This window comes from Oryzias latipes, chromosome 22, assembly GCF_053564925.1.
Source record: "Oryzias latipes strain Hd-rR chromosome 22, Olatipes_Hd-rR_3.1".
In the NCBI taxonomy this organism is placed as follows: domain Eukaryota; kingdom Metazoa; phylum Chordata; class Actinopteri; order Beloniformes; family Adrianichthyidae; genus Oryzias; species Oryzias latipes.
In genome coordinates this window covers 6,249,750-6,393,928 of record NC_136258.1, presented here as the reverse complement: position 1 = coordinate 6,393,928, position 144,179 = coordinate 6,249,750, and the positions used below count along the sequence as shown (strand labels likewise).

At 42.7% G+C, this 144,179-nt stretch overlaps 3 protein-coding genes across 3 annotated transcripts in view; 1 reads left to right on the top strand and 2 right to left on the bottom strand.

Annotated features, from left to right (window-relative positions):
* LOC144989179 (nesprin-2-like) overlaps positions 1–1,769 on the bottom strand; it is a 32,654-nt gene extending 30,885 nt beyond the window's left edge. Inside the window, exon 1 of the mRNA XM_078941355.1 lies at positions 1,570–1,769. The gene's annotated coding sequence lies outside the window, so the exon portion shown is untranslated. The remainder of the gene's footprint in view (positions 1–1,569) is intronic.
* Positions 1,770–12,319: 10,550 nt separating this feature from the next.
* gphb5 (glycoprotein hormone subunit beta 5) lies at positions 12,320–16,595 on the top strand. The gene is made up of 4 exons (XM_078941354.1): positions 12,320–12,324; positions 12,457–12,633; positions 13,539–13,737; positions 16,140–16,595. The coding sequence occupies exons 1-4, from the start codon at positions 12,320–12,322 to the stop codon at positions 16,329–16,331; spliced, it is 573 nt and encodes a 190-aa protein (XP_078797480.1). The 3' UTR covers positions 16,332–16,595.
* Positions 16,596–32,301: 15,706 nt separating this feature from the next.
* Positions 32,302–135,362, bottom strand: kcnh5b (potassium voltage-gated channel, subfamily H (eag-related), member 5b). The gene is made up of 13 exons (XM_023951926.2): positions 135,055–135,362; positions 121,312–121,435; positions 118,662–118,768; positions 114,790–114,918; positions 109,348–109,463; positions 105,796–106,188; positions 93,227–93,384; positions 92,809–93,080; positions 71,503–71,702; positions 69,516–69,575; positions 68,707–68,899; positions 57,548–57,744; positions 32,302–34,182 (listed from the first exon to the last, which is right to left on the bottom strand). Exons 1-13 carry the CDS (start codon positions 135,125–135,127, stop codon positions 33,109–33,111), a joined length of 3,096 nt encoding a protein of 1,031 aa, XP_023807694.1. The 5' UTR covers positions 135,128–135,362; the 3' UTR covers positions 32,302–33,108.
* Positions 135,363–144,179: the final 8,817 nt, after the last annotated feature.

Genomic DNA, 144,179 nt, shown 5'->3' with positions numbered 1-144,179 from the left:
CTACTCCTTAATGTTAAATAGCTCATTATTTATTTACTATAACTTTTTAAATTGACTATTATGGTTGCATAGAAAACATATGTTTGCTTGTTACTTTAGCATAAATCCTTTTAAATTTAATTCTGTCAGGTTTGGTTATATGGACAGTGTTTAAGTCCTAATGTATAGTTGCCTAATCCGATATTTCAAGTCCATTTCCCCCTAGATATGAATAAATACACAACAATTTTTCTTTTTTATTCTAAGAAATTCAAAACTTTTATGCTCTTGCGGGCCACATAAAATGACATGGAGGGCCACATTTGGCCCCTGGGCCTTGAGTTTGACACAAGTGGTCTAAAGTGAAGCAAGCTAAAATCCAACCAGACCTCAATGCTAATTGTGATCGATTTTAAACCACTGTGTTGTGTTGATTTTTTATTTGTGTTTGAAATAAGCTAAACTGAAACTGATGTGAAATTGAATAGGTACACTTTCACAGATGTTTTGGTTTTGTCTGGCATTGAGGGCCTTCTGCCACAACATTTTTCAATTTTTTTCTGATGCATTAGGGGACATTGCCCCTGAGGCCTCAATTGCGATATTTGGTGTATCAGAGTTCTCTCTTCAGCTCCCTAGTAAATCCAAGAGTGTAACCGCTTTCACTACCCTTTTGGCCAGAAGGCTAATCCTTCTACACTGGAAAGACAAACGACCCCCTACTTTTAGGAAATATCCTGTTGATCCTTTGTGCCATCTTACCTTAAAAAAAATCCGATTTTCAATGAAGGGTTGTGCCGCAGGGTTGGCAGCCAGTTCAGAGTAAGATCAAAGATGTTGATCCATCGCTTCTTTTTTAGGGGTAACACTGTTACTCCAATCATTACAATCTTTGTTTATTTTTTTAAATTGCTATTTTCTATGGTGCAACAGGGTGGGTTTGTTTGGGGTTTCTGATAAAAAAAAAGAAAGGTTTGAATGTCTTTTTCACTGTGTATGTTGCTGAATACTCAAATAAAAAGACACTTGGATTATTAAAGAATGGTGCTTGTAAATCTGTAAAAATATATTCTCAAAAACTATTTTTTTAGATTATCTAAAAAATATATATATTACATTTGTTAATGTGTTTAGTTGTTATGATTCTGTGTGGTCTTGTAGCACAGTGACGGGACAGTTGTAAAACTTTGTCTACATTTATCCGGTAGTTATGTCACTGATTTGTGTTATCAAGTGGAAGTAAGTGCTCTTTCTTTGACCTGAGGAATGTGAGATAATGTTACTGTTATGAAGCGTACAGACCCCAAGAATAGCAGCAAAGAACACGTGTGTGTTTGTGTGTGCATGTGTGTGTGAACGCTTTCAGCTCTGATCACTATAACAAGTCCTTCAAGACTACAAGAGCACGGTTTAAGAAAGGAGATAAGCCCACAGGTTGACCAACACTTAAGACAAGCTATGATCTTCACACAGACATGAGCAAGAACATAGCAAATCTGATTTTTAAACAATTCTGGCAGTTTAGTCCTTTCAAGCCCCACACCAGTCTCTCAGATTAAGAAAGGGCACAATCAAATAACTCCTACTTACAAGCTTTGAAACAGTGAAGGGAAGGCAGCAGATGAAGGGAGAAAGAAGCTCCAAGGTGGAAGAAGTTCCTCTTATTCGCAGAAGATGTAACCTGAACACGGCTCGACCCATCCGGGCTTTGCAGAGGTCCAGGATGGCTGAACTGTCACTGGAGACGTCTGCGCCATGGAACGGCTAAACAGAGAACTTACGGGGACTAAATTTAGAAGCAAGTCAGGGTTCAGTTCTCACTCCCTCCCCCAGCCTGTCACAGCTGGTAGTCACCTGGGTTGAAGGTCTTTAATAAGTACCAACAAGTGAGAGTTTAAGGTCATCTCCTTGTCTGTGATTCACGCTCAACTTGAGGTTTGAGCAGAACATGAGACAAAGAACACAAAGATGAAACAAAAGCTTAAAGTCCATTGTAGTCACATGTTCTATCAACTTAACATTTGCTATTTGACAGCTGTTTGGAGACATGTTGGTTCAAACATGGTTTATCACAGTCAAACAGAGCTTCCATGTTAGACCTCCACAGCTACAGATATGCTAACCGGTCAGACACATTCAACACAACAGTGATCCCTTGCTATAACGCGGTTTGCTTTTCACGGTTTCGCTACTTCACGGATTTGCATCGTGCATTGTGTTCTGCATTCTGATTGGCTAAAAAGTCACTCTGCTTCTTCTCTACCTGTGCGTCAATAACGTTGCAGTTTAATATGTACACGTACGTAAATCAGCTTTCCAAATTTTCATTACTACGTGAAAATTCTCTTGATGGTCGCATGTCGGTGTATAAGTATCTTTTTGCAAAGCAGAAAAAAGAGCGACAACAACTGCCGATCACTATGTTCTTCTCCCGAACAAACACACCTACACTGCGGGCTTCATAAGAAGAAAACACTGCAGAGCGGAGTCAGGATGCAGCTTCTCAGTCTGAAGAGCAGTGAAATACACCTGAATCACTATTTGTCCCACTGTACTTTGTATTTTTTTCATAATCATTTAAAATTTTCTCCCGTTTAATCCTATTACTCGGGTCGCGGTGGGCGGGGCTAATCTCCGCGATTTGAAGCCTTCTGTTCACATTCATTAAAATTATTATTTGACAGTACAGTACAGAGTTATTTGTTGAAAAAAAAAGTTTTTAAAGTACTTTGAGTACTTTGAGCCTGTAAAATGGTTTGTTCTTTCTTTTCAATGTATAATAGAGTATTTAATTGTATAAGAATTGTAAAAGAAAAAAAGGATTCTACTTCACGCATTTTGCCTATCATGGGTTCTTTTTGGAACGTAACCCCCGCTAAAAACAGGGGTTTACTGTACACGCAAATTGCTATTAAAAAGACTTAAGCAGCAACTTTTCCTATTTCCAATATTTATGTGATTCTCAAAACCTTTGGCCACGACTATTGTTGCACAGGTCGATCTTTGCTGGTGACTATATATTGTACTCAATTAAGGCAAGAGTATGAGTGCCCCTGCATAAGCTGGCAAACTGCACAGGGTTTACCCCACCTTTACCCTAAAGTAATAGAGATCTATTCCAGCAACTCATGAGCGTGCACAGGATAAAGTGTGAATCAGAGACGGATGAAGGGATAAATCTGTGAAAATTCTCACCAAGGAAGAGGACCAGCTTAGTAGCCTCTGAGAAGACCGTGGGTTCAAATGCTTTGTTGAATCATACCATAGATACAGCCCTCCCTGCTTGACACTAAGAATAAAGAGGTAGGATTCGGGGCTTAAACCACAAAGTAGTTCCAGTGCTCAGAGGTAACTGCAGCTCATTGTCCTCAGGGGATGGGTGAAATTCAGAGAAAACATACAGGTGAGTGACAACTGATGGGACTTTAACTTTTTACACACGTACCCAGACAGAGCTTTGGGGCATGTCTGAAGTGACAAGAGAGAGCTGAAGCAGAAGTTTTGGAGAAACGTGAAGCAGAACGCTGCCGTACGTTTGCTAACTGGAACGTGGAAGAGAGAGCATATTACACCAGTTCTTGCTTCTCTACATTGGCTGCCTGTCTATTTTAGAGATCTCTTTAAATTTCTTGAATTTGATTTTAAAATCTTTAAGTGGTCTGGCTCGGCCCTACCTCTCTGAGCTCAATTCACTGCATTCCCCTGCCTATGCAGGTTAGGCAGGCCCGTTCATTCAAATGATTTTAAATCCAAGTTGAAAACTCACTTTTTCTCTCTGACTTTTAACTCCGAATGAGTTGGTGATTTTATTGATTTTTATTAATTTTATATTATGTTGTTTATTTTACATTGTTTTTTTGTTGTATCTTACAATGTTAAGCACATTGGTCAGCCTCTGCTGTTTTTAAAAGTGCTTTATAAATAAAGTTGAGTTGACTTTGAGCTAGATGAACTTAGAGCAGCCAAAACCAACCAAGGGGGATTTATGAGATGCAGATGGATGATAACCCACAGTAAGCAGGATGATGGAAAAAGAGTGAGTTTAAATTTTAAACCCCCTCTTATGTCAAACCTTAGTCACAACATCCCTCACAGCTAGAAACAGACTGTCAACAGTGAGGTTGGTGGCTAGTGAGGCACCGACTCCTCTGGATTCAGATTTACAATTGAATTGGTTAGTTCAAAAGTCCATAGTTTTTCAAAATCGAGATATTATATGTTCTATGGTCTTCAAGGGAAAAGCTATCTGATTATGTGCAAAAAAGTCCCAAGTCCGTTGTAATGTATTGACTATGCTTGACATTCAAAATGCATTAAGTGCAAAATTCCTGGACTTGGGCCTCTCTTGCATGGGTTTAGCTTTATCCCATAGATGGCAGCACTAGTTATCCAATATGGCAGTGCCCCTGTTTAAAACCCTTGTGCTATCTTAGATGACCCCACCCTTACATTGACGTGTTCTCCCTACCATGACAAAGGTGGATAAAGGTGGAAAGATTTCATGTAATCCATGGACACCAGTGAAGATCACAAATCATTGAAGAAAAAAGGTTCAGAGCACTGTCTAGTGGGTCTAGATGACCCAACTCCCAATGTTAAAGTGCCTAGGATAGCACAAGGGTTACTGCAAGAAGGGCCCAAGTCCAGAGACTTTAGTTTGCTGGTCCTCTGAAATTCTAAAAGTGAGGTGCTTCATATTATAGCATTTGTAAGCTATGAACTGGTGCTAAATCTGGGTAAAGTATTAATCATTTGGTGTAGCCTCCCTTTAAGCCACATGTGTCAAACTCAAGGCCCGCAGGCCAAATGTGGCTGGCCATGTCATTTAATGTGGCCCGCGAGAGCATAAAGGTTTTTAATTTCTTAGAATAAAATATTAAAATATGTGTGTGTTTATTCATATCTAGGGGGAATCAGAATTGAAATATAGGATTGGGCAACTATACATTAGGACTTAAACACTGTCCGTTTAACCTAACCTAACAGAATCAAAAAGGTTTTATGCTAGAGTAACAAGCAAACATATGTTTTCTATGCAACTTTAATTGTCTCTTTAAAAAGTTATAGTAAATAAATAAATAAATAAATGTGTTATTTAACATTAAGGAGTAGTTAGAGTTAGAGGTACTATTTAAGTCCATGCGGCAATCCTTTTCCACAAAAAGCTTAGATGACCTGTTGGTAAAGTCTCCCTCATTTTCCTTTAGTATGAGTCTCTCCCTCTCAATGGAGAAAGATGTCCTTAATCTGTTCTGTTCCTACTGCATCAATGTAGCTCCAAAGTAGAAGTCAGCTCACGTCTGCCCCCTACTAGTGAGGCTTGCCTCATCAGCAGCCTGTTCTGCGCCCTTACAGTCAGCGCTCTGAGGCCACGTCTATCGAATTACAAATCTGCCAATAATTGAAAGGGCGTAAAGAAAACTAAGCGGGCGTATTTAGAAACTGAGTGAGTGAACCTTAAAACTGTGATGGCGCAATTCTAACCAAGCGACCCCGTATTTTACAACTGAACGGCTGAAATCCTAACTGAGCAGGGATATTTCTAGGTCAGTTCTCTTTTGCGCCCTCACCTTGATTTACGCTCAGTGTTAAGGGGGCGTTTTTGTCACTTGGGGGCGGTATTCAGGGGTGTGTTTGTCACTTAGGGGCAGGAACCTTTCTGGTTGATCTGATTGGCTGAAATTTGCATGCCAAGCAGCGGGGCAGGACTTTCATTTTGGGGCTTTAATAGAAAAGGAACGGTGGCTGTAACGTGGATTAAAAGCATTAAAACGGCAACAAATGCAGTGAATTTCACATGAGAAAAACTTACACCACAATTAAACCAGCTGCACTTTCTTACCTTAGTTTTGGGTCGTTCGTTAATGCTTTTATCCACGTTACATCCGCGTTTTTTTCCTATGATTGCCTCTAACGGGGGGGGACAAACAAGTTTGACACAAAGAGCTGACATTTCTAACTGTGATATTTAATGAGCCACAACACACACTGACCTGCCAGACAAACACACAATTAAAGCCATGTTATGTGCCATAACCCCCTCCTCTCATTACAACGGCGCCGTTTCAGTTTAGTGTTTTTTTCTGTATTTAACGTTAACACGCATACCGGTGAAAGGTGCACGCTGGTGTGTGTTTAAAAAAGGGCAGCGAGCGCAAAACTGAGTTGGTTGTGATTTATTTTTTCAGTCTTCAATCAGCATTTAACATCCATCAAAGTCCTCATCTTCTGTATCTGGAACAGCTTGGCTACATTTCTATCAAACACGCCGGCTTCCCTTTCCTCATCATCAGAGTCCATCTTGTTGCCATGTGGCTCCAAAGAACAGTGAAAGCAGACACCTCAGGCCAAGTTTAAGTCCTGCAGTCCCAAAGTGTGGCGTAACTCGCCCGTTGCTGCGTCCTGGTAAGGGGGGCAGGATTGACAGCTTTTCACGGTCATCTGCTGGAAGTAGCAGCGCTGAGCCTCGAGTCGTTCTTCCAACGCAGGCCTTTCCTTTTCCGCGGAAACTCAGCTGCTGCTGCGTCTTCTTGTCTTGTTGGAGTTGGTTTTCCAGCGTCCTCACTTCCGAACCATGGATTAATTATTTTAAATTCTCTGGCAGCTGAGGTTCGATAAGTTAAAAAGATCTTCACAGATTCAGACTTCCTGCTTCAATAACTTTTCTGATCAACGTTCAAATATGTCAGCAAGTATATCAATACTTTCTTATTAACACAGTGAGTGAACCACAAATATATTTCTGAAGAAAAAAGATCATTTTTTTGTGCCTTTTAATCAGAATTGTTCGCTTTAAGCTGTGAATGCAGACATGCAGCAGCAGGCTGCCAAGGGACCGTCAACAAAATGCAACCTCTGTGAACTGTGAAACACTACAGTGTAAAAATCAATAATCTCACAAAAAAATCATAAAACTATTATAAAGCATATTCTTGTTACAATACATATTTTGTAGGAAAGTCCATCTTTATTTTATCTTGTTTCATATACTTTTTCAAATTTTAATATGAATCATGACTAAAGTTATCAGTAACTTGACAAGACTTTATTGTCATACTAAAATAAATAATGTGAATAGTTCACATTGTTTATTTATAGGAATTTTTCATATTTACAAATGGATCAGATTTGGTCAAAAATCCTGAATAGCTCTGAAGGTGCCAAAAAAATTTTTTTTGCATAATCTTTATTGCAGTAGGACAATAAGGTCATGATTAGTCAGTACAGGAGGTTTGGTGACAGAAGCTTTAGTATCTTCAGAGCTATTGAGCATTTATGTTATGATTCATATCTCTATTAAATTTTAAAACTATAAGAAATAAAATAGAGGTTGACTTTCTAACAAAATTTAGTATAATAAATAATAATGTAGCATGACTATGCTGACGAGTCTTCATTACCAGTTCATATAAATATAGTCATTTATTCGCTTTTTAAAAGTTCACTGATTTTTACAGAATGGTGTTTCACAGAGGTTGCACTTTGTTGACGGTGTCTTGGCAGCCGGCTCGCTGCTCTGTTTGCATTCACAGCTTAAAACGAACAATTCTGAAACTATGCCTAAACTATGCCTCATAATCGTGTCTCTTTGCATTTCCAGGGTTTCCAAAACGAAGTAGTTCTGCATTATGCTCATATCTGCTCCTTTGTACTATGGGGGGGGGGGGGGGGTGTCTTCTACCACGTCCTCTCCTCTCTCCATATCGTTCTCATGCTGTTCTCTCCTAGATCCTCTTTACCGAAGTAACGCAATAACACATTAAGGGCCGCTCTGTACATATTGGAGAAAATGTAAGACTTTCCCCTTATGCTTGTGAAAGTAGTGAATATAAAAAATATGATAAAAGGCAGAGAGCCGCATGCAGCTCAAGGGCCGCCTGTTAACCCCCCCCCCCCCCCCCCAAACTGAAAAATGAAAGTCCCGCCCCTCTGCCTCGCCGATAAGAGATGCAAATTTTGGCCAATCAGATCAACCAGAAAGGTTCCTGCCCCAAAAGTGACAAAAACGCCCCCTTAACACTGAGCGTAAATCCACATGAGCGCGCAAAAAGGAATTGACCGCGCAAGATCACTTCTCAGTTAGAATTGCGCCTGCGCGGTTTTAAGGTTCACTCACTCAGTTCCTAAATACACCCGCTTAGTTGTCTTTACGCCCTTTCAGTTTATGGCATAAACACGGATCAGCGGAAACTAATATCTATTTAATGTACGTTTCTCTATTTGATCACATTGACAGGTGAGGCCGAGCCTCACTTGCCTCACTGGTCTGCAGGTATAACATTGGCAAACCTACAGGGCACAGAGGTAGCCTACAAAAAAACATCAAAGTCACGTTGCAAATTTTTTCTACAGTTATGCTGTGAGCATGTGGCGGACAGTTATACAATGCATGAAGGCAGTGATTGGAGGCTGGTGAGGCACCTGCCATCACCTTCACCTACCGTCATGAGATGAATGACCATAATAAAACAAATATGTGTCCACTTATCTGTCCAAAAATGCAATGTATATGTAAGATTCTGATCATTTTTATCCTCAAAACCTCATTTACTTTTCAGTGACAACGTAAGCTAAGAGGGTGAAACAGCACTGAGCTCTACTTCACGATAGATTACGCAAATCCCTGCAAACTGGGTCGAGCATGTTCCTTTTGCTATTTCAGTGTATGATACCAATATGACGCTTCATTTAATGTTTTTAGACATTCTAGTCATTTTATTACATGTCCTTAGTTTCCTTAAAAAAGATCATGCATTTCAGATTCGTCTACTGTTTTCTTTAGTGTTTGGATCTGACATAGAGCTGCACTGAAAAGACAAAAGGTGAGGCAGGCAGTGGCTCTGCTGCAAATGTAGAGGGCACTCACGTTTGTTCTTTGGTGGTTGCTAATAAAGTTCAAAAAGAGTTTATTCTTTTTTTACTTTACTGTCAAGACATTTTTAGGGGGAGAAATGGCAGATGTAGTTTCTCAGCTCCGAAAGCTTCTAAAAATTGAATGCCCTATCAAAACATGAAGACCAATGTTAGAGCTTCAGGGCTTCAAGATTCAGAGTTTGAAAAAATGCTTCAAAATGCTTCTAAAACTAAAAGAGGGACTTTTACGCCAAAGTCAGAAAGATTTTTGTTCAGAGGGCAAAACCTTTAGACACCATTTAAAAGTAGTCAAGTACAAGTAGCCTCACAAGTCACAAACCTCACCCCATGCCACTGATTTCCTGCAGCTCCAACCCTAACATCCTTTCACCAACATCATCGCTGTTCCTCCTCTCAAACCATCTCCACCAAAGAGACCCTCAACATCTTCCTCTCTGCTGCCTCCTGCCTCTGCATCAGAGTCTCTAACCAACAACACAGCTGCTCATACCACAGTTTTCTACACCTTTCATTTCAGTCGTGATGACACTCTTTAGTCACACATCACACCTGTTGTTTTCAGTTCAGGAGCTGATTCTGCAACAGCTTTCTGCATTTGTTTGGCATTGGATCCTACAATTCAACTAGATAGTGCCTTCTGCTGGTTGTGTTGGAACTCAACTAAACAAACAAAGTGAATTTTTACATAATGAAATCAGCATTACAACACAACTTCTGATTGTTCCAGTTGTATTTAAAACAAAGCAAAACGTTATTTTCAGCCCAACTCCTAATTCCTGCAACACATACTAGCTCTTAGTAATCCGTTTACTTTTTATTTAACTTTTTTGAATTAACACCATAGATGTGCATTTAGTCACCCTTTCAATCACTTATACTCATTTATTTATTCAGTTGTTTTATCATTTTTCTTATTCCAGTATTTTCCTCTAAGTCACCCCGACAGATAGAATTGCACATGTGCAGATCAAAGAGAAGGCTGTCACTTTTGCCTCTTTTTGCCCCACATATAACGTAGCGTTTTATGTAATAATCTGCAGATATTGTTATTTTTATCATCCATCTTTGGAATAAGTGTTACAAATGCTACAAATAAACAAACGGTACGGATTCTGCCCATTGCATTTGAATAACGCATTTTTTCTTCTAAAATTCATAAAAATAATAAGTATGGTTCAGTAAAGCTACTATGGTGATGTGATTTTTTTGATTGCAAAGAGTAAATGTAACTAGTTACCGCTCACCTCATGTGATGGAAGTGTGTGGAGGCCAGTCAGGAAAAGGGGTCATTTAGTTCCACTACCATCAAGAACATACATCAGCATCAAAAACTGCCATCAGAAACATGAGGACTATGGAGCCTGCAGGTGAAATCACTGCCAGTGAACTTCACATGCAGGCAAACGTCAGAGTGTAATCTCACATCCAGGCAGCAGGGGTCAGAAGAACATCACAAAAGAAAGATCTGGGCTAAACCTCAAGTTTGGATCAGAACAATCCATCCATCCATTTTCTTAACCCGCTTTTATCCCTTTTGGGCTCACGGGGATGTTGGAGGCTAGTTTGAAACAATTTTTTATTGTTTTGTCACACGTTTCATTAAAACAACTAAATTCAGTGACTTAAGATCATATAATTCTTCTGTATGAAAGGTGCTATTTAAATAAAGTTTTGACCAATACCATATTTTTTATCTTATATCAAATCATTCATTCTTGACACTTATACTCAGCTTTTGGAAGTTTTCTATGCTTTTTTTCCCCGTAATCACAGTTTAACCTTTACATTATGCATAAGTTTATAATGGTTTTCTACACCATTTAGGAGCTTGGAGCTGATGACATCATACAGCTATTTGGTCTTTGAGAAAGCAACATTTGGATGTTATTTTCTTTATTTTCTTTTTGCATTTCCAGCACATTCGCGCTATCTCCAGCAATAATGAAGTCTTCTTCAAATTTTTCTTTTATATATCTTCTTTATGCCTGTGGCACCGTGGCTCAGTGTGGTAAAAGGCACAAGCACCATCATGTCCCAGATTAAAGTTATTGTAGTTACATTTTTTTTTATCTGTGTTCTGTGGTTTCCATTTGATTTCAATTTTTTGATTTATTTAAGATGTCTGTGTTCCATTTAATGTGTAATGATGCTTCAGCATCTTCAGTGAAGAGCTTAAGACTCTCAGAATTCACAAATACATTTTTCTGGGTATTGATTTTTTTTTTTTTTAGGATGAAAGACAAAGAGGAATGTCACCATAAAAAAAGCACACACTAGTGGGAGTGAAAAATCATTAAAAGAATCCGTTTTTGAACACTTGAGGACATTATTTTGAACTAGACATAAAAGAAACATGATGATTGGGAGGAAACGTGAGCCAGTTAGCACTGTCAGCTCACAGACCCTGGTTCGAATCCAGGCTGGGTCTTTGTGTGTGAATATTCTCCAGGCACGCTGCCGTCCCTCACCGTTTAAAAACTTAAGTTGACGGAATTATTATTCAGGAGTGTGTGGGTGTGGATGTGCCTTTGCGTCGAATTGTCTAACTATCTGTGGCGTGTCCTGCCTTTGTCCTACAGTTAACTGGATGGGCACTGGGTCTATGTGGGAATAGAAAATGGAAGCGAATGTGCTCCAGCCCAAAGAAGAAACCCCTCCTGCTCAAGGTTTTCCTGGGTTCCATCAATGCCACATTTGAAAATGGCGACACAAAGAAAATGCTCCTGCAGCTTAGTGTCATTTGTTCTTCAGTGAGTCCCCAGCTGCAGTGATTCTAATGTTTATTGTGTTTGTGTGAGGTATGTGCCTTGCTCAAAAGTACAGGGGTATCATGTAGGAAACAAACCACCCTCTTTGAGCAGACGGCAGGCCTGCACTGGTACCTGTTACCTAGTTTGACTTTGCTCCTACCTATGTGGAAGAAAATATACCGTACATTTTTAAATATTTGTTTATGCACATAATCCCACTAATATTTTTAATGCAGAAGAATGTGTGTGTGTGGGGGGGGGGGCTATTCTCCACTCATTCAGGATTCAGGCCAATGTTTTACCTCTACAGCCTGAATGGTTCCTCTTTTTCATCATGAGATTTACGTGTAGGTACGCTGAAGAACACTCCACCACCCTGACGTCTACCTCCATCCTCACCAGCACCAACCGTCCCGTTCAGCTGTAATCTCTGTGAGGCAAACTCATTACTTTTCTGTTTTAAATGAAAAAAAAAACAAACAAACAGAAGAAAGTCTGCAGTTGTTTGAATAAAAGCAAAGCAGCTCAAAGCAGCAGCTGGGGGGGTAACCCCATGGTGGGGGCATGTGTGAACAGGCGTTGGGTCTGTCTCTGCAGCCAATTACGCCAAGATGAGTAAGAGGCAGCTCACGCAGAAGCCGTGCTTGAGTGTGTTATTCTTCTCTTCCATGTGAATGGCTGTTAACAAAGACCCAATTCTTTTTCTAATTACGGTAATGGAGTGAGAGCCCGCTGGATGGGCAGTGACAGGTAGAGGGCCCCCCCCCAGGGGGTTCGGGGAGTCATGAGAGAAGGACCTCTGTGGTTGATTGGCACGACAGCAGAAGATAAAAAGCTCTGGCTTGGCTGTCAGATCCATTAGCAGCCAGGTCAGGTCTGAGGAGCACGCAGTGACAGCTCTGTGCTCCACGTTCAGCAGCAAGACGCAGACAGAGGAGCTGAAGAGCAAACGCTTCACGCCTGCAGCTCCTTACAGAAAACCAAGCAGAGCTCCAGCTGCCATGACCCTGCTGAGCAGGCAGCCTCAACGGTGAGTGGACATTTCTGCACGTTACAGCTGATCTTTACTGATTACACGCTGGGCTGGGAGGTCAAAAACCTTTGAGCAATAAATGCACCAAAAGACCTGCTAAAACATGCATTCAGGTGCTCTTTATGAGCTCCTTTTTTTCACCTAAAACCTAAAATTTAGTTCTGTTTTCCCCCAAAACAACATTAGACCACTGGCATAAAAAGGAAACGGTTTTAGTCTGACGATAGACAAGTTCAACTAGATCGTTCAGCCCGTGACATCAATCACACAGAAGAGTCCATATGGAATATGCTTCTTCAAAAGCTTATGGCTGCATTAACCAGCAATCCATGTCTTAAAACAGATCATCAGATCCCCACACTATCATACTGCCACCGCCATGTTTGACATATGCTTTCATGTTCTTCTTTTGAGAAAGTCCATGTGTAACTGCATGCATCTGTTTAGAAAGTTTGTCTTGTGTAGCATCAGTCCACAGAAAATGTGGCAGAATCTAGTGGATAACATTGTAGATGTTTTTTGAATATATTTTTTGATTTTGCTCGGCATTGTCTTTCTCCCAGAACTCTCCGATGAGTGAATGTTTCTCTTTTTGACTGTTGGGTCATATAATCCTAATGTTTCATCTAAATGTTTGACAACCATGAGGAAAAATCTGTATGTCTCTGTCTGAGGACAGAAGAGAGTCAAACCTGAGGATTTCTCACTATGGTGACCTCGACACAACTGGACTGCTTAGAGAAAATGAGGATGAAGAATAATCTGATGTTTCTGAACCCCTTCTGCCAGTTTGAGTGTGCTGACCGACATGACCTTCAACATCTTAGAGAGCGTCCTGCCATGTCTCCTCTGTCTGCGCCATGTCTCTGTCCGACCCGCTGATGTGAACCTCTCACCCACAGGAGGTCTGGGCTGGCTTTGAGCTGGCTCCTGCTCAGCTGCTGCCTCCAGGCAAATCCCTGCAAACGCGTGTCAGCAGTCAACCTGCGCAGTTTCATTGGCTGTGCCGTTCGTGAGTTCACCTTTCTGGCCAAGAAACCTGGCTGTGGGGGTATGCACATTACCACTGATGCCTGCTGGGGGCGCTGTGAGACCTGGGAGGTGAGGAGGAGCTTGTCTGCCATCAGGGCAGAGTTTAAGGCTGGGGGGTCGAGTCTGTCTGTTGCTTCTGTCTCAACATAAAAAAATGTAGATAATCTGAGTATTAATGACACAATTAGTTCAATCCAGACTTTATCGTCCTGTCCACACTAACAGAACTGAAATGTTTTAACCACATCCCATAGCAGTTTCACTTCAGTTTAATGCGTAAACATTTTAAATGTGTTATTCCAGCGTGTAACATCCTTTTAGTAAACTGGATGCTGCACCAAGCACAAGCCAGGACAGGAAAGAGAAAGACAAAAAACACCGGAACATCGGCTTAACCCTTGTGCTATCCTAGGCACTTTTTCAAATTCAAATTCAACTTTATTTATATAGCGCTTTTCATGCTATATAGCATCTCAAAGTGCTTCCCAGAGAAAGAATAAAAAATAAGATAATATATATATATATATAATAGTTAAAATAGTAAACATCGTAAAAATAAAACAAATAATAAAAAAATGCTAATAATAATAAAATAAATGAATTAATAAAAACACACAAAAACCCAACACATACACATCCCTCCATTAAAATCAAAACACATAAAATTAGCTGTTAAAATGTTATAAAATCAAATAAAAAACATGTGGACAAGTAAAAACTATGTAAAAGCTTTACTAAAAAGGTGTGTCTTAAGTTTTTTCTTAAAAACCTCTACAGTGGCTGAAGCCCTCACGTCCTCAGGCAGGCTGTTCCACAGGTGAGGCCCACAGTGCTGAAAGGAGGCCTCGCCGTGGGTTTTAGTTCTGACCTTTGGGACCACCAGCAAACCTGTGGACCAGAGGGCTCTGGAAGGGTCATAGACTAAAAGTAAATCTGATAAAAATGAGGGTCCTCTTCCAATCTAGACTTTTATAAACTAATAAAAAAACCTTAAAATCGAAAACTTTAACATTGGGAGTTGGGTCATCTAGACCCACTAGACAGTGCGCTGATCCTTTTTTCTTCAATGATTTGTGATCTTCACTGGTGTCCATGGATTACATGAAATCTTTCCACCTTTATCCACCGTTGTCATGGTAGGGAGAACACGTCAATGTAAGGGTGGGGTCATCTAAGATAGCACAAGGGTTAAACAAAACATCTTATAGAAGACAGCAATGGTATCTGAGGGGGAGCGGAACATTGTCCCATTCTTCGAAACAAACTTCAATGCCAATTGCAGTACAAGTTAGCATTATCACGTTTGTGTTACGGTAATCCACCAAGCATTCAACTAATAGATCTACAAAAGTGGATGTGAGGCGAACCAATGTTAAACAGACCCGTTCCAAAAAGTAAGAATGTCATGGAAAAATGTGTTCACCTCAATAATTCTATCATGAGAATGAAACTTTCATAGAAAATAGATTTCAGAAAATCAGAAAACTTCAGAGAAATCACCATTTACTTCAGTTTTTACAAAAAGATAAAGACAGAGACTCTGATCACCAAATCAATCCCAATGAGGCATTTGCAAAATGATTTGTCCATCTTCAATCCTTCAATAGCGTGGGCAGGGTCTAGGTCCTGATGAAAGATTAAATCTGCATCTCCATCCAGATCCTCAGCAGCAGGTTTTCATCATTAGCGCTGTTTTCTTACGAAGTGATTGATCCAGGGTGTATTTCTGTTCCCGGAGCAGCTGGTCTTTGTCAGACTTTTATTGATCAGCTCTAGTTAAGTTCAACTATTTAGTTTGGGAAGTCTTGTTTGAGTTAAATCATGCCTGGGTTTGTTATGATTTATGTAACATGTTGAAATTGGGTTTTTTAAATATTGTTTTAGTTTATCCATGAACTATTTTGACACACTTTTTCACTGCTTTGGTCTACAGTATTTCCTGACAATGTGAATATTTAGAAAACCTTTTCTCACTATAAAAGAACCAACACGTAATGAGGCAAAATAAAAGCAGTTTTTCTCTGTCAGAACAGCAACTGACTGCAGCTACATTCAGAAAGCATTAATACAGCAGGTTTTAGCTGTCAGGAACCAGTGGTGTGGAACCCAAATACAAAGGACACAGGACCTTTGACAGGAGCCTAAACACTTTTAATAAATTAACTCAAAACATGATAAAACTATGAATAAAAGGAGCAACAAAAGGGCAGCTGATGATTTGACAGAGCTGAAATGAATGCAGACTTGAATACAGTGAGAAAGATTGACTAAACTTTTGGACGATCAAATGAACTCAGGTCAGACAGTGACAGCAGGAAAACACAAAACCTGAAAACAGATCATGAAAAAAACAGAATAGAGCTCAAACCAACTAAAAGGCACAATCCTCACAGAAGCAGAGGAAGCTGTCATACAAAAACCTGGTTTGTTCCAAAAAAAGCAAACTATTTGTTTATTTTTGTTTTTTTCAGAAGCCAGTCCTGGAGTTTCCCTTCATTGAGTCCTTTCAGCGGGTTTGTACTTACAATAAGACGCGTCTGGTCACTGTGAAACTCCCCAAATGCAGGCCCCACGTTGACCCGACCTACACGTACCCCGTGGCCCTGCGGTGCGACTGCGGGGTGTGTCTGACCAGTACCACTGAATGCATCGCCTCTGTCTGAAGCCGTTATCTGCACGCTCTCCTGCTAGCTTACAGCCCCTCACAACCCCAACCTAACAATACCAGTGCAACTAAAATGGCGAGCAATGTTTGAGCTATCCAGTCAGACAAGCAAAAGAACGACGTTCATGCATCAGAATGGAGCGGAGCAGGGAGCTCATGCCCCTTGGACTGTAGCACCCACGCCACACCTGCAGGCCTTTTCAAACTGCATTTTTCTGTCTGCTCCTAATTCACAACTTTTTAAATAAAGGAATACTCAGAATCAGAATTTTAATCTTAATTTTCTTTGTCTTCCATCATGAATATAATGCTCAGTGAGTATGTAAAGCAAAAATGTTAATGCGCAACTTTTTCTATGTGCATGCTGCGGGCAACAGGTTGTGATGAACACTTATACAACATGTGAGGGTAAGTAGGTGAGACGCAAGCACGTTTTACATATTTTAAATTTTTATACCTCCGTTAAACCCTGCGCAAGGAGCCCATTATTGCTCTTCTAGTGTGTGCAGCCTTACTGTCAGAAATTAGGAAATTAGACAATCGGAGTAGTTTGTGTGGAGACCCTACGGGCACTTGCATATCATGTGCACATCATGTGCACAGGGTTAGTAAGGAGCAGGTACTCACACCACTGGATTGTGGCTTAAGGGACCAGTGACTTGCAGTTAGGGTGCTAAATACATCATAAAAAACACTAAATTAGATTAACAAAAATTGTTTTTTCATCATTTCCTCTTCTTCCGTTTGTTCCCTTATGGGGTCACAGGGCTGCCGGAGCCTACCCCGGCCACTTGTGGGCGAAGGGAGGGGGCACCTTGGACGGGTCGCCAGTCTGTCACAGGGTAATAAATAAATTTACTTTCTTTTGTAACCCTTGTGCTATCTTAGATGACCCCACCCTTACAGGACGTGTTCTCCCTACCATGACAAAGATCTATAAAGGTGGAAAGATTTCATGTAATCCATGGACACCAGTGAAGATCACAAATCAATGAAGAAAAAGGGTTCAGAGCACTGTCTAGTGGGTCTAGATGACCCAACTTTAAAGTGCCTAGGATAGCACAAGGGTTAAATAAACATCAAATATTAATTTTTAGAGATGCCTTTTTTATAATTGCTTTTTTTGTGTGGGTTTTCAATATTTCTTTGCTAAAACAAAAAAATATCAAATTTACAAATTTCCTGTTCAAATACATGAGAAAGCGGCAGGTGAGGCACCAGCAGTCCATGCCTCACCTGCACTCAGCATTCCGCTGCACACATTTACTGAGCTGCAGCTGACACTTGCATTTTCCTGTTTCTGTCTTTCTATCATCATAAAAGATGCCCTTATTTTTCATTCTTTTTAATTACTTCATTTGCTTCTTTTTCCTCAACTGTCTAAATACATGGGTTCCACTTTGTGATCCATTTAGTCTTTTATCAGCTAAAAATGGACATTGGAAAAACACTAGGTGAGGCCCGCAGTACATGTACTATCAAGTCAGAGGGCGCTGGTGATCCTGGAAAATCTACTAATGCAGTTAAAGAATAATAGAATTTGTGGTAGCAAGTCAAGTGCAGCCCCAGAGTTACTCTTTATCAAGTGTAATTTTCTGGAGGATCATGTGTCTAAACAGAATGTAAACTGTAGGCCGGGTCAGTATGGTATCCAAAAAAGCCAAGGGGAGTGCTATGAGGATGGCAGGTGAGGCAGTGCCTCCCCTGACCGCATTTTCCTGCCGCAAATGACTAAAATCATTTGCCAAAAAACCTTTTTAAACATGAATATTTTATACATTCCCTGCATTTGGGGTTCTCCATCAACAACAGCTGAAAGTAATGCTTTAAGAGGTTTTGTCACAGTGTATTGCTGCTAGAGAGGATTGACTGACGGTTTGATGTGTTGGTCTTTCATTCATTTCATTTCCTTGATTAATGTCTGTTTTGTGACCAGACACCTCTTGCCAAAAAGGTTAGTATTATGAGTGACACTATATTTTATAACAGCATTTAAGTGTGAACCTTGTGGACCTTCCCTCTCTGGCTGATTCTGCTCGTTGTTGCTGCTGTAGCAGGTCAGCCTCTTTCCTGTTTCCACAGCACACTGTCATTTATAACAAGCTAGTTGATCTTTGATTGAAGCTGTAAGCTCAACCTTTCCCGGCTCGTTCCTGCCTTAACAGCCTTATCGCTTCCCACTGTGCTCATAAATTAAACAGCAGAGGAGTAGCTGTGCGGAGAAAATGGCATTTTGACTTTTCTCAAGCAGATATTTATTTTATGACTAACTGAAGTTTTCATGGTCTTTCTTTTTTTTTTCAACATGACTGAGGAACCTGCTGGCAAAAAAGAAAGATACTGTGAAACTATCTTCAGGTTAAGACTGAGTCATTTCAGGAGGAGGACTTTCAATATCTGAGCGTTCGGTTTACATGATGGATTTTCTTCCAGGTAGAAAATTGATTGCAGTTCCTGAAGTCATAATTGGAAGAACTCTGGTATTTCTGCCCTGTCTCTAAGTCCACCTCCTGGCCCTTAAAATGAGACTCTGGACTCCAGTGAGGGACTTGTATTGATAAGCCTTTTCATTGCATTCCCCCTACATGTCCAGACCACTTCCATCTGCTCTTATAATGTGAAGAAGTATTGGCTTCACTCGGATATTCTCCTGGACCGACGAGCTTCACATATCATCTCCAAGCTGCCCCTGCTGCTTCTCTGCTGCTCTGAGAGAATATTTCTTTGAATTGTGTAAAATTCACCTTCCATTACAGCTCTCCCTTCACCACACAAACGCTGTCATTACTGCAAATCTATTTTCAGAATCAGGCATCATCCTTCTCATACATTAGATTTCCACTGCGTGCCTGGCTAATGTGTAGAATATGGGGTGAGTAAAACATTTGTTGATAAAAATTCAACTTAGAAACAACTAGAAGTTTATTGTATTATACCATAATGAAATATATAAATCAATGGAACATCTAACCTTTTTATCATTTTAATTTATTTTTCACATAAAGCGTGCAGTAAGTGTGCATTTATAATTCTTTCTTTTGTATAATTGTATAATTCCTTTCTCCTCTGTTTCATCAAAGCTTTTTCCTCCTTCTGGGACTCATGAAGGTGTTTTTATTCTTTAGAATGAAGAATATTGTCATTGCAGCATTGAGAGAATAGCAAGCAGACAGTAAAACCTCGGCATAGCAGTTAAAAGACAAAACCCAAATGTTTTTTTTTTTTTTTTTTTTTTTTTTTAACTTGTCCTGTCCAACAGCTAGGCAAACAGATGAGAGCTGAGGGCCTCTTGTGTTGGACATATTTTATTTTAACAAGAGGGGTTATTCATCTTCAGACAAACCAAAGGTATGTCTGAATAAACCCCTTTTGTAATTGAGGCCAAACTTTATTAATTTCAATCACGTTTGAAAATCTTTGGTGTTGGACCGGACGGAAAAGGAAAGAGGGGAAGAAGAGAGAGGGACGTTAGAGAGAGGGGGGGGTAGGAGGGTAATAATCGGAGGGGAAAGGAGGTAAGACCATGAAGCAGCATAGAGCAGACAGACTTACTGGTTGTTTATCGTTACGGTACGGTTCAAATGTAGTACAAAAAGGGCGGGGCCTGTTCACACACACTCAAATATTATCAACACACCTGCTAGCCGCAAAAATGTCCACATGTCAACATGCACACAAAACAGATAGTGTTCACGAACGCATACCTATGCCTTTAAACCAACTAGTGTGAAATTTTTCAGTCATTCAATCATGCAAACTATTAGTGCAAAGGTGAGCCAACACCTGTGCTCAGGTGAGTGTTTATGTTCTTCTAAAATGGATGGTGGAATGTGAAAAGAAGGAGGAGGAGCGCCCAGCCACCCCCACACCCACACCCCCGCCGCAGCAGCAGCGGCAGCCGGAATTCCCCCAACGCCACACGGGAACAGGCAGGGAACAACCGCCCCCCGGGCGACCAAGACCGCCACCCAGGCCGGGGCCAGCAGGACCGCCGCGAGGCCCCCAGAGCCAGAGAGCAGGGAGGCGCAGAGGGAAAGAGAGCGCCGCCCCAGCCCAGCCAGGAAAGCAGCCCCCCGCCGCGCCGGAAGAGCCCAACGCAGGGCCCCACCGGAGAGGGACGCCCACAGCCCCAGACGAGCACCCCACCACCACCCAGGAGTTCCGGGCATCCCCCCGCCCCGACCCCAGGTACGAGCCAGGACCCCCCAAGGGAGACCCGCTCCGCACTCCAGGCAGCCACCCACCCGGCCCACGGTTGGTCCAGGTAGGAGCAAGGCAGGGGCTCGCCGCCCCCGCCCAGGAGGGGGGAACCCCGGGGAAAAAAGCCAAATGTTTGTAACTAAAACAAAAAGCTACGAGGCTCCAAAGTCATTACAAATAATCCTTATCTTTTTTGGTCACTGTTTTGTTTTCCAATTTTCTTTATCTTACCAAAGCAAATATAATGGATGGATGGATTGTGCTACCCCCCCCCCCCCCCCCCCAACACTGTTTTTAGGAGCACCACGGAAGTGAAAAGAAAATAGCTTTTTGCCTCTCCTGTTTCACATTTGAGCCAAGTGCACTTTAAGTAAACCCGGCAGAGGAACAGGAAGGAGCAAAGATTGCTGTGAAGAAGCTGTTTCTCATTTTAACAATGTGAAAATTGTGAAAGTGTAAACATTTAGTTTAGGTTTTCTCCAGTTTTAAACTGGGAAGAGCTGAGAGGGAGCTTTATTTCAGAGTGAAGACACAAACATAGATTTTAGTGGCATCCTTCCTTTCGGCTTCCATCCGATGGTCTATTACACTAAAGGGCAGTTTATACTTCACAGCGATCAGCCATCGCATCACACTACCCACAATCGCGTGGTCTAGTTCATTGTAATGTAGGCTGGGTTTCGTGTGCAGCTGTCTGCGAGAACTGTGCTAAATTTCTGAGGGGCGTTTAAACTTTTCAAGCAACATGATTGTTTCCAGCATTTATTTTTAAATGGAAGGACATCTTGACCATTTTGCTGCGTCTGCAAACGCACAAGTACTTACATGAAAGGCAGATGAGGAAGTGGTGTGTTCGTCTACCAAACAGAGGCAGACATTACAGAGGTGGAAAAAAAGAAAAGAAAATGGGCGAACTGCACTCTCTAGTGCTGCAAGATATTAGATATGAGACATTTATTTCCAGAAACTTGCCCTATTTTCTGTCTAGTTGTCTGCTTTCTGTGTGTGTGAAGTTTGGTATTTTTACAACTTCTGCGCTTAAGTTTTCATCATCTCCAGTGTTAAAAAGACATTTTTGTAGACAGTTTGCTCCATGAACGCTTACTCAAAATAAATTCAAGTTAAACTGCACAATTTGCACCACTCAGATGGCCAGGCGACCAAATCGACCCGCGCAAATGACAAATCGGTTTGAAGTATAAACCGGTCCCTAAGCCCGAACCCTAATTTATTGCTCATCCCTCTGGCTCCTCCCTATTGCCCCAGTTGTTAGGGCATTTGGAGCTGCAGTGGTGTCCGAAAGTGTTTTTATTAAAGAGCCGTAGCGACTTAGGGCTGACTAACCCTTCGCCGGTAGGGGGATCTGAGTCGCACTGGCGCAGAGGAGAAACGCATCTCTTTACGTGGGTGTGCTCTGAATCACAGAAGTTTATATTTAAATGTAAGCAATTTTTTATTTTTTCTGCAGGACTTTTAAAAGTTATAAAACTAACGTTGTTTTGCATTTTCCAAGTGTTGAATGTAGGGGTAAGGAGAAGCCATAGGGAAAGGGTAGCTATTCGGATTCAGCCTTAGTCATGCTTGTTTCTTGATGTGTAAACTATTGGTTTGCTGAGTTTGATTACTGCTTCTGTGTTGCTGGTTAGTTTGTACAGTTTCGGTTAGGTTATGCCAGTCCGTGTATTCCTACACAGGGGTTGACATAGCCCAGAAATTTGCACTGGCCCACAGGGCCAGTAGTTTTTGAAACTTACTGGCCCGACACCGCGCATAGCGGGACCCGCCGCTCCGCAGGTGCTTGCAACTTTAGGGGGGTCCGGGGGTCATTTGGAGTATAATTTTTAAACTGGGAATGGTTATTTGGTTATTTTGCTGTTTGTTTATATACCGCAAATTATATCGTTATCGCAATTTTAATCTCTGATATCGCATATCGCGAGTTTTCCTCATATTGTGCAGGTCTAACTGAGATCATTCAGCTAACTAGAAATACTTACTGCTTACAGTGTTGTAAAGAAAAACAAAATTAAGTAGTTTAACATTCTACTGCATTTGAGTCTGAGATTCAGGTATTTGGAGTTGCCTTTGATTCTTTGACATTCAGCTTAAAGCTTAGTGCATACAGTTTCATCTTCAATGCATTCATTAAATATCTTGCTGTCCATACTACTAGTTATACCCACTACTCCATCCAACATATTCCTATCTATTCCTGCCATGTCTTCCACATCTCTGACATGCTTCAGTCTCTCTTCAGTGACTGTGTCGGATTTATAATCAAATGTAATAATAACCCACTGGCTTGTGCCTTCGTTGTTGCTGTTTAACATTGTTTTGTATTGAATTGTTACATTCAATAAAGTTTGAAAAAAAAATTGAGTGAGCGCGTGCCGCGTGGTGCTCGGCAGTGAAAGCCGCGCGCGCGCAGGCGGGAGAGGAGGAGAAGTGATCAAAGGTTTCCCATAGAAACCCTTGAAGTCCGAACACAGGACTAGCAGAAAAACTAAATTATGAAGACGAGGTAAATTTACACGTTTTCGCAAAATTTACTTTATTGAAAAAGGTGAAGAATATATAAACCGTTAGATATTTTAGTGGCCCGAGCGGACAAGTGAAAAGTAAAGTCTTGTGGTCCGCACTGCTCGAAAAACAGGACCGGGCCAGCGGACAAATGGCTATGTCGAGCCCTGCTACATAATTAACTTATGTGAAAGTTAAATGGTCTTCTCCACCTATTGATACTCAAAGCTGGTTTTGATTGCTTCACTTGTGCCATTTGTTCTCACAAATACATTAATTCAATGATGGGGAAAAGTAGTCAGGAAAGTATGTGACTGAAAGAATGACCTTCTGAACGGTTTCAGTTGTTCCTCTCTGGTGTCCTTCTGACAGCCTATCAGCTTTAAATACCATTGACATAAAATATCCATGAGAGTTGATGGAAAAGAGACAGCCCGCCCACCTGCTCAGCAGGAAGCAGAACAATAATGTCACCACATCATCAGGAGGTCAAAGCATTGTGAGGCTCTGCTCAGTCGCTGTCAGCCGTTTCACCACTGCACAAACAGAGAAACACCTGATGCTGAACCAACCATGAACATGTGGAAGAGGACAGATTTTAGACCAATCAATTCACAGCAAGTACTTATAAGTCAATACACACCAAAACGTTTAATAAAGAAGTTGTTTTCAAGAGAGCTGTGTATATAAAAATAAATAGAGCATCATCTGTAAATCTCTGTGTCTCATTTCCAGTCAATGCATGGAAAACATGGATGATGTTTTGAGATCAGGTTTATTTATTTTTTAAAGAGTTCTACAAAAGCATCTGTAATCATCTCTCCATGTCTGGGTTCATGAAATCATTTACAGATTCTCTTGGTACCGTGAGCTTCACCATCTACTGCAAGAGCTGCGACTACATGATGGCCCTGGTATTTCCATCTCTCTGTGATCCAGTACGAGGACTTGCTTAGTCCAAGGAAAGAAAAGGAACATTTAGAGGATCTTTTTGTATTATTGGCTCCTAAGAAATGAAAAAAATGTAAAACAAAAGTTCAAGAAGAGAACAAACAGCAATGTTGATTTTGGACTCCACCCACTGACAAATTCATCAACATGTCACGGGGTCAAACCTGAGTCTTTGATTGGTTGCGAATTCTTCACCAGCATTCATTGTCCCATAATGCCCAATATGCACGGTTGACGTCTGTCTGTATATTGAAAGCGTATGCCCACCGTATGCGAATTGCAATGAATGTAACCTGAGAGCTGGTAAGATACTCGAGTCAAAGTTTAAACTCCAGCTGACCTGAAGATCAGAATCCTGTGAGATCAGACAGGAAAGGACAAAACATCTGGAGATTGTTTGATTCACAGAAAAATAAAATAAAACAAGGCTACAATGCAGGAAAGGAAAGCCTGAGAACAGACTATCACCACTTTTTACCAATTAAAGGTGTTTTCCAGGAGAATCCTATTTGTGTCTCCAGTTGACATGTGTCAGTTTGGGTTCAGTGTGCCTCTGACTGTATGTTTTCATAAGGTGTGTCTGAGCTGAGCCTCAGGTCAGCCTACAGGTGCCGCAGCACACTTTTGACAGCGTAATTTCTCTTCTGTTTTTCCTTTCTCTGTCAGCTCTCACCTTCTACAGGAAACTAACCGTGATGATTCGGCTGTCTGCCTATAATTGGCTTTAGAAATTCTTAGCCTTCTTCTTAAAAATGGACCCTCGTGTAGAAGAAATGTCTGATTGCATTAGCTTGATAGATTAATTGGTGGAAACTTGTGGGGAAAAGCCACAGTGATCCAGAAATGTAAAATTGTTAGCATTTTCAGGTGGTTAAAGTAAGTCCTTAATGCCTTTAGGCCACCAGAGTAAGGACACACCTCCAAGCTGTCAAACTACTTTAACGAGATCCTGTCATGACAGACTGCTTACACAATCATTTCATTCACACTGGTCATCCCAGAAAGCATGAGCCTCCAGGCTGTGAAATGATTGTATTACACATAAACAAAAAGTGAAGAAAAGAAAGATGCAGAAAGAAAGAAGGACAATTAATGTTTTCATAGGTCTTTATAAGTAATGGAGAAAGACAGTTTGATAGGAAACTTCCAAAATCCATCTGACTTAGAGGAAGCTAAAAAAGGAATTCAGAGGCAGAAATAAATGCAATAAGGTACAACTTTGATTTGCTTTACATTCAAGAGTCTGTTTCGGAATTAAAAGTTTAAGGTTTTATATATTCATTCAACGTTTGTTCAGACAGCTAACCTGCAAACGTTAAAGACAGAAAAGTTCTGCAAATGGATTGTTTTTGGACATGTGTTTGTTACCACAGTGATGCATTATTATGTTTTTCAAAACTGCAAGCAGTGTTAACCCTTGTGCTATCCTGGGCACTTTAACATCGGGAGTTGGGTCATCTAGACCCACTAAACAGTGCGCTTAACCTTTTCTCTTCAATGATTTGTGATCTTCACTGGTGTCCATGGATTACATGAAATCTTTCCACCTTCATCCACCTTTATCATGGTAGGAATAACACGTCAATGTAAGGGTGGGGTCATAGAATAGCACAAGGGTTAAGCATGTCAACAGAGAAATTCAGCCAGTTCAGTGAATCCTCAGCTGCATGGTAGTGAGTCAGTGGATGACTGTCGGAACAAAATACCAAAGCTTTTCCTTCTACAGTGTTTGTTTTTTGTCCTCAACAGTGAACTGCTGCATAATTGATGAGGGCACAGAGCTGTTGCTCCATCCTGTATATAGTACTTCTTACGCACCTTCAAGGCGAATCTCCTGCAGGTAATGAAAAGCCCAGCAGAGCATCTTGGTATATTTGTGTTCAACCACCGGCCTTGCTGCTGCTATTTGTGATAAAGAAGAGTCAGCTTACAAACACATTCTTCACTGTACCAGAAGTTTCGGGCCCCATTCATAGTTTTCAAGTTATGTCATGGTTCTTCCATTCATTCATCTTCAGAAACTTTTGAAAACCTTTCAAGGTCACGGGGTTGATGGAGCCAACCTAGCTACTGTTGGGCAAAGACTGTTGGGGTACACACTGAATAGGTCGCCAGTCTGTTAGAGCAGTGTTTTTCAACCAGTGTGCCGCGGCACACTAGTGTGCCGTGGGAGATGGTCAAGTGTGCCGTGGAGAAATTGCCCTGATTCACTGATCTAAAAACATTTTCCATCTCCAGGATTTCAGCTCTGTGTTCATCCAAACAGGCCCTGATAAAACACTGAGTAGTTAGGAGTATAAAAGATCTTAAAATTACTTTTTCTTTGTGTTTATTTAATTCTATTAAAGACATTTTGATAAGAATCACGGTACCGTGATTTAGCTGCAGCTATAACTGTGTAAGGAAAACTCCCGCCCCTTTAACTGTCTCCGCCAATCATTCTTGAAGGCTTAATCACATGTCATTGGTCTGACCTATCAGAAGTGGTTAAAGTCTTCACTTCCTTGTTCTTAATTCTGCTGATAAAGTCGCTCAGTTCTAACAAAAATACCAGCTAGAGCTCGTCTTTAGTGGTGGTTCATCTCTTAGAAAAAAACAGCCGCAACTTCCTGCTTTTTCTGCCACAATTATCACAAAAATCCACGTGAGATTGCACGGGGGGGGGGGGGGGGGGGGGGGTCGATCAATACAGACCATGAATCTCTGTTTTTTTTTTTTTTTGGGATGCTGGTGTGCCGCGGGATTTTTGTCAGGGTGAAAGTGTGTCGCGGCTCAAAAAAGGTTGAAAAACACTGTGTTAGAGGACCACATCTCCAACACATGACCAAAGGACGATTTAGAGATACTGATCAATCCACAAAGCATGTTTCTGTACAAACCAGGGTGCTTGGGAGGAAACCCAAGCATAAACAAGCATAACATCCAAGAAAGGTCCTAGACAGGATTCAAACCGCAGGTCCTTTTCACTCAGAGGTGAGAGTGCTAACCACTACACCACCAAGGAGCCCTTATATCACAGTCCACAGATTTAATTTTACGTGCTAAAGCCTCAGATGATAAAAACTAACAGGGACATTTAGAGTATAATATTATAAAATATATGTTACAAAAAGTTATGGTTAATATCAAAACAGTTCTGTTTTGTACTACATTTGACTTCTTGTCAAATAAAGGACTAGATGGTGGCCGATGATTTGCTCTGGCAAACCCCCTTGCATGGTTGATTAAATTGCTTTTATTGTGACCGTCTGTTGTAATCACGAGATCTCAACGGAATGAATTCCAATGTGAAAGAGCAATGTGACCAGCAGCCATCAAACCATCTCAGCACGGTCTTTAGACCAACCTACACAAACTGGATAACAGCCTTTAACTGTATATGAGAACTGAGTGACCCCTTCCTCCCTGTCGTTCCAAACAGGAAGTACTCGCTAGCTCCAAGAAGCCAAAATTCCAAAGACTTCTATAGAGAAATAAACCGCTGTTACTCTGTCTTTCTAATTGTCTGCTGATAGTTGTCTGTTTGGCAGGAAACCAGGTTTCGCATCCCGCGGTGTGCAATGAATCCTAGAAAAATATAGTGTGAGTCCTTAGGCTGCCTATAACCCCCTAGAATAACCTGTCTTGCTCTGATGCTTTTCTTTTTAACATGTTCTTGATAATCCTCTTTTTTTTCATCTTTTTTTTCTGTAGTCCAAGTTATTGAAGTTATAAACTGACCAATCAGATGCCTCAACAAGAGTATGTGGTCTCCCCTCGAACACTTAAAACATTTGATAGACAGATTATCCCGAACTGGCTTTCTAAGTGGTAGGGGTTTGAACTTCCACCAAGCTCACTCCAGCGGCTCCGCGGCTCCGTCTCTATGACGGGAGGCGCAGCTGCGGCCCAGAGTTGATTGTTAGATCGAAAAAGACTCCTAATCACCTGTTGGTGTGATTCAGCCAGCCACCGGCGAGTTGCGCTCCCCTCTCGAGTTTTTTGACTTATGTTCCAAAGACTACCGCAAAGAGGTGTGGCCGCAAGCGTCTTGCAGCAGAGGGCGGTGGTCACGTGCGCGTCGGGTGTGCTGTGTTGGAGCAAGGAATTGTGGGAAATAATCCCCATTGCCTGCTTTTGTCGAAATTGGGTTGAGCACGAAATTGGGTTCTGCCTAATTCCTTTTCATGTGCCTGTTTTACGTTGTTTCACTCTGAGTTTTTTCATCTTTTTTTTTTTTTTTTGCACCACAAGTGTGAAGAGGAAATAGGAGGAAGACATTCTTAAGAGTCTGATATGTCAAAAATAAAAGCGCTAAGTGTCGGCTGCTGAAGCAATTTCAAATTAAAAGCTCCAAGCTTATCTTTGAATATAGTAAGTAGCACATTATGTGTAACGCATCAGGCTCGGCAAATGCCGCCCCCTATGAAGTGCCGCCCTGGGTGACCGCCCACTTCGCCCATATCAAAAATAGCTTTCAAGCTAAGTGGATAAGTGCTTATTCGCCCATATCAAAAATAGCTTTCAAGCTAAGTGGATAAGTGCTTACTTTGTCGCACCTCATGGGCTGGATAAAGTCATGTGCCTTATTTGCAAGCAGGTAAATGCAATGCTCAAAGTATTAATTATAAATCGTCACTATGTTACAAATCATAAAAACTATGAAAAATTTACTGTGCACAACAATAAGCTCCAAGGAGGCTAAGCTGCACACCAGATATTTACAAAAATGGCAAAGCTGTGACAGAAGCTAGCTACGTTGTGGCTTTGGAAATGCCCCTGCGTAGCAAGCCCGTAAGTGAGGGGGAGTTTGTAAAAAGAACGTATGCTGAAAGTAGCTGACATTGTTTGTCCAGAGCAAAAGAAAAAGTATAAAATAATAAGTCTGTTAAATGATAAAAATCCTAGAAGAGTAGAAGAGCTGGACAGCAACCTCTGGGAAAACATCTGGAGGGCCTGGTTAACTGTACAAATGACACTTGGTTATTCAAGTTTTTAAAAACAACTTTTTCTGTTTGTCCATTTTCTTTCACCAAAATTGGCGCCCAGTTTCATGTAAAGTTCTTAATTTTGCCTCTGCTACAAAAACTTTGAGAACCTCTAGATTAGGGCAAATCACTGCTTACTGGTGTTTTTTGGTTCCAAAATGGCGGCGTCCGTATTGTGACAAAATGTCGACTGAATTGACTTCATTTGGTTGAAGCTGGAAGTAAACCATTTTCTACAGGTGATGTCCCACTCACTAACTGAACTCATACTAATCCACACTAAGGGTTCTACATTCACATCTGCAGGCTCACAAAAACCAACATTGACTGCTGTGTTGTTGTACCTGATGCTGGAGGTGACAGTGATTCATTTACAACTCATACATAAATGGATCAAGGTCAGTAATGAATGTTTATTACGCTTCTTAACTACAGAAAAGAAAAAAATGAGATTAGAGCTTTTTTATAAAGCCAGTGTTCAGCACTCCGTTTTTCATTATTTTTTCATGCAAACATTTTAGCAATGACTAACCCTCATGCTTATTTTACATCACTTCATGTTCGTGAGAAGACAAGAACAGGACGTCATTGTTGAATTCTTGGTCACTTCCAAGCGCTTTCATTGGTTCAGCATGAAAAATAGATGTGGTATAGATCATGCTGTAGAAAAACTAAAACACTTTTCTATGTATGAGGACACATGGTCACAGGCAATTGTGAAGATGCTTGTCTGTGGTCCAAAGACATTTGGATCACCTGGGACATAAAATACATTTTCCAGGAGTCTACGGATATAAAGCTGCTGGAGAAATGATGCAGTTTGAGCTTTTAAAGCCCAGTCAATTTTGACATTATTTAAGATTTGTCTCATCTGCGGTAGCATAGACAGACATTAAATAACCTCAGCTGTCAGTTGAAGATGATGATTTTTGCTTATGTCACATATAATTCAGCCATGAATTTTCCATTGATATTTCTTCAAAAATTGCGTTTTTCACTGACCTCAGCCCCTTAGACCTCAGATATTCCAATAAATTCTAATAACAAATGCTATCAATTAAAAATAGATCGAAAAACAGTTCCCCATGCCGGTCCTTTAAATGAAACTTAAACGTCTTTGGAGTTTAACTGTAAGCTTTAGAGCTCTTTGTTTCTGACATAGTTAGGCCACAATCGGCAGAACAAGAGTGAGTGTCTGACTGGACAACAACAGCTCTTTATGACGCGAAATCAGCTTCAAAAGGTAGTTTACCATCTGTCTAAGGAATGCATATAAACATCTTCTTCTTCCTCTTTCGGCTTCTCCCATCAGGGGTCGCCACAGCGAACAAGTCGCATGGTAAATTTGGCAATGTTTTACGCCGGATGCCCTTCCTGACGCAACCTTCTCAAACCGGGCTTGGAACCGGCACAGGGGTAGAGAAGGGAACAGGGAGCAGCCCGGAGTCGAACCCTGGTTTCACGGACGGAAGGCGCCGCAAACCAGCACGAGCTAAACCGGCTCCCTAAGGAATGCATATAAACATAATTATCATAAATAAAGCTTAGCCTTAAATACAAAAGGGGTTTATACAAATATACTCTTCGTTTGTCTGAAGATCCATAAACCCCTATTGTAACAGTAAAATCTGTCCAATGCAAGAGGCTCTCAGCTCCTGTCTGCTTGCTCAGCTGTTGGAAAAATAAATTTAAAAAACTGTCTAAGAATGTTTAGAAGGTTCTAAAACTTCTGGCGTCAGTCACTGAGCTTAAATGACATGTCGACAGAAGTGTAACCCTTGTGCTATCCTAAGCACTTTAACATTGGGAGTTGGGTCATCTAGACCCACTAGACAGTGCGCTGAACCTTTTTTTTCTTCAATGATTTGTGATCCTCACTGGTGTCCATGGATTACAGGAAATATTTCCACCTTTATCCACCTTTGTCATGGTAGGGAGAACACGTCAATGGAAGGGTGGGGTCATCTAAGATAACACAAGGGTTAAGGATGTGGACCTCTGTATCTTTATACAGATAAGAAGTTCAGACAGGTGGTGGAGGATCTAAGAGCTTCTTAAATAAGAAGTAAGAGGTCTGTGAAAGACATCATTTTTTGTTCATAGGAACCAATTACTTATTTTCTGCACAATTATACCAATATTTTTTTTAAAAATCTAACAGTGGGATTTCCTAGATTCTTTTTTACATTTTGTTTCTGGCAGTTGAAGTTTAGCTATCATGAACATTATCAACCTTTCTATCTTTTTGAGAGGGACAACTTGTACTGTATATTCAGTGACTAACAAACACTCTTTTACCCCACCTATAAAAGTCATTTTCCACTTTTCGTGGAAAAGCCTGTGTCCTATTATTATTGTCTTGATAAAAATAAGAAAAATATCATAATATTTAGGATGCCCAAGCTTGCTGCTTCGCCATACCGCAGCAATTCTCCAGACATAGCTCGCTCGAGCTATAAGCTCTGTGCTACGAGCTCCGGCCCACCACTGAGCTCTTTTGCTCGTCATTCCGGCATTCGGACAGCCAGCTGCGGTATGGGATATTGTAGTTCAGGGTCGACTAGGAATAACAAAATTCAGGACTTGTCTTTAATAACATACTCGTTAGTAGTGACTTAATATCCGAAGGCTACATGCTACGTATGCCATCATGCGTCACACATATCCCATAATGCATCTCGACCAATCACCGTGGCCTTGTAACTGTGACTGTTGGATTCAAATACAACAGGACAAATGATAGGCTAGATTGCATGTAGCCCAATAGCCTTCGGATGTAAAGCGACTGCTAACGAGCATGGCATGACAAGCAAAAGAGCTCCGTGGCGGGCGGGAGCTCGTAGGAGGAGCTATGTGTCCGGTAGGCGAAGCATCAAGCTTGGGCATCCTAAATCTTATGATATTTTTCTTGTATTCAATGAGACAATAATAAATTGATCATTCTTGTTTTTATTTGCCCTTTCTTGAATGAATATCGGTCACAGAGACACAAAAGTTACCGCTGAAAGCGGCTTTTGCTGTAGTACTGAGAGCATATCCGTGTTTATGAATGACTTATGACATGAATAATTATTTCATTTGCACGAATTAATAATTGCGTCGGAACGAGATATTCATTTGTGGGAACAAGACATTATTTCGTTTGCACGAATTAATAATTTTGTGGGAACGAGATATTTTTTATTTTATCCATGTCAGGTCACGGGCTCCGTAGACAAAAGCTTTCAGGTTTGCCATGCATGCAAGTGTCTGAGTCAGTCAGCTCTCATACGTGGGGACTGAGACAAACAAAACATGCAGAAGAAGAAAACATGTCTAATCCAAAGTACAGAGTTTCAGTGTTTATTTCTGGAGCTTTTGTGCTGAATCTGCATTAGGATTTGGTTTCTTGTCCTGTAAATGTGTGGGGTTACATGTGTGTGCTGAGTTGCCTTTCCTGTCCAGCGATCATTCCAGCCTCTACATTCTGTCGTGCCTAAAACATGCAGAACGACGCACGAAACAACCACGTTCCAAGTGATGCATAGCAACAAGGAAGATTCTGACAAAACAGGATTCTCAGAAGTTTTTCTAGAAACGTCAAACCTGGAACTGTGATCAAAAATATAAATAATTACAAAAAATAGCTGATATTGTCAGAAGATGCAGATTGTTCACATAAGAGAACAGCACTGGAAAAGGTAAATTAAAAAAGTGAAACAAAACATCTGTCCTTTTGAGGCTCATAAATGAGTAATAATCCATGCACAATCGCTTTGCCAGCAAAACCTGTTTGTAAGTAAAGTCTGCAGTGCTAACCCTGATATTCCATCATTACAAAATATTTAAGTTTTGCATGCAGTACACTGCATAATATACAGGCAATAGGTATGCTCAGTAGTTTCTTTGGCAGACCAGAACCCAGCTGGACATGCATAGATATGTACAATCAAAACCCGGTCCAGGTCATTGGCGCTGAACCTTCAGGCGATCCGGATGTCAGATCTGTGTGCAAACGTCAGAGGTTCTGTAGGCAGTCTTTATTTGGTTTTGGAGGTCTGCGGTGGGTCCTCACTGGACGCCCCAGTGTGACAGAGAGCCTAAAGCTATAGTTCTGCAGCACTTGTGATGTTCTTCCAGAACATTCTGAGCGTTGTTTCAAAGCCCCTCGTCCCTCTCTGAGTCTGGGGAAACGGGTCTGGAAACGGTAAAAATGTCCTGACGCTGAATTTTTGTTTTGGGGGTGATGACGGCTGCTGGCGCCCCCCCAGACCCCCTCCTTTTATCGGACAGCAGTTTGATGATTTCAGCCACCTGACCCTCTAAGGTGCCCAGGCGGCCCCCTAGAGTCTGGATGTCCTCTCGCAGCTCCAATCTGGTCTCCTGCAGTGCAGCATGTATGCCCTGCTCTGGAATGGGGCAGAAAGGGTGAGGGGGGCCCGTTCCTCCAGCCACAGGGCTGTGTATGAGGGGGGTAACTGAAGCCGGGGTGCGTGCTTCCCCCACCCGGTCAATCCGCAGCTCGCTCTTAGTGATGCCGCTGTCGCAGGAGTCTGTCTTGCGCAAAGGGTTGCTAGACACCCCCCCCTGTCCCGTGTCCCTACGCCCCCCATCCTGAACTTTAGTGTCCTGAGAAAGCGTCTCCACGGAAACAGCCTTAAGATTGTTGTTCAGCCCCTCCCTGCCAGCCTCCACTGGAGCCATGTTGTTCTTTAAGCGCATCCATCCCGAGGCCTTCACAGGCGGCTTCCCCAGCGCGGGGCTGGTGTTGACCTTGAGTCTGACATGTGGCTCTCCCCCACCTGCCGCGGCGCTGGGCTGCAGCTCCATGATGTCACAGTTGTTCTGCTTGGCGGTAGGTTCGATGGGACGGCTGTAGGCCAGCGAGTTCTGCTGGGGCGTGACCTGAGACACCGTGAGCACCGTGCTGCTGCTGGGCGGGGCCCCGTTCTGCAGGGAGGCAGTCGGTCGCTGCAGGCCGGAGTTTCCCAGCTGCAGGGTTTGGGGGTGCAGGAGCTGGTGTTGGTGCTGCTCCACCTGCAGCTGGTTCTTTTCCAGGTCCAGCTGTGCAGCAGCGGCAGCTCCCTGGCTCCGCAGCTCCTTCTGCTGCTTGAACTTCTGGAAAAGCTTCCGAACTGGGTGGTCCTGGGGGATGGTGAGCTGCACTTCGTTCTTTGCTCGCTGCCTCTCTTCTTCCTCCTTCTTCACCTCAATGATCTTTCGAAAAATGATCTGAAAAGAAAAAAACAAAAGAAGAAATGAGATGGAAATAACTAGTGGGGTTTTCCCCACCTTAGTTTGCACATCAGGCATTTCCCTTAACACGAGACATTTCTCTTCATTACAAACCTAACCTTAAGTGTTATGAAACGTCTCACAACGTTTGCACATTTTCACATCACGTTCCTTCAGCAGCGCAGCCAGGAGCTGTAAAGTGTTGAATTATCCATTGAAGCTCAACTGTAATATTCAGCCTAATCTGGCAGCTGGATCTCCCTTGGCTCCTCTTACACTCTAATTACATTGAGAATAATAGAAATCCCTGCCAGGCAGAGATTTCTATTATTCGCTCACCAACATGCTTTTACAGTGTTTTTCTTGCTAAAACTAATAATGCTCCCAACGGAAGGAAGACATGTCCATCTTTCAGGTTAAAGTGGAAAATGTGACGGCGATAAGCGCATCTCTCAGCTCCCAACCTGCTGCAGTGATGAGTCAGCAAGCCCCTGCAGATCCAGCTCTTATTTTTGGGGAGAAACTACGAGGACAGACACGAGCCAACAGTTGTTTCAGCCTCTGCAGCTGCCTGGAGGCAAAAGCGGAAAGAGTCACACCTTTAATTAAACGCAATTTGACAAGTAGAGAACTCATCCATGGAAAGTACCCAGAAAGTTTAGGGATTTTGAAATTGAAATCTACTCAGTCACATCCTTTTAAAGGTCCTTCATGAAGGACGGCAGAAAAAGTCATCACATCTACATCATTTATGCTATAAAGGTCTACGAACAGGTACAGAGAGAGGAGCTGTGGTTCTGAATGAGGAAGTCTGAAGAGGCAGACAAGGATGTTGGAGATTTGCAGGACACCTTTGTGCTGCAGGTTATGCTAACAAGGATTAGATGAACGTTAAAGACTAATCATTTAAAAAGTTAGCTGCCTACCATCAGTTTGTAGTACTGTAATCAAACAAGGTAGAGATGATAAAGATTGAGCTAAGTATTCAGAGTCAGAAGTAGGAATTGAGGCATTAATAAAGAACCAGATGACGGTCAGAGGGAGGCGGCAGGTCCGGCTCAACCACATGTATGCATCCTGGTTTTTCATATAAATACTGATGCAGCCATTTACAATATTTATAATTAGACAACATGTTTATGCCTTTGTGAGTATTTAATTTGTCGATAGTAGACGATATTTATTTAATTATTTATGAGGGTCCTTCAGCGTCAGACTATGGTTTCCACTTAAATCCTCAACCGCTAGGTGACAGCACCGCCCACTAAGACCACCACGAGGTCTTGCGGTTTTCGGTGTTATGAGAGATGGACTACCTACAGAACCTTACTAGTTAAGGAACATTTATTCTGTGTTTTTTTTTCTTATACTGAAAAATATTTGGTTGTGTTTATCGGACAAAGTTGACTTTTTCCTTTGAGAACAAATGTATCTCAATCAGTGATGGCGGTAAGGGATTACAAAGTAACAAAATACTGTAATGTAATTACTTTTGTCAGTAATGGAGGAACATAATGAATTGCAATTAAAATTTCAAAAATTCATTAGAATTACTGGACTACAGAAACCCTCATTGCTTCATTACTAAGGTCTTGTAAGCTCAGACATTTTCTTTTGATTAAATTAAATGAAAGGGAGGTAATTTTTCTTTTTTTTTAAGGAGTAACTGGTGCATACGGACAGGCATGTGTGCACAGAATTAGGGATCGGTCAAAGCCCAGAGACGCCCTCATTGCTGCAGTCACTTTGCTTTTCAGACTGTCTCAAAGATGAGACGAAAAGAGATGCTCCTCGAGGAGCAGCAGGTGAGCAGCAGATCAGAGACCCGCCCCGAGTACTGATGAGTAGGTTGCGAATGAAACAACTCTAAAGTCGGCTCTTTGGTGTGAAAGACATGAGCTGCCTCCTTCATGGGAATAGTTTTTTTTCTATAATATTTTACCCTTTCTTACTTTAGTTTTCTCTCTAAGCAGTTGCTCGGTACGCGAGCAGCAGCGCAGAACTGTGCTCAAAAGGCAGACGTTGTGAGACAGACAGGTGCAACTCATTGTAATGGAGAACCCAAAGTCAGCGAAAATGAACATGGAGGCGTTAAATAGTTATTTGTGTTTTCAAAAGAGTGGTTTAATTTTAGATTTCAGAGATATGAATAAAGACGTAATCGTTTTTTTTCATGTCTCTGTTACGGCTCGAGACCGAGGAACCCAAATGCAGGAAAGACTCGAAAACCAAACGTTGAGTAGTCAAAGATTTACTCGAAAACTCGAGGAAACAAACATCAGTGACACTGAACAAACAGGACACTGCGACACAGAAACCACAGGGACAGGAACCTAAATACACAAACACAAATTACAAACAGACAACAGCTGAGATCCAGGTGATTGCACAGGAGGAGGAGGGAAGGGGGTGCAGCTGCCGGCTGTAATCATGACATAACCCCCCTCACAAAGTCCGGCTCCCAGACGGACCCCGACGAGGCTGATCAGGGTGGTCCCTGTGGAAACAGGCGATCAGATTCGGGTCGAGGACATGGCGCCCCGGCACCCACTGACGCTCAGCAGGACCGTAGCCCTCCCAGTCCACCAAATACTGGACACCCCGGCCAACCCTTCTTGAGGCGAGGAGTTTCCGAATAGTGTACACGGGCCCACCATCCACGATACGAGGTGCAGGAGGGGGTGCAGGAGGAGGCTGGAGAGGTGAGTCTTTTGCAGGCTTGAGTTTACTGACGTGGAACACCGGGTGAACTTTGAGAGTGCGAGGAAGTTCAAGCCTGACCGCCACAGGATTGATGATTCCCACAACAGGGTATGGACCAATGTAGCGGGGCATCAGCTTCCTAGCACCTCCTTTCAGAGGAATGTTTGTAGAAGAGAGCCAAACTCTGTCTCCCACCTTGTACTCCGGAACGGCCGTCCTCCGGCGGTTAGCAACTGCGGTGAACCTCTCCTGGTTCCTCAGCAACCGGTGTCGAAAGCCCTTCCAGAAACGACGGCAGCGCCTAACAAATGCTGCAGGACCTGAAACCGCGGCCGTCTGCTCTTGGTGAGGGAAGAGAGGCGGTTGGTAGCCATAAGCTGCTTGAAAGGGAGAAAAAACGGTGGAGCCAACGAGGGAGTTGTGAGAATACTCCGCCCAGGAGAGATGAGACGACCAGGTGTTGGGATTTTTTGAGCACAGCGCTCGCAGGGTGGTCTCCAGATCCTGGTTGAATCTCTCCACCTGGCCGTTGGTCTGGGGATGAAAACCAGAGCTTAAACTAACCTTAACTCCCAACAGCTTACAGAATTCCCTCCAGAACGAAGCTATGAACTGGGGTCCACGGTCAGAAACAATGTCCTGTGGGAGACCGTGCAGCCGAAACACATGTTTCGAAACCAAAACTGCCATCTCCTTGGCTGATGGTAACCCCTGCAGCGGGACTGCATGAGCCAGTTTGGAGAATCTGTCCACCACAGTCATTATGACCGTTTTCCCCTTGGAATTGGGCAAGCCAGTGATGAAGTCCATTGCAATATGGGACCATGGCCTGGAAGGTACAGGCAGAGGTTGAAGAAGCCCAGCAGGGGGAGACCTGGGAGTCTTTACACTGGCACATATGGGGCAAGAGGAAACAAACGCCCTTATGTCCGATGACATAGTGGGCCACCAAAATCTTTGGGCCACCAGGAAGGCAGTTCTCGTAACTCCTGGGTGGCAGGCTAGACGGGAAGAATGTCCCCACTTTAAAACGGACTGATGGAGACACGAGGGAACAAATAGACATTCCGCAGGACAGCCTGGAGGAATACTTGCAGGATCTGGAACAGAAGCCTTGACCCGGCGCTCGAGGGACCAGCGCGTCGCACCCAGAACTAGATGAGGTGGAACAATGGGGCTGGATGTAGTCGAGTCCCCACCCTCCTCTCTCTGATGTAGACGAGACAGAGCGTCCGGCTTTGTGTTCTTGCTGCCAGGGCGATAAGAGAGGGTGAAGGCGAAGCGGTCAAAAAACAGAGCCCACCGTGCCTGGCGAGGGCATAAGCGTTTGGCAGTCCTGATGTACTCCAAATTCTTGTGGTCCGTCTACACAAGAAATGGTCTTTCAGCCCCCTCCAGCCAGTGACGCCACTCCTCAAGGGCTAGTTTGACAGCAAGCAGGTCTCTGTTCCCAATGTCGTAATTTCTCTCTGCAGGAGTGAGCTTGCAGGAGAAATACGCCAGGGATGGACTTTGTTATCAGACGCTCTCTGAGACAAAACAGCCCCTACTCCCGTCTCAGACGCATCCACCTCCACAATAAATTGTTTGGAGGTGTCAGGCTGAGTAAGAACAGGAGCTGTAGAGAACCGTCTTTTTAGCTCGGTAAACGCTATATCTGCGCCCCCTTCCCAGATAAAAGGTACCTTAGCCAATGTTAGTCCATGCATGGGTGCAGCCACGTCACTAAAGCCTCTGATGAACCGCCTGTAAAAGTTGGCAAACCCTAGAAAACGCTGGACCTGTTTGCGCCCGGTAGGAACAGGCCACTCCAAAACAGCCTTCACCTTGTCGTCATCCATAAGCACCGATCCAGGTGAAACTACATGACCGAGGAACTTTGTGTGTGTGGTGTGGAATTCACACTTATCGGCCTTGCAGTATAGCTGGTTTTCAAGGAGGCGCTGGAGTACGGCTCTGACGTGCTGCACATGGGTCTCGAGATCTGGAGAAAAGATCAAAATGTCGTCCAAATAAACAAACACGACCTTGTTTAACATGTCCTTGAGCACGTCATTGATTAAACACTGAAATACGGCAGGTGCATTCGTAAGTCCAAAAGGCATGACCAAATACTCGAAGTGACCATTAGGAGTGTTAAAGACTGTCTTCCACACGTCCCCCTCTCGAACACGGACTAGATGGTACGCGCTTCGAAGGTCCAATTTAGTGAAGATCCGGGCTCCTCTTAACTGGTCAAAGGCAGTCTGTAAGAGAGGCAAGGGGTACGTGTTCCGAGCAGTGATGTTGTTTAACCCCCTGTAATCAATGCCGGGTCGTAAACCGCCATCTCGTTTGCCCACGAAGAAAAATCCTGCCCCTGCAGGAGAGGAAGAGGGGCGAATGATGCCGGCCTGAAGGCCCTCCTGGATGTACTCCTCCATAGCCTCCTGCTCAGGACGTGAGAGAGGATATATGTGTCCCTTAGGTGGTTGTGTCCCTGGAAGAAGATTAATGGCACAGTCATATGGACGATGTGGGGGAAGAGACTTAGCCCGAAGTTGCTGAAGACAGCACCTAGGTCATGATAAGCTGAAGGAACAGCTCTGAGATCCAGAGGTTCGGGAGGAGGACTTTTAACTGAGGAGCGAACAGCGGCAGCAGTTAAACAATTCAAGAGACAAAATGAACTCCAGGACAATACACGCCCAGAAGTCCAGTCAATATGTGGAGTGTGTCTGCACAACCAGGGGAAACCTAAGATCACCTGTGGTTTCAAAGAGTCAACAACATGGAAACGACGCAGTTCAGTGTGGTTACCGGACACAGTTACTTGAATATTAACTGTACGTGCAGACACATTATGGATGACAGACCCGATAATAGCACGAATAAGCAACGCAGGAGACAAATGTTCAACAGGAACCTTAAGTTCGGTTACCAACTCGTGAGATATAAAGTCCCCATCAGAACCAGAGTCGATAAGAGTCTCCAGCTCCTTCTGGGCTCCTGCATAGTTCATCAACACCTTGGTTGAGGGTCGTGAGGGTGAAGAAAAAGAGGAGGTACGGCTCACCAGTTCCCTCCGTGCTGGTGAACCCTGGCGTTTCCCGGGCAGTCGCGCACTAAGTGTCCAGACTGTCCACAGTACAAGCAAAGTCCAGCTCCCATACGGCGCCATCGCTCAGCGGGAGTCAGACGTCCTGTTCCCAGCTGCATGGGCACGGGGGGAGGAACGAAGTCCTGGCGCGGAGTGCTGGAACGGGACGGTGGATCACTCACAGGAAAGGACGGGCGGGGGCTAGTATTGCTGCGTCGCTCACGACCCCGTTCCCGCATCCTCCGATCGATACGCACAGCTAAATCAATCAACTCCTCCAGCTCCTCGGGGATCTCCCTCGCCGCCAGCTCATCCTTGAGGATGCCGGAGAGGCCCTGAAGAAACACGTCCACCAGCGCTTCGTCCGCCCAGCGGGTGGTGGCAGCCAGAGTCCGGAACTCCACGGCGTAGTCCGTGGCGCTGCGCGCCCCTTGCTGGAGACGAAGCAGTTCCGAAGCGGCAGCTCTGTGGGGTGTAGTAGGGTCGAACACTGTGAGGAGGTGGGTGGAAAACGCTCTGAAAGAGCGGCAAAGGTCAGCTCCGCGCTCCCACTCTGCCATTCCCCATCGTTTGGCCCGACCAGTCAAAAAGCTCAGGGCAAATGCCACCTTGCTCTGCTCGGAGGGAAACTCGTCAGGATTGAAGTCGAAGTGAAGGCGACAGGAGGTGATGAAGGCCCGGCAATCTTCAGCTGTTCCATCGAATGGCTCCGGACGGCCCAATCGGGTTTGACGAGACGGGGACGGAGACGAAGGAACATGTTCCAGCCTGGAGAGGCGATCATGGAGTTGTTCCAGACCGGACATGAAACCCCGCATCTCCCGTGCCAGGACAGACAGCTCTTCCCCGGCGGCAGAGCTTCCTTCAGCGGATGATCCAGGTAAGTCCCCAAGATGCGAACTTCCTGCTGGGTTGGTCATGGTCGCAGTGTAATGTTACGGCTCGAGACCGAGGAACCCAAATGCAGGAAAGACTCGAAAACCAAACGTTGAGTAGTCCAAGATTTACTCGAAAACTCGAGGAAACAAACATCAGTGACACTGAACAAACAGGACACTGCGACACAGAAACCACAGAGACAGGAACCTAAATACACAAACACAAATTACAAACAGACAACAGCTGAGATCCAGGTGATTGCACAGGAGGAGGAGGGAAGGGGGTGCAGCTGCCGGCTGTAATCATGACAGTCTCACTTTGAGCAGTGGCATAGACCACGTGTTGTAACTCATTTTTTTGTCATTTTTTATACTGTTGTCTGAATTCTAATAAAGCCAGTAATGTCTTCAACCAGGTTCATACTTTGAACGAGGTCATTGTGTTGTGATAATTAAAATAAAATGAGTTTTTACATTTAATTACAATGAAAGGCGTATTAATATTAAGGTTTTTTCTTAGACATACTCTTTAAAAAAATATTTAAAAATTGTTCAGGTACAGTCTTTGGATGTATTGCAATACTATAGTATGGTTAGACATGTATCGCGGTGTGTATCATATTGCTAGACTAATATTGAACATTTTAAGCCACACCCCTACACACCCCTAGGCACAACTGCCCTTATGCGTGGATACAGGCTGTTTCTGGGTGAAAAGGAGCAAATCTGTACGAGACACAGGAAATATTAAAATCATAGATCGCTCGCTGAACCTGCAGAGAGAAAAAGTCAACACACACTCTTTCTATGGACATGTTGCAGGCATCAGGTTGTTGCAAACACTTATGCAACACGTAAAGGTAAGTAAAGCTGCATTCAAACCAGCTGCATCGTCTTGCGTTCAAGTGGCCACTTTCATTAAAAATGTACAATTTTGGGCTTCCGCGTCCTGAACATGGGTGATCGTGCGTTGCTATGCAAGTCACAGGCTTTACATACAAATCAAGCGTTCATTGATCACGCATTGAAACTTCAATCAGTTGAACTTCTTCACGCTCATCCCTGCAATCTGGTACTGTGACCAATCGGGGACTCGGATTTGATAGTAACTTGTAGATCACGTCCTTTTGAAAACACGGAAGTACCAACCGAAGTGAAAATGATACAAGGGTCTAGTTACAAATTGTGTTTTGTGCCTGGCTAGATTCATATGAAACCAAGACAACATTTATGGGAACAGAGCGGTGAAAAACGAAGCTTGGAGCAAGATTTGTGGGATTTGCACCACTTTGACATTTCACATCAAGTTTCATCCCAGTGTAGGTGGTGGAAAAGGGCTAGTAAACAGTAAAAATACATAAGAAGAAGAATTCTCCTCTCTGCTGCTCCCTGGAAGTCTGGTGTCTGCAAGCCCCGTACAGAGCGTACTTGAACGTGCTACACACGGCCGGTGTGAATGCAGCATCAGGGTAAAGTAAGTGAAATGCATGTGTGTTTTATTGACATTTTCTTTTTTTCCATCCCCTCAAACCCTTTGCACTGAGCAAGGACCCATTGCTCTTCAAGTGAAAGGTACAGCCTGACTGCCAAAAATGAGGAGATTAGACAACCATTGTGTAGTTTGTGTGGGCATGTACAGTTATTATGTATTACCAGCACACTCCGTGTGTGTGGCATTTGCACACGGTCAATAAGAAGCCAGTACTGACACCTCACTAAAGACTGGCGTTAGGGCATCGTACGACAGCATCACTTGTACTTCAAAAGTGGGTGTAACTTACTCTATCCTTACAACTATTCATGATACACTTACCACACGCACTACACTGGCACGTTCCATTTTTTGGATGTCCCTTGAGGTGGGCCAAAGAGCCTCAAAGAAACTGCAAGACACACCTGTGCTCCTCTTGAGCCGCTCCTCTCTACAACCTCCTGCAAACACGAACGCCCAAAAACCCTCACTATATCTCCGTTTCCCCTTTTGCTAATTTTCTTTAGTGTAATTTTGCATGTTATTTTTACAGCACACCGTGTCCTACATCCTGATAGGTTGTAGACCTTGTCAATCAATCGTCTCTGTGCCTAATCTCCTGTAGTTCTTTGATCGTGATCAGATTTTTGTTTTCTTCTATAATCCTGGATCTATTTTCCTATGAAGGTTTGAACTTTGGGAGTTTAGGCGAGAGAGAAAAGTGTATCGTATCTGTAATCCTATTTATCGATTTCACCCATCACAGGTTATTTTTAGAATGCAAAGAGGTTTCATTGTATAAAATAAATAAATATAAGTTGTTGCTTTCTCCTTTTTTCCATGGATGCAGAGACAATGCACCACTGTAGCCCCATTTAAAAACTTTCCCGGAAACACCCATAGAGAAGCATTCACAGTCAGTGCGACTGTGGTCACTGGTGTACAGCTGCAGTGTGCTGCTCTGCATGCAAACATTTGGGCCACTTCCAGAAAAAAATGGTTTTAGTGTTTGACTTCCAACAGAAAGTGCTGAAAATACTTTGATACAATGAGCTAAGAAAAAGAAAATGCATCATTAACATCAAAGTTATTCAACCTTTTGCTGAAATGTTGCTTTTGACAACTGCTCAGAACAGTTTCCAGGGTTAACAGAAAAACTCTAAGCAAGGGAATAAGCATATTTTTTACAAGATTTAAATGTAGAGATTAAGAATGCATTGTTGAAAATCCCTATCACTGGGTAATTTGGATAGATTAAACAGAGTTGTAGCTTTAAGACCCACAAAAGTCCTTGTGAACAGAATTCTGACTCAGCAGTTTCTGCTTTTTGAGTCTAAGAAGTCTTTACACGATCAGAAGAATCTCTTTTGTTGTTTTAAATTTCATCACAATTTAAATTTATAGTAGATTTCAGCGCTAGAGAAGCTGTGACAGCAGCCTCGCAGCACATTCTGGGGCTGCCAGCATGTGCCTTTAAATATGCATGAGCCCTGCAGAGGGGCGGGGCGGGGTGGGGGCTTATCAGGACTTCTCAGAGATGCAGATCAGAACAAGAAATGTCTTCATGCCTGACTTAGTGACTGACTCCTTAGTAGTTTTGCTGGAGGACAGGCATGAAATGAAAAAGAAAAGAAATGATAGTATAGTATGGAAGGGAAAGCTTCATTGTTCTTTCAACGGCAAAAACATTAATGTTCAATTACAGGAGTTTGAAATGAAGGGAAATGAGCACTAAAAATGTTATTATTTGGGACCAACAAAGTAGTAGAATGAAAAAGAAGAAAAAATGAGGAGAAAGAAGCATTTAGAAAAGTGAAAAGCAGAAGACCTAAGGGGAACAAAGGGAGAAATGACAGGAGATGAATCACAGCACTCTGGCAATTTAGGGTGAAAAGGCAACAGCCTCAAGAAAAACAAAACAAGGATTCAGGAACACAGAAAGAATAGAAAAACTATAGTATAAAATAAACTCACAGCCCCTGTGAAATTTATAATTTACACCCGGTGGACTGTACATCGACCGAGTCAATTAATTAAACATGAAAACATACTGGAGTTTAGAGTGAGGCTGGCTGCCTATGGATTCAGTCCAGATGGATCCATACCTGTTATGGCATCAACACCTTCTCCTCCAGGAAACCCGCAGATGATGGTGCCAAGCCCAGGGGAGCCGCAGTTTCTAGGACATTAGGAGCCACTATTGTCCCTCAGCAGACCAAGTTACTGTTGTCTGCAGCCAACTTTAGCGACTTGTGCCTGCGTGTGCTAAGCTGCTTCCTGCCACAGTGACCCACAGGTGGATTTGTTTGCTGATTTAAGACAATGACGGAAAAAATAACACAAAGCAGGCAGCACAAGGATTTAATTCTTAACTTCACTTAAAAAAGCTCCTCGTTCAGTTATGTTGACCACAGATCTAAGTCTTTCTCCAGTTTCTGCTCAACACTCATGAGGGAACGATTTCCTTCAGGGCGGGGATATTCCATATAACTTCACCTCAGCAGCAAAGTTGGGTTTTCTGACACACAGAAATATTATTGAGTCAAAAGACTGCAAATGAAGAAAACACAGGTTTTTGCCATTGACTCGTTTTTATGGGCCACATGATGTCACGCCTGCAGCTGAGACGACTTGCAGTGATCCAAGTAGACAGGCCTCACCAGACAACATGTTCTAGGGTTTCCTCAAACCTTTAAGACATTGTTCACAATTAAAGAGCTTCTTCTGTGCAGCTGTTGGCTTAATCACACCTGACTACACACTGGGCGCGCCCAGACTACTGTAAGGGACAAAACAACCACTCCAAAGAGCATCCTACAAACATGAATGTTGCTTTTGTTTATGGGAAATAAGGATCTGAATGATGTTTTAGGACAAATGAAGTCAAAGTCTGTTAATTTGCTTCTGTAGATCTGTCCATTGCTGAACTACAACTTACAATCACAACAAGATGTGTTCATTCATGAAGCTATCAGCCAATTCTTGTGTTTGTTTGTTTTTTACTTTAAAGACCCATTTAGATCATGTGATGTATTTTAAAAGTGTTACCAGTCATTATCTATGCTCAACATGTTTCTGGAAGAGAACTGCAACAGTTTACAAATGAACCACAAAAAATCTCCAAAAGAACTAAAGATGTCATTGTCTACAATCATTTAACCAGCTAATCACATGGCAGCAACTCAATGCATTTATACATGCAGACATGGTCAAGATGACCTGCTGCAGTTCAAATGGAGCATCAGAATGAGGAAGAAAGGGGATTAAAGTGACTTTGAATGTGGCACAGTTGTTGGTGCCAAACGGTTGGCCTGAGGATTTCAGAAACTGCTGAACTACTGGGATTTTCACCCACAACCATCTCTAGGGTTTACAGAGAATGGTCTGAAAAAGAAAATAATATCCAGAGAGCAGCAGTTCTGTGGAATGCCTTGTTGGTGTCAGAGGTCAGAGGAGAACGACCAGACTGGTTCCAGCTGATAGAAAGACAACAGGAACTCAAAGAACCACTGGTTCCAACCGAGGTCTGCAGAAGAGCATCTTTGAACGAACAACACGTCCAACCTGGAGGCAGATGGACGACAGCAGCAGAAGACCACAGCGGTTACCACTGCTGTCAGCTAAGAACAGGAAACTGAGGCTACAATTCCCACAGACTCACCAAAACTGGACCATAGAAGATGGAAAAACGTTGTCTGGTCTGATGAGTCTCCATTTCTGCTGCCACATTGTAGGGTCAGAATGTGGCGTCAACAACATGAAAGCGTGGATCCATCCTGCCTTGTATTGAAGGTTCAGACTGGTGGTGGTGGTATCATGGTTTGAAGGGTATTTTCTCTGCACACTTTGGGCCCCTTTGAGCCTGGTTTCAATGCCACAGCCTACCTGAGTATTGTTGCTGACCATGTCCATCCCTTTCTGACCACAGTGTACCATCTTCTGATGGCTACTTCCAGCAGGATGAGGCGCCATGTCCTAAAGCTGGAATCATCTCAGACTGGTTTCTTGAACATGAAAATGAGTTTCCTGGACTCAAACGGCCTCCACAGTCACCAGATCTAAACCCAATAAAGAACCTTTGGGATATGGTGGAACAGGAGATAGGCATCATGGATGTTCAGCCGACAAATCTGCAGCAACTGTGTGATGCTGTCATGTCAACAACATGAACCAAAGTCTCTGAGGAATGTTTACAGTACTTTGTTGAATCTATGCCACTATTGATTACGGCAGTTCTGAAGGCAAAAGGGGGTCCAACCCAGTACTAGCAAGGAAGGCCTAATAAAGAGGCCAGCATGTGTATATAAGATATTCTTCAATCAATTCCATACCCACTGCATCCTCATAAGGGTCCCACAGATTGCTGGAGCATGGTTCAACCAGGATAGTAGGGCTGGGAATCACTGGGTACCCCACGATACGATACGATATGCGATACATTGCTCGCGATAACGATACTATCACGATATGGCGATAATGGAATAATTGATATATGTCGTCTCCAACAACTCACGATATATCAAACTTTAAGAAAGAAGAACTTGAAACCGTTTTTGGAAAATATTTCCCTATTCAATTTTTAGTTTTTCAACACAATGATAATAAACAACTTGTGTCCTATTTGGTGTAATGAATAACAGACTTTTGCTGAAATCAGTTATACTCTGTCTTTGACAAACAATGAAAATTTTCATTTGGAAATATCTTTAAAATTATGTTTAAAAAATAGTGAACATGAACAGCAGTGCCATTATTTAGTACAAAATTCGTGTAAACAGGATAAAAAATGAATAAGTCAAGTAGCTGCCAGGCACATTGGTATTAACTTTTGAAAAACAAAGCTATAGTCATTGCATTATTTAATAAATATCTGTAAATAAGATATTAATTCTGTGAACAAATTATAATGTCTTTGTTAAAAATAAATGACACTTTAGTGCAAATGTGGTGTTAACAAACAAAATTCTCCCAGAAAAATAAAATCAAGTAGCTAGGAACTTTCCTTTAAGTTATTTAAGACATACACTGCTTTCAAAAAAACAAAATGACCAGGGATAAAATCCATGAAATGAAAGTGCATCTAAAAGTAAACGTCTTTGTGAACAAAACGTTTGGGGAACAGCTGCATGTGATGTATGTTTATATGTTCATGTTTTTCTTGAGAACCACAGGCTTTTTAGCGTCAAAACGCCGCTCGTCTACCTTTTGAGGAGAAGGGGGGTCTAAGGGCAGAGATCCCACTCTTTCTGCTGTTTCCATGTCAACCATAGCTCTGGTCTGGGCGTACACTGCAGGGATCATTGTTTCAGTATTTCAGAGAGGGAATGTCAAAGCGTGGCTCTAATGCATTCAATAAAAACCCAAATTCCTCGATCTCCACCTCCCTGCAGGGACGGAGCCCCTTGTACATTTAAACAGCAATCCCGTTTGTTGTTGCCTTTGCTCTCGCAGAAGACAGTGGTAGCTTTTTCTGGAAAAACACGCCGGGCTGTGTCAGCTTCAGGCCAGCAACAACCACGGTTTTCTCACACAACTCCGGGCGATGCGGCTTCAATGCTGTTGGCAAGAATTTTTACTTGCTGCTTTTGCTACTCTCCTTGTTTTTCCCCTCCGCCATCTTTGTTTGAATGTGTATTCTTCTTCGTCCATCCGCGACCGCCAATCTCGCAACGAGCGCCCCCTATCGACCGTCCGCAGAATCGTCTTACCAAAGGAGGATTAATATAACGTTTTACAGGGTCTTCAAACGTAAATAAAAGGTCGATACTTTATGAAGACGCATCAAGAATCAATCACGGGACTAAATATCGCGATATATCACCATATCGATATTTTGGCACACCCCGACAGGATAGGACATTTAAATGCATGTAAACCGATTACTTAAAAATGTCAAAATGTCACCGCTGATTGGTCACTTCCAATAAAGCTGTTACTAAGAAGCCATTTTCTTTTGCAGCATGTGTATTTTTTATAACATTTACTTAAACCCGGTAGTTCAAATGAAAACGTGAGGCATGGTTTTGGATGGTGAGAGAAAACAGGACTGCCCTGAAAAAACCCACACATGCACAGGGAGAACATGCACACTCCACACAGAAATGTCCCAGCGAGATTTGTTTTTTGTTTTGTTTTTTTCTCTTCTTCAGCTGAGATTTGAACCTTGAACCGCTGTGAGATGAGAATGCTAACCCCTACACCGTTGTTCAACTGAAAGCATTAATCACCTTCCGGTACAATGAACCAGTAATTCGTTCACAGGGTCTATTCCTATGATGCCCCTCAAAATTCAGAGGTAAAAATGGGTTACGTTTGTCTCTGGACTCCAGAAATTCATTATTTACCACATGACGGGGAATAAAAGATGAGACTTTAGGCATGGATGATTTCCTCTGGCTGCACGGCTCCGTGGGGCTCCTGCAGACTATTCTCCGCCAAAAAAAAAACAACAGTCACCTGCAGGCACATACCGAGCTCACATCCACCGCCAACAAACACAAAAGAGACTCTCCCGTTGAAGAACTGAATTTGCTCACAGTGTGCACAGGGAGTGACTGCAGCGCTCTTCCTCAGCAGGGGCTAGCTGCTGCACAGCCACATATTGTTCATTATTGAACATCTAGACATTGATGACTTCACTGAAAATGTCATCAACAAAAGGGTTCTCAATGCATATATGTGAAAACAGAGTAGACATGTTTGTTTTTGAGGCCCAAATGATCAATGATGTTCATTAAAAATGCATCAGAAAAATGGTGATCAAGTTGAAATCTCCAAATCAGCTCAGCTTCAGTGCAGGACAAGCATCAAAGGAAGAGGCTGTGTTTTGGTGTCTCCAAAGCAGGAGTGTGGAGAGAGATGAAGCTTGAGGAAGTGTGCTTTTACTTTTTTTGTAATGCTGTCTGTGCTCTGAGTGCAGCGTCTCTTCCTATACTGTTCTGGAAGTTACTTCCAAGCAAATGAGGATGATGGGCAGAATCCTAAAAACTCCAAGGAGGAAATATAGGCTAAATATCTTGAAGATCAGGTTTGATCAGTTTATTTAGAATGTAAATAAACTTGCTCGGGGGAGCCTTCTTCCCCCGGTTGTGCCGATCCGCCTGCTCCTCCCCGCTCTCACCCAAACAAATGTTGCACACAGGCACATAGGGCTCTGGGAACTGGATGGGTGGGACATGCTGGCGAGGCTCACTGGGGGTGTTTCTCTCTGGGGTCACGTCTGCGCCCACCCTCCATTCCACTTTTACTCACATATTAGACACCTTGATTCATCTAGGGCCTTGTGGGGATGGTCTGGTGGAGGGAGGGATGGTCTGGTGGAGGGGGGCACGGTGAAACATCCATGCTCATCTTTCACTGGTCCGCCCCACAATTTTAACTTCCACTTTAGACACACACACTGCATGTTAGCAGCAAATACACACCAAACACAGAGGGACCCTGGAGTGGGGGGGCTCTACTGCTTTGCAGTGGTGGGGCCCGCCACACTGGAGACCTCCTATTTTACCTGCAGCACACACAGTACACCCACACCACCATACATGGGTGGGGTCACCCGCCTGGTCCTCTCAGGGTGGCCAGGCTTGTGGGTATCCTGTCGGCTGTAGTGGTTGTCAGGCGTGCGGCGCTGGGGGGTCGATCGGTCGGAGGGGTTTATTGTGTGGCGACGGGGGATGGGGGGCAACCAGAAGATTGTGAGTGTGTGTGCGAGAGTGCATGGGTGGGGCAGCCCTGGGCGCCGGCTCACCCGGATTCTCTATGGGCTCTCCGTCCACATCGCAGAGTAGGGAGGGCATTAGGGGGGTATGGGAGGAGGGGTCGGATAATATTGTGGGTGAGGAGGGTTGTGGGGGGTAGAGTAGTGGGGGGGGCGGGGTGGAGCTGTGGTTGCGTGGTGAGCTCTGGGTTGCTTGGGTCGGGTGCCAGGGCTGGCTTGCGGAGACGGGGCTCCGGCTGGGTGGTGGGCGGCTCAAGGCTTCTCGGGGCCCTGGCCTCGTCCTTGGCCCTTGTCTCGTGTCCGGCGCCCCCCATGGCTGCTGCCTGGTACGGCTAAGCACGCCTGTCGTGTAGCCTGGGGGCCCAGACGCCAGGTTTGCCTATGCCTCTCAGCGCCGGGGGGCCCCTCTGCGCCTGGCTGGGTAGGTGGGCGGTCCCCTCCTCCCCCCTTACGGGCTGCTTGGATCCCGTCGCCTGGGGCGCTCCCGGCCTGCCCCCCCCCCCCCCCCCCCCTCCTGGTCTGGCTGCTCACTTCGGCAGCATGCATATATCTCCACCCCCACGTGCACACTGCTTCACTGGCACACTGCTCCATCCCTCCTCCTAACCCACAGTGTATTGATGGACGGATGTCTTCCACTCATCTTCATGTCAGAATTTCACCTTTGATGTAATATTTGTCTTTCCAGCAGATCTGGTTTTATTGTTACAGCTTAAAATAATAACTTATTCAAATCAGTACTTTCTCCCCCACTTTCTCCACCTCTCTTCCTTTTATTCTCTTCCACCAACCCCCATTTTTTACACTAAATGTAACAAATAAATAAAAAATAATAAAGTAACAAAAAGGGGTTTATACAAATCCACACTCTGGTTTTCAAAGTTCTATAACCTCTTTTTTTGATAGTAAAACCTGTCAAACACAAAAGGCCTCCAGTTCTAATCTGTTTGTTCAGTTGTTGGACAGAACAAGCTAAAAAAAAGGATGTAAATAAACTGATCAGGTGCTTTTGTTTTCATATTTTCTTCATCATTCATTCATTGATCTTCTAGTCCGTTTGTTCCATTTTGGGGTCACGAGGCCGCTGGAACCTATCCTGGAGACATCCTGGACATTATCATTTTCTCCATTATCATTTTCTTATTAGAGTACTGTGGTTCACTAAAAGAGCCCAATAGACAAGATTTGCTTTAAGAGGAAGAACAAACTTAAGGCTTCAGTCCAAAGAAACGAACAAGTAAACCTGTCCAGTCTATCAAGAGAGAAGAAGTCTGGCTTGGCTTGGGGGGGGTGGTCCCTTTGCCTGTGCTGGGGGGGGTTGGCGGGGGGCCCTGCTCGGGATGGGCTGCCCATCTGCACCTGGGGCTGGGATCGGCCCTTCCCTGGCTCTGGGACGGGACGGGACAACCCTCTCGGGGCCCCCGGTCGCTCTGGGTGTCACCCGCTTCGGCTGCAGGGTCTGGGGTGGGGTGGGGTGGGGGGCTTGTCGGCCCTGTCCTGTGGGGGGGCGTTCTGGGGGGGAGGGGGGGCCATTATTGGTACGGGTCGGGGGGGCTAACGGGTCGGGGTCTCCGCTGAGGCAATCAGTGGTTGCCTCGGCCGGTTGGCCTCCTCGGTCCCGTCGAGGCCTGACCTGAGCTCCTCTAGGGCCGGCGTCTGGGGGTGGGGGCCTGGGCTTGCTCCGGGGGGGGTGACGCTTTCTGGTTCCTCTCTCTCTGTGTGGGGTGGGTGGTGCCGGGCCTGGGGTGTCGGCGCCTCCGGGGGTGGGGCCCCTGGGCTAGGTGGCCCTGGCCCCTTTGCTGGGGGGGGGGCTGGGGGACGGCTGTTTGACCACCGGGGGACAGTCTACCAGCTGTCCCCAACTTACCCCCTTCCTCATATAACCTCATATTAGGGTGAGGGGGTGGGGGGTCTAGCCTGCGATGCGCCTTGGGGGGGGGGCTACTTGGCAGTGGCCCCCCTCCTATGGTTGCCGTATGGAGTGGGCCCCCCCTCTTTCGGTTTTATTTGCACCTTAGACATGTAGGGTCCTTGGTAGGGGGGGTGCTTGGACGTCACTGCAAGCAAGCAGCAGATGTCCTCCTGGCACCCCTACCCGCCAATTTTAACCGCACCTTAGACATTTAGGGCCCCTTGGTGTGGAGGGTGAGGGGACATAACTGTGAGTAATCAGGAGATGTCCCCTTAGTGCCCTACTCGCCAATTTTAACTGCACCCCCCTTAGTACACACACCCCTCCCCCTTCAATATATATATTCAAACATAAACACACACACATGCACACAAACACCCTCTCAAACACCCATACACGCACACACATTTTACAAGGAAGGTAGGACCTGGGTCCATCTGTCCCCTACCCCTTCCCTGGTGGGGGGTGCGGGCCTCTTGGCGATGGCGGCCGTGTCCCTTGGGTGCCGGCTCCCTGGGCCCGGCGGTGCTCTCTCCGCACGGTGGGGGGGTTCATATTACACCTGAGCCGGGGGTGTTCGTGTCCCTAGGGGGTGGGTCCTGGTCCTTGCCCCTGGGCGCTGGGCCCCGCCAAACTTCCAACATGGCCGAGCCTGGTCGGGCCATATTTATGACACCCCTTGTGGGCCACCCTTTTTTCCCCGGGGTTCCCCCCTCCTGGGCGGGGGCGGCGGGCCCCTGCCTTGCTCCTACCTGGACCAACCGCTGGTTGGGTGGGTGGCTGCCTGGAGTGCGGAGCGGGTCTCCCTTGGGGGGTCCTGGCTCGTACCTGGGGTTGGGGCGGGGGGATGCCCGGAACTCCTGGGTGGTGGTGGGGTGCTCGTCTGGGGCTGTGGGCGTCCCTCTCCGGTGGGGCCCTGCGTTGGGGGCCTCGCGGCGGTCCTGCTGGCCCTGGCCTGGGTGGCGGTCTTGGTCGCCCGGGGGGCGGTTGTTCCCTGCCTGTTCCCGTATGGCGTTGGGGGAATTCCGGCTTCCGCTGCTGCTGCGGCGGGGGTCTGGGTGTGGGGGTGGCTGGGCGCTCCTCCTCCTTCTTTTCACATTCCACCATTTTAGAAGAACATAAACACTCACCTGAGCACAGGTGTTAGCTCACCTTTGCAATAATAGTTTGCATGATTGAATGAATGAAAGATTTCACACTAGTTAGTTTAAAGGCATAGGTATGCGTGTGAACACTATCTGTTTTGTGTGCATGTTGACATGTGGACATTTTTGCAGCTAGCAGGTGTGTTGATAATATTTGAGTGTGTGTGAACAGGCCCCGCCCTTTTTGTACTACATTTGAACCATACCGTAATGATAAACAACCAGTAAAACTGTCTGCTCTATGCTGCTTCATGGTCTTACCCCCCTTCCCCTCCTATTATCACCCTCCTACCCCCCCCCTCTCTCTAACGTCCCTCTCTCTTCTTCCCCTCTTTCCTTTTGCGTCCGGTCCAACTCCAAAGATTTTCAAACATGATTGAAATTAATAAAGTTTGGCCTCAATTACAAAAGGGGTTTATTCAGACATACCTTTGGTTTGTCTGAAGATTAATAACCCCTCTTGTTAAAATAAAATATGTCCAACACAAGAGGCCCTCAGCTCTCATCTGTTTGCCTAGCTGTTGGACAGGACAAGTTTAAAAAAAAAAAAAAAAGAGAAAAGAAGCAGAACCTGACCTTTTTTTGCATCTGAAAAGACTCAAACGCAGGGATGTCTCAAATGCAGGTGTGTCTCAAACGCAGGTGTGTCTTGCAGTTCCCTTGAGGCTTGTGCAGCCACATCATGGGACGTCATGAAAATGGATCGTACCAAAATGGTCAGTGTGCTGAGTGTTTTGTGAAGTTCTGTAAGGATCCTCAACACTTATGACACACAGTTGATGTTGTCATACGATGCCCTTATGCCCCCCTTGAGTCATTAGATGTTTAGATAGAAAGTTTAAAGCAGCTGCAGACATTTAGAGAGGATGAAGATAAACTCTACCCTCAAAAGGAAAAGGAAACTGGAAGTTTAAAAAAAATAGAAAGTCTGTTCATCGTCCCACAGAGCCTTCTGTGGCTTGAGAAAAGTTGGGAATCACTGCAATAGAGAACACACAGCTGTTGCCTCTATACATGCTAAAGCACTGGACATATGTGAGAAGAAGGATGCTAAAGCCTAACAGAAACTATGGTTCAGTCATCAAAGTTAAACTTAAAGAAACTAAAAAGGCAGAGAGCAAATAAGAAGTTGTTTGCAGGCTTTTTTCTGTTGACAATTTGTGGTTTTGCTGCTTTAAACACTAAAGCACACATAGATGCAGCTTGATGTTTTACAATTGAATGTGTCTGAGGTTTGAAGACTTCACTCACAAGGATTTTTGACAACTAAACACCAGAGCACAAAGCCAGCAGTCCTTCCTTCACATCCAATACAAGGACACTTGACTTTAAGTAAATGGGATAGCAGCTGAACAAAAAAAGAGGTTTGTAAATGTGCTAGGATTTGGCCTGCAGCTCATCGTTTCCTCAGCCAGATAGCTCACGGTCACAGTCTACATTTTTATTTTTAGCTCAGACAGTTGGAGCCAGGCCTGCAGCCAAACAAAGCTTCAGCCATCTTCTGTGCGATCCACTGTGGAGGAGCAACGCGGGTAACAGGACCTGAAAGGTCATCCAGAAAGTTGGGACATTAACAGATGAACAGACAGCTGATTTTGAGTCATTCTGACCTGAGAAAAATCCCTATTTACCAACTTTATTTTCATAAAAACACCAAAGGTTTCACACAAATCAGCTGTTTTACTTCCACCAGGAGTAAATGTTAAGACTAGAGTGAAATGCAGCTTTCCTTTCCTTTCCCTCATAACCTGTGCTGAAAATCGGAATCTTTCTTGAGGAATTTTTATAATTTTTGTTTAGAGATTGAAGGGTACCAGAGCTTTTCTGATGTTGATATAACTTTTTCCAGAAAAAAAATCAACAATTTTCTGATAATATCATGGCTCGTTATTTGTGTTTTAACAGTTTTTTAAATTTATGCAGCTGTTGATGTTTGGTGGAGTGAAGAGACGACCTGCAGATGGCTGTGCTGCAGTGTCCCTCACGCATAACCAGATTCTGCAGTTCGCTGCTAAACATTGAGCTTCCGCAGGCCCTTTGTGTTCCTGCTCCATATTTGATTTGTGATCCTGCTCCATATTTGATTGTCTATTGGAAATTGGATGTACATCCAGGTTAGGCTCCTGAAGGAACATAAAAACTGTTAAATGAACCCCAATTGGCATCAATGATGTATTTCTGGAATACCGTAAAGCAGGGTTGTCAAACTCATTTTCACTGAGGGCCACATCAGCATAGTGGCTGTCCTCAAAGGGCCAGATATAACTTATACATGTAACTAAATGTAATGAAAAATAAATGTAACTACTCCTTAATGTTAAATAACGCATTATTTATTTATTATAACTTTTTAAAGTGAGAATTACAGTTGCATAGAAAAACATATGTTTGCTTGTTACTTTAGCATAAATCCTTTTACATTTGATTCTGTAAGGTTAGGTTATATGGACAGTGTTTAAGTCCTAATGTTTAGTTGCCTAATCCGATATTTCAAGTCCAATATATAGATATCAATAAATACACAACAATTTTTATTTTGAAGAAATTAAAAACTTTTACGCTCTCCCGGCTAGAGCTGTGGCGTCGGATTTTTTATCACCGCGGTGATGAACCACCAGGGGGCGCGGTGTCGCGGAGGCCTGGGCATTCTTAGTGAGACTTCCAACCTCCAGCCGAAACCAAAATCACCCTTAAAGGATGAACTTCCCCTCACTGCCACAGTCTGATCTCTGCTGGAGCAGGAGGGAGGACAGTCAAAAAAAGATATGCAGTGATTCCATTGTGAACTGGATTATGTTTAAAGCAAACTTGGATCAGCTTCTGATGAAGAACTTGCATCTTTCTCTTTAAGAAGGTTTGAGAGAAACAGAAACTCTGCCTTTTTGGTAAAGGTAATAGATCTATTGGACAGAAAAAGAGTCAGACTGACACAAATACACCCTGGATCCTGATCTGAACCTCCTCCCAGTCTGCCTACATCCCAGAATCCCTCTGAGGCTAAACTCTGAGGCAGAAAAAGACATCAGGGAGACTAATATCCTTTAAGCTATCTCTGCTGACTATTGTAAGGAACACTCAGAAATGTTTGTGTTCAGGTGTAGAGTTCTGATGCTTAGGCTGTTTGAGTCTCCTTAAAGTCCTGTGGCTCAGCAGCATTTCAGACAATAAACTTTTTTATTTTGAGGCAGCATACTGCAGGACTGAGCTCTTGTGACTAAATTAGAGCAATGAGGCACAAACTCCATCCTCTGCACAAACACGAACAGGCTTTTAGGCGTAGAGCATGAAAAGGAAGAAGCTGCAGCGGATTGAAGCATGAGAGAGAACCTCAGAGAAAAAGAAAGAGCGGGGGGGGGGTCATTATTGTAGGAGCGACAGAATAAGTTAGGCTGACACACATTCTGCTCTCCTCAGTCCCACGAGCCCTGCTTCAGTTCTGCCAGAGTCTTCATCTTCATCTCCACAGCTGAACGAACCGAGCTGCTGGAAGACGAGTAGTCTGCTGTTCTGCAGCTGCGTCTGCGAGCAGCTGCGTCTGCAAGCAGCTGTGTCTGCAAAGTCAGAAAGTCAGAAAGCACATGTGCCTAAATGTGCTAGCAGATCCATCTGCAAGCAGATTCCTCTGCAACTGGGTCTGAATCTGCACGCAGAAACATCCGAAGGCCTCTGCATATGCAAGCAGATGTGTCAGCAAGCAAAAGCATCTGTTGAGCACAAACTTCACTGGCAAAGCAGATTTAAGGAAGGTTAATGATTCTGGTTTAACCTCTTAAGACCCAAGCTAATATTTGAACTCACCCTCTACTACACACATAATCACAGGGCCCCGTTATTAAGTAAACTACAACTACTGTGGCAATAAAAGCCAAAATACGATGCCCACGGCAGGTCTAGAGAGGTTAAAAGAAACCTCCTGAGTGATTGTGATTGTACCAATAGATAACACTACAACACCTGAGCTGTTTCTGCATCCTCACTTGTGCACATCTGTACACAGTGGCACCAAAACCAGCATCAGCTGCTTTCAAAACCACAGAAGCTGCTGCAGAGCAGAAGCAGAGAGGCTTCACAGTTTTAAAAATTAAAAATCACTCCAAGCTTTGGGATGATTTTATGACAGGTGTTTTCTTCTTTATGCCCCACGTGTTTGATGGCTTTTCAGAAGAAAACCTCATTATGGAAGATGTCATGAAAACATGAATAGACCACAAGCTGAACTTTGAAACAACAGTTAACACAAATTAGGTCAAATTGACAACATTTTTCTCTGAGCCATGATCATCAGAGGAAAACTTCCTCCTTGAAATAGATTGATTTGAGGAGTTTAAGAAGTAGAAAAAAGATGGAGCAGAAACAGACAAAAGAAAAGGAAAAAGTTCTGTCAGTTTGTACCAGAGAAGCAACGAAGCGGACGTCAACCTGCAGCACAACACCTCAGCCTGTCATGTAGACCTTACCCGCTTGCGTAGGTTGCAGGTGAGGACGAGGTTTCGGGAGAAGGAGTTGGCGAAAGCCGTGTAAAACTCCAGGACTTTGAGCAAGGCTTCTCTCTTGATGACATGGAGGTCGCAGTACGTCAGCGCTCGCACGTTGGCACAGGCGTGGGCCAAAGTGGTTTCTTTCCAGAAGACATCGCCAAACACGTCGCCTTTACCTGAAAACAGCAGACGGGAGACATGGGCAGCTTTTCATGAAGAGCTAGAAAGATTCGGACATCAGCACACTGGAGGGCAGCTACATATACAACTGTCCCAAAAGCGGAAAGTTCGCCGACTCATGTAAACAGTTGCACTAATGTAAGGAGGGCACAGACATGACCTACACATCCAGTAGTCAAAACTATCATGGGAACACATTAGAAATAGGAAACAATTTACCTGTCTTACAATTATTTTTATATAGGTCTCAGCAATAGGAGTAAAAAAACAACAACGGTTTAGTCTACATTAGAAACATGTCATTAGTTTGGATTTTTTCCGCCTACTATCTGTGGTTAAAGCAGGATCAGCTTTTCTGTTCTCATTAGACAGACCATTTTCCTTTAACAGTTCTGACAAACTGTGACTCACAAATGTTACAGTAAAGTAGCATCTCCCAATGCAGGCACTCTGTTTTTGCGCTTTGTTAAAGTGGTGCTGGAGCTTCAGGACTGGAGTGCCTGATGTTATCCTCTTCTCCAGTCACTGCAGATCGCCATGCATGAAGAGCATTGAACTGCTGATATGTTTGTTCAATCCAGGTTGGCTTCATTAAAAAAAACAAATACAAACACCCCCTTTCAAACAATTATTTAATGCTTGAAATAAACCAATTCCATTCCAGACTAGTAAAAAAGAAAAAGAGTTTTACATTTGTTGAGATTAACTTCTTTAAATTTGTACAAATACAGAGATAATGTTGTCCTTTCATTTTTTCAGAAATTCAATGGTCCTGGATTCATTTCAAACTTGGTGCATTTGCCCTTGTTAGTTCATGTCACCCTCGTCTTCCGTGATCAAAACTCTCGCGTTCACGTGTAGCTAGGCAAGTTTGTACGACCGTTTTCGGGCTCTACCTACGCTTGGCCATTGTACACACGTTGCAAGTCAAACTAGTTGAACTTTGACAGTCAGGGACTCGGACTTGGTAGTGGCGTATGGATGACGTCCTCTTTAATTCATGGAAGTGTTAACTGTTTAACCCTTGTGCTATCTTAGATGACCCCACCCTTAAGGCCCGTACACACCGCGACGAATATTCGCCAGCTGTTATTCACCAGCGTTTTTCGCCACGTTTTTTGTGTTCACACCCAGGCGATTTTCGCTGACGATGAGCTGAGCGAACATGCAATTTCATTCCCTGACATTAGATGGGGCTTGATGTAAAACAGAAATACTCCTGTACACAAGGTGGCGCTGCCCAACTTTACGTTTCTTAAAGTCGCTTTTCACTCAGAAGAAGAGAGCAAGTATTTACGCGCTTGTCAGAATCAAACAAAGAAAACATGAATATTTCCAGCACCAGTAGCTCTAGCTCCAATTCCAGTTATGAAGAAATTATTGTTCTGTTGAATGATGAAAGACGCCGGAAAAGACGCAGATTTTGGGTGCATCCCATAGTTACGAGAAGAGAAGAACATGGGGAGTTTTATCGACTGGTACAAGAGCTGAAAATGTATCATGAGCGTTTTCGGGGATATTTTATGATGTCAGTCAGTGAATGCATCTTCTTCGTCTTATTTCTTCGCGGCAGTGTAGACGCTACTTGGCGTCTATCTTCTTCGCCGTGACATATGTGTGCTCAGCAAGACAGTTTTGTGTTTGAGCGCCCCCAAGTTGTGTTTTACTGTAACTTCAGAAGCTCCAGACACATGTGCAAAAGCGGCATTCTCATTGGTCGTATAGTTTTTGACGCGGCGCTTCAAACCAAAAAAACGAACCCGAGGCGTTTTTTAAAAAATGACGCATTTACACGTGGCGTTTTTCGCGTCGGTGTGCAAACTCACATTGGTGCCCTTTGTTTAGTCACGAGGCGTTAAACGTCGGCGAATATGATTTCGAAATTCGTCCCGGTGTGTACGGGCCTTTACATTGACGTGTTCTCCCTACCATGACAAAGGTGGATAAAGGTGGAAAGATTTCCTGTAATCCATGGACACCAGTGAAGAAAAAAGGTTCAGAGCACTGTCTAGTGGGTCTAGACCAGTGTTTTTCAACCAGTGTGCCGCGGCACACTAGTGTGCCGTGGGAGATTGTCAAGTGTGCCGTGGAAAATTGCCCTCATTAACTGATCTAAAAGCATTTCCCATCTCCAGGAAATCAGCTCTTTGTTCATCCAAACAGGTCCTGATAAAACACTGAGTAGTTAGGAATATAAACGATCATAAAATACTTTTTTCTTTGTGTTTATTTGATTCTATTAAAGACATTTTGATAAGAATGACGGTAACGCGAAATAGCTGCAGCTATAGCTGTGTAAGGAAAAGTCCCGCAGCTTTTACTGTCTCCACGACTCCACCAATCATTCTTGAAGGCTTAATCACATGTTATCAGTCTGACCAATCAGAAGTGGTTAAAGTCTCCACTTCCTTGTTCCAATTTAGCTCATAACTCAGTCAGTTCCGACAAAAACACCAGCTAAAGCTTGTCTTTAGCGGTGTAGCTTTCCACAGAATCTGGTATCAGACCGTGGAACAAGTGAACAAAACCATGAAGCTCAGAGACGCGAGTCTTTCTGCCGTTTTCTCGCAGTTTTCACACTACATCTCCCATGATGCATTGGCTTAATGAGTCGTCCTTCTTACGCGTCTTGAAAACACAACGAACATACAGTTTGTATGTAACTTAACTTTTATTACATCTTTTAGAAAAACATCTGCAACTTCCTGCTTTTTCTGCCACAATTATCACAAAAATGCACGTCAGATTGCCGGGGGGGGGCTGTAGATCAAAACAGACTATGAGTTTCTGCTTCTTTTTTTTTTTTTGGGATGCTGGTGTGCCGCGGGATTTTTGTCAAGGTTAAAGTGTGCCGTGGCTCAAAAAAGGTTGAAAAACACTGGTCTAGATGACCCAACTCTCAATGTTAAAGTGCCTAGGATAGCACAAGGGTTAAGCATTGATCTTGGAGGAGAAATGAATGATTGTGGTTTTTGCCCTGCTGGAATTCCATTTCTTGATTGGAATAGAGCTGTGAAAGAAAAAGCCTGGAGCAAGATGCACTAGATTTGCAACACTTTGACATTTTGCATCAAGACTCTTTCAACTGTAGGTAGTGACATGCAGCAGTAACTGTAGATAAGGAAAAGAAGGAGCCCCTCCCTGCTTGTCTAGCTTGGGCATAATGCGCGTTCAAGAACCCAGATTTAGCGGCTCTTCGGTTTGGTGTCAAATTCCCAATGTGTCTGTAGCTAAAGGGATTTTTCTGTTTTGTCCTTTCGCTCAGTCTCACTCTCACCTGGTTTCACCTGATCCACAGCTGTTTAGTTGGTCAACAGTCTACTTGTTCTGACATGAAAACACAAACCCTTAACATTTATCTGATCAAAACCAAAAGATTTAGACTTTGGTTTTTGGTTAAGCTCTTTGCTTGGGCCCCGTCCAGACTCCAGTTTGCTGCTGAAGCTCATTCAAATGACCAAAGCAGATTAAAGCCCCATAAAGGTGGGGAGACAAAAGCCCCTATAAACTCCTTTTAGAAGACATAATTTGGAGTTCAAACGTACACTTTAGACCAGTGTTTTTCAACCAGTGTGCCGCGGCACACTAGTGTGCCGTGGGAGATGGTCAAGTGTGCCGTGGAAAATTGCCCTCATTAACTGATCTAAAAGCATTTCCCATCTCCAGGAAATCAGCTCTTTGTTCATCCAAACAGGTCCTGATAAAACACTGAGTAGTTAGGAATATAAACGATCATAAAATACTTTTTTCTTTGTGTTTATTTGATTCTATTAAAGACATTTTGATAAGAATGACGGTAACGCGAAATAGCTGCAGCTATAACTGTGTAAGGAAAAGTCCCGCAGCTTTTACTGTCTCCACGACTCCACCAATCATTCTTGAAGGCTTAATCACATGTCATCAGGCTTAATCACATGTCATCAGTCTGACCAATCAGAAGTGGTTAAAGTCTCCACTTCCTTGTTCCAATTTAGCTCATAACTCAGTCAGTTCCGACAAACACTACATCTCCCATGATGCATTGGCTTAATGAGTCGTCCTTCTTACGCGTCTTGAAAACACAACGAACATACATTTTGTATGTAACTTAACTTTTATTACATCTTTTAGAAAAACATCTGCAACTTCCTGCTTTTTCTGCCACAATTATCACAAAAATGCACGTCAGATTGCCGGGGGGGGGCTGTAGATCAAAACAGACTATGAGTTTCTGCTTTTTTTTTTTTCTTTGGGATGCTGGTGTGCCGCGGGATTTTTGTCAAGGTTAAAGTGTGCCGTGGCTCAAAAAAGGTTGAAAAACACTGACCTAACCTGATAGAATCAAATGTTAAAGGATTTATGCTAAAGTAACAAGCAAACATATGTTTCTATGCAACTGCAATTGTCACTTTAAAAAAAGTTATGATAAATAATGAGTTATTTAACATTAAAGGGTAGTTACATTTATTTCTCATTACATTTAGTTACATGTATAAATAATATCTGGCCCTTTGAGGACAGACACTATGCTGATGTGGCCCTCAGTGAAAATTAGTTTGACACCTCTGCTTTAGACCTTTTCATCCAAGTGTTATAACCAATCCCTTGTCTAAATTTGGGGTTATATAATTGGTAGATGGGTTAAGCATTTTGGAAAGAAAAAAAACCTAAAACACAGTTTTAAAAAGTGAATGTTTATCAAAAAGTGCTAAATAAAAATAACAAAAATATAAAAATGTAATGTCACTCTGCAGAGCTGCTTCAGAAAATGTTTACATTTTTCTCTTTGGAGTTTTGGATACATTTTCATCGTAGGTGTGAGAGTCAGTCAGGCTGAGTAAAAATGAGAACGAGAAGCTGCTGACGGCGCCGCCCACCTGACTGAAGGGGCGGACCTACTGTCAGAGGTTAGCTTTCTAATCCCTGTGCCTTCAATTCCACCTTCCTGTTTGTGTATTTTGTGTTTCACGTTTAACGACTTGATTTCTCTCGTGTTTCTGTCACAATAATAATGGAAGTACGCTTCAGATCCATAGTTTTAGGTACTTCACTTTGTGTTCATATGTTTTCACTGTTGTTTTGTATTCTGACTTCTAAAAAGTCATAGCTGCTGACTTGGTCTTGGTGCATGGAAGGACAGAAGCATGTTCTTAACTGTGAGAGCTCAGTGTGTTTTTGTTGTGACATCCGTGTTTCCAGGGTCCGTGAGGAATGTTGGAGCAGCTGACTGCAGAGTTCCTGAAGGGATTTATCCACATGAGACCATTGCACATCTGTGGAGGAATGAATACAGTCGTAGTGTCTGCATTCATTCCCAACAAATCTGTTGATTAGCTGGACCGAGCTGCCCATCAGCAGAAAAGGAAATATGCAGTGGGGTGGGGGGGCAGGTTCTGTGTCTTTATCTCACTGAGCAGCTCATCAGGCGGCTGCTCTCAGCTGATGTGCTGATGCTGCTGTGAGCCTGCCAGGTCATTATCCTGAGCGGCGCGGCTTAGTTTTGGTGACACCGGTATCTGCAGCAGCAGCATTAACGGTCCTCACTGCTGTCATCGCCCTTCCAATAACTGCAGCTCATGCTTCCTGACTCCTGACCAGTGTTTGTCCTCCCACAGGGAGGGAATTTGTTGTATTAAAACTGATGAAGCATCGGTGACGGCTGAATAACTGTTATGTGGCTCCTGTGACTCCTGGGGGCTTCGCACAAAGCCAAGCCTGGCGTTTACACACCATCACAGAAGAAAGAAGACGCCAGGAAGTGTTGAAGTACACAACTCTACCAAAAGAAGTATAAAAACATAGGTAACCGGAAAAAAAACAACTAAAAGAGACTCAGTTTAAAGTTCCACTTTGATTATCTTTTTATCTATTGTCAAAGCGTTCCCATCCATTTTTTGCCAAAATCCAAAAACCTGTGTGACTTTCTAGGACAATTTCAGCAGAGCGGCAGGAGTTCATTAGAAATTCACCTCTGAGTTGTGAATCTCCTGCTAGCTTACAGCCCCTCACACCCCCAAGCAAACATTTATCCACTGATGATCCACTATTACTGATCAAACCTCTTAAAAAAGTTTAAACTGGTTGATCCATTCCATGGACTCTTGTTAGGAGAAGAAAGTAACTGTCTGCGGCCAGACCAAAGCCTCAACATGTGTTTCAGTGATTGCTGAAGTGCTGTTGACGAAACAAAATCTGACATTCTGACTGGAAAAATGATTTATGACAGCAGCTACAGAGGAAACCTCTTTTACAGAATCCTTTAATGTTTCGCCAGTTCCAAACTGGAGTGTCTGGCTTTGAGAAACAGGAAGAGGGCATGCAAGAAAAGCTCCAACTCTGGACTTTAGTGGCCTTCTTAACCACACAAGTTTCAGTCAAAAGAAAAGTTAAACAATCATCTCAGTTTTTATTGAACTCTGGGCCATCGGCACAATTATGTTGGGTGACCTTTCAAAACTCATATAAATATCCAGGCCCACTGAGAGACTTTTGAAAGCTCATTAATTTATTTTTTTTTTTAAACGGCGATATGATGTCATCAATTTCACGAAGTCTAATTTGCCCCGTGACAGACTGGCGAGCTGTCCAGGGTGCACCCTGCCTTCGCCCACAAGTAGCCGGGATATGCGCCAGCAACCCTGTGACCCCGAAAGGTTATAAAACGGCAGAAAATGAAATGTAAATGAAATGAAAAATAAAATCGAATTAATATGAGCGTTTTGCAACAATTATTTATGAGTCCACTGTCTTCTGAAGATAAACGCGTTGATGGTTTATTTAAAAATATTTTTTTAACACAAAATACAGACTCCAACACACACACCAATACACACACACACACGCTCACTAAAACACATACATCACACAGGGAAGAGGGACTTCTGATCTTCTGTCCCCCGCCCCATCCCTGGCGGAGGGAATCAGGCCCCTCTGTCCCTGGGGTGCTGGGTTCCTAGGCCCGGCGGCCCTCTATCCACACGCGAGAGGGCCCTGAGCTCTCTGGCAAGACCGGGAGCCGGGGATCATATCACATCTGAGCCAGGGGTGTCCGTGTCCCGGAGGTGTGGGTTCTGGTCCTGGCCCCTGGGCGCCGGCCTTCTTCATTTTTTCCAACTGCGGGCGAGCCTGGTCGGGCCACATTTATAAACCCGGAACACTGGAAATGCAATTTTGAGCTTAATTTTCTTTATATAAGTCCTCCTTCTTCAAAAATAATTCCGCAAAAGCATGTTAAAAACTTAAACCAAACCATTTTCATCAGTTCCTAAATAATGGAGACTAGGCTGAGGTCCACACTCACTCTTGAACCCTCTTTTCCGCAGGACCACTGTTGGAATTAGTCTTTGAGGCCCAGTTCAGCTGGACTCTGAGGTCCTCTCTGGATCTTCTGAAGTTCTGGCTGATGCTGAACACTGACTATAGTAGACCCTTTGATTCAACTGCACACATGGAGACTCGTGTTCTTCGTCAAGCTGGGATCTGTATGAACTCCTCTTTTATCATAGAGTCACGGTGTTGCGCTTTTAACAGCAGATCACATGACAGGATTTTGTTCTAGAAGGTAAACGACAGCTGAAATTTGGTTGCGGTGAGATTCTGACTGATCATTTTCACAACTATACAAAACAGGAAGGTCAATCAGACCAGCTGTGATACTCAGAGTCAGACAGCGTTCATACAGTCTGATTTGTGAAAAAAGCAGCAACTTCTGTTCATACAACGCTCAGCGAGATTCCTCAACCATAGGGTCAGCATCACAGCTCCTGAAGGCTGTGTCACACAGCACATTTTCCACATATTAAATTTCAGTCTCTCGTGATACAAGCGTGATGTACGGAATTCACAAGTGTTTATTGCGGTTTACAGTCGTCAATGTGTGCAGATGTCCGTCGAGGGTTTCGGCCGACAGGTCTATACATGGATTTGGTTTTGAGGTGTTTAAAATTTATAGTCGATTGAGAATCATGTAGTTTAGGCATATTTTACGTAGTTTATACAAAATTATTACGTATATCTAACACAATTGTGCATGATTTTTGCAAGACAAATTTGTCTTTCCACGACATTTGGATGTATGTCTAAAGGACTTTTCTCGCATGTACCACCAATATATAACTTTTAGATCGCGTATACGGCGCACATATCACATTCAAATTACGTAATTGAAGCCCAAATCCCTAATGAATTGTATATGAACAGAGCAATAATCACAAACTGCTCATGTTATACGTTGATTTACGGGTTGTTTTCGTGGTTATTTGTACTTCTGTAGTTTTAAAGGGGTTCATTCATGATACATCTTTGAAAATTCCGCAAAAAGACCACAACTTTTTTCACTTTTTCCACACATATTCACGTATGACCAACTTTTATCCGTGCAATATGTGCAAAATGGGTGTGTAACACGGCCTTCAACTCTTTCCTGTTTCTGTGCTCGTCCCTCTGAGCTGCTCTTAGCATCAAATGTTCCCCTAAGTATTCTACATCGAACAACCTTAACGGATTCTTTCTGATTTCCATTTTCAACTTGACTGTGCTTCACAGGAACAGCATTGATCGCTGGACCTGATCATACTTCAGTGTGACAAACAGACGTCTTTTAATCAAATGAGGATAATCAGTTTTTGAAAGAACCTGTTAAGTGTTGAGGAAAATAAACAGGGAAACTGTTGATGAGTGTAATTTCACAGAGCCAAACTGCAAAATTAAAATCAATACATAATATGAGTCAAAAGGCTGATGCAGCTGTTTATGAGAGTTCTGATGAGCGCTGGTGTAGAGCACACAAACCAGCGGCAGGACTGAGTGCCCAAAGCCTTTGCAGATACTCACAGCAGGCATCTTCTGATGCAGCTCTTTTAAAGTGGGGAGGGGGCCACAGACCTTCATGCTGCAGATGTCTGTATGGCAGCAAACTCATCTGATGATATGTTCATCATCATACCTGCACTGCGAACCAAACCATTCTGGTTCCAGCTGGACTCTCACAGCACCATGCAGACTCTCCTCCCTGGACAAACTGGCATTTGGGAATTCTGTGTTTGATTGTTTATCATACTTTCATTTTGTATGTGCGCCGTTGATGCTGCATTGATTTTGCTCCCTGTAAATGGACGAAACTTCAGGAAAAATGTGCAACATCATGATGTTTCTGTGCACACGCAGGCATTTATCTATAAACTTGTCAATTTACACCTGCGTCTTTTAGATCTATGTCCTAAAGGATGTGCTGAGACAAACTAAACCTCCACTACTTTAATGTTCTAGTACAGTTATGTTGCTGTTGTCACAGCCATGTGGAATAATGGCTGAGGATCCGGGTTGGATCCCAGTTCAGTCTAAAGGGCTAAACGAGGTTTGACCACAAGCCCGAAACTTGTCAACCTTGAACAGGCTGGAATCATGTGAAATAGGATCTATATGGTCTATTTTCAAACAGCTGATGCTTTGATGAAGGATTTTCTGCTGACAGAAAGTTGAATCTTAAGCTGCAGAACATACATGGACTTCTGCAGTTCAGGGTATTCAGTGGCTGCATTTGGCAAAATAGAAAAAGTCAAAGATCTTTAAATCCTGCCTTTCACAGGTGTGAACAGGAACTGGCTTCACCAGATCAAATGTTTTAGGACAGCTCATTTATTAGGCCGAGTAGAAAAAACTGTTTTATTGTTAATCTCTAATCTAAAATAATGCTTTGGACAGCCCCAGTGCTCTTTTTGTTTAAAGTGGAACTAAACAGGACAATCTTTGTAATGTTGCTGACATGGAAATATATACAATTATAAATTACCCATCATTCACCCTAACGAAAGACGGAATGAAAAACTTTCTGTTGGAAAAGTGCTTTTACACATTTCGAACAACATTGCAGCGTTTCCTTCATTATTGTATTGGCAATAAAATAAAAATTAATTTAATAGAAATGCTGCATTCTAGGTTTATGCATGATTTGGGTCTTTTTGCCTGAATATTAGCTTTTTATTATTTTATTTTAAAATAACTTGCTTTAGTATAAATGGAATGCAGAAACTGTTCACCTTTAGTGCTACACTTCATAATTTTACACTTATGATCAAGTTTGTGCCCGCCCATTTGTTTATGAGTTTGTTCATGTGCTGCAAATCTTTTTTTTACCCAACAGACAAAAAGAAGCTAGCAAAGAATAACAAGGGCTGCCATTTAGGCCCCAGAGAGAGAGGCGTCTGGAAAAGCACAGATAAATCCAATCTATTGTTATTATCAATATTAGTAAACTCTTGAGTAAAAACTGGTAAAATCTCATACACAGTCCTACACAAAAACAAATAGGCCAACCGTTTCTTTCTGAGTGTTAAACCACATTAGCCAGGCTAGCCTTACAAGCAACATTAGCCTCAATGGCCACCCCTTTAGCTAAAATAGTCAAATTTCTCTTATTATTCACATTAGTCTTTTAGCCACATCAACTTTATTAGTCTCATTAGCATATTTATCAGGACTGTCCACTTTATACTTTTTCTGTTTATTAGTCAAAGCAGCATTAACCATGGTGATATTGGTTTTACTATTTTATGAGTCACATGATAGTGTAGAGTCCACTCAAAAGGAGGACATGCCATGAGCTAAAATCCAGTGCAGGCCCTTAGGCAAGACCCTTTGTCTCCTAAGGGGATAAGCTGAAAGAGTAAATAAAAAAGGTTCTGAGTCCATTAGCCCAAATAGCATTAATAGCCTTCTTACTCTCATTAGCCACAGTAACTCGGAAGGCATTTTAGCTTCTTTCCTCACAATAGCTTACTGAACCATGTAAGCCTCATTGGCCCTAATTGCCACATTCACCTTATTGGCTACATTAGCCACGTTAGCTGACTTTTATAGCTGGTGTCTGTAAAGGCAGCGGAGTGTGTTAATGTGTGAGCAAATGCAACTGTGACTGTAAAGTGCTTAGGGTGTTCTAAGAAGGTAGTCAAGCGCTCTAACTATTTTATCTAGCCACATACCCAAGATGGCGATGACTTCATCATCCTGGATGACCTCCAGTGAGCCTGACACAACAAAGCAGAGGGTGTCCACGCTCTCCCCAGCATGGAAGATCAGGTCCCCAGGAGCACAGTGGATGGTCTGAAACTCCACGGCGAGGGACCGCAGGCAGCCATCACTGGCTAACCTGAAGGCTGGATGCTCGTTGAACACCTGAGGGAGAATCCGATCAACCATGAGAACACTCCGAAAAACACCTTCCTCCAAAAATGATGCGATTTGCTATGAAGAAGTATGTCATTCCTCTAAGAAAATAGTAGTCACAAATGATAACCTGTGTTACATGTCTAAGCTGGGTAGCTCGGTTGGTAAGGTGAGAGGCTACCATGCAAGACTCCAGGATTCGATTCCCGGAGGGGAATGAACAATGGTACTGAAGCAATTACCATATCAATGGCGAGCAATTAACATCACCCAGTGAGGGCCCTTGGGCAAGACCCTTAACGCTACTGCCTCCCGAGCGCGGTTTGGCTGCAGCTCACCGCTCCCCCAGGGGATGGGTCAAATGCAGAGAAAAATTTCCCCATTGTGGGATAAATTAAGTATCAATTATTATTAATAATATGTTTCCAGCTAGTTAAAATTGGTCCCCATTGGGCATGTGCACAAGACACAATAGGTGCGAGTTCTGTCATAATCCCTGCTTTCAGAAAAACAAAACATGTACATATTGGACATGTTTCTCAGTGTGACAGCGGTGTCAGAAGAGATACAGTTACTTCACTTGGTGTGCGACTCTGCACTGTCACATAGGTCAGACTGAACTCACCTTTCTGTTGAGGTGAACACAGATGTCGGCTCGCATGTCTTTGGGACAGATGGACAGCACCTGAAACAGAAACAAAAGAATTGCATTAAAACTCTTCATTAACAATTGTTTACAAGTTTACAAACATTATTTTTTGTATTCATGGTGTTTAGTTTTTGAGTTTGTTTTGTACAAAAGTGGTGCGTAATCTGTGAAAGCTGGTCTAGGCTGCATATGGATTCTCTGGTTGAGTCGGCCCTTTGGGATGGCCAGAGGCACAGGTCATTCCACCATATGGTCAGTTTTTTTAATGTCCTTGTTTTATATATTGGTCCAGCAGAAGACAGAGGAAGCTTCATTCAGAAGCATAGATTGTTGCTTAACCGTGTTTTGACCATGTGTTGCTTCCATGAATACATTTTGCACCTCTGCAAAAGGCTATCGGCCATAGAACTCTTGTAAAACACAGAGGGGATTGGATGTGTTGTGCTGACTGAAATTTGCTCCCGACTTAACGACATTCCAAAAGTGGCCAAATGGGCTGGACAAAGAGAAATAAAAATTGTATTGAACTGTCAATTGAAACTGTCGCCCTAATAATGTTCAAATTTGAACTCTAAAGAAATCAAAGTGGCTTTAAGAAAAACACATGCTTGAAGAGAAAACAGAGCAATAAACAATTAATTTTTTGCAAATGCAAATGCATAATACGGAACAAAATCGTTTTGGAAACCCTGGAAATTCAAACAGACGGGATTATGAAGCATAGTTTTAACTGCAAGCTATCAGCTACGTGGAGAAACATGGGAACAGAGCAGCTGCAGTTCGGTTAAGTTAGAAAGATCTTCACAGATTCGGACCTCCGGCCTCAATAACTCTTCTGATAAACATTCAAATGTGTCAGCAAGTAACTCAATCCTTTTGTATTAACACTGAGAGTGAACCACAAATGCATGTCATATAAAAATATGGATATGTATTCGCTTTTTAAAAGTTTATTGATTTTTACAGAATAGTGTTTCACAGAGTGTGCACTTTGTTGACGGTCCCTTGGCAGCCAGCTCGCTGCATGTCTGCATTCACAGCTTCAAGCGAACAATTCTGATTAAATAAATAAAATAAATATACTTTTTTTTAAATGAATTTATTCCTTCATTCTCTAAACCCATTTTGTCCCTTCTGAAAAATAAATATAAAAATCAAATATTTTTTAGACATATCTGTTCTATGATTTTTAACTGTTCCTTGGTAAAAAACAAAAAAAACAAAAGAAAAAATAAATACGGGTAGTGAATTTCATGTACAAATAAATAAGAAAGCTGCAGGTGAGGCATCGCCAGGTTGAGCCTCAGCTGCCCCCAGCTGTGCTGCACACTCTTTTTTTTTTTTTTTAACTTGTTCTGTCCAACAGCTGAGCAAACAGATTAGAGCTGAAGGCTTTTTGTGTTGGACAGGTTTTACTATCACAAAAAGAGGCTATATAGCTTCGAGAAACCAGAGTGTAGATTTGTATAAACCTCTGCTGTGCTGCACACTCTAATTACGTACTGTTTCAGTCTTTCTATCGTCAACAAAGACGATTTATTTTTTATTACTTCATTACTACAGTCAATAATAACAACGTTGGTGCTTTCTTTTCTATGCTACAATTTGTAAACGGAAGAAAAATTATTTAATGAAACTTTAAACAACACACTTTAACTGTTGCCAATCACACAGTGAATTAGCTACTCTGTTGGGTTTATACACTGACTGCTGATGTCAGTGCCTCACTAGCCGTGAACCTCATTGCACGTCACTGCTTAGTAGCCGGGGATGCAAGGGCATAATTAAAACATTATTCAATGTTTACATCAGATGAGTTTATAAAAAACATAGTGTGTTTAAAATCATGGTAGTCTGCATTTGAACTTTCAATATGAACTTTAAAAACAGAGGAAAAGAAAGGAAAACTCTTGTGCTCTGCAGCTACATCCCTTCTGTCCGTAGCCACGCCCATAAGCCATACCTTCTCCGTGTCGATGCCTTTGGTCATGGACCAGGTGGAGACGATGTAGTCCATGACCCGCTCGCTCAGGCCTTTGGGAACCTGGTAAAGCTTCAGGAAGTCCCTGACGTTGTTGAGCATCTCGTGGTAGCGGTTGGTGTTGGCATACATCTGCTGGAAGATGGTGGTCACGTTTCCAAAGATGGTTGCATAGAGAAGAGCTGCAGCAGAGAAAACAAACACAGTAAAAAAATAAGTTACCTTATTCATTTCCTGTCTAAAAGGCTCGTCTGTTGCTTTATTGTCAGTCGTACCTGCATGGTCACATTTTTTTTACTGGATTTCACATCTTTTTTTCTGTGCAGCCTGATGCATAAATTTAGGTTTTGGTGAGACACAAGTCAGACATTTTTCTTTTCTCTTTCTCTTTAAACTGCATGTACTAGTTATGTGCTTTAGACAGCTAATAACCTCCTCAAATGTTCAGTAAAAAATGTTAACAAACTTTAAAAAATGTAATGTGATAGATTTTTTTTTTCAGTTTTCAGTGGACAATTTTAAAAACATAACTAACTTCTTACTATTTATGTAAACATTTAAGCTGAAACTTCTTTAGTTACTTTCTTCACCATAACTTTTTTGATAAACGATTCATTTTTTAATAAATTCAGCCCGTACCATTTAACTTTAAAGCTTTTTCAAACATCATTTTGCATCTTTCAACTTTCCTGCCTGTGTTAAATCTCTTCAGGCAATTTCTAATAGCTTTTAGTTACCTAAAAGTCATAATACAGGGGTTGACCAGCCCAGAAATTTGCACTGGCCCACAGGGCCAGTAGTTTTTGAAAGTAACTGGCCCTGCCTGAAAGTTACTGGCCGGACACCACGCACAGCGAGACCCGCCGCCGCAGGCGGCACCCAAGTGACGGACGCCGCAACTTTAGGGCATGCCCCCCCGGAAAATTTTAATATGGTGCAATTTGGTGCATTCTGGTGACATCTAGCACTTATTTATACACTTTTCAATTACTGAAAACAGACCACATCAAATTGAAATCTGCTCTAGTCTGTTTCAGATATTTTGAAGAGAGCACTGCAGTGTAGCAGGAAAAACTAGTTAAGAAGTTTCCATGCTGCTTCTAATCACTGCTATTTCACATTGGTTCCTAATCAATAGTTAAGAAGTTTTATTTACTTTTTTGCTTTGACTGCCTTGAGTTTCTGCTTTTTGTTACTGTTTCAAAGTTACATTTACTGTTTTAGATCCTTAATTACTGTTATGTTGTTCAAATTTGCAGAGTTACTTGTTTAAAGTTGCAAAGTTGCATTTACTTTTTAGTTACTTTAGTTACTTAATGAAATTAAATAATTGAAAAATTAAATTACTGAGATCCTTCTGCTTTTGACTAGAAATACTTACTGCTTACAGTGTTGTAAAGAAAAACAAAATTAAGTACTTTGACATTATACTGCATTTGAGTCTGAGATTCAGGTATTTGGAGTTGCCTTTGATTAACATTCAGCTTAAAGCTTAGTGGATACAGTTTCATCTTCAATGCATTCATTAAATATCTTGCTGTCCATACTACAAATTCCACCCATTACTCCATCTTGGGGAGGTTTGAGAAACATCTGTGCGTTCGTTTACTCTTTGTCCAACTTTCCAAGCTATTTTCGCGCCATTAAGTTGCTCCGACGGATGCGGAGAGATGCGTGGTGCGCACGCATCTCCGCACCAGAGCTGAGCGTGGCGCGGTGCGCACCACGTGACCAAAATAATCATGGCGGACGTCAAACTTTCAAAGCGATGAAGACGAGGTAAATCTACACGTTTTTGCAAAATATACTTGATTGAAAAAGGTGAAAATTATATTGACCGTTAGATATTTTAGTGGCCCGAGCGGACAAGTGAAAAATAAAGTCTTGTGGTCCGTACTGCTCGAAAAACAGGACCGGGCCAGCGGGCAAATGGCTATGTCGAGCCCTGTAATAATTTTAGTCTTTTAAAGTTTATATTGCAAATGAACTCACACAGAAATATCTTAAAGTAAAAATTGGTCTAAATATAGTTTTAATAAAATAGTATACAAAATATTTCAGACTGATTAACTGTATAAAACCCAGCTCAATCTCCCACTCAGTGCTAGATTGTCAGCTGACTCGCAGTCTGTCTGCCTATTAGCCCTGGGTCCGGCCCTCATTTGCGCATGCCCGCCTTACTAACGAGCAGAATGCTGCATAAAGGACACCGTACGACAGCATCACCTGTACGTCATAAGTGGGTGAAACTTCCATTAACCTTACGAATAGTTCAGGACACACTTACGACAATGGCACATTCCATTTTCATGACGGCTCCGAGCCTTAAGGGAACTGCGAGACACACCTGCGCTCCTCTAAAGATGCAGCCTCTCCTGTCTATGACCCTCTACGGACCCTGACAACCCAAAAACCTGCAGCACCCATACGGGTCGACCCCCGTACGCTGCATGTGACTAAGTCTTTAGATGGGCTTTCACAACTCCAAAAATCAGCTTCAGAGTAAAGTAAACTAGAGACTAACTGCGCAGCAACCCAGACCGGAGCTGACTAGTCATTCATTTATAATTAGTCAGTTTAGTATAGTTGGCTACAAACAGGCTCCTGGATAGATTTCATACAGGGTTTGGACAACATCCCACCACAGAGTCTGTTGTTGAAGGCAGCCAGGAATAAACGTGGATTTTTGAGGTGCTCGATATGAGTGCAGTCTCTCATACCGTGCACCATAAACCTCCCTTGATGTTCTGGCAAAGAGGGTGGAATTATCAGATAAAGTCTCAGGTGAAGGGACCAGATCTCATCTTGGAGGCAGAGGTCATTTTGTTGCTGTGCTGATCATAAATCTGTTAGTCTTAATTCCATGAGGTGTGCCTCAGGGTTCAATTCTTGAACCCTTTTTCTTAATGTGTAGAGGCTCTTTGTATGTCAGATGATGCATACTAATAATGTGTCATATCACAGTTAATTTGATGGCAGTAAGCTTTATCCATACATTTCTGAAGTTTTTCTTTTTTTTTTTTAATGTTCTGTTATTTTAATTGCTGCAAAGTTGTTTGGAATTACTTTGTTTTAAAGATGCAGTACAGGAAATGTGGCATGTTTCCTTAAATATTTATTAATTTTTCAAGCAGCTTTTAAAGTAAACCTTTCTAGGCTGTGGTGGAGGTTCTTTATAGAGTCTGACTGAAAAGGATGCAGATTGTAGACAGTTCAGTAAATGCAGTCAGGCTGCTGTTTGAAGCTGTCGCTTTAATTCTATATTTGAGTTAGACCCGTCCCTGACGGCTCAGCGTGTATTTAAGTCTGCACCATGGTCAAAAAATGGATCTGATGGAGGAAAGCCACAGAGTTTCATCCCTGCAGGTTTGTTCGCTGACAGAGCTGCCTGAAGGAGGTCTGCAGGAAGCCTCCTTCAGCCTCACAGTGACACAGAGAAGACGATGGCCTGCCTGTTTGCTGTCAATGCTGTGAGCGTGCAGGCGTGTCACAGTGAGGACGGATCCGGAGCATCCAGAGAGCATTACTTAACCAAACTGAGCACAATTGAGCTGTGAGCCTAATGATTACATTTGAAAAAAAAGGGCAAAGATCGTGAAACTGACATAGCAGTAAAGCTGCCACTGTGGCTCACTTTGACCTTCAAGGCTTTTCTGTGCCTGAAGGTCTGATGATGATGATGATGATGATACTGATGTCAGGCAAGGAAACTCATTTGGTTTGTTTTCATCCATGAAACTTCATTCTCATTGAGGAGTTGGGCAAACAAATGCAGAAACAATAATTCACTTCCCATAAATGCCTTTTCTCTGAGAAAGAGAGACGGATGATGAAATATTGCCTATTATCTTCTCTTTTCTGGGAGAATCACTCCGACTTACTTTATGTGATGATTATGTAGCTATCCACCTATTTTGTGCAGATTTTGAGGAGAAAAGAGGGAGAGTGTCCGGCCGTCTATCCACACCAAGACCCCCGCCAAAGCGGTAGCGGTAGCCAGGGCGGCCCAACACCGCCATAGTTTAGCAGATAGAGGGAATCCGCCCGCCAGTAGGCTTCCCTTTGTCTTCCATCTGCACTTTGAGCGAAACGTCGGTGGAGGATTGTCAGGAAGAATGAGTGTCAGGACAGAAATCTACGCCCCAGTTCACAGACTGCAGAAACCTCTACCGTGCCGTGCACGCATATTCACATAAAAACCACTGTGTACTGACTGATTAATGAATGACAACGACTAACAAATATCTCCATGGAATAGTGTTTTACAAAAAGCCGATAAACTGTTGTGCAGAGCCTGCAGACAATAAAGCTATATTCTCAACACCCTCTGGAATACGCGCTCAAGCAACCACTTCCATTAAAAGGTTGATGTAAACCTGCATAAATGTGTTTCGGCCTTTCACGTTTAAAACTGTCACATTCTGCTGTTGCGACGCATGTTTTTTCTGACCACTTTCGGGCTCTACATATAAAACGCTCGGCCAATGAACACGCGTTGAAAGTTAAACCAGGTTGAACTTTGACCAATCAGGGACTTGCATTTGGTAAAAACATATGGATGGCGTCCCTTTTAACACAGAAGTGTCAGCTTTTTGAAAATGAATCATGAAAAAGTAAATAATGATTGCAATTTGTGTTTGGACAGAATTCTATGACACCAAGTCTTTCATATGGCCAGCCCCGCCCCCAGGCTAACACACACACCCACTTTCTGCATGGAGCTAGCGGTGAATGGATAAACGCTTTCCTTTCATGTGCACATCCATCTTTGCAAAAGTTAGTGTGTCGTTTGTTTTCGTGGGAGAAACGCAGACGCGCTGCTGAGGCCGGCTCTAGGTTGAAGTCATGAAATGGGCGGCCCATCCTAGTCTAAACATTCTTTGATCACACAGTGATTGCTGCTGATGAGCAGAAGACTCTGCTTTCCTGTAGTTGGCTCTCCATCGATCGTGGCACGGCAAACAAGTTTCAAAGATAAAAATAAAGCCTCCAATGATGGGACACAGTTTTCTCAACAACAAACAGCCTTTATGAGCTCTTTTCATTCTGTTTGTTCTCAAATGTTTTTGTCCCGATGTGATGTCGAGTGTTGCATCTCCCTAATAGCAACACATCCAAACGCATCACAACGCCTTGACTCTGGTGCTGAAGTTAACAAGACATCAGGGAGCGTGGAGGCTCTCTGTGGGTTTGAGCAGAGCTAATGAAGTCATGGAGGAATACACTCATCTCACCCTATCAGCCTGAAAACAATGGAGCAATGGGGGGGGGCTGTGTCGGTGAACTGATGACCGTTTTGGGTGAAGTCTCAGGGTGAAAAAGTCATGACAGTGACAGCAAAGGTTAGCTACGCTGCATCTTTCAGCTTATTCAGAAAACACCGATTCACACCCACAGTCGTCTCACAGGGCAAGAAAGTATATCATATCGATCGCTTTAATCCAACAGAAAAGCCTAATTATCTCAAATATATTTCTGATTAGGTAAGCAGCAGAGTACATGGGAGAGTTCTCAGTGTAATCCCCAGTTTCGATCATGACACTGAGCAGGAAACTGCATCAAAACATGCAGCAAAACCAGAGTCAGGAAGGGGAACATCTGATGTTAGAGGCGGGGGTCTGACAGGAGAGAAGACGGAATGAGGAGCATCTGTATACAGATAAAAGAGAAGTTCATCCTGGAATAACCTTCAGCCGTCTGCAAAGCAAAAGCACTCAAGTGTATCAAATTAAAAAAACTCATTTCTAATAAAGCTAAAGTACTTGATATGAGACACGCCCTGCAACAGACAGGCGACCTGTACAGGGTGTACTGTACTCTGCCTTCACCCAATCGTGGCCGGGTTCATCTTCGGCAGCTCCGTGACCCCGAAAAAAATGGGATGAGGAAAAGGATGGATGGATGGATGGATGGATGGATGGATGGATGGATGGATGGATGGATGGATGGATGTTAGATACAGTCAGTTTTAGAAATAAGTCATAAATATCGTAATATGGACCACGCCTGGGGCTGCACGATATGAGGAAAACTGGCGATATGCGATGTTAGTGATTAATATTGCGATAACGATAACATTTGCGGTAAATAAACAAATAGCAAAAAACAAACAAAACATCATTACCATTTTCATTGCAACAGTTTCAAAATTACACTCCAAATGACCCTCGTCGACATCCGAGGCAAACATCTAACATAAAAGGGCTCCATCTGATTGGTCAACAACGTGAAGGGGTCCATCTCATTGGTCAAATGCATAAATGGATTTATTTGATTCGTTAAATACTTCAAGCTGCCATAAGATTGTTTAAGCATATTTAAGGTAACCATTAATTGCAATTTTCGGTGTCTTTTGGCATATGCATATTGCACTGCTTGATATCGCGATAACGATAAATTTGCGGTAGATTGTGCAGGCCTAACCACGCCAATAGAATAACTTTTAAAAAAGACTATTTTTATATTGTCTAAAGTGTCTAAGGTTTCTTTCCTTTCACTGAAATATAACCAGCAAACTATATGTCATATATCAAGTCCAATTAGTTAAGCAGCCTGATCTGATTCATCTAGCTGAACGACGTAGGAAAGTCTCCAAAACAGAGATGGTGTCTGCCTCCTGAACTGAAGCAGGATCATAAAGAGGACTCTAAGGACTGAAGGCTCCTCAGCCTCTGGTAGTTTAGGAAATTCAGAAGATGAAGTTGAAGTGGAAATAACAGAGCTGTGAGCTCTTTGAAATAAGATGAGGCTTTCCTGTTTGAATTTAAACTCTAGTGGCATGAAAACGAGTAGAAAGGCAGCTGTAATGCCGAGTCCCATTGCTGAGCGCATGCTAGTCTCGTCTTGAGTTTAAAAAGGTTTTGTCTAACGATGCCTTCAGGGTCATTTTGTGAAGCCAGGAAACAAGTGCATGCACACTGAAAACGGTTAATCAGACTCTCCTTTCAACAGATGACAAAGGAGCTGCTGGACCTTCAGAGGCCTCAGTTATTCCTTCAGCTCGGATTGAGCTCTAAGCACTGGAAGAAGCCTGTCCCTGGACTGATTCCATTCTTTGGGCTGTTTCGACTTCCATCCATTTTCCGAACCCGCTGTGTCCCTTTCAGGGTCATGGGGCTGCTGAAGGCAACCCAGCTGGTGTTAAGTGATTGCAGGGTACTCTCTGAACAGGTCACCAGTCTATTGCAGGGCCACACACTCGCACACGGATGCACACACAGGGGCAATTTAGAGACACCAATAAACCTATGAAGCATGTTTTTCGACTGTGAGAGGAAGCCGATCCGGCACGTACAGGGAGAACACGCAAACTCCACACAGAAAGGTTCCAACTGGGATTTGCCACCAGGACCTTCTCACTGTGAGGCGAACAACACAACAAAAACAACACAAACAACACAACAACACAAACCAATTCAAAGACATCTTTGAAGATGCAAAAGAATGAAGGTGTGTTGTGACACCGACTCTGTGACCCAGATACAGGAGAGTCTTTGTAACATTTCGCTGACTACACTGCCTTCCCCTGACACTCGAAGCAGACATGGATGGTTCTTCAGTTGGGTCAGGTTGGTTCTGGAGCAGAGGGATGCTCCGAGGTCAGATCTAACATCGGAGTCGGCTACAGACGTGGAGACACTCTTTCCTGTTTTCATGCCGGCTTGGTCTCATTTTGCGTGCTGTCAGCAGACACCGCTACCCGGACAAGTTTAGTACATGTGACCCTTGGTTGAGACCTCCTGATGCTCCTGTGCAACTGCCGCCTCAACAAAGCCCTTTGTGCCACAGATGATGGGAGGGATCATAAGAACGGGGAGAAACAGCTTGTTCCAAGTCTTCTGTGTGGAAGTGCTGCAGATATTCGAATCATAAATGAGAGAGCAGAGAGTGCTTTGCCGTGAGGATGATCACAGCCGATTGGAATTATGCAAACGAGTTGAAAATCTCGACAAAAGTGAAGCCCGGAGTGATTTCTCCAGCGCACGTGAACCCATGCAACTGGTATTAATTATTTATGGTCAAGCTCCAGCGCACGCTATGAAATTTATGACTATCAACATGTTTTATCAAAGGCAGAACCTTAAGCTTGCAGGGACTCGGCACACTTTCAGACACGTGCCAGTGGATGCCTTTTATATTCAAATGTTCTGACAGCAGACAGTCATTTCCTAAAACCCTCAGAGGCCTTCGGAGCTTCTCACGCCAGAGCAGATGAAGTTTTATGGACCGGACCAAAACGGCAAATAAAAACACAAATGAACTGAGTTAGAATGGCTTGTTTCATACAGGCCTTGTTTGTTTTCCCACAATGCATTATGGCATTACCATCGTTGCATGTGAAAATGACATGAGGAAGATGAAAAATGCATGCAGTGAGTTCAGGTCGTCCTCGCCTGACCCACTAATGTCGCTGAGATTTCTGCATCGGATGCTCTCATAACTCTAGATGTTGAACCCATCAGAACATTTTCTGTGGATCCAGAGTTCAGTTCTTTCCTGGTTTCAGAAATAACTTGATTCACCGTAACTTGATTTCTTTTTGTCTTGTTTGTGAATTATGAAATAATCGGACATTTGCGATTACAAACCGAGGCGGGTTCTGATAATCTCTTTTAAATGGTTTTGGACGATCACCGCTTGAATGGTTGACTTTTCACACTGGATGATTGACTTCTTAAATTCAGTGAAGTAGTAGTAGAAGCTAGGTTTAGAATGGTGGCTCACCCTAAAATATGAATTTTAGATTTTAGGCTGAAGTATTAATACATAAACAATGCTTTATGAGCTACGATAACAGTGAAACTTATTCAATTTTCATTTATTTAAAGTCTCAGTCATTATGGAGAAGATATGCAAATCCACCATTGCAAAAGTTTGGATGTTTGTTTTCGTGGACAAAATGCAGACAGACTGCCGAGGCGGGCTCTAGGCTGACGTCTTGAAATGGGTGGCAGCCACATGGACCGAAAGGCGGAGCCTCAGAGATCGAGTCCTGTTACTGCCAGGTTGGAAAGTGAGTCAAAGGTAATATATATTAAAAATACGGTGAATGGATAGAATTTACTCTGAAAGGCTTAAGAATAGCATGATAAAGGCCCTTTATGGAGAGATAAAAAAGGTTGAACGAACAAAGATGTTTACTCCAGAAGGGAATCTGACGATGTATGAATGTAGAAGCACAATGACGACAGACTAAACTAGATATGATTAACTCTTAACTTATTGAACTTTTAGGTCTCTGCTGGAAATGATTAATTTTCTAACCTCAGATTTTTCTCATTTGAGGTCACAGGGATGCTGGACCCGACTGTCCCACTCTCCCCTGCCAGGGAACACAAAGACAGATGACCACACAAACAAACACACACACATTCACACCTCTGAGTCAACAATTCACTCGTCAAGCAGCAGGAAATTGGAGTGTACATCTGGGGAAAAAGCCACACATGAACTAGGAGAACAAACAAACGCCACACAGAAAGGACCCAGCCGGGATTTGAACCAGTACCTTTACACTCTGAGGCGAGAGCGCTAACCACTACACAATTATGCATCATGCCGCTACAAATCAAAAATAAATGGGTGACACCCGTACCTAGGAGCTAGGTCTTAGGTCTTTTTTTGATGTACGAAACACAATTAATCACTACTTTAGTTGAAATATAGTACTACCATAGTGCTAGTAGCACTAAAAACTATTGATAAACATTTATAAAATGTTTATGTTTTCGTTGTCTGAGCTGGAATCTGGCTGAAAACTGTGTGTCTGGATTGCTCCAATATTGCTCACCATTTTTGTTGCACTACTGTGCGAAGGGCTGTAAGCTAAAGAGAGAGTGTAAATAAAGGCATTGTGGGAAATGAAGGCAGGCTTTCTCCATGCTAACAACTCCAAGGGGAATTTCTGATGAACTCCTGAACACTTTGAAAATAGATGAAAAGATGATCGGAGTTAGAATTTAATTAAATCTAAACTGAATAAGTTTTTCTGTTATTGTAACTCAAAAAGTATTGGTTTTATATGAATATTTCAGGTATTGAATTAGCTGGACCCAAAAGCAGACAGGGACTATGTTTGAAGTGCATTGTATGCAGTTTATTAAACGTAGAAGTAAATGACTGAGAGGCAAAGTTCTTGGATTGAAGATCAGGTGGAGCAGTGAACATGCAGGAGGCCAGTTAGTCCAGAGACTATTTCCTGGGGAGGATGATGGCGAGGAGGAGATGAATCCAGAAGGTCTTGACATAGCTGGAGTAGACTTGACTTGGATTGGTTTGCTCTAAGAAGCTTGACTTGGCTTAGCTTGGCTTGACCCAGCTTGACTCAGTTTAGATAATCTTGGCTTCTGCAAGGCTTCACAGCAATCTGTGAATTCTTCCATTGAGAAGCAGACAAACCAACAACGGCTGGAGGGCATGACGGACTACTAAAGGTTGTCTGATTGGATGCAGAACAGGTGTGAGTGACCGGATCCTCAAGCAGGTGTGCGAGGGCGGCCCCCACACCTGACAGAATACTTCAACCTAAAATCTTAAATTATTATTTTAGGGTGAGCCACCTAAACCTAGCTTTTATTTCAAACTGTAGTTAAGAAGTCGATTTAAACTTTTTTATCCAAAACCAGTTAGCAGAGATTACCAGAACCCGCCTCAGTTTGTAATCATGGATATCCAATTTTTTCATAATTAAAGGAAAAGGGGAAACAACAACGCAGCAGATAGTACATTATAAGGAAACCGCAGAGGAAGTGGGTGTGGTTTAGCCTGTGGGCGGGGCTGGCAGCGCAGACTCTTTCTAGAAGAGGCAGTTCTCCCCTTTGTGATGTCACAACATGAGGACCCCACTCGTTTTCGTGGATTGGGCGGGGCTGGTGCTCAGAGCGCAGGTTCTTAGAGGAATACTCAGACATCTGTCCCCTACCCCTTCCCTGGTGGGGGGTGCGGGCCCCTTGGCGATGGCGGCCGTGTCCCTTGGGTGCTGGCTCCCTGGGCCCGGCGGTGCTCTCTCCACACGGTGGGGGGGTTCATATTACACCTGAGCCGGGGGTGTTCGTGTCCCTGGGGGGTGGGTCCTGGTCCTTGCCCCTGAGCGCTGGGCCCCGCCAACCTTCCAACATGGCCGAGCCTGGTCGGGCCGTATTTATAACACCCCTTGTGGGCCCTCTTTTTTCCCCGGTGTTCCCCCTCCTGGGCGGGGGCGGCGGGCCCCTGCCTTGCTCCTCCCTGGACCAACCGTGGGCCGGGCGGATGGCTGCCTGGAGTGCGGAGCGGGTCTCCCTTGGGGGGTCCTGGCTCGTACCTGGGGTGGGGGCGGGGGGATGCCCGGAACTCCTGGGTGGTGGTGGGGTGCTCGTCTGGGGCTGTGGGCGTCCTTCTCCGGTGGGGCCCTGCGTTGGGCGCTCCCGGCGCGGCGGGGGGGCTGCTCTCCTGGTTGGGCTGGGGCGGAGCTCTCTTTCCCTCCGTGCCTCCCTGCTCTCTGGCTCTGGGGGCCTTGCGGCGGTCCTGCTGGCCCTGGCCTGGGTGGCGGGCTTGGTCGCCCGGGCGGCGGTTGTTCCCTGCCGGTTCCCGTGTGGCGTTGGGGGGATTTCGGCTGCCGCTGCCGCTGCTGCTACGGTGGGGGTCTTGGGGTGGGGATGGCTGGGCACTCTCCCTCCTTCTTGTCACGTTCCACCATCCATTTTAGAAGAACATAAACACTCACCTGAGCACAGGTGTTAGCTCACCTTTGCACTAACAGTTTGCATGATTGAATGACTGAAATATTTCACACTAGTTGGTTATCAGGCATAAGTATGCGTGTGAACACTATCTGTTTTGTGTATATGTCGACAGGTGGACATTTTTGCAGCTAACAGGTGTGTTTATAACATTTGAGTGTGTGTGGATAGGCCCCGCCCTTTTTGTATTACATTTGAACCTTACCATAATGATTAACAACCAGTAAACTTGTTGCTTTATGCTGCTTCATGGTCTTACCCCCCTTCCCCTCCTATTATCACCCTCCTACCCCCCCCCCCCCCTCTCTCTAACGTCCCTCTCTCTTCTTCCCTTCTTTCCTTTTCCGTCCGGTCCAACACCAAAGATTTTCAAACATGATTGAAATTAATAAAGTTTGGCCTCAATTACAAAAGGGGTTTATTCAGTCATACCTTTGGTTTGTCAGAAGATTAATAACCCCTCTTGTTAAAGTAAAATATGTCCAACACAAGAGGCCCTCAGCTTGCATCTGCCTGCCCAGCTGTTGGACAGGACAAGTTAAAAAAAAAACAAAAAAAAAAAAAAAGAGGAATACTCAGACTTACATGAACGGATCGAAATATGGCTTTGGGGTTGTTTTAAAAGCTCAAAAAAGTTGATTTTGCCCTTTGAGTCTTTGTTTGAGAATCTGGTTTGACTGCGTTTAACATTGATATACAGCATTATGATATGATACTAACCCACAAGTTAACACTTTCATTCAAGGTTCATTTAAAGTATAGCCACAATTTTCAAGACTTGTTCTGTTTTTTTTCCTTTTGTTTGCCAGCTGCTGCTGCAGGCTGCTGCCTTTGTACGTCACGGCATGAGTGTCTCCGTTTGTTAGCAGCAGAGTAACAGCAGCTTTGTTTGCTGACCTTGAGGTGAACAGTGAAGAAAATTACACCTCACTCTTTACATTCATTATTTAGAGCAGCCGGAGCCGGTCTGCTCCCGGCGCCGTGTTTAGCTTCCCGTTATTGGGGATGCCGTGACTTTGTAAAGATGCTGAGCAGAGAACGGCTTTGTGATGAAAGAGAATCAGGCTGTGAGGACATGAAGGAGCCTCCAGAGGGCAAAAGGGGCACGGAGTCAGAAACTTCACAAGCAGCCGTACACAGACTCACAAAGAAGAAAGGGGAAACACACAAAAGAAGGAAAGAGGAATCAGGAAGACAATTGATTCATATTTGTTTAAACCTAAAACAGTTATAAGATAATCAAAGTGCTTTATAATTAAAAAAAATAATAAGGAAAAGGGGAAACAACAACGCAACAGAGAGAAATAAAAGCAAATTTAACACGGAGGGAAAAATTGAGTCTTTGGATGAGATTTAAAAACATAAAAGGACTGAACAGTCAGGAGGAGATGTCCAAAGTTTTAGACCAAAAACAGCAAAACCATGTTTGTGTGCAAATCCGAGCACGCTCAGTAGAGGCCCACACAACAGCTACTGTTTGCACTATACCATTAGTTGTGATGATGACATGCCCTTAAGAAAGTCAACCAAACACAAGTCTTGTGCGCCGTCTCAGGAAGATTTCCAAAACCTCGGCAGTCTGCAGAGAAAAGTCTACAGAGGTCACAAAAGAGATGGAGATGGACTTCAAGCCTCTGTTCTGGGAGGAAAACACAACAGTTCATGGGAAATGTGAGAGGAAATGAGGAACAAGTTGAATGGTTAATTTTACCACTGATGAGGCCCCGCCCCCATCCCCAACACCCCCACTTCAAACTTGTGATTTCGCCTACAGGGACAAAAACACTGCTGGCCTCTTCCCCCCTTCCAGTTTTTCAGCATGCACTGGTTTCCGAGAGCATCTGCCTCTGCTGCTCCAACTTTCTAAACTAATCGGTGAGTCTCGGCTGAGAGGCTGGGGGGGGTAACACTCCAGCCATCACTCCATCATCCCTCCTCCACTAGATTTCCTGTCTCCTCTATCCTTTCTTCCCACGTTGTCATTACCTCTCACTGTCGCCTACTTGTCCTCCCCCCTCCGTCATTCACTTTCATCTTCTCCCTCTCTGCAGTCCACGCCCCCGTCTGGCCCCCCCTGTCCACCCCTGCCGCTCTGTGGAGAGCTGGATGGATGGGCTGTGGTGGTTGAGTGGAATGGCAGACTGGAGCACATCTTGTAAAATCTACACTCAACTCTGTGGAAGCAGCTGCAGGCTCCACTACCCAGGCATATCTTCCAGTGGGGGGGGGGGGGGGGGGGTGTCAAGAAATAAAAATCCAGAAGGAAAGAACAATATTAATATATTACACACAGAAAATTGTCATTTTACTGTAGAAGCAATTTTTGCTGCTACAAGAAGAATTGACAGTCTTCATGCCTTCCATTAGACATCTTCTTTGGCTGCTTCCTTTATCCTCCTCCTCTCCATCCTCCTCTGTCACACCGACCACCCTCATGTCCTCCTCCTCCAGATCAATGACCTCCTCTTTGGTCTTCCTCTCTTTCCCGGTAGCTCCAACCACAGCCTCCTTTTACCAACATCATCAGTGATCCTTCTCTCAACGTTTCCAAAACCATATCCATCTGCTTCCCTGCATTTCCCTCCAGAACATCTACCATGATCCTTTCATCTTACCTGAAACCTTCCTCCACCCATTCCAACCTGCTTGAACAGGACTCTCTACCTCTTTCCTACAAGCTCTGTTGACCTGGACTGTTGACCCTTTCAGTCCTCCACCTTCTTCACCTCTGCTCCCGGTAACCTCACCGTTATGCTTGCCTTCCACTCATTTACTGCAGCTGACCTCCATTCTTCTGTTTTTTTCCAGTACAAACCTCCACCTCTCTAGAATTTGGCAGCATTTCTTTGCCCCAAACTTTCTGCAGTGAGACTTTACAAGAACCACACAAGTTAGAAACTTTGATATGTAGGAGTAAAAACTGAATTTTCAGTAGACAGAACTGGAAATATCACATCTGCGTTCATAATTCCCATTGAATGTGTGTTGATAGGTTGACTGTGGTATTCTGAGTGATGGCATGCATCCAATCAATTTATTCTGAACATGACAGCAAGGCGTGCCCCAGCAGGAGGGACGTCTGCATTGATGGATGCAGACAGACATGCCAAACAGATTTTCTAGTGTTCCCTTTCTGCTGCCGTTCAGGTGTCAGAGACTCAGAGTTTCCCAGCCGCCATTTAAATTCCTGCTACGAACAGATTTTTGTACTTCCTTTAAGCTGCACACTTTTTCTTTCAACAAAACAATTTAAATGTTTTACTTGGGTAATTACTCTTGCCGTAAAACAAAAAATGATCCTTACTACAACAGAGTAAGAAAGAAAACTGCTTCAGGGTTTCAGCAGAGCTTCAACCTTTTTTTTTTCACTTTTCTAATGTCTCTATATCTGTTTTCTGATTGGCTGCCTTACATCCATTTCTGAACGATTCTATATTTATTTCTCATTGACATGAATCCTCTACAGATTATGGGGTTGGGAGCTTCTCATGAGCTTTCATGCACAGCTGACTGGTGTCTATAAAGAAACATCTGTGTACTTTTAGAACCTGAAAATGTTCCTATATCTGTACATTTATGGATTTATGCATCAGTCATGCTCTTCACACAGATGAATGACTCTCCCAGCGTGGGTTCATTTAAAAGACACTGCTTGTTGGAAGCTGCCGCATTACTTTCCACTGCAAACAAACCAGCAGATTCATCACCTTAACCTGGAGTTAAACGCATGCAGGCGTCTGCAGGTCAGCGTTATGCAGCTGGCAGCGGCAGTGCACGCACACGCCTGAAGGCAGCGACACGAGCAGAAGCAGAACGGCTGAGCAGGTGCTTCATACGGCTCCGTCATCTCTGCTGGTGACATGAAAAAACCAACTGTGTGCCTTTAAGTGAAATGTTCCTGCTGATCCACAAACACAACTCTCCCTGTGGATTAGATTCTTTTTGAGACCACCCTGTAATTTCAGTTGCTATCGGACCCAAATATCGGACCTTTTTGAACATTTCCGTCCTCCAATTGGCATTTGCTTCAAACAAAGACTTCCTTCTCCCAATAAGCTAGCGATGTTGTGAAGAACTTAGTGGATGTCTTAAACATGGTGTTTCATTCACTTCATGGGTAATCAGGATAGTGAGTCAATTGTATTTGGGGGGATGGAGACACCTTATTGTGTGTTTCCGCATAATGGTCTCACTGTGTTCATCGTGTCTGACATAAAGGAGCAAAAACCAAAAAATTCTCAAAAAGTCTCATAGTGTCATAAGCAGACTATCATCAAGACCCAGAATTAATGTCAGATTTTGTGACAGACCCAGGAGTGGAGCCCTGCCAGTAATAATAATAATAATACATTTTATTTGTTAGGTGCAAAGTGAAAATAAAAATAAAAGGAATAGAATATACATTTAACCCTTGCGCTAAGATTAAAATGAAATTAAATCACACTATCTGTCACACACAGGTGTGTGAAATTTGTTCTCCACATTTGACCCATCACCTGGGGGAGCAGGGAGCTGCAGAGACAGCTGTGCTCGGGAACCGTTTGGTGGATTTAACCTCCCAATACAACCCCTTAATGCTTAGTGCCAAGCAGGGAGGCATTTTTAAAGTCTTTGGAATGACTCGGCCTGGGTTTGAACCCACTACCTTCCAGTCACAGGTGGACACTCTGACCACAAGGCTACTGAGCTGGTTGATGACCGTCAAGATGACCACTGACGTGTTCTCCCTACCATGACAAAGGTGGATAAAGGTGGAAAGATTTCATGTAATCCATGGACACCAGTGAAGATCACAGATCATTGAAGAAAAAAGTTCAGTGCACTGTCTTGTGGGTGTAGATGACCCAACTCCCAATGTCAAAGTACCAAGAATAGCACAAGGGTTATAATAGGCCAGGAATAACAAGTTATGGGGGGGAAAGGCAAGTTGGAAAATGTGTGTTTTTAGTTTCTTGGTGACAGTGACAGACCACAACCAGTACCAGAACTTGAGGACCTCTGCTCTCAGACAAAGTTTAGCAAACGCCAGATTTGAGGGGTATTGGGGTTTCCAGGAAAACCATTCACAACCGACTCCACCGCTTTGATTGGCATGACAGACAACCATACCAAGACACCGCAGTAACCTGAACCCGATAGGGCACGTCTGGGAAAAGTGGAAGCACAGACTGGAGGACCGTACCCAAGCCCCAAAGGACCTGGCAGAACTGCATGTAGCACTTGTGGAGTAGTGGAACGCCTCAGAACAACATCATGAGTCTAGAGAGGAGCAGCAGACGTCACTGTCAAGCTGTCATTGCAGCAAATACCTGCTATTGACATGGTAAGTGTTCTGTTTGCTATTGTCTTACTTTTGGGGTAGTAAAAAACAAACGAATGAAAAGGACATTTCTTCTCATTAATTATAAGTCAAATCAAAGAGAACTTTTACATGTTTCATTAAATTTCAGACCAAATAGGAAAAACACTTGTGGAAATAACAATATCCCTAACTTAAAGCAAGTACTTCCTGCTTTTACCAACCAATGAAAATGTGTTTCCCAGTTTTGACCTTTAAAAACTGGCTCAACTAAATTTGTATTCAATTAGCTTGTCTTTCTAAGCTCCACGTGTTAGCAGCAGATAGCGTAATAAACTTGTTTGTCCCAAAGGCTCCTCATTGTTTCCCTGGCGTCTCTTTCAGTGGCGTGCAGTGTAAGTCAGACATCACAGCTCTCGCTGTGCTCAGCAGGACATTATCAGGCAAAGTGGATCAAACTCACTGAAGAAATCCAGGAAAATGAAGACATTTTTAATGAGCTTCTGTGAGCAGAACTCCTTCCTGAAGGCACATCTGTCCCCATGCTGACAGTTTACCCCCCCCGTCCAAGCCTCCTAATGATAACATGGGAATGCAGTGATGTCATAAAAAAAGAAAAAACAGGACAAATGAAATTAAATTACCGCATCTTTAGACGATATGATTTATCAGCTTTTTCAGCTCAATTACTTCAACCAGATTGAAGCGAACCATCCAGAGTGGCCGGCCTATTATCCCCCCCTCAGCAGCACATCTGTGTCACCCCTCAGCTCGCCGTCGCCAGGAGAGACAGTTTGTCATGTGAGATTAACGCTGAGGACTTCTGAGGGGGGGGGGGGTCAAATGATCTGTCATGCAGTCTGGTCATTTCAGACAGACGCGCTGCAGTTTGGACATCCTCCCCTCTGTCATGACGTCTAATGGGGGATGGAGGAGGTAACCTAATCGAAGCCCAACTTAAAGATCTCAGAACCCTAACAGTGATGAGACAGGAGCATCTGACGGCCAGAACTCTGGTTTAATGCACCTGAAACTGCTGCAGTTTATTACAAACTTCAACCAACGAGACCTGAGGCAAAAACAGAAGCTTCACATGAACACAAAATTAACCAGAGGGATAAAAAAAATCCAAACAACACAACTTTGCAACCTTTTCAAAAACCTGAAGCTGGTTTGAGGCTTTGCCATTTTTTGGAACCAATCTGGCAAATTTTAAAACTTAAGGACATTAGCACTTTTTGTTTTGTTTACTTTACCGTTTTTTTAGAAAGTGTATCTGTATCTACAGACATGTTCAATCACTTATGATCAGTAATGATTTCAAATCAATTAACTGTCCCAAGAAGGTCATATTTGTAATAATCTTATTTCACCCTTTGCGAAGAACAATACTTTTTTCGGTTAAGTTTCCTTCATGAACAGCAGGACAAAGCTTGTGGAGAAACTTGCGTAGCAACACTTGTGTGTAAGAGTTTTGAAGGTGGAAGCCCAAAATTTGCACTGAAGCATGTTTACATAGGTCAGTGCTTCTCAAATAGTGTGTGGGGGGTGCAATGCAATGCAAGGGAGGGCGTGCCGTAGTGGCGGTTTAAGGCACAGGTAGTACGGGCAATTGTCCGGGGAGCAAATTTAACGTGGGGGCAGTGGTGACAGCGGCTCAGTGCTAGGAAAAAAATCTGTGCCACAATTGGTTTCCTATTATCTGTTCTATCACAGAGTTTGTAACTATTCATTCATTCATTCATTTTCTATACCGCTTGTCCCTTTCGGGGTCACGGGGCTGCCGGAGCCTATCCCGGCCACTTGTGGATGAAGGAAGGGGACGCCCTGGACAGGTCGCCAGTCTGTCGCAGGGTAGAATGTCCACAATCACACATCCATTCACTCTCACAGTCGTACCTATGGTCAATTTAGAATTGCCAATGAAACTATGAAGCATGTTTTTGGACGGTGGGAGGTAAACTGTAAATAAACTGTAAAGTTTATCTACTGACATTTTGTCAACAGTGTGTGAGATATGTGAATCTTCTGGAGCAAAATATTAGTAGAAAGTTTGATTTTCTTTAAGATCTGTTTGTTAAAAAAAAAACAATAAAAGATAGAAAGCACATATTATTTTATGCTGCACATGTGTTTGGGATTAGATGAACAGCAATAATAAGCAAAAGAATAACGGCTTGTGTCTTGTGTTTTTGAACTCGTATGTTGTCCAAAAAAAAATAAAAACTTACTTATAAACAATAGTTCAGATACAAACATTTAAAACACGTTGGTCGCTACACTGACATAAATAAATACAAAACTCTGTATTATTTTAGCTGCTTTGCTGCTCCTTCTGGGTTTTACTCTGAGAGAAATGGGCCAGAATGGTTGAAAACGGCAGTTCAAAGTCCATGTCTGCCTCCAAGCACCGTCAATATCAGACAGAGGCACCTGATTGGTTAGAATCTGGACCAATCAGCAGCTGTTTGATGGCAACTTTGTCATCAAACTGAAACTTAACTCAGCAAAATCAAAGATAGCAAAAAACGCATGCGAAAACTTCTTTGGTAATGGCAATAGTGGCAGTTTTATCACGCTTAGTCGCGCTAAGAGTAGTCAGCAAAATTAAAAGATAGGAAAAAAGCGAGATTTGACACAACGCACGCGAAAACGTGATTTGCAAATGCAAAAAAAGTTTGTGAAAGCAAAAAACATATATATAACCTGAAACCTGTGAATCCCCGTCCCTGCAGCAGCTCTTGTCTCCTGTCACATGTGGCTGCGTGTGTGAGAAGGAAAGGGGAGGGGTAGTGTGCTCAGGCTGCCAGGTGAAACGCGTAGCGCTAGATTGCGCAACACCAGGATCATGGCATGCCTTTAGATTACTCAGCTCATGCTAATAATGTCATTCTTTATTAACTATTGTAGACATTTTGATGATGGTCTTCATTTTCTCATAAATGTTTTCTTTGTCTGCCTGTCGTTTAGATGGTGTCAGTATTTGACATACAGACAGCAGGTAATGCAGGAAAACAGCTGCACTTTATGAGATCATAAATAAACAATCCATCATTTAGAAATAAAATCAGCACAATGTTTTTATCTATTTCTTCAGACTGAAGATGTTAAATATATTGGTGCTGCTGTGTTAATGTTTCAGATCAATTTACATTTAATATTATTTATTGATTGAATTATTTTTCTCAGCATCAAATGGTTCAATTGGTCAAAATGTTTCTAGTTTAATAAGGACTTACTTATTATTTTTAGGCACTTTAAGCTTCTTTTCTGTTTTATACTATAACAGGGTTTCTGTTTGGCGAAATAAGTTTAATATTTGATGAAAGTGGATTTATATTGCTTTTTTTCTTTTGTTAATGTTAGAACACACAATTTTAGGTATACTTACACAATTTCTATAGATACTAACCTAATATATTGTCAACGCGCGAGTGAGTGTGTGTGTGTGGGTGGGGAGGTTATGGGGGTGGACATTTTCTTTTTCCTAGGGGGGAGCTGGCAAAAAATAATTGAGAAGCACTGACATAGGTGAATAACAACACTTTACACTGGAAGTTGTTGTCCAGGGTGGTGTGAACATAGCATTAAAGGCAGATTCACACAGGAAGTTAGGGCCTTTACAGAGTAACTGATTTGATCTCATTTACTTGTTCGTTTCCTCTTCCTTCCTGTGTTCTTCTTTTGACTATCATTGTCACACGTCGGTGCTTTGGAAAACTTAGGGAAAACAAAAACTGATCCATTTCAATCAGATGGGCTGAAGCAGCAGGATCAGAATGAAGAAAAACTTGCACTAAGACAGAACCGAAGAAAGACTCGGAAAAACTCTGCAAGAATAAAAATGAGATTCCAGATTCACCAAGGGAGTACAGACTCTCACAACGTTTAGACAGATCTAATAAACCATGTTTTCATTAACCTGAGCACCCTCTGTAATGTTTCTGTCTCTTATGTATTCCTCAGCTGGGAATGGTTTTTGTCATGTCTGTGTGTGAGAAGCACAAGTGCACTATAGGACACAACAAAACAACACAATCAGGCTTTTCCTTCAACATCATGAAACCAATCCGCCACCTCGGTGATGAAGAAGCGTCTGCATGGCTTATGAAACGTCAGCTTCGCTTTGTGCTTGTCCACCGTTCAGCTCATCAAACCACAGAGACTCAACAATAAGCAAATGTGGAGCAGCGACGCTCATCATCCCCATACAGAGACATTTCACTCAGAGCTGTGGACAGGCTCGGGTTCTCCATCAAAGTCTCTACTTACATCCAACCATCATCATGGCCACAGAAAAGATCTTCTCTCCGTCCGTGGTGGGGGCGATGTTGCCAAATCCAATGGTTGTCAGGCTGGTCATGGTGAAATACAAAGAAGTGATGTAAAGGGAGTCCTTGCCGGGACCCCCCTCCCATCGACCGGAGCCGCTGACGTTGTAGCGATACGGCGATCCAATGCTGATGGCCAGCTGGTAAAGCCAGCTGTCCATCTTGATGGTGTTGGTGACCTCATCGATGACCTCATAATCCCCAATGCTGTACCTGCCAATCACAAACAGGACCGTCTTCATGAGAACACTGGCTCAAAAAAACCATCACAGCAAAGAGTGAAGAGGAGGAAGTGGAGGGAGAATGGAGGAGCATCATGAGGAGACGAAGGAAATGATCCTCAGTTAGTAGGTATTTACCAGATGCAGGCCAGCCAGTGGGCCACCAGCCCGAACACACAGACCAGCAGGACCAGAACCGCAGCCCCGTACTCCAGGTAGTGGTCCAGCTTTCTGGCCACCCGACCCAGACGCAGCAGCCGGACCACCTTCAGGGAGCTGAACAGACTGCTGATGCCCTGAAGGGTCAGAGAAGGAGATGAGACAAGAAGAAAGGGTAAGCAGAAGGGGCAGCCATGTTGTGATGGTCAGACGGGTTTCTATTTCATCCGAGGAGAACATTCTAGTTCTCCTCGTTGTGAACATGTCAGGGCAGCTTGTTGTTTTCCTTCCAAAACTTGCATGACCTTGTTGTGTCATGAATCAGTTACTGTGAAGCGGCACCAGTCAGCAGCAGCGAAAACTTCCCTTTGCGGTTTGCAGAAACATACAAGAAGAATAATTCATGCAGAAAACAGCAGCCTAAGAGCTTTTGAATTAACCCAAATAAAGTACAACTATTAAAGTGTCAACTCCTCAGTCTATTTATAACCATGAGTCTTAGTTTATTTTTGCTGCTGGAAACCAGCAAAAAATCAGGAGCCACAGGGAGCTTCACTGGGATTTCAGAGATGGAAATGGAATTAATAAGAGTAATATTCAACTGTTTTGTTTTACAAATGACAGGGTTATTTATGAGCAACATTTAGTGGAGAGGATTTTTATTCAGCTTTAAGGTTCTCTGCAGCAGAACAACAAACAGGAGGAGTTACTCTGCTGAGCTGGTCCAAGATTCTGACCCAGAGTTTTTGATAGATAGTTTCAGCTTCATCCCTCCTCATGTTCCACCACCAACGCATCAGACTATGTTACATCTCAAACCAGGGCCGTACATGCCGGTGTGGGCGCTCCCTCTCACATTTAGGAACCTGAGCGAAGTGTCGCGTGGTGCACGGGTTTCAAATGCAGACTCAGGGGTTGAAACTTGGTTTAGAAAAGATGCTGTGTTCATGGAATGTCATTGTTAGAAGATACGTCAGAGCGATGAAGAACCTAACAAATAAACAAAACCAATTAAAGTTGAGAGCAGCGTTGTTGGACCCACAGGTGCTCCATCTCCTGATGCCCATCACTCCCCACATCTGCTCTTGCGACCCTGATCTAGGCTGCATATGACAGATTCATGGAAAATATTTATATATATTTTTTTTTTCTTCTTCAAAATGGGAGATTTTCTGTTCGTTTTACCTCCATAGCAACCACTTTGTTTTTGGGTCGCTTGGGGTTCACAAATAGGTCTCTGTCATTTTCAGAAGAATTAGCAACAAACGTTTTTTGTTAAGAATTTTTATACTGTATGTTATATTTTCTTGTGCGGCTTGACTCATATCAAATGTTCACAATACGCTGGTAAAAAATTTGCAAGCAACAGGGAAAGGCCACTTTTCCGACCTCGCCACACTAACGCCATGAAATGAATCAAATCAAGTCCAACTTGATTTATAAAAGATAGCACTCACTTCTCATACATTGCACAACTCGAATCGCTTCAACATTTAGAAGAAAAAAAAAACAACACACAATATTACAATAAAAACCCACCCTTCCCACTCCCCACCGTTTACACACATGACCCTTGACCCCACAAACAATGAATACTGATGAAAGTAACTCCTCAAAGAAACTTCAGGCTTGGCTCTGCTGTGAGGAAACAGTATTTGGGAATCTCTTCATACCAGGAGCCAGCTTGGCCATTGGAACATGACCACAACGCCCACCCAGACCGGGACAGCAGAGGGGTCCACTTCACAGCCGTGAGGCTGCAGGGGCAAACTCCAGCTGCCCCAGCAAGGGGTAACAACCACCAACACAGCAGGAAAGATCCCCACAAGAAACACTGGGGCTAAAATCATGATAAGATACTAAAATTAGAGACATAAGATGAATATAGAAACATACAATTGAGAATAGGATTAAAGGCCAAAAATTTAATAAAATAAACAAAATAATATAAAACCAATAGACTAAATAAGCAGATAAGATCAGTTAAAAGCAAAATTAAAAAGGTGGGTTTGAGCCTCTTCTTAAAAACCTCTACAATATCTACAAAGTTTAAAACCAATAATTATTTTCCAAGTAGCTTCCCAATGATGCACAAGGAGTTAAGAGGTGACAAATCAAAATCCCTCTGAGGAGTTTACATTTGTAGAACGTATGAAAAGGTGATTTTTATTTTGGAAAATTTAAGATGGTGGCCTCTTACTGAGGTCAAAGGTCAACACAATTTAAGTCGTGGTTGAAGACTGGACCTGGTGGCATGCAGTGTGTCTGAATTTTTTGTGAAGATTGCTCATACAAAAGGTTTTTTTCTATTCCATTTGTGGGAAAATATGGAAATCACTTTGCCAACTTGTGGCCGCCCAGCCGTTGTCTACTGAGGCCATCCCATAATAACTTTAAATTTTCCTTTGTATATACCCGATATGTGTGTTTTGGTTTTGTTAGGGGATTTTGAAATATTTATTTTAACCTCATAAGAGGTTAAAATAATTTTTTTTGGGCAGTTTTACTGCTGTGATATCATTTTTTGTTTGGGGGGGGGGTCATTACTATGTCAAAAATTCGTAGATACAAATGAATAATTAAAGCACGACAACTGAAAAAAAGATGACAAACAAAAAAAAGGGACAGGAGGAAAAGAGTAAGAAGAATTTATGGTCGACATGAGAAACCAGCTAAGATTGTGACGGAGAGCAGAATCAGGCCTAACAATGATTCGGTTACTTCAAAAGTGGCCCAAGTCCAAGAGGTTTGTTTTTCCAGGAAATGATTTTAATTGCATGGCTTAAAGGGAGGCTATACCAAATGATTAATACTTTACCCAGATTTAGCAGCAGTTCATAGCTTACAAATGCTATAATATGAAGCACCTCACTTTTATCATTTCAGAGGACTAACAAACTAAAGTCTCTGGACTTGGGCCCTTCTTGAATTAAACAGGGGCGCTGCCATTGTGGATAACTAGTGCTGCCATCTATGGGATGTAGCAAAACCCATGCAAGAGAGGCCCAAGTCCAGGAATTTTGCACTTAATGCATTTTAAAAAGTCAGCAGCTCTTCTCTAACCCAACAGTTTTTGTAAATTCTTTTAAAAACAAAGTGCTAAAAGGCACTAAGTCAAGGGTCCCCAAATCCAGGCCTAGAGGGCCGGTGTCCTACATTTTTTCCAACCGTCCTGCAATTGAAGCTCCTTATTGTCTAAATGTACCTGATCCAGGTAATCAGCAGCTAATAAGGCAGGATTTATGGAAAACTAGCAGGACACCGGCCCTCGAGGCCTGGATTTGGGGACCCCTGCACTAAATACACAAGTGAGAGAAGCTCCTCCCCCTAAAGATCACAGGTCATCAAAGATGAGCGTCAGTTTCTCCTTTGATGCAAAATCACACAGAAACTCTGGAAAGTAAAAAAACGATGCCACTTTCTCCACATGGGATTAAAACAATAATTATCAATACCAAATCAAACAGCTAATGAAATCAACATCAAGCCCTCTAATCCATTAATTTTGTGTACTTTTTACAGCAAGAACTTGTTTTCACTGTTAATATTCATAAGTTCAAGAGTGAAATATGTGAAAATTCCACCTTCATCATCACAACTTATGTATAAAGCAGATTTCCAAAAACTGCCCTTGAAGAAGAAAAAAAATCAATGATTAATCAAATCAAATTATTATTTGTTCAAATCGTTCTTTTGTTCTCCGGCTCTATGCCTGGCATGTCCAAAGTCCGGCCCGTGGGCCAAATGAGAAGAACAGATTTATTTATTTATGTGATCAAAACCAAAGTGGTTTGTACTTCTGGATAAAATACCTATTTCTGTTATTTTCCTGTTCACACGATTTAAATTCAGAAGTCTACAGTCAGCATTTATTACTTAATATAATAATAATACTTATGATAAAAAATATTTAGATCGAATTCTCCTCTATGTGAAGAAATGAAAAGTATCCCATTGCAACAAAATTTCATTAAAAAGCTTATTTACATTTCATGTTATCAAAAGTGTTGAAAAAAAAAGGTGGCCAAATAGTTGGCCCTGGCACGTCTTCACTTCACAAAATGTGTCCCTCTTTGCAGAAAGGTTTGGACACGTCTGCACAGACGTGCAGAGTCTGACAGTCCAGCAGCATCACATCCACGCACATCATCTCAAGATGAAGATTTCCAAAATACATCAGCAGCTAAATGTGACCACATGAAAAATGTGGAGATCCCTCTCTGCAGTAAAGCAGCAGCAGCAGCAACAGGTAGGAGCAAACACCTATACAACACGTGAGGGTGAGTAGGTGGGATGCAGATGTGTCGTACCGATTTTTTAGTTTTATTTTATCAATGCCCCTCAAATCTAAACAAGGAGCCCGCTTGTGCTGTTCAAGTGATCAGTGTGCTTTCCTTGTGTGCTGTTTGAGTGGACAGCCTTCAAGCACTCGTGTACACCCCATGCGTGCAGCATTCATGCACGGTCAATAAGGGGTCAGTAATTGTCCCTTCCTAAAGACTAGACTGCATAAGGGCACCGTACGACAGCATCACCCCTACGTCATAGGTGCGTGTAACTTACCCTTACAAATAGTTTATGAGACATTTAACACACGCATGACAATGATACATTCCATTTTTATGACGTCCCTTAAGGTGACGAGCTTCAAGGGAACTGGAAGACACACCTACGCAGCCGCTTCTATCTACGACCCTCCACAGACCTGGATAGCCTAAACACCCGCAGCACCATGTACAGGTCAACCCCCCATACGGGTGCATGTGACCAAACTTGGCTTAACTTGATTTGGTGCAACTCAAGTGACACCCATCACAACTTAAAAACGTATCACTCACATTCATTCATTCATTCATTTATTCATGCATCTTCTGAACCCGTTTTTGTCCCTTTTGGGGTCACAGGGCTGCTGGAGCCTATCCCACCTACTCGTGGGCGAAGGCAGGGGACACCCTGGACAGGTCGCCAGTCTGTCGCAGGGCTGAGCACACACATTTAGTCGTACTTTTGCCTTCACCACTGCGTTGGTCTCATAGGAAAAAAATCTGATCGGCTGTTTCTCTGCTCTGAGAAGTAAAGTAAAAACTATTATATTTTTACTAGTTTTTACTTCAGCAATACTACAGTAGTAACTGTCCAACTAGTAACTGACTTACTATTTTGCACATTGCTGTCACTTTTCTTTTCTCTGCTCTTTGGAACTGCTGTGACAATTGAATTTCCCCAATGTGGGATCAATAAAGAATATCTATATCTATATATCTTTAAAAAAAAAGCTTGTTATTGTGCATTTATTTTCTCTCATTTTGTAATGTACGTAGTGTAGAACAATTTTATCCCCCACAGTGTTTGTTACATGCTCACACAAGCTGCGTTTTCCATTGACTCTGAAATTGCACAAATTGGATTCGCGAAAATAAATGTTCTTAATGGAAACGCGATAATTTTCAGAAAACTTGCATTTATCCGAAAAAAACAGTTTTTTGGCACTTGAAGGTGGTTTTTGTAGGCATATCGAAATTGACAAATTTTACTAAACTGCAATGGAAACACATTTTTTAATTTTGATTTGATTTGGTTGACAATGATTGAAATGAATCATGTGACCCACAACCAGTTGTCAATGTGCTTCTATGTCATGAAATCCCTACTGTTGTGGTTTTTATGTTTTTATTAGCCCGGCAGGCTGTGACTCCTCCTGGATGCCCTCCCCTCCTCTGAGGTCTTCTGTGAGAGCCACAGCTGCAATCTATTCCTCATCAAGCTCCTTTATAAGGTGTGGCCTTCTTCATTGTGTTTAGTGTCTGGGCTGATTTGGGTTCTGTGCATTCTGGTTGTTAGAACCGTTTGCTAATTTGAAGATCTGGGTCATGTCCCTCCTACTCCTGGGTTTCATTGTTGCCCAATCCGTCACATTCTTGGTAGGAACTGGCTGCCTGGCGCACCAGAGGTCCCACAGCGTCATACAGCTCATCCAAAGTTGAGCGTGTCATGTGGAATTGTTGGATCCACAGCTCCTCAGTAAAATCACCAACCACCATTTCCCCAAACGGCATCATCTGTACCCGCTCCCACATGTAAGGAGCTTGCCGCTCCACGGCCTGAAGAAGACGCCGCCGTCTCCTTTGATGGATGATGAGCGCTAGTTCCGCGGCAGGAATTAAATCTGCTGTAAATGAAAATATTGTTCACCTCCCTCTTCGTGTTTTTGAATGACTTACAACACGAGTTGGTTTCAGTTCATTCACGTAATTATGATTAAATGAAAACTGTTATTTCAGTCAGACAACTCTTGCAGAAGAACATTTATTTCACAACATCTTTAGGATGACATTCACAATTTGATTCACAACTTCGTTTTGGCATAAGGCTCCGTTCAATTCCTTGAGACAATTATTTTTCCATACACTTTCGGGTAACAACCCCCGTAACGGAGCCCACAGGTGGAAGCCGGGGAGGAGGGAGGGGCAAAGAATGAGCGCTGAAGGTAAGAGAGAATGAACAATTGTACACCTGACTTAAATAGGACGCTAAGCAGGTGGGTTAATTAACAGACCCGCCCTAGGGGAGTAAACTGCAATTCTGCCGAGTGTCTGCCCGAAATGCGACGAGTCGCTTATTTTAAAATTCGACATTTTAATTATTTCGAAACGTTTTGCGCATATGTGTGTTGGAAACCCGGCTACTGTTACAAACACAGACGAGTCGAAAACGGACTCGTTTTTTTCTCAGCAGACCTCTGGCCAGTTTTAACACCCTGATTTAAAGAGTTTTGTGTCAAATCCTGTTTCATTTTGAGTTTAGTTCATGAACCTAAAAAGTAACACTACCGAGCAAAATGTTCACGGTCAAATTTCTGTCATTAACTGCATCAACTGCTGCTAAGTATAATCATATGTTCTTCAGACAGATATACACTTCTACCCAGGAATTTTTGCGTTACTCTTTTAGCAGAGCTCTAAGCAGCTTCCTGCATATTTAAGTTATAATTAGTACAACATCACCTTATAAACAAACAGACTTACACTGTAGGGAGAAAAATCTATTTGCCCTGTGATTTATCACAGTTGTGTTGGAGTGAATTTTTATGAAGCCCATATTTATATATTAAAACTACATAAAAACCTGTATCTTTGATTGACACATGTCTGTTAACACAGCTGAAAGGTTGTAGTCCCTGCTCCATGTCTCAGCATCTTCCTCTACTATACTTTTTTTTTCAATGGAGATTTATGACAAACATGTCACTCCAGATGTCATACGGTCTACCAGGCACTGGCCAAATTTCTTTCCACAACCGCAGCTGCATTTTTATGCATAAACCCGTCCGGCTACTAGTTTATCAGACTTTTTTTTGCTATCTATGGGCATCTCGACAACAGCATTCCCTCTCTACTCCTGTGTTCCTGCAGGGTTAATTTCGCACCTCCAGCTTTGTGGGGCACAGACTCCTCCCAGCCGTTTTAGCGTGGCGGTCTGTAGTGGAGGCAACATGCACGGCACACTCAAAGGTTAAGCTTGACTCGACCTTTCAGCACGGCCTCTATACTAGCAGACCTACCCAGCGAGCTGCCATCATCTGTAGGGCTCCACAGAAAGGGGCTTCACGATCAGGGGGCGGAGATGTTTGTTTACATATGTACACAGTCATCAGAGCACATCTACAGCATCCTCATGAGGACAACTCATCAAAATCACCTCACACTACTTCACATCAAGTCGCTGCCTGTGTGTTCATGGATGCAAACAACCACACACAAACCAGCAAAAACAAAATAAATGTTAACATGCATGACAGTTTGAAATAAATCAGCACAAACAAAACCTTAATAAACTGCATCCACTGCTTTCCAGGTAAGAATGAGTCCCACTATAGTTATGAAAAGCTGTGGTGTCCTTTCTTTCTGCCCAGAAGTGCAAATCACATTGCAATACATGAACAAATAACAAAAACAAAAAACTAATTTCCATTTCATTGCAGTTTATTTTAAATAGAAGTTAACATACCTGAAATTATGCTCCAAATGAAACTAGTCTACATGGGAGACGAGCATCTAACATAAAAGGGCTTCATCCGATTGGTCAAATGCATAAATGGCTTTATTTGATTCGCTAAATACTTCAAGCTGCCATAAGATTGTTTTAGCACATTTAAAGTAACCATTTATTGCAATTATTTACATTTAAATTAACTGTTTATTTTCCCAGTCTTTTGCGATATGCATATTTCACAGCTTGATATCGCAATAACGATGAATTTATGATTTATTGCGCAGGCCTATCGTCAATTAAATAGTATCTTCCGCCATTTTTTGGCGCTTAACTCCTTCCAAATTTTTTAAGCTATTTTAACCATTCAACTGTTAAAATGTTCAGCTCTTGTCCTTTTTCCAGTTATTAGTTTTTGGTCCTTCAAATCCTTGAACTTTTCAAGATATTCCAAGATTTCCATTTTTTTTGCCTCCGTTGAAATCCTTGGGGAATCCTTGGTGCAGAAGCTCGCTGGTGCGATTCCCAGGGCTGGCATTTTTTACAAACATATCTTTTTGTTATTGTACTGTTTTCACTTTCTTTATAGTTGACTTCGATCATTTCTGTATATACTTTTTTTTTGCCAAATCAAACTTTAAGTTTGATTTTCATTCACAAATATAGCATTCAACCCTCAGTTGATTATGTTTTGCTCAGTCACTCTCTTTGATGCCCAGTTTTTTATGTACTACTGTACTTTTGTTTTTTTTTAAATCTACTCTTTCTAAAGTAAGTGTGGTTTTGTTTCAGCCCTCATGTTGTTTCTTAGGGATTTTGGTTTTCGCCTGATATAGTTTCTATGCTCTCTATGGCTGTTCTCAGCCTAGTCCTTACATTTTCACTCTTCTGTTTAACCTTTTTTCTTTTCCTTCTGTTGTGTGTCTTAGATTCTTCTTCTTTTAAGACCAGAAGAGCTTCACAGTCACAGATCCATTAACACATTCACACACTGATGGCGGCTCTGCTGCTGGAAACTGGCACCAGCCTGTAACCACCAGGGGTTTAGTGTCTTGCCCAAGGACACAATGACACAAGGGCAGGCAGGGCGGGAAACTTGCGATGTTCGGATCAGAGGTCTACCGCTCTTGCTCTTCACCACGGCCGAGGTGCTTCACACTTGACAGTTCAAGCTATGAAAGACAACGTTGGGATTCGACCTGAACACCTTGTTGGCACCATTTGAAAAGCTTACAAACGTCGATAAAGAAGGAAGAGTATCTGGAGTCGAAGTCCGTCTGTCCTTGTGCAAAAAAAACCTGACCCAGACTGCATTCAGTGATTTTGGCTAAAAGCTTCTGCAGATTGACTAAATGTCATTGTTTCAAGTGTTACCAGCATTCCACTGAAAGTAAATTTGTAAACACTGGCAGATCACCAACTCCTTCCACCCCGCATTAGGATGCACTATAAATACTTTTTGTCAATGCAGTCATTAGAGAGTTCTGCCAAAAACCTGCTGCAGCCTTCTTTGACAAAACTTCCCACTTTCCTTCGTCTGCATCCCTCCACCTTTCTCGGTAGAAAACAGCATCAGAGACGTTAGTTCAGCAGAGAAGAGCCTGAGCTCCATATAGGCTGCAAATGTGCACACCATTGTTTCCGTGTCAAAATCTGTTTCACAGTAAACTACACCAACAGATCGCAAACCCAATCTATCAACATCTGGCTCTGAGACCCTGAGGGACAGGACACCTGAACCAATACTGCACCCTCACTGAGTGCTGTACTGTACAATGCAGCGTTTGTGCTGACAGGATGCAGGACAGACATGCAAACAAACACAGACACAAGCTGGCCAGGAGGTTTAAGAGGCACTCGTGCACAGAGGGCCCCTTTCCACCCCTCAGCTATACGTACATGAAAAAGGGTCGATCGCATGTTTTACAAAGTTAGTCTTCACACAACCAAACCCGATCACTGTCCTACTGGCTAGATATAGAAATCATGGAAACTGAAGCAGTAGATCCAAACAGATTCAAAGTCACTGACTTGTTTTGGTCAAAAAGGATCACTACTTTTTGGGGAATTTCAGAAAAATATAGAAATATCAATGAATAGGGAAAATTATGAATAATCAAGAACCTTCCCATGAAATTCAACCGACCAGTGACTTCAAGAACACCAGACTTGTAGGAGGTCTTCAAAGAAACAGAACAACAGAAAGAAGTGCAGGCCTCACATAACATAGTTTACGTCAGAACGATCAGAAAATGACTTAAATTAATTGAAGAGTGAATTTAGATCAGTCACTTTCTCTTTTAACCAGCTTTTATGACAGTCTTGTCTCTGCTGTTTGCAGATGGTGTTGTCCTTTTGGCTTCCTCAAACCATGACGTCCAGCTCTCTGCGGAGAAGTTGCAGTTGAGTGGGACCTCCAAGTTTAAGGTTGTGGCTCTCAGGAACAAAAGGGACAATGTCCCTTAAGAGTTGGGGACCAGCCCAAACCTCAGTAAAGGACATTTAAATATTTGGCTACAAATGAGGCAAGAACAGACAGGATTGGCACAGAACCAACACAGTAAAATGCTTTAACTTATTCAACTTTCCTGCCACAGCTGTAGCAGTCAGCACACAAATAAATAAATGAATAAATAAATACATATATAATCTGAGCTCCCTATCAGCAATTAGCAACACAAGAGGCGAGGCTACCAGCGTGAGTAACCAAATGTCTGCAAGACCGACATTTAACGTCCGGCTGCCTTGAAGAACAGACTTGTTCTGGTGCCTTTTGAAGAAGACGTGGGAAGTCCAGCCTCAGATGTATAAAGCCTTGGTCACAGCGGCTCTTATGGGTGGATACAGACTATTGTGATCTAAAAAAATGAGCAAACCTATTCAGCACACACACAAAATTTTTGAAACTGTAAAAAAATGTATACGGTTAACCGGCAGTAGTGAACACTTATACAACACGTAGGGGTAAGTTAGGGTGCAGTAGATAAGATTTTTCCTTTTTTGCTTAATGATTCTTTTATCACACGCATGACAATGGTACGTTCCATTTCCAGTCCCGCACAAGCCACATAGTAACTGCAAGACACACCATCGCTCCTTCTAACCCTTGTGCTATCCTATGATCCCACCCTTATATTGATGTGTTATCCTTACCATGACAAAGGTGGATAAAGGTGGAAAGATTTCATGTAATCCATGGACACCAGTGAAGATCACAAATCATTGAAGAAAAAAGGTTCAGAGCACTGTCTAGTGGGTCTAGATCAGTGTTTTTCAACCAGTGTGCCGCGGCACACTAGTGTGCCGTGGGAGATGGTCAAGTGCGCCGTGGAGAAATTGCCCTCATTCACTGATCTAAAAACATTTTCCATCTCCAGGAAATCAGCTCTGTGTTCATCCAAACAGGCCCTGATAAAACACTGAGTAGTTAGGAATATAAAAGATCTTAAAATGACTTTTTCTTTGTGTTTATTTAATTCTATTAAAGACATTTTGATAAGAATCACGGTACCGCGATTTAGCTGCAGCTATAACTGTGTAAGGAAAAGTCCCGCCCCTTTAACTGTCTTCGCCAATCATTCTTGAAGGCTTAATCACATGTCATCCGTCTGACCAATCAGAAGTGGTTAAAGTCTTCACTTCCTTGTTCTTAATTCTGCTGATAAAGTCGCTCAGTTCTAACAAAAATACCAGCTAAAGCTCGTCTTTAGCTGGTGGTTCATCTCTTAGAACAAAACAGCCGCAACTTCCTGCTTTTTCTGCCACAATTATCACAAAAATCCACGTGAGATTTCGCGGGGGGGGTTTGGATGCTGGTGTGCCGTGGGATTTTTGTCAAGGTTAAAGTGTGCCGTGGCTCAAAAAAGGTTGAAAAACACTGGTCTAGATGACCCAACTCCCAATGTTAAAGTGCCTAGGATAGCACAAGGGATAAAATGCGGCCCCTTCTCTCTCTAAAACCCTCTTTGGGCCTGAACAACCCAAAGCCCAAAAGCTGGCTCATAAGTGTTGTTCCTTCAGTTTTCCATCTCAGGTTGTAAACAGTTATTCAAGTGTTTTTGTTTTTTTTGTACACTTGTTACACAGCACTTCTGTAACATATTAACAATTAGATTTTGGATGTGAACTTTAGAAGGCACAGGCCTCTGGACACTCAGAGAGCAATTTTTGAATTGGTGATGTTTGATTATTATTCTTGATTATTATTCTGCAAAGCAGAAGATTTACCAACACATCCAAAAATGAGGTTTCTGGTTCACATTACTTTTCTGATCTGGACTCCGTATTGTCTCTAAATGTCTTCCAAAGTTAGATGGTTTGAAATCTGGAAAGAAGAACATATTTATCAAACCTCGTCCGAACCTCATGCGGGACCCTCCAAGACAATTTTTAAAGGACCCTTTTGCCTATTCTAAAAGCTGTTTCACATGAGATTTTTTAATTGATTTGATTTTGATTTTCTTTTTTAATTAAATTTAGTACATTTTAAAACTAAGACAAGCATGTGCTGCTCTTTATCAGAACTGCAAATAAAGTCAGGGGGGTGTGGCCGGCCGTACCTCATCCACGTTCTCAAAGGCATTGATGATGTCATAAGGCAGGCAGGACAGCAGGTCGATAACAAACCAGGTCTTCAGATAGTTCATGCGGATGAGCTTGGGGTCAGAGATCACTTCTCCACATGGACCCACGAAAGTGGTGTGGAAGTTGAGAACTATGTCCACCAGGAAAATGACGTCTACCACACTGTCCAGCACCAGCCAAGCGATGTTGTTCTGCTTTGTCTTAAAGGACACATTGTAGGGCACCATGATGGCTGTGTAGAAGGTGAGGATGAGGATGACCCAATCCCAGGTGGTCTTGAAGGTGCAGTAGTGTAGGATGATGTGAGGAGGTGTCTTTGGAGCCTCCTGCTTGTACTGTGGGAGAATGTCTGAGTTCAGCTGCAAAACCTGAAGACAAGACGGAAGAACAACAGGAAACATCCTCAGTGGGTTTCCTCTCACTGGAGTTCCTCACGATTCACAACCTTATTTTACCTTGCCCTTGGACTGTATTCAGACTGCTTCAACCGGAATTATGTGCTTCGAACCAAACGTGTTAAACAAAATCACGAAACTAAAGAGCTCTTCAGTCATTGGACAGGAATTACGAGGGCGGGGCAAACCAACGAGAGGCAGAAATTATGGAAGTCTTGATAAATCTCCAACAACTTGTTGCTTTATGATTCTACCCCTTCTATGTCTTTAATAATCCTCCAACTTCTTTAATTCCCATTTCATTCTCTTCTTCTCTCCTCTCCTTATCCATGCAGTCTAACAGAAAAAAAGTATACAACCATGATCAAGATAAATAAGGTTTAGCCTCAAATACAAAAGGGGTTTATACAAATATATACCTTGTGTGTCAGAAGATTCATAACCCCCTATTTTAACAATAAAATCTGTCTGGACAAGACAAGTTAAAAAAAAATTTTTAAAACACAGTGGTCCACCGTCCTTTCAAGAACCACCGTCTAATGCAGTGTTTTTCAACCAGTGTGTAGTGTGCCGCGGGAGATTGTCAAGTGTGCCGTGGGAAATTGCCCTCATTAACTGATCTAACAACATTTTCCATCTCCAGGATATCAGCTCTGTGTTCATCCAAACAGGCCCTGATAAAACACTGAGTAGTTAAGAATATAAAAGATCTTAAAATTGCTTTTCCTTTGTGTTTACTTAATTCTTTAAAGACATTTTGATAAGAATGACTGTACCGCGATTTACCTGCAGCTATAGCAGTTTGCGGAAAAGTCCCGCCCCTTTAACTGTCTCCACCAATCATTCTTGAAGGCTTAATCACATGTCATCAGTCTGACCAATCAGAATTAATTCTGCTGATAAAGTCGCTCAGTTCTAACATAAATACCAGCTAAAGCTCGTCTTTAGCGGTTTAGCTTTCTGCAGAGTCCGGTGTCAGACCGTGGAAGAAGTGAACAAAACAATGAAGCTCCGACTTTCTGCCCTTTTTCGGCCGTTTTCACACTACATCTCCCATGATGCATTGAATTAAAAGGACAGCGCATAATGAGTCGACCTTGTGAGACGTCTTGAAACCACAACAAGCAAACAGTTTCTAAATTTTCTAATTTAACTTTGATTTCATCTTTTAGAAAAAACAGCCGCAACTTCCTGCTTTTTCTGCTACAATTATCACAAAAATCCACGTGAGATTGCGGCGGCGGGGGTGGCTGTCGATCAATACAGACCATGAATTTCTGCTTTTATTTTTATTTTTTTGGATGCTGGTGTGCCGCGGGATTTTTGTCAAGGTTAAAGTGTGCCGTGGCTCAATAAAGGTTGAAAAACACTGTTCTAATGCAACAGTAAACTAACAAAAACCTCTCTTTTTAGCAACAGCTAAATACTTTGAAACAAAAGGGTTTTAACGGGGTTACATAAACCATAAGAATGAAAAGTACAGCTGAAGGACACGTGCACACTCAGTGGTAATGGAGCTTCATCTTTTCTTCTCCCCATCACAGCTGCCGGTCAAACGGCCCCTCCCTCAAGAGGAGAGGCGTGCCCGTGCGCCTCTCAGCAGAAAGACGCCAGCTGTACCTTTCAGGCTGCTCGGGTCATTACATGGTTTCTGTGACTCAGCATCAGGAGGAAGCTGGAGGAGGAGGAGGAGGAGGAGGAGGAAGCAGACCTAGACTCATATCCTACTTTCTTTGCTTCCGCCATCGCTCTTTGACTCCGTTTTCATCCTCCTCTCCAGCTTTGATGATCCTCTTTCCACCAGGTGAGTGAAGACACAAACCATTACCTCCTCCCTGCAATTATCCAAATTCCAGCAAAAGCCCCCCCCCCCCCCCCTTCCCCATTTCCTCTCCATCAACATAAATATTAATGGCACCTGCAGAAAAGTAGCAGGGGGGAGGGGGGTAGACTTTATCGCTCTGTTCTTCGGATGGAGTTTGGACACTAGAATACTTTAATAATTAGATTAAACAGCACAAAGCTCCAGGGCTGGGGGGCTGGGGGGCATTAACTGTATATGAGAACTGGCCTGACGCCACCCATGGCTTACTTCTGCTCCAACCACATGACTTCAATTCAGTTTTGTAATAAAGACATCGGCAATTGGAAGCCCGACAACATCAGAAAGCAGGGATTGGCCAGAGTCAGTCTGAGTCAATGTTTCTATGGCAACCACTCTCACCAATCAGTTTCAAACGTTTAACGCCACACCACCAACTTTTATTGAGGCGTCTGATTGGTCAGTTTATAAGGTGAATAACTGTCAGTGCAAAAACGTCAGGAGGGAGGGGTCACTCGGTCCATGTCTCATATACAGTCAGTGGGTGGGATGGGTCACACATTTCAGGAAAACACAAAAAATAAACACAAGCTATAAAAATGAAAAAATGACAGAGCTTTAACACCTGAACACCAGCTATAAAAACAAACTTGAAGTCGTAGTTTGGAGCCAAAGTGGTTTGATGCATATTTGTATGAATAGGTGTGAAGTGGGGAATAATGTTAAAGCAACAGAACTTCAGCGTCTTCACTCACAGCCTCACTGGAAAAACTCTTTCCTGCTTTTGTTTCTCTGTTTGATTCATCAGCTTTTGTGTCTTTTGTGACCACAGTATTGTTTCTGAGCCAGGCTGCAAGTTGATTTGATTTCTGGTTACGCCCAATTCATCAGGGTGAGATTCACTGCAGGACTTTTTTCAAAAACTACAGTGATGATGGTTTTTTAGCTTGCTTTTGTCTCAATATTACCTTCATCCAATCATTGGAAAACTGCAATGATTTTATAGATATATTTTCTGAGCACAAAATTTGTTAAACTGCAAAAAAAATGCAAATGAAGCAAAATAAGATCAGACTGAAGCAAACTGAGAACAATATTGGACGATGAACTACAGTTCTTCTGTGGCCGAGTTGGCCGGGTTGCCTCTCCGGTGGCTATTCAGCTCTAAAAAACATTTGTGCACGAGAGCGACAGTTGTTCAGTAATTGTCTAACAGTTCTTCATCCAGACTATCTCATCAATATTAACTCCGATGGCAGACAGAATGAGCATGTGTGTGACTGCGTGTGCATGTACGCGTGCTCGCTCACCTCCGCCAGTCTGGACGGTTTGTGGCTGACCTCATGTTTGCCCATGGGCGCCAGCTGCTGCAGCGTGTTGCGGTTGGTGGTGAGAGCACGTGTCAGTCGAGCGAATTTGGTCCATCCTGCAAAGATGTCACATGAGACACTTTAATTTATGTGACCCCTGAGTTGTGTTGAATCCAGCCCGCCCCCTGTCAATCAAAACATACAGTCAGAAAGAAACGTCTTTTAAAATAGGCAAATCTGAATATATATGAACATATATCCCCATGAAAAACCTGAAGAATATCTGTTAAGTTATTAATTGTGGGGTTTTTTTTATTTATCAAATGCAAATAAATGCTTAGAAAGACTGAAAAGCAGGAGAAAACCTTCCGATGATGAGGACCAATCATACGGAGCAAGCATCTGAAACTTTATTTGTTTATTTGTTGTGAATTTGGGAGAATGCTGACTCATTCTGATGATGAAGTCCATCAGATCACATTAACCAAACATTTGTACATTTGTGCTGAGGTAAAGAAGCCGTCAATCACTGCCAAGTAACTCTATCAGTAAATTGGTTAGTGTCGAAATTCAGCAGACATTTTTTGCTAAATGGATTGAAAAAATTACATACAAAAACTTTAATAACATACTGTTTTTGAATATATATATATATATATAAATACATATATATATAAAAAACACATTCAACTTATTTTACTTTTGACAACACGTACACGTCCCCTTCAAAATAAAATACACCCCATGTCAGATCAGATTCTCCTGATGCAGCAATTTGACTTCAAATAAAAATGGAAGTCAAATGTGGTATTTTCTATTACAACATTGATGCGCCTTCATCCTTTTTCTCCTAATATTACTGAACATAAACAACATTATGGTAGAATCGTTTTTTCAATAAAAATCTAAATATATGAATGCAATTCTGTACTTGAAGAATTTTGTCTCACAACAGCGTCTAGACTCTGTTGTGCAGCAGATAATCAGTGTATGTGCTTTAAGGTTACTCCAACAATAACTCACTCTGACACTTTAATCGTTTACCATCACTTTACTCAGTTATCCAAACATCATTACAACCTTCTACCAGACTGTATGGTCACATGTCTTCGTTAAATTCAAAGTGTTTCCACACATTGGACTGAAATGATGAAATCTCACATTTGTGCTGTTCGCTGGGATACACTTCTCGATTTACCTTAAACTGCCCCTCAATCCAAATTGTATTTTCTAAGATTAATATACAGCATACCCCCATATTTGCAAGGGTTAAGGACCAGAGACCCCCACAAATACGGAGAACCATCCACCCCCAACCTCACAGCTGAAGAATGTCCGTCACCGATCCTCACTCACCCAAAACCCTTCTGAAACATTTGTGATGCTTTGAAAAACATTCATTGAAGAACATTAGAATGTTGCTCAACATAGGTTTTTTTTAATTATTATTCAAAGCAATAGACTGTACTGCAGCGTACTATTTAACGTGCATTAGGGGTTTCATTCTGTGCCTTAAAACCAGGAGCCCGTTCTTCCTCCTTCCTCAGTTAAGTGCAAGAGGGCATCTTCTTCCAGAACAGGCCAGGTTCATCCATCATTCATCATCCAGATGATGATTATTCTCTGCGATTATATTCTTCAGCGTTTCAGGACATTTCCTGGAATCTTCTGAGTCAGCTGATGCCTTTTCTCCGTGCAGAAGCACAAACTTCGGTTAGCCGACGGGCCGGCGTGCTCTTCATCTCTGCTCCCCTTCTCAGAAATTTCCGCAGCACCAAGCAAAATCTCATACAAGCATCTTGAGTTTTTGGAGCTTTTGTGATGAACCCGAGGAGTCACGTGACTGAAAAAACATCTGTGAATAAGTGAAACTGCAAATAAGTATATAAAATATATAATGGTATGGGTTGCCTCAGACAGATCAATCTGGTTGGATCATAATAATATAAACTTAGTCAAAAACCATTTGGCACCGGTGCCACATCATCAATTTTGACCGGGCCGATACGTTTCAGCATCAACAGCATTGTTTATTGGTACCGGCGTAGCGGCATACCAAGGTCCAAAGTGTGGCTATATTTTTTCCATAGTACCAACAACGTGGCTTGTAACATAACGGATTCCGATAACATAACGGATCAAAAAGCAGCATCGATAAGAGGAGTATCAATAAAATCTTGACGAAATCCTTCCCTAATCGTTAATATTGTGATCCTAATGCTTCATTTTCTTGGAGAGCCTCCTGAAGAGATGTTTAGAGACTTTTCTTCATGCTCTTCCACTACCTGAGTGGACTGAGCTTTTAGTGTCTTGGTCCTGTAAGTAGACAAGCTTCTTCTTGATGTCAAATTTTAAAGGCTATGAATTGATCTCTTTCACAGACTTCAGCAGTGATGTTACCTGCCAGGTTTTCATTGTCCTCTTTGGGAGATGTTAGGTCCTCTTTTAACTGCTGCATCTCTTCTACCAAAGCCCTGATGTGCAGCTGAGACTTCCTGCAAGGCCGATTCCACTTTCCCTTTGGAACATTTTTTATTCATGACAGTTATGTGGGAATTATTGGATAAATAATCATAGGAGCGGAAAAGTATGCACCATTTGAGGTGTTTTTATGATTGACAGGTAAAGGGGGCGTCCAGCATATAATTATTAACACAAGCATTGAGAAAGAATGTCTTATTTTTAGAGAATTTAACATATATCAGCTACAGCAACTGTAGCTAAATAAATATTTTTAAAAAATTTACTATTTTTAGGATGTATCAAGCAAAATAAATTAAGCTTAACGTTTTGGGGGGAGTGATGAAACTGTACACGAGAAACAAAGTCACTTAAGGTGGATGTACACTCACAGAACAGATGAAAATCATGGTTTTCAGATCAAACTGTTAGCGGGCGTCATGCTGATGCTGACATGATGTGGCGTGTGGAGCCGTGGGAGTGGCCATAGACGGAGCTGAGAGCGCGAGTGGGTCTGCAGCATGCGACGCCCCCAGCAGCGAGCCTCACCAACTGCCTCACCCACAGCTTGCCAATTTGCAGCAAAAATGCTGCATCCACTGCACGGCATCCCACACATCAACACGGCCGGGTGTGTGGCCGCATGACTGCAGAACGCCACCAGAGATTCCGGCTGCAGCAATTGTTTGTTTGATAAAAACGGATCTATTTGTGAGTAATTTCCTGTTTTGGAGGACAAAGTTTTGCAACTGGAGAGAAATGGAAGCAGGAGAACTGAACGAGCTGAAAGGAGGCAGGAAAGGGGGAAAATGTAAAGTACAATAGTGTTTTTGAAATGCCTTCGTTTTTAAAAAGAATTTAGATTTAAAAATAATAATGATGCAATAAAATAAAATATGGAAAAATGACAGAAGTTAGTTAAAGTGTTCAAGGGCAAACACATCAGTAACTTGAGGACAAAAATGACAGAATGGAGGTCTTCAGATTCTCGCACATAAGCGAAAGGCTGCAGGGTTTTTTTTTTAAACACAAACGAGCCTTCAGGAGTGCAGAAAAAAGAAAATACTCAAAGAAAAAGACTTCCTGGAGAGCAAGAACAGACAGAAGAAGACCACAGATCAAGATGAAAGCCAACCCTGAACCCCAACAGTGAAACAAAGCAGGTGTGATGATGTACCGAGTTCAATGTAAACACAGCTTCCTGCAGGAAACCTGCTCTGCAGAAGCTCTGTGCAGACCCAAGTCGACCCGTGACGCTCTTGTTTTGGTCGCCCTGAGGTGCTGCCTGCTTGGCCTGGAGTCAGAGTGGTCTGAGGGAGCGGGCAACAGTGGAAGAGCAAAGCAGGGGACGCTCTGTCACACATTGCACTGTTCGTGCTCCTGGTTCGGAGCGTGATAACAGCTTTGGAGGGTCTGCACAGCTGCCTGCATCACCTCCCTTAAATCCTGATCTCAGGTCAGCGACCGATGTTCCAGGTCAATAGAAGGAACCAGCTAGCACTGCACCCTCCCTGCTCCGGAAGAACAAAGAGGATCAACAAACCTGCCATTCTAAAGCTCCCATCTACTTAGAGTGGGGTTAAAACAAGCCCCCACCTTTCAAAGACCTAGATGTCAGCAGGAAGTAACACCCCCCCATGTTTATTTATAAGTAAACATTTATAAGTAAACATATATAAAGTCTGATGTCCAAACATGTTTAATTCTACGGTTTTGTTTTCTATTTATGACAGCTGTGGGGGCGGGGTTAAACAAGATTTATCGTTTTGATTTTATTAGAGCTCAAATTATAGGAAGAATGATTTTGTTATTGGCATTTGAGTGGAAGTACGTTAGACTTTACTTTGATACTTAATGTGGGGTAAAATCAAGTCAATAAAAACGGAGATGCTTGAATATAAAGTATCTTTATATGTATGGCTTCATGGTGGTGTAGAGGTTAACGCACTCGCCTCACAGTAAGAAGGCTCAGGTCAAATTGCGTATTCTCCACATGCGTGTTTGGGTTTTGCAAAAGTATGTGACCTGTTCAGAGTGTACCCCACCTCTGCCCAACAGTAGCTGGGATAGGCTCCAGCAACCCGGTGACCCTGAAAGGGACACAGGTTCGATGGATGGACGGATGGATGGATGGTCCTTTAATCAGATTTCTGACAAAACTCAGCTTTCACGTTAGGTAATCAGAAGCTTTTAGAACTTCATCTTCATAAGGATTGAGTGTTTTTGTTCTTCACGAATGAAGGACTTTCAGCATCAACTGGAGTCCTGCAGTGAATCTGTGTCACGCTTTGCTTCACTGATGTCCTGTCCATGTCTAGAACCCAGCAGGTCATTCATCTAACCGTCACTTCTGAATGGAGAACTGAAGTGACTCTTTGAGGAGGATCAGATCTGCCTTGAATATTCCTGCAGATTTCTCTTTGGGTTTATAAATGACTGAACTGGTTTGTTAACGTTTGTTTGCCTCCCAAAATATTTTGAGTTTTGAAAAATTTAAGAAACATGAAAGAAAGAAAAGTCAAAGACCCATTCTGGAGCTATACCCGCTCACGTGAAGAACTTCAGATCCTTGGCATGCCAGATGATTGACATTTGTTTCATAATCCGCATCAGAAGATCACTGCAATGAATCAGCTGGTGCGAGGAAACGTTTGAGTGGTGGGGAAGAAGCGAAGAGATGCAGGTAAGAAACGTGAGCAGCACTTTCAGATGGGAACGACAAATATTTGGGCGGGGTTCAGCTTCTGCTGTTGTGCTCAAATCTTCACCAACATGAAGCTGTGCGTTCACAGCAGCTGCTCACTAAAGACACACCTGGCCAATAAAAGGCCCCAAAGGGCTGTAGGCTCGCCTCAAAGCCCACCCTCACATTTCTGATGAAACTTTAACAACAGTAAAACTTCAGTACAGGAGATTTTCCAAAAACCCTTCACAGATGCTTCCTGAGAGCCTCTGAGTGAAGCAGCAGCTTTCTTCACTCACCTTTGGTGCTTTCATCCTCGATGGGCTGCTTGAAAAGAGTGATGTCCTTGAAGGTGCAGAGAAACAAAACCACCTTGTCGTTTTCATTCCTGATGGGAGCGACCTGCATGTAGAACCACACCGGACTTCCTACAGAAAAAACAGGAAACTTTGAAAAACCGCGCTTACTAGATCTGCTGCCATTGACCCAGAAAAGGCAAAGAAGAAGGCTTAAAATGGACGACATGGACTCTAGCGTGTCAGGGTTGGGAGGGACGGTTAGCCTCCTTTATAAAAGCTACACAGTCGCACAGAGAAATGTGTAGAATAGTGACACAAAAAGGAAGTAAAATCCGTTTCAAAATCTCAACATAAACTTCTTTTTTTATGCTTTCCAACAAAGTCAAGGATCACTTCAGACAGAACGTGACACTCCAGCTTCACCGTTTAACAACACCTTTAGCTCTAGTGTTGTGACATTCCTTCGACAACCATAACTCTTTAACTGTTTACGCAATAAATGTTATTGCTGTGAATTATGAAGCAGAGAAAAGCAGCTGATATGAACCCAGTGCAGCAGTGACATGTTCACACGATCAACATAAATCAGCTCATTCTCTTGCAGAGAAAAGCACTTTTGTGCCGCTGTACATTATTAATGTGCTGCTTATTGGTGTAAAACCCAGAAACAGCTGATTTGCTTGAACAGTCAAGTAGTTATGGAATGTCAAAGAGCCTGAGTTTTTAGTTGTCATTAGCGACAGCTCCGGTGTTGAAGGGTTAAGGTTCTAGACCAGCGCTGGGCAAACCTTTTCACTCTGGGCCACAAAGGTTTCTAAAATTTGACAGAAGGGCTGAACCAAACCTAAATCCATTTATGTGTAGTGAACCTTTTATGGGGGCATACCAGAATATAAAACATTAATAAGGCTTATGAATATGATTTACTCCAGTATGGAGAGCCAGATTAAATAGTTTGATGGGCCGCATGTGGCCCCTGGACCGCAGTTTGCTGACCCCTGTTCTAGACTCCGGTGCAGTTTTCAGACTGAAAGGACTTAAATCTGCTAAATCCACATCCTCACAGAAGTCAAAGTGTCTTCAAAGTTCATCCACAGGTTTAGTTTTAAACAGGAAACGGTGCTTTGGGTGACTCAGAAGATGATCATCTGTCACAGCTCAATCACGGCAGGGTTGTCAGGAACGTCACCTCATGTTCTTAACAGTTTGGATGAGGACATTATCCATGTTCAGCTGAAGGGATTTTATTAAACCTTGATGCACTGACGTTTTGTTCCTGAGGAACTTCCTGACGACGCTTACAGCGAAGAAACAAATCACTTTACGTCATGTCCAGCTTTCCTCTGATGATGCAGACTGGGAATGTTTCCAAGGTAAAAGAACCTTTCTCCTCTGTCTTCCCTGGTCCCACTTTTAATTTGCAGTAAATAATGGAATTTTTGGAAGGTCAAAATGATATCTGTAATTAATTGGTAGACTTTAAGTTTGTCCCCATGAAGAAAACACATAGACCAGGGGTGGCGAACACGCGGCTCTCGAGCCGCATGCGTCTCTCGGCCAATAAGAATGCGGCTCTTTGCGTCTCATTCTATTGTGACGACCTGGGGATTAGCCCCGCCTTCAGCACCTAAGACTCATGGGAAGTGGGGAATCTTGGGTGTAAAGGGGGCTGTGAGCAGAAGTGAAGTTCATGCTGTTTGGCTGTTCGGGGTGTGTGCAAATACATGGGCATTGATGCCGGAGAGGAGAATATGTTGTGTGCTCCTCTGTTTACTTCTTCGACTTTGAGACTGTGCACAGTCGTGCTGTGTATGGGGCACAGACAGTTCCCCAATGCAGCAAATTAATTAGCAGCTCAGCTCTTGTCTCTCCGCTACAGTGACGAATCAGCTGGGTCGTTTCTATGTTTTCTATTTTGTGCTTCATTTCATAGTTTTTTCCCTCTTAAACCACCCTCAAATCCATCAGAGGGTATTAAAAATCAATAAAAGTAATTTGGCAGAGTGTGTGTTTTGATGCTCCTCCCGACACATAAGTGACCGTCAATCATTTGCGTGGGTTACACCCAATGCCGGAAAAAATAAATAAACAATAATGTGCGTGCAGACTGTTACCCTCATGTTCAAAATGACTTAATTCATTGTATAAAGATGAACACAGGACGTTTCTGGAAGAATGGTAAGATTCTTACTGTTTTACTGAACGGAATGGCGTCACTGTGTTTATTATTATGAGCTTTTGGAAGCAGTAAAATAGTTCATGGCAGAAAAGAACAAAACGTATCCCGGAGAAAATTAAAAACCCTTCCTGATCATCTGACACAAATTGTCTCCTTTATTAACGAGTTGAAGCTTTTCAAAGTACACATTCAAAACGGCCATCATTCCACTTTCCTTCTTTGCGGAGCTCGCAGCAGAAAGCTGCAATTCAGATGAAAAAAAGCGCAGAATATGACGCTGCTTGCACAACTGGACGGAAACTTTACTTTGCGGTTTGAGGACCTGCAGCAGAAACGACTGCAGATCACTTTTCTCATGGATCCTTTAATGCAGAGACTGACTGCCTGAGATCCCCGCTAGTCACTGATGAGGCAGCGAGCGTACCGGAGATGATTGAACTGAAATCTCTTTGAAAGAAGGCCCTGTTACGTTTTGGAGAACAGAAAAATACCCGTGTGCAATCTGCTGTCGATGTTCTCCTCAATATATGTCTGCCAGTCCCTGTTTATTACCTTGAAACACGTGAAATCAAGGCATCGGTCCGTTCTGACCGACACTCACGTAAAGGAACTGATCAGAGAGGCTACGACTGAATATAAACCTGATCTGCAGAGGATCACTAGAAACAAGAGAAATCCTACTGAGATCATCATCCATCAGTGCAACAAGGTAAGAAATTCTGAGATGTAGTTTGGAAAACACACCTGACTGAGCATGCTGGTGTGAATATTTTAATATTCCATCAATTATCAGTTTTTCATGCAAAAGTCGATCATTAGTTTTTAAAGAAAAAAGAAAAGTTATAAAAGTAAAACATTTTTACTGAAGGTTAAATTTAATGGATGCTACACACACACACACATCTAAAATGTATTTAATGTGTTCATTGTGAATATGAATTACTCAGACACCAGAAGGATGCTCTGTCCAGATGTTTGTGTATTTGTTGGTGTAAGTGTCATTGAAAGAGGAATATTGAGATGCAAAGAATTACCAGTTAAATACTGTTGGATGAACGGTGACATATTAAGTTTTTATCAACGTAAATATGACTTCAGAGGAGTCAGTGCCTCACCAGCCATCAACCTCACCGCACGTCACTGAGTAGTTGTGTGTGTCAGAGAGAGGCAGAGAAAAGAGTGAGATAGAGAGAGAGTGTGTGTGTGTGTGTGGGTGGGTGGGTATCTGACCTCCAGGGTAGTCGCTGTGTTAACTAAGCTGCATTTGATGGATGTAGTGAGGGTGGACACTTTCCTTGAAATAAACATAAGCACAATACTTGCTGTTGTATTGTAGGGAGACGAGTGTGTTATGGACAATAATATGGCTTTAATTGCGTGTTTGTGTGTGTATGTCTCGGCAGGTCAGTGTGTGGTGTGGCTCTTTGACTCTCACAGTTAAAAATTTCGGCTTTTGGTGTCAAACTTGTTCGCCACCCCTGACATAGAAGATTTCAAATCCTTATTTGAGAGTATCTTTGAAAATCATCTAATGGTTAATTTCAATGGTATAGATTTAGTTTGAAAACATACATTCTTGTTATCTCTTAACTAAATTATAAAAACAGAACATGTGGAGCTCCTTATTTCTTGAGGTTTCACTCTGTAAACATGAAAATGCACAGATGTAGAGATGCTTGCCGCCAACACTCACTGTTCTTTCTGTACAACAGGACTTCAAAGCAGTTGGACTCATAGTTGTCAAAGGTCTGCCTGACTTTGTCGATGGTCTTCTTGTCCGTCAGCTCTCCGTACATAAAACTGAAGGGAAACATGCAGAACAAGAACAGTCACACTTACTTTTTAATATGAGACCAAGAACCACTACTTCCAACCCCAAACTATAATGTTTCCACCTCCATGCTTGACAGTGGGGATAGTGTTCTTGGGGTCATAGGCAGCATTTCTCTTCCTCCAAACACGACGGGTTGACTTGATGCCAAAGAGCTCCATGTTGGCCTCATCTCACCACAGCACCTTCTCTCCATCCCTCTCTAAATCATGTAGGAGTTCATTACTCGCAGGTGGGCCAGCGTATTTCTTCTTAAGCCAGGGGACTTTGCGATCACAGCAGGATGTTAAACCATTGTGGTGTAAGGTCTTACCAATGGTTTTATTGCTGACCAGTTCCAGCTGCTTGGAGATCATCAACTAACTCCAGCTGGGTTGTTGTAGGCCGATTTCTCACTGTTCTCATGATCATGGAAACCCCACCAGGTCAGATCTGGTTTGGAGCCCCAGACCTATAGATGGATTGATGGTCATGTTGCACCAACAGTTGTCACCTTAACCTCTGGCTTTCTTGCTGATGGTTTTGTAGTCCATTGTGGTCTTGTGCAGGTCTACAATCTTCTCCCTTAAATCCACTGAAAACTCTGAAGTCCATGGTGGAGAGTTTTGGGTCTGACTGATTGACTAATTCTTTGGACAGGTGACTTTTCTACAGGTGATTAGTTCAAACAGATGTGTTTAATTTAGATTGATTTGGAGAGTCTGTGTGTAGCAGAACTCTTAATGGTTACTAGTGGTTTAAATACTTATTGCTCTCAATGAAATGCAAATAAATGTAGCTTTGGCCTGTGATGAAAATATCAACACTTCAGGAACACTATATATCCCGCAAAGTCTTTGCCTCTTTGATGAACATAAACAACTCATCTCATCCTTATGAACCCCTTTCATTCAATCCTGAGGATTCTCAGCTCAAACCCGACGCCTCACATTGATCAGACAAGTGAGCAGTAAGGTGATCTTTGGGTGTCATTGAGCATCGTTCATCTCCTGTGAAGAAACTTCCTGTTCTCCTGTGTTTTTAGTGTTCAGCTCAAGCTGACCCCTGGCAAACCATCTGACAGGCCTTCATCAGGCACCCCTGCCTTCTTGCTTCCACTTAAACATGCCACCATGAAATTCAGAGTGACAGCTGACCTTTGACTTCTCCCTCCTAAAACTAGGCATGTTCAAACAACTGTCAAGTTTATTTCAATTCATACCCAGTCAAGACCACAACAGCTGACTAAATTGGCTCCAAAATGTCCCAGAACCATGCAATGCATGACACTCCCACATGGTTTGTCAGTTTACTTCAAGTAGAGCAGTGAGCTAAAGCAGGCTCTCTGAATAAAGCCTGTTGATTATTTGTTCTTGAAAAATTAGAGGAACATGTGAAAAGTGTTCCCATGCTTTTAACTACAATGACTCTGGTCAAACAAAGAAAGATTAAACATTGATATAAAGCTTGACAAGTCAGCATGTGCGATAGATTGCACATAAAATCAATGCAATAGAGAGTAAAGATAAACCAAAGGGTGGGTATGTCTACAATAAATGAAATGGGCCACTTGTTTTCTGCACTACAGCAGGACGCTGAGACCATTGCAGCGCAGACTCTGCAGCTTGTCGGCCTGCATCTGCACTGCTCTGACAATAGAGACTAAAGATGAGGTACGGAGGAGGGTAAAGGATCTAAGCCCTCAGATCTCAGCCCTAGAGAACCCCCGGAGCCCAGACCCTGACCATAACACCACACCCCCCACTAACAGGCCCCGGAGGGCAGCACATAGACCCCCCAGCCCAACTAAGTGACGGTTACGGGGACCAGAGGAACTGAAGTTCTTCAATATTCTTCCGTAGTTTTAACGGGGTTCATTCGTGATACATCTGTGAAAATTTCATGTAAAGACCACAACTTTCCTCGCTTTTTCCACGTATATTCACGCATGATCAGTTTTAGTTTATACGCAAATAGTACATAGGCCTTTACAAATGGTAATGGTGTCAGCAGAAAGCCCTTCCTTTGCTTCAGCAGCCTATAAGAATGTCCTCTCTGCGTCATCTCTGAGAGCTTTCATGGTGTCGGTGTCTTCCTCAGCCCAGAGCGGCACGAAGTGCACAGGCAAATCTGTGTCTCTGTTCAGCTCCATGTGCAAGAGAACATTTTCAGCTACAGGCAATCCAAAGGCGTCACCCTAAGTCAGACACAAGAGGCGCTTGAAGAAGCATTTTGACCTTTAGAGACTTGTTTCTCTAGTGAGGCGAGCAGCGCCCCGTCCGGGGCTGAAGAGCAGCGAGCCACCAGGTTTAATAAATTCCTGCAGCTGTGAAAACACTGGAGGGCATCAAACATGCGACTGGCCAGAGAGAGGAAGCAAACATACTCATTCAGTCATTGTTTACAGGAAGGTTCCTTAACTCCTGGATGAATCAAAGCAGAGGACAGACTAATCAGATGTCACCTGTGGGTAATTAGCATATTCAGATGTATCAGTGCTGCCGGCTGGAAGCAGAAAGGTGGTGGCATTTACCTGCAGGTGCTGCTCTTCTGCATGACCTCAGCTCTATGGAAGCCAGACAGCTTGCAGAATCCATCATTGCTGTAGACGACAGGCCACTCCACGATCTGCGCATTTCCCAGCAGGAAGCTGGTCTCTAAAGGGCAGAAGACAAAGACACTTTTGAACTCAGCAAGTCAAATTATGAATGTGTAATCGCTTTAAGAGCTTTTGGAACCTCCAGATTTCTTCTTGAAAAACACTGTTTTGTAAGCTTGTAGCTTTGGGCTCAATAATCCTCGAGTCTGTGGCAAGTTTAGTTTGGGTTTGGCGATGGAGGGGTGCAGACTGGGGAAGAAAGAGTCATAAACTGTAGCTCTAATAAATTGAAGAAACAAAAAAAATGTACCGCCATGGCAGGATGTCAGCAACACTAAAGAAAAGCCCAATGCTGTACACAACAAAGCATGAACACTAAACAAAAAAACAACAAAAAGACACCAAGAACACATCAGGTTTGGAGGAAATGTCCTTCCTTACTCCCTTATTGTTTTTTTCCTGCAGCTCATTGGAAAACATCCCATAATAAAGACAAGCAACAATAAAAGGGGAGTACTTTTGTAGAATCAACTGGAAATTTAGAAGATGACTTTCCAAGTTCTCTAATAAATGCACATTCTTGAACGCGCGTTTAGCACATGGTGCAAACAAACAGGGAAGGGCATCTGCTTTTTTTTCTCTTTCTACTGTTTATTAGTGCAGCTCCGCCCCCTACAGTTGGAAGAGGTTTGGTGGGAAATGTCACATTTGTGAAAATCTGAGAAGTCTTGCTCCAGGCTTTTTTTCACAGCTCTATTCCGATATTTGAAAGACTTGGTGTCATAGAATTCCCGCCGGGCATAAACTAAAACTTTTCATTTCTCATCCATCATCAATTTTCAAACGGTTCGCTTTACTTCTAACAGGGGCGCTATCCATATGTCACCACCAAATCTGAGTCTCTGATTGGTCAAAGTTCAGGTGCTTTAACTTTCAACACACGTTTTATACTGTATGTAGAGCCTGAAAACGGTCATTATTTGCATAGTGACACTTATCATTGAAAGTGGTCGCTTGAACTCACTTCGCCGAGTGCGGTGTGAACCTAACATCACTGTAGGGTTTGGGTTTGATCAGCTCTGAATATTTGCACAAACTATTATATCTAAACTGTCTTTAGTAGAGATGTAACAAGTACTCAATCGATTTTTTTTATTCCTAGAGTCCAACCAGATTGGTCTGTCTGAGGCAAGTTATTAATCTAATCAACGTATATCATTATGAAATCGTTGCAATATGAAGTAAATTGATTATACTGGAAAACATTCATATAAATAAATGACCAAGTGTATCACAGCGGACAACACACGGATGATGCAGCAAAAACTGATCAGTCCATCATTCCAGTCCAATGTGTGGACAGACTTTGAATGAAGTCATGTGACCATCCAGTGTGCTAAAATGTTCCAATAATGTTCCCTTTGGATTCTTTGGATGTGGAAAAACAACAGTGGGCTGAACTTTAGGAAACTAAAATGTGAATCCATTTGACATTTATTCTAGTTGACTTGTTGGTTTGGACACATATTTCGTTTCCACTTGATGATCTGGAAGAAATCCAAGAATCTGGAAAACGTCACAGTTCTGTAGCAGAAATTTGAGTCACACTGGTTGAAGTTTGGGATAAAGATGTTCTGGACTCGTTTTAGGTCGGTGAATCAGATCGCTCTAAATGAACCAATATCCACTATGAATCGTATCATCAACCACAAATGATGATAAGAATCAAATCGTTGTTTTAATGAATCGTTAAACCCCTATATTTAGTGTGCACAATGGATTTTACACACGTTAGAAAAGAGAACAAAAGTTGGTAATGTGGCGCAGCTGGAAAATAAATACCAGACTGAAGACCATGAAGCTGGTCGAACGCAGAAAAGATGAAGGAGAGGAGCAGCCTGTGCAAGAAGGGTCAAATGCAAAATTTAAGTGATTTTCAGCTTTAATCATCATGTGTGGTTCCATATCAGGCCCTGGCTTCTCCGGAAGCTCAGACATTGCAACCCTTGATATGCTGCAGCCTATGTCTGGAAAACCTTTGCTTCTGGCACTACAAAGTATTTATAAAACAGAAAAAAAAACGTTCATTTTCATATCCTTTGCTTCTACCTGCATTTGCTCTCTAAACAATGCCTGCAGACATTTGTTTACAAGGGCAGAAAGTATTTGTCAGTCACTAATTTTGCTAGGTTACCCAGCTAAAAAGTTGAGTTTGGTCAGTAATGTCATGATAGAAACCTTTCAACTATTGCAGACAGAATTGAAAAAATATATTCAGGAAATCACATTGTGTGATTTTTATATCATTTATTGGTACGAAGGTTTCTCTAAACTGAAATTTTTTATGTGAGATATTTAAATAGGTATACGTTAATCATTGTGCATAAGCCGTCACTTGTGTGATCTTTGTGATCTTCACTCCCCTCTTCCTGCTCTGCTCACATCAGCAGACAGCAGCTCTTTCCATCCCTTAGGCACAGGAAGTTTTCAAAATAGAATTTTTGGTACAATTGACCAGATTTTTACTTTTTTCAAATTTTTTTATAGATTAAAAAGCTTATTTTAACATTTACACACTGAGGTTTCTTAAAAAAACATTTGGCTTTCCTTGGCAACAGAGTTTTTTTTTTTTTAAACTTGTCCTGTCCAACAGCTGGGCAAACAGATGAGAGCAGAAGGCCTCTTGTGTTGGACATATTTTATTTTAACAACAGGGGTTATAAGTCTTCTGACAAACCAGAGGTGTGTCTGAATAAACCCCTTTTGTAATCAAGGCTTTATTTACACAAATGTTATAAACACACCTGTTGGCTCCAAAATGTCCACATGTCAACTTGTACACCATACAAATAATGTTCACACTCACATACTTATGCCTTCAAACCAACAAGTGTGAAATATTTCATTCAATCACGCAAAACATTAGTGCAAAGGTGAGCTAACACCTGTGCTCAAGTGAGTGTTTATGTTCTTCTAAAATGGATGATGGAATGTAAAGAGAGGGAGGGAGAGTGCCCAGCCATTAAGTATTAAGTACCGGTATTAATAAATCACATGACAAAGATGAAGTACTTAACAGTATGTAAAATAGACATAACACTATTTCAGAAATCATCACAGCACATGCAGATCAAGAATCAAAAATATGTGCTGATTATTATATGAAGTGATGTAATTTAATCATCTTTAATAATTAAGACATTGTATTATTATTACTTATTATAATGCAGTGAAATAAAAAAGTGCATATTCTGTCCATTGTTCAAGGTTGGTATTCCTTCTTCTGCTGCTTGATTGACAGCCGTCCTTCTGGATTCAACGGAGATCTTTGTGCTGTAATGTCGGCAGACATTGTTTGTCAGGGTTATTATCCTTCTGCAGCTGTAATCAGTTCAGAAATGATTCCACTTGGTGTTCAAGTGACTCACTTTCCCTCCCGGGTTCTGAAGAAATGCTAGCAATGCCAGCACTAGAATTAGCAATGTTAGCTACAGCCGCATTTAACACTTTGCTCATTTTGAGCTCGGCGTCATTGGATCTCTTCCACTGGCTCCACGAGAGGCGATAGCTTAGCTTGGATGTCGTCAAACACTTTTCTGATATAGTTGTTGTCACTTGTTGCTTGGTTTTTCTTCGAGGCCATGGTCATCTCTCTTTTTTGGAGAAATACTACTTTTTCTTTGCAGTAATTCTGTAATAATTCAACTTTTGACTCGCTTGTTGACATTGATCGTTACAAGAGCTGCCGACAGGTGACCACTCATTATCACTCAATATCAACCGGATATTTTGCCTAGGTACCACGAGTGTGCAAATTTTGGTGAGTTTTTGAGCGTATGGTTGGGGGGTCAAAATCCCACTTTAAAAGCCATTAAGAAAGAAGAATTGTGAAAAAAAAATGCTCCATACAATCCAGGGCAGAATGATATCGAAATATTAAAGGGCCTATATCGTGCTACGTCAACTTTTTTGAGCTTTTACGAGTTTTATAATGTTATTTCCTTCATGAAAAGAACCCCGAAAGCGGTGTTTAATCCATTCATGCATTTCTGAGTATTCCTCTAAAAAGCTGCGCTGTGATCACCAGCCCCTCCCAATCCACAAAAACAAGCGGGTTCTCACGAGCTGACGGATATAAGTGAGAACAGCCCCTTCCAGGAAGAATCTGCGCTGTCAACACTGCCCCCAGGATAAAACACACGCCCACTATGGAGCTAGCGGTGATTGGCTAAATGCTTTTTTTTTCATCTGCATTTCCATCTTTGCAAAAGTTTGGATGATGTATGTTTTTGTATACAAAAACATTCAACAGTCAGGCCATTGTTTGTTGCAGACATTCTGCAGAGGCCGGCTCTAGGATGACGTCATGAAATGGGCGGCACCCTGACACAGTGAAAGGCAGAGACTCAAAGATTGAGTTGTCTTACTTCAGAGTTGGAAAAGAACTCTGGACAGTCCTGGACAGTCCTTTCATTGCACTCGAGTTAGCTACAGAGTCCCACAGGGCTCAGTTTTAGGACCCATCCTGTTTATGCTTTATATGCTTCCCTTAGGAAACATAATCAGGAAACACACCATTGATATTCACTTTTATGCAGTTATCCAGAAAGAACTGAGGTCATTAAACTAGGTCCCAAAAGCCTCATAGGTGATCTGTCTGCTCAGATAGTCTGCCTGGATGGTGTAAGTATAGCCTCCAATTCCACAGCTAGAAACCTTGGGGTTTTATTTGACCAGGATTTATCATTTAAGGCTCATATATCTCAGGCGTGTAGAACTGCATTTTTTCACTTGTGGAATACCAGATCAGATATATACTTTCCAAAAGTGATGATGAACAATGCTGTCTGTCCTGGGGGAGGATCCCTCTTTCACGTGGGCACCCCTGAGGCTTTTTTGTTTTTTCTGGAATCTGTTTTTTTTAGAAGTTTTTCCTTACCGCGAAGGGGGGTCTAAAGGCAGGGATGCCCAGTTTATTTTAGTCTATTTAGTTCAAGTTTTAGTATTATCCTTTTGAATTCTATGCACTTATGATCCATTTTGATTGTATGTCTACCTTACAATTACTGGTACGAAGCCCACCGAGACGACTGCTGATGTGAATTTAGGCTATAGAAATAAAATTGAATTGAGTTGAACTCTGGAAAACACCTTTAATTTAATAAAAAAATGGTAAATTGTATATAGTAATATATTATCATATACATGGATATTGTTTACTATAAAAGGCTAAGGAACAGCATGGTATAGGCCCTTTAAAGGAAATACCGGATCCTCTGGTTCTATAATGTTTTCAAAAAATCCCATTATAATTGATGCAGATTTTGGGCAGTGAGCTAAAGTCCAGCAGAAGACGCCAGTCTGCCCGACAATACAAAACCCACAGAAGAAAAGGCTGCAGTTCATATTTTTCATTTAGTCTTATCAAGAACTACTGCAGAATTATAAAAAAGCCTATCTGCCGTTTACTCATGAAATCCATAGACATTTGACCTTTGAGCAAAGTCTTGCTGATGCACATGGTGAAGGTACACATGAGCAGCAACATTAACAGCTAATGTCGAAAACTGCCTCCTTCAATCAACACTCTGGTGTGTCCAAAAACCATTTCTGACACGACACTTTTGTGATGTATTCCATTTAAATATTTGAAAAAGACTGATTCTTTAGTGGATGGCGACTGTATCTTTTTATTTGTAGACCAAATGGTGTTTTTAACATGCTCTTGTAGCATTTTTCTCATGGTGGAGGACATATATAAAGAAAATGGATCTTAAAACTGCATTTCTGAGTATTTTTTCATTCAAAATCTTGTGAATCAGGAGTATATTCTTGTGATGCAGGGAATATGCTGGGCAGGCCACAAGCTCCCTGCTGCGCGCCAATCTGATGCATCCACTTGCAGACAAAAAGATGCTTGTGCGTCTTTGTTTTCCTTGTCTGAGCTGGAATCTGGATCAGAACTGTACGGCTGAATAACTCCGATATTGCTCGCCATTATTGTTGCACCGTTAATGTTAGGTTGGGGGTGTGAGGGGCTGTAAGCTAGCAGGGGAGAGTGTAAACAGTGGGTGACCGGGAGGAGGGCAGTGAGAGCGCAGTTTTACTCTGCACCAGCAGTCCCGCCCCCAACTCAGAGATGAAAGTCTGATGAATTCCTGCTGCCCTGCAGAAACTATGTCCTAGCAAACAAAACAGTTTTGGGGTTTGGGTTAAAAATTACATAATCATAATTAAATCATTCATTCATAATCATAATCATTCAGTCACTCATTTATTTATTTACTTTTGTTGTAGTTGTTGTTTTTTAATTTTCAATTGTTTTTGTTCCTGAACAGTTGTTTGTTTTGGTGTGAACTTTGGTGTGAAAAAAAATAAAAAAAAGTTTTTAGATGTTTTTTTACAGTTGATCACATGTTTTTTACACTTTTGTAGCTGTATTTATTTATTTAATATTTATTTATATTTATTTATTTATTACGAATACGAATCTCATTTTTGATCATAATTTTCATAATAATTGTATTAATCATTTTAATAATGATTTTTAATAATTTAATATGAATGTCATTTTTTATGTCCCTTTTTGATGTTATATTATATAGATTATTTCTGAATGTCATTTTTGCTGCCACAGATAAATGAAATTTCCCCATTGTGGGATTAATAAAGTCATCTATCTATCTATCTATCTATCTATCTATCTATCTATCTATCTATCTATCTATCTATCTATCTATCTATCTATCTATCTATCTATCTATCTATCTATCTATCTATCTATCTATCTATCTATCTATCTATCTATCTATCTATCTATCTATCTATCTATCTATCTATCTATCTATTAAAAGACCACTGGGAATAATTTGTAAAAAGGTCAAAAGATGGTTGGAGTGGGACTTTAAATGTTTATGTTTGTTTTTACTGCTTCATTACCGGCCAGTTTTCCATGTTGGTTCCGTAAACTTGCCGTGTGAATGTTTAACCATATTGATAAAAGTGTTGCTGTTTTGGCCCATTATGGTCACAGCGGGAAAGTTGTTTGGAGGCAATCCAAAAGGACCCCCACCCACCACAAACCAAGTCAAAGTCATGGATTAACCGTATTGACTTTCACACTCCACTAAACCGCGAGAGAAACACGAAGAACAGCAGATGTGACTGTGGGCAGCAGACCAACCAATGCATCAGAAACGGACACGATCACTGAAACCTAACGTCAATGCTGGACCCAAGTGGAAAAGCAGAACCTGAGTAACTGGAGATCACCTGCACAAAACCCAAGCAGGAGGAAACTCTCTAAAGTCCAGTATCTCCACAGTATTTCCTGAAGACTCACAGATTTGAAGGACATTGAAGCAGAAGCTTTACTGAATACCTTTAGAATTGACTGAATTTACTTTCTCAGAGGTTGCTATTAATGATCAGGATTTTTTTCTACCAAAGCAGAAGCTGAATTTCAAAAAAAGGATTTTTAATAGTCTAAGCAGGACAGAAACATGATGTGAGCCAAACCACAAGCACATAGAGTTTGAAAAACCTTCAGAACCGTTTTAAAGGCATTTCCACTGAAGCACAAAAAGATGAGGGGGTGTCAGTGGTTGTCTGAGGCAGTGGTAGGAGTTAAACCCTCCACCTTCACACCATTGATCTGACTGCTCAGCAATTCCACTGCACGGAAGGAAAACTCTCACAGGTGAAGCTGGAAAAAGGACGTCACTGTCTGAGTAAGAAGCGACCTCCAGTCAAATCCCAGATGTGCTGCTGGAACGGTTCAGGTTTTCTGCAATAATGAAGTGAGCGCACAAACACCAGGAGAAGACCTGCATGGCATTTCAGAGCAACCGAGTTCCCGCTCAGGCAGCACGCTGACCTTTAGTGGAGCTAATAACCTACCTTTGGGAGCCTAAGTGTCAGTGTAGTGTGTGTGTTAGTGTGTGTGTGTGTGTGGGGGGGGGGGGTTATTTTAGAAAAGTGCAAGAAAAATGAACTAAACTATAGAAATTACTGATAACACCAGTATCTTTTTCTGTTTTAAGGCACCTCTGACATTTGAAGATGATCCAAATCGATAAATTACCATCTCTCCTGTCAAAGTTCTCATATACATTGACAGTATCTAGAGAACTGGACTGAGTGACCCCTCCCCCATGGCGTTCCAAACAGGAAGCTCCAAGACGGCAAAATCCCATAGACTTCTATAGAGAAACAAACAGCTGTTGCTCAGTCATTCTATTGGTCAGAAGAACCGTTCTGGCTCTGATACATTTTTCTTAACATCTTCTTGATAATCCTCTTTTTTATGATATTTTTCCGTAGTGAAACCAGACGCCTCAATAGAAGTAGAGGGTCTCACATCAAACGTTTCAAACTTTCGATTGACAGATTGCTTTCAAGTGGTAGGAGACTTCCAACAAGCTCACTCCTGATTGGCTAAAGGGTTGCCATAGGCTGAGTCCGACTCGGACCAATCACTGCTTATTGATTATGTTCCAACATTGTGACTGGAATTGACTTAGTTTGGTTGGAGCTGGAAGTATGCCATTTCCTATGGATGACGTCACATTTACTCAGTCCAGTTCTCATTTACAGTCAATGGTCATGATTCACAGCAGAGTTGATGGTCCTCCTGGTTCTGCATGCGTGAACTCTGGTTTGGACCAAACAAGAAAACTCTGGTTCTCTTGAGGATGCTGTAGATGAACTCTGGCTCGATTGTCCACACACAGGTTTGCTGTTTACTAAGTGTCACGCTGCTGAGTGTCGGACAGATGCCTTGAGTGTTTGGATGTGGAGCTGAAACCAGAATGGAGGGAGCCACAGCGAAGACACAAGCTGTATGCCTTCACAAAGAGCCGGGAAGCAGCTTGTCCTGCTGTTTATGGCTTCATGGGATCGCATCCCTTCTGTCAGGATGCTGTTGAGCTCCTCTGAGTGAAAGGAGGAATTCCCTCAGAGGAGATTTTCCAGGGTCTGTGGAGCTTCCCAGAGCAGAGGTGGACTGGTTACCTCATGACAATCAATTTGCGGTCATATTCTAGGCACCAGCAAAGGCGCACAAAGACATTTTTCATATTATCAGGTAGACAATTTGTCATCCAACTCAGGTCTTTTCCACAGAATGTTATCTTTCAAAAGCTAATCTACTCACTGTTTTGAAGATGCAACGTTACACCCAATTAGCCTGAAACAACCACGGGGACTTTGAAGTTCTCAGAGCTGCTTTGCTGGTGGTTTCTCAGAATGAAGCACTGACACCGATGTGAGCGAGTGTTTCTGTTGTCGAGCCCTGGAAGAATCTTCCCCCTGACTTGTGTGTTATCTCTGACCTGACAGGCAGCCAACGAGGAGAAGCTATAACTGGAGAAATGTGATCTCTCCAGCAGTTCTCATCGGAGCTCCGGCTGCAGCTTTTTGGATTGGTTGGACGCTTTTCAGAGAAGTTCAGGAACAGCCTTTTAGTCAGGAACAGAGTTGAATGTTCCTGATTTTAGGTATATTATGGAGATAATAGAAGCATCTTAATGTATATGAGTTTAAAATGAATGAGAAGTTTCCCAAAGCATGAGAATGTCAATTTATGCAGTGAATTCCTAGAATCCTCTTGTTCCCGTCTCTGGAAAATTGTTTGATCTTTTCTGTCAAATGAAGCTCGGAGGTTTGAACGTAGAGAAACAAGTCCAGCATCTGCAGCCATGCGATCAACATTACCTTCAGCAGAGAGATGATGGGAATCCTGACCAAAACTCCAAGGTCATTTCTATCCAGAAGCTCACAGAGTTGATCTGCAAAGGTTTTCTCTATAACTTAAAGCCACACTGTGATCATCTTTTGATCTATTTTCAAAGTGTTGCCAGTGGTTTTTTAATTATTATTATGACGTATCAATTAAAAGAAGAAAACTGTGTCGTCTTCTAGGACAAAGCAGCAAGAGTTCATCAGAAATTCACCTCTGAGTTGTGGGGGGGATTGTTGGCGCGCAGTAAAGTTGCGCTCACTTCCCGTCATCCATCTGTTTATACGCCCTCCTGCTAGCTTATAGCCCGTAACAACCCTAACCTAACATTAGCGGTGAAACAAAAATGGCGAGCTGTACAGATTCTAGCTCAGACGAGGAAAACAAAGACGTTCATGGATCTATTTGTCTGACTGTGGATGCATCAGAATGGAGTGGACTGCAGCTTCTACGAAACAACTACAAGATTTTTCAAACAGCGATTTTTTTTGTGTCTGTTCCTCATTCACAACAGTTTGAAGAGAACTAAGAAATGCAATTTTAAGCTTTGTTTTCTTTATAAATATCCTCCATCATCAGAAAAATGGTACAAGAAAACATGTTAAAATCACCAAAAACACTATTTTCATTGCAATGGGTCTTTAACACTAAATGTGAGTTTGGTTACATGCCTGTCATCAATCCTGATGGACTTTTTCAATGATGCTTCACTTAATGCAACCCCTGGTGCTAGAGCAGCCATCATAGACAACCTCTCCTGGTCCAACAACATCATGAGCTATAAGCTAGCCGGAATCCCTTCTTCTTCTACAAGCTGGCAGGAGTCAGAGCCAGTGGTACTGAGCCCTCCAGGTGCCAGTGGTTAAAAAAAAAAAAGGATAAACTGTGCCCACAAATTAGTCAATTGTGTAATCCTGCGCGCAAACACATTGCATCTCTCTGAGCAGAGCAGCTGGACTCGTAGCTTCGTGTTTACGGGCAGGGGTGGGCGTTTTGGTACAGTGTGCGCAATGGAGGAGGCTTCAGACCGCAGTCCGTCACGCTCTTATGCATGAGCGAGCTGCCGGTCTCAGAAGAACCGTGTCTCCCGGGACATTTGTATCTCCAGACAGAGGACGGGCTTTGGGACGGGGGGAGGCGGCTTTTGAATGAACTGTCCTGAGAAACCCGTGCAAACAATCATGTGAATCTGTGTTACCAGTCGGGTCCAGACAAAATAAAGGCTGATGTTATTCCAGCTTGAGTTCATCCACGGCTAAATGTTGTTAGTAAATGTTAACCTAATCCTTCTTCCAGGTCAGTTCAGCAAATAATGAAGCACTGGCTTCACGCAATTGACAAACTATAACGAACATGCACTTAATAATAATCATAACAATAATAAAAGCCCGTGTAGAAGATCATCTCGCAAGGGGTTTTAAAGATTGTATAAGCGATTTTAGGAGGGAGCTGCAGTGTGTGTGTATTTAAGTGTGTTATTGTTTTGTTTTAGTTTTGTTTTGTTGTTTATTTTCCCTATAAGAGTATGTTTGTGTATTTATATATACTGTCCATTTCTGACCTATATATTTCGTAACATTTATGTTATTTTCGGTCTATTCTATCTGACTCTTATTTGGGTTTTGGTTGTTGTTGTCTGTTTTATAAAAATTTGACTAGGGGAATCTATAAGCAAGCTGTGTTGGCAGGTTTTATGTTACTTTCATTTGTATAGGCCTGTATATGTACATATGTATGTATATACTTTTTTTTTTCTTATTTTACCTCTACGACTGTACAGTTTTAAAGCAATTCTTTATATGTATGTGTGCTTCTATAAAAAATTAAAAAAATCTTTAAATAAAGTGTTCAAAAAAAAAAGATCATCTCGCTCTATGTTGGATCTTTGTTTGTTACAATAGGACTACAATTTCTTCTTCTATGGACGTACCGTAATTTAACCAGACCAATCACTTTCATAGACGTCATCGGATCAACGTCGCTTCATCAAATAATGTGACGTCATCATTAGTCGCAGGCTCCCGAACATGGCCTGCTGAGGTTGAAGCAGCACAAAAGCTGAGGTCTTTTGTGCTGCTTCATCTTCAGAAACGTCTCACACAGAAGGTCCTCACTTTTTAGTTTGTTCTGGTGATGAACGGGATTTCAACGTGTCGTTTGGAATTCCCTCAATCTCCAGTGAACAGTTTTTATTGAGCACTAAAGAACAGAACTGACTGAGAAACCTTGAGGTGTTTGCAGCAGCAATACAGTGAACGACAGAAGGAGTAGCTTCAAGAACACACAAGGATGTGACTGAATCTGTTCCAAATCCAAATCCGCCACCACCAACCAGCTCCTGACTGATTCCAGCAGAGGGCCTGAGCCCCCATGACTGCAGGGACCCTCTGACTAGAAGACTATGACCTCTGACTAGAAAACAAGGACAAATGCAAGCTATAAGATATGACACTGCAAAGCAAAAAGCTGTTAAAAAGAAAGTTTCCCTTTGCTTAATCAGCATTTTTCTGTATTCAGTTTACCTTTATTTTATTTATTTTTATTGAGATTTGAGGCTCATTTCGTTGTGTTCTGAATATTTACATCTCATTACATTTGTAGGTCTTCTGTGCTGCTGCCCTGGCAGAATAATCTGCAGATCGGACAATAACTCATATTATTTAACTCTAGAAGACAGAGTTAAAGCTTTTCCCCTGATTATTCTATTTCAAACAGGATCTTCTAGGACAGAAGAGCACTTTGAGCTGGATCAGGACAGCAGAGACACAATCCAACCTTCCACCACTTGGATTCACGCCGAACCCTGAAGATTCTGCTGACGTGCAGAATTCCTGGCAAACCCAAAACTTCATCAAAGCTATGAGGACCAGACGTTTGATAAAAAAACGGTTTCAACCATATCGGCCTTAAAGCTCCCCATTTCTACAAAGTCAAAGAAAAAAAGAAAAAGTGTGGATGTCCTCCTCCAGAACTGAAGTCAGAGAAAAAAGGAGAACGGAAACGTGCTGGACAGGGAATCTGTGAACTAAAGGATGGATGATTTCCTGCCTTCATCACCACACAGGTACTGTCAGAGCCGGTGAGGGGGGGGGGGGGGTGTTAATGATACTGTAGTCCTAGTTACAACAAACTCATGAGAATATCCAGGTGATGTGAGGACACATGAAACTGTTTACTTTGAAAGTAGCACAATGAAGTCTCAGTGTGACCTGTCAGAGCATTAAGCCTAACACACGCACACACACACCCACCCACCCACACACACACACACACACATGCACACAGCCATGCACACACACTTGAACTCACACTCCTCCCTGGATAAGGTCTGCTTTTCTCCTCCTTCCCAGCAGAGAACAGAGCCGTTATGAAAATGTGATTTAATGTGAAAAGTGGCTTTAGCAGCACCTCCCTCACAGACTTCTGGGTAATGCGTTGCCAGATTGAACAGTTTCAGCCCAAATGGGTTAGAGCAGGATTCAAACAGTTTGGCTCCTTTTTTAAAACAATTGTCTGATGGGAGTGTTGCAGTTAGGAAACTCTGGAACAGAGTGTGTGGGGGGGGGGGGGGGGGGGACCCCCCATTATGGGCATGAGAAGAAGGGGGGGGGGGGTCCTAGAAACCACTCAGGTGTTAGCAATCTGCGCAGAACGCAGCGCTGAAGTATTACGTAAGACACTTTGGGAGCAGCTTCGTGGTAACCTTTGACCTCCCGTGTCTCCACGGGGGAGCAGCAGGATCTGCGCTCCAGCAGCAAAGTTAGACAGACTTCAACTCTTTATCTCTGAGCGCCTCCGCTCGGCTGCGGGTAAAAACATTCAGCGCCTTCAACATATGACTTCCCTGGATGTAAAGTTTCGGTTGTTCGCAGATATAAAAAAAACTCATCTGAAAGACGCTGAAAGTCCATTTTTCCCGAACCGGAGCGCGGACTCACCGCTCGAGCGCCGGACGATGTTCTCCAGGAAGGTGTTCTGCGGCGCCACCAGCCCTCTCTTTCCCCCGGGCATCCTGCGGCGGGCTGGCGGGCGCGCGGAGCTGCTGTGGGCGGCGGGCTGTGGGCTCGAGGTTCGGTGCTGATGCTGAGCCTCAGTCCAAACGATCGCATCGTCACTGCGCGCTCGGGCTTCTCGGGGCGCGCTGAGCCGGGGCGGCGCGCCTCACAGCGCTGCGTGCCAGCGCGCAGGACGCATGCGTGCCTTCTGCTGGGAGCTCCGTCCTCAGGAGAGATGGAGAAGGTTCTCTCTGCAATCAGCTTCACCTCCTTCACTTGGTTTTCATTGACAGACTGACAGTGGAAAACACACTCGCGCCTGCGCAGTGCTAACACTAAATGTTTGATGGCGATTTAAAATGTTCCAAAATCGGCCACTTCTGCTCAGCCTGAACCTTGTTTCTTTGTGTTGGCGTGAACGCAGAGGTTTGTGGGTAAAATCCTGACGAGGACTGCACGATCGTGACTCTGTTCCTCTGTTTCTACTTTTTGGAGGTCAGGTGACTGTGACCGTGAGGTGTGCCAGCTGTGACACCTGAACCCAAACTCGGACTTCAATCTCTGACGTCAAAATACTCCAGTTCTTACAATGAAATAGACCTAGATATATACTTTTGATTGAATGTAACGGTTGAGACTTACTTTCTTCATACTTTAATAAATCATTATTTTCATCACATCTCTGAACAACAATGTTGTGCTGTGGTGGAACGTATATGGAATCCATCAAATTTCATTTTGATCGAGTCAGAAGTCTGTGTTTACAAATGTCTCCCCCTACATCAATGTTTTAGTGATGACAGATCATGATTTTAGCCCTCAATTTAACAAACTTACCCTCTTCCTCATGTAATCACCAGCTGCGTTTACATGGATGAAAGTAATCGGAATGAACGCCTGATCGGAAGAAAAATGCGTCATGTAAATACGCCGTTCGGAATACTCTGCCCCGATCAGACTCGTTCAGATCAAAATTTCTTTCCAATCGAGATAGGTGGGTAATGCCGATTGTTGATCCGACCGTGGTGCATGTAAACAGTTCATTCCGATCGTGGGTCACTACTGCTCTGGTTTACGTCACGCATAGACGGTGCGGTGCTTCAGAGAAAGTTTTGGAGCGAAAAACAGGACCGACCGGCTGCTCAGTGCGAGTGAACCGTGTCTTTGAGCACAGCAGACTGACTTATAGCTCTGTGTCTGGGTGAGCTGCCGGAGTCAGGAGAGTCTCCTGGTAGAACCGTGTCTCCGAGCAGAGCTCACAGCGGCTTTGGGGCGGTGTGTGAGCTTTTCAAAGCAGAAATGTCGCTCAGTCCTTAGAAACCGTTCAAACAATCACGTGGATTTGTGTTTCCGGTCATGTCCCAACAAAATAAAGGTTGATAATAATCCCACATATTTACGTGCAGCCAAGATGCAGATTGCAACTTTCCCGCATGGATTTTATGTTCATCCAAAGCTAAATGTTGTTAGCATGTGTTAGCCTTCACCTAACCTTTCTTTCTGGTCCGTTCCGCCACAAAAAAAAGCACTGACCACGCGGATTAAAAATAAAATGATGAGGCACTTGATCATAACCATAACAATAATAAAAGCATGTTTAGAAAATCATCTAGTATATTACCGAGCTGCCACATATCTATGTATGTGGCACCTCGGTTTGTTTACAGCGGGACTCATTTCCTCTTCCGGTATTTTAAATGCGCATGCCCAAATGATTTATTCCCACCAAAAGTGTGGCCCATGTAGACATAAGTTATAATCTGAGAACGTTTTTCTGGGTCCATGGGTGGGTGGGGGAGGGAGGGGGGTGTCAGCCTGATTTGGGACCTTCCCCTCTCGGTTTTAATTGCGCCTTAGACATTTATCACCCCTTGGTGAGTGGGTGCTTGTTCATCATTGAGAGCCATCAGGAGATGTCCTCTCAGTGCTCTACCTGCCAACTTGAACTGCACCCTTTAGTACACACACCCTTTACCCCACAACAATATACACTGCAACACACACACACAAATACACATACAAGGAAGGTGGGACCTGCCTTGCTCTCTCCTGGACCAACCAGGGGCTGGGTGGGTAGCTGCCTGGAGCGTTTGAATATTAGATGGATTATGTCAATGGTGACATGTTTGTGACATTATTGGAGCTAACAGGTATGTTAGTAACATTTGAGTGTGAGTGTGGACAGGCCACGCCTCTTTCAGATTTATCATACATCTACACCTGACATTAATTATTATAAACTTCCAGCAACTTGTTGCTTTATGGTTTTAAACCCCCCCTTCCATAATCACCCTCCTATCCCCCCCACCTCTAACATCCCTCTGTCTTTTTCCCTCCTCTTCTTTTCCGTCCGGTCCAAAAACTGTTACAAATATAATTATTATAAATAAACTTTAGTCTAAATTACAAAAGGGGTTTATTTAAATATACACCTCGTGTGTCAGAAGATTCATGACCCCTTCAGCTCTCAGCTGTTCGCTCAGCTGTTGGACAGGGGGGGAAAAAAAGCTTAACTATAAATCTGCCACACCTTGACCACAGTTGGTCTGGGGCGAGGTTCTCGATAGAGTTTCCAAATGCTAAAAGAAGAAAGAGGAAAAAGATCACAAGGTTTTTAGCTGCTAATTTATTGAAAATAACAATTTAAATGAAAAAGATTGTTCATCAGTTGATCAAAAGGTTAAGACCACAGAATTTAAAAGAGCCAGCATTTGCATTCAATGGTATTTTCCAATAAGAAATCACTCTGTAAATGTCTCTTAATGATAAAGACGAAAAACCTCAGTCTTTGAACATGGTAGGATTGTTGAGCTGCATAAGCACGGCCTCTCACAAAAGGCCTTCGCTGCTGAGGTTGGATGCAGTAAAACGATAGTTCTGAATTTTTTTTCAATCTTCAAAAAAGACCCCAACACCCCTTTGCACTAACAGTTTGCATGGTTTAATGACTGAAATATTTCACACTAGTTGGTTTTAAGGCATAAGTATGCGTGTGAACACTATCTGTTTTGTGTACATGTCGACATGTGGACATTTGTGCAGCTAACAGGTGTGTTGATAACATTTGAGTGTGTGTGTGGACAGGCCCCGCCCTTTTTGTACTACATTTGAACCTTACCGTAACGATAAACAACCAGTAAACTTGTTGCTTTGTGCTGCTTCATGGTCTTATCCCCCCTCCCCTCCTATTATCACCCTCCTACCCCCCTCTCTCTCTAACATCCCTCCCTTTTCTTCCCTTCTTTCCTTTTCCGTCCGGTCCAACACCCAAGATTTTCAAACATGGTTGAAATTAATAAATTTTGTCCTCAATTACAAAAGGGGTTTATTCAGACATACCTCTGGTTTGTATGAAGATTAATAACCCCTGTTGTTAAAGTAAAATATGTCCAACACAAGAGGCCCTCAGCTCTCATCTGTCTGCCCAGCTGTTGGACAGGACAAGTTAAAGAAAAAAAAAGAAAAAAAAGACCCCAACAATCATTCACTCCAAAAATTCAAAGGCCTGTCCGCCAAGACGTGATGTTTCTCAACCCAAATGAAGAACATCACTGGTGCTGACTGTAGCCCAGTAACGATCAGACGACATCTTCAAGAGAAGGGCTTCAAAGACAAAAAGTGTCTTCTAAGGCTATGTCTCCAACACCATTAAATTACCGGGTTGGACTTTGTGAGGAAACACCAAACATGGGACATTCAAAAGTTGAAGAAAGTTGTCTTCTCTGATCAGAAAAAAGTAACCTTGATGGTCCCGACATCCAACTTTACGGTCACGACGAAGAGATCCCACCTCAAATGTTTTCTGCACAGTACAGCGTACGAGGAACTATCATGGTGTGTGGTGCTTTTTCCTCCAGTGGAACAACTGAACTTCTGGTTGTAGAAGGACGTCAAACCGCAGCTATCTATGTGGAGATGTTGCAGGATGCCTCCATCGTGACTGAGGGCTGATGACTGGGTTTTTCAACAGGTCTCAACACTCAGAGAAGAACCTCACTATTTAGGACCATATGGCATGTTCTGATTTAGATTTAACACTTGTGCTATCCTAAGCACTTTAACATTGGGAGTTGGGTCATCTAGACCCACTATACAGTGCTCTGAACCTTTTTTCTTCAATGATTTCAATGTTGATCTTCACTGGTGTCCATGGATTACATGAAATCTTTCCACCTTTATCCACCTTTGTCATGGTAGGGAGAACACGTCAATGGAAGGGTGGGGTCATCTAAGATAGCACAAGGGTTTAATCCACCTGAGAACATTTGGGGACGGATGGTAGGGGAGGTTTACAAAAATTTCCCATCAGTCCCAGACAGTAAATGCCCTTTATGAAGCCATCTGTACCACTACAAAACCCTCATCAAGCAGGCCAAAACAAAAATGTGACATGATCAACAAGAATGGTGGAGCTCCTCGTTACTGAGTGTTTTTTTTGTAGAGGGCTTTTGTGCTATGGTCCTAAACTTTTGATGAACAGTCCATTTCAGTTCAATTGTTGTTTTCATGAAATTTGCGCTGTTCCTCTAATTCTTTTTACATTTTGAAGCTCTACTTAGAAGCTTGTTAAAATCCAGCCATAAAAAAATGCAAATTCATCGGTTTTATGATTTTGAATTTGAGTGTATGTGATTGAGTTTAAACAGGATTGCATACTGTAACCCTTTCTAGTAAACAGTAATGGGAAAACATTTGAAAACACTGTGCAGGGAGAGGGGGGAGGCAGGGGGTCAATCATGTCACAGAGTATTACGCCCACATGACAGCAGAGGCTGTCTGCATGTCAAACTCCATAAAGTTAGTGATGTATTTACATTTCTTCTTCAGGATTGCTGAGTTCTTAAAACCCCAAAAACCTTCAGGGCCATTTTAAAACGTGGAGTCTAACCATTATGCTTCTCCACTGACCCATTATGCCCAGTCAGCATTCAGCTAGCGGGCAAAACGGCACATGGACTGAACAGACAACATCTGAGGAAGGACCAGGCCGAGTCCAAACAGGTCCCTGATGTGCGACAATCCCAGAGCTCCTGTGAAGAGCCGAGCAGCTGTAAATTAAAGCTGGACATTTGCAGCTCTGCTGCTCTTTAGGAGGAAAGCTGTAAATGTCACAGCATGGAGATGAAAGGCAGGAGCAGCACCACTCTGAAGCCTCATTTACAGGATAAAAGTAACGACCCACCCTGAACCAATCAATGATCCCAGCAGACGCTGGACTCTGTTAGTGTTTAATTGATCATATAAAAAAGGGGTAGAGAAATGCTGGAAATGCTCTGACACTCTTCAAGAGAGAACAGAAATAACGGGGGGGGGCATGGTGCTAAATGGATTTGATCCATCCAGTTAGGTCTCTGTTGTTCTGCCAGAAGTGTGTCAGGAGACCAGCAGCAGGTCTGAACTGCAGCTTTGGTTTCTAAAAGAGCTGCAGTTGTCCTCATAACAAAGACCACACAGATGACATAATGCAATGTACGACTTATCTTGAGGGGTCACTCAGTTTCTAAACCACCAAAATACCCTAATAAAGCTGCCAAGATACTTTTCCTAAACATGACAGAAGTGTTTATTGTCCCAAATTAAAAAGTTAATAAAAAAGTGAAGCGTTTAAGCTCAGCCTGAAATAAGGCCAAAATAATAAATAAAACAGACGTCAGTCAAATGTCAATTTTGATAATTCGCCTCCAAAAACAAAAAGGAAAATAAATGATGATCTAGCCCGCATATTGTAGTTTCTTTGTGGTGGCGTGGACGCAGGGACGTAGGTAAAGTCCAGACGAGCTTCAGGACTTTTTTGTTGCACTGAAAGTATTAGGTTGGGGTTCTGAAGGGCTATAAGATAGCAGGAAAGAGTGTAAACAAAGGGATGATGGGATTGACCCCTAGGAACGTCAATTCTCCTATGTAGAGCATTATCAAGCTTTACAGTTTGGAAGTTCTAGTCAGTTTTGCGCAACTTACTTCCAAACATGGATACGTTACAGATTACTTGCACTTGTTATTTATAGGTAATTCTCAACCTAAGATGAAGTTTATTGTGTAACATGATTCCAACCATAATTAAGATCTCTGCTAGCTCACAGCCGCTCACATTATCAACAAGTAGCGTTGCAACTAAAATGGCAAGCAATGTTGGAGCTCTCCATCCGTACAGGTTTGATCCACATTCCAGCTCGGACGAGAAAAAAGAAAAAAAAGCTATTTGTCTGCAAGTGGATGCATCAGAATAGAGCAGAGCAGGAAGCTCCATTCTGATGCCAAGTGCTGGAGCAGGACCACAGATGAACAATAGGTGAGGTCCACGGCACAGCATTTTTTTTTTTGGTCACAAATACAATCTTTTTCCAACAGGTTTTTTTATCTGCTCCCAATTCACAGTGTTTGAGGAAAGAAATACATAACAATACATGTTCTGTATATATGTCCTCCATCATCAGAAAAATGCCACAAGACCATGTTAAAAACACCAAAACACAATTTTCATTCCAATGGGACTTTAATCTGTTAAGTGTAAAATAATGAAAATATGGTGAATCTACTTTAAAGAAAAGATAAGCAGAAAACCTGAGGCCTACACGTCTCTGAAAGTCTGTGTTAGTGAACTTTGACAGGATGTTTAGCACAGTGTATTAACTTTAAACTAATTTTGAAAAGCGTAAAGTAAAAAACCAGGTGCTGAAAAAGTTGTTGTTTAGGGAATTTTTCTTATCTGTTCATTTCCATTCAGATTTATTTTCATCGCAGCCCAATATTACAACACAATTGTCTCAACAGATTTCACTAATTTTACAAACTTAACATCAGTTATAAAATACAATAGCTGAAAGCTGAACTAAACTAAACAGACTAAGCTACCTGAAAACTGGACATCCCAGCCCTTAGACCCTCCTTCGAGGTAAGGAAAATAAAACAAAAAAAAACAGATTCCAGGGGGAAAAAAGAAACATCGGGGTGTCCACACCTCCCCCAGGACAGCCAGGCAACGTACCGGAACTCTTAGAGAAGAATTAGCTTATCAAACTTTACAACTACATGTTTGAATAGTGCAACAGGTGGAATTGGGGGACAGCTGGAGGTGCAAGATGAACAAGAGGTGAGCTCCACGGCCAAATACAAGAGCGACGGAAACTGGAAACTGGAATCACTCCCGCTCCCCCGGAGGAGAGAGGGGAAAAAGGGACAACAATTATCCAGCTTTAATGGAGAGCTAAATGGTCAAGAATAGAAGAGAGGAAAAGCAAATGAGACTGAGGACAGAGCCCCAGTGCACCATACTTTCCCCAGCTTCTAATGTCTGGCAGCCTTCTAACAACTAGTTGTTGTTGAAATTTAATTTAAACATGTTAATAGTAAGTTGCGCACACTTTTATGCCTGACTTTAACAATTAAATTTTGTTTAGTGTGAAAAACAAGTTACTAAACATTTCTTGAGTAAAATATTACTAGTTATGACATAATGCCTTACATCACAGCAAAAGTCATGTTATGTAATATATGACTGAAGTTCCTGCCATCACTGGTCTTAACACAGAGCTTCATGGATGCTTTGTTTGTTTACAGAGCTCCTCACAACACCATCTGTCAACTTTGGCTTTAGTCATGTTTGATTGGTTAGTAAAAAAGAAAAACCTTTTGCTCTGACAGTAAGGGTGCATGTTTCCCTGACAGCTTCAGGATTTTACTCTGCTGTTTTTTAAATCTGACTGTCAGCAAAACAAATGTTGCCTAAAGAGCTCTTTCTTCTCCTCCTTGATGGAAACATGGAGTTGGGAGGAGCTGTGTGAAGGCAAAAGGTACTCCTAAGTGGATTTGACAGTCTGCTCCTCAGCACGATGCATTAGGAGGTGTTAAATATTTAGGCGCACTGCCTTAAAACAGCCAAAATGGAAGTTTGGAGTCCTCTGTGGATTTCACATGTACTTCTTTGTTTCACAGCATCTATCCATTCGTCCATCCATTTTTCACATCTTTATTCAGTCCAGTTTGGAGGAGCAGCATCCTCATCAAGGAGATCAACAGCTTCCTTCCAGCTTCCTCAGGAGGATCAGATGTTTCCAGGTCAACCAAAACCAGTCCAGTGAGAGCTGCTTCCCAATTAACAGCATCAAAATGAAAATCCTGCAGTCTTTAAGCAGGAACCCTCCTGATCCGTGACTGTACTGAGCCGGTGACACCTACCAGATAGCAAGTTTGATGTACAACAGCCTTCCCAGACCAATGAAGAAAGGTGGAATAGGGAACTTACGCTCCTGAAGTATCCTGTAGATGCCATGTCTTCCAGAATCCCAGAACCCAATGTTAACCTGCTTCTAGAGCTCTCCTGGACCCTAGTAAGAGCAAAGAGCTGCTGGATCACGATCCGATCACGTAAATGGAAATCAGCCCTGATCATTTATTTTTCTGACTCGATCAATAAAGGATGTTGTCTCCAGATCTGGGGCCTCATTTATAAAACTTTGCGTAGGATTTGCGTCAGAAGTGGCGTACGGATGAAACATAGGACATGCGTACGCACAGAAATATTCGGAGTTATAAAACCGTGCGCACGCACATCCTACGCATCTTTCCCTTAATAAATCACAACCGATTCTAAATGCAGCGCAGCTTTTGCGGCTACATGACACGCCCATAGTTGCCCATAAATAGTCCGTGAAACGCCCACAAATTAATATTCATGGCTTGCTAAATCATGGCAAACACAGAGAGGAAATCAAAAAAACGTAACTTCACTCAATGTGAAGTAGAAGTTATCGTTGGCGAGGTGGAAAAGAGGATAAAACGTTGTTTGGAGGGAACAGTGTGGGCATCACTAATGCCAAAAAGGCACGTTAGCGGCAAACGGTGGCAGACGCCGTAATGCTGCAGCCTCACAACCTCGGACGTGGCCGAAATAAAAAAGAAATGAAAGAAATGATCGGACATCAAAGTCGAGGCAAAAAAACGTCTAGCGCTGCATCGGCAGAGTGTGTCCGCCACGTGGGGGGTGGGGGGGGGGGGACCGGAGCTGACCCCTCTTGATGAGAAACTGGCCGCTATTATTGGGGAATCCCTATTAAGTCCCCCTTATCGGC

Coding starts and splice junctions, on each gene's coding strand:
- gphb5 (XM_078941354.1), top strand. Junction 12,634..13,538: donor CTGAGCAGGCAGCCTCAACG/GTGAGTGGACAT, acceptor TCTCACCCACAG/GAGGTCTGGGCTGGCTTTGA. Junction 13,738..16,139: donor GGCGCTGTGAGACCTGGGAG/GTGAGGAGGAGC, acceptor TGTTTTTTTCAG/AAGCCAGTCCTGGAGTTTCC.
- kcnh5b (XM_023951926.2), bottom strand. CDS start 135,127: ATGCCCGGGGGAAAGAGAGGGCTGGTGGCGCCGCAGAACACCTTCCTG. Junction 114,919..118,661: donor CCTGTTGTACAGAAAGAACA/GTGAGTGTTGGC, acceptor TTTTTTCTGTAG/GAAGTCCGGTGTGGTTCTAC. Junction 106,189..109,347: donor AACCGTCCAGACTGGCGGAG/GTGAGCGAGCAC, acceptor TCTTGTCTTCAG/GTTTTGCAGCTGAACTCAGA.